This window comes from Melitaea cinxia, chromosome 8 (genome assembly GCF_905220565.1).
Source record: "Melitaea cinxia chromosome 8, ilMelCinx1.1, whole genome shotgun sequence".
Classification (NCBI taxonomy): domain Eukaryota; kingdom Metazoa; phylum Arthropoda; class Insecta; order Lepidoptera; family Nymphalidae; genus Melitaea; species Melitaea cinxia.
In genome coordinates this window covers 10,157,867-10,281,898 of record NC_059401.1, presented here as the reverse complement: position 1 = coordinate 10,281,898, position 124,032 = coordinate 10,157,867, and the positions used below count along the sequence as shown (strand labels likewise).

General features: G+C 37.8%; 7 protein-coding genes and 1 long non-coding RNA gene across 8 annotated transcripts; 3 read left to right on the top strand and 5 right to left on the bottom strand.

Annotated features, from left to right (window-relative positions):
• Positions 1-8,950: 8,950 nt before the first annotated feature.
• LOC123655648 lies at positions 8,951-19,974 on the bottom strand. The gene is made up of 3 exons (XR_006743439.1): positions 19,924-19,974; positions 15,630-15,751; positions 8,951-9,121 (listed from the first exon to the last, which is right to left on the bottom strand). It is a non-coding gene; the product is annotated as an uncharacterized LOC123655648 (long non-coding RNA).
• Positions 16,132-17,259, bottom strand: LOC123655647 (coiled-coil domain-containing protein 97). Its single transcript, XM_045591409.1, has one exon. It carries the CDS (start codon positions 17,242-17,244, stop codon positions 16,210-16,212), a length of 1,035 nt encoding a protein of 344 aa, XP_045447365.1. The 5' UTR covers positions 17,245-17,259; the 3' UTR covers positions 16,132-16,209.
• Positions 19,975-22,004: 2,030 nt separating the features above from the next.
• On the bottom strand, positions 22,005-22,649 carry LOC123656002. Its single transcript, XM_045591725.1, has one exon. It carries the CDS (start codon positions 22,647-22,649, stop codon positions 22,005-22,007), a length of 645 nt encoding a protein of 214 aa, XP_045447681.1.
• Positions 22,650-28,342: 5,693 nt separating this feature from the next.
• Positions 28,343-68,374, top strand: LOC123655619 (ATP-binding cassette sub-family C member 10). Its single transcript, XM_045591382.1, has 24 exons — positions 28,343-28,961; positions 29,030-29,147; positions 29,238-29,396; positions 31,058-31,307; positions 32,642-32,906; positions 33,017-33,254; positions 37,467-37,615; positions 38,214-38,333; positions 38,473-38,851; positions 40,107-40,229; positions 41,359-41,472; positions 43,048-43,227; positions 43,393-43,535; positions 43,730-44,257; positions 44,345-44,477; positions 45,016-45,091; positions 46,560-46,657; positions 49,571-49,777; positions 53,158-53,285; positions 65,008-65,099; positions 65,494-65,688; positions 65,891-66,122; positions 67,537-67,629; positions 67,916-68,374. Exons 1-24 carry the CDS (start codon positions 28,350-28,352, stop codon positions 68,066-68,068), a joined length of 4,785 nt encoding a protein of 1,594 aa, XP_045447338.1. The 5' UTR covers positions 28,343-28,349; the 3' UTR covers positions 68,069-68,374.
• A 314-nt stretch (positions 68,375-68,688) lies between these two features.
• LOC123655620 (DNA polymerase beta-like) lies at positions 68,689-72,301 on the bottom strand. Its single transcript, XM_045591383.1, has 5 exons — positions 71,700-72,301; positions 71,005-71,127; positions 70,292-70,457; positions 69,665-69,854; positions 68,689-68,885 (listed from the first exon to the last, which is right to left on the bottom strand). Exons 1-5 carry the CDS (start codon positions 72,125-72,127, stop codon positions 68,791-68,793), a joined length of 1,002 nt encoding a protein of 333 aa, XP_045447339.1. The 5' UTR covers positions 72,128-72,301; the 3' UTR covers positions 68,689-68,790.
• A 2,796-nt stretch (positions 72,302-75,097) lies between these two features.
• On the top strand, positions 75,098-91,184 carry LOC123655715 (ATP-dependent DNA helicase Q5-like). The gene is made up of 11 exons (XM_045591469.1): positions 75,098-75,191; positions 76,008-76,654; positions 78,907-79,012; positions 80,539-80,699; positions 84,702-84,892; positions 85,848-86,057; positions 88,385-88,589; positions 88,679-88,888; positions 89,316-89,475; positions 89,561-90,904; positions 90,980-91,184. The coding sequence occupies exons 1-11, from the start codon at positions 75,098-75,100 to the stop codon at positions 91,075-91,077; spliced, it is 3,426 nt and encodes a 1,141-aa protein (XP_045447425.1). The 3' UTR covers positions 91,078-91,184.
• Positions 91,185-95,599: 4,415 nt separating this feature from the next.
• On the bottom strand, positions 95,600-115,871 carry LOC123656001. Its single transcript, XM_045591724.1, has 22 exons — positions 115,145-115,871; positions 114,770-114,930; positions 114,335-114,454; positions 112,629-112,772; positions 112,201-112,302; positions 110,904-111,002; positions 109,164-109,349; positions 108,606-108,767; positions 107,941-108,399; positions 107,297-107,478; positions 106,050-106,206; positions 103,131-103,260; positions 102,590-102,670; positions 102,004-102,138; positions 101,495-101,669; positions 100,851-101,000; positions 100,214-100,350; positions 99,719-99,934; positions 98,751-98,824; positions 98,305-98,325; positions 96,966-97,103; positions 95,600-95,806 (listed from the first exon to the last, which is right to left on the bottom strand). Exons 1-22 carry the CDS (start codon positions 115,800-115,802, stop codon positions 95,600-95,602), a joined length of 3,894 nt encoding a protein of 1,297 aa, XP_045447680.1. The 5' UTR covers positions 115,803-115,871.
• A 1,499-nt stretch (positions 115,872-117,370) lies between these two features.
• On the top strand, positions 117,371-118,791 carry LOC123655617 (transmembrane protein 177). Its single transcript, XM_045591380.1, has 4 exons — positions 117,371-117,646; positions 117,719-117,855; positions 117,940-118,031; positions 118,123-118,791. Exons 1-4 carry the CDS (start codon positions 117,489-117,491, stop codon positions 118,714-118,716), a joined length of 981 nt encoding a protein of 326 aa, XP_045447336.1. The 5' UTR covers positions 117,371-117,488; the 3' UTR covers positions 118,717-118,791.
• The last annotated feature ends 5,241 nt before the right edge of the window (positions 118,792-124,032 follow it).

Sequence of the window (124,032 nt, the reverse complement as noted above, 5' to 3'; positions counted from 1 at the left end):
TAGTGAGTCGGAAGTGTTGGGACAATTTTCAAAATCGTCACAAATTGCCTAAAAGTATTCTTTAATATGTATAATTTTTATAATTGGTAAAACATGTTGTGTACTATTTAAATAACTTCTTAAAAATACGATCTTTAGAGTATTTTTATAACTTCAAGAGCATGAACTGCTAAAATTTGGAGATTGGGACACGAATGGTGATGAGATTTGAGGAACGTTTACGAACATAACTAAGCTATTTATAACAATAGGAATATATTATGTACATCTGTATATAGTGCTGCAACTACATTTTACGTGAAATGAAAAAAAACGTAACTTTATATTTAACTAAGTAGTTATTTATGGAGGGCCGCGTGATATGCACATCTCAAAATAATCACCCATATGTGCTTTCTTTCTTAACTTCACGCTTTTATCAGTTCAAACATAGCTGTGCTTAGCTCCTAATTATTTTGCACTTTAAACTAAGATTTTTATTACCTCTGTAAATTAATCTTTAAAATGTTATAAATTGCTGTTCTATTGATTAGTATTTATTGTTATCGACTACATTCATACACTGCTAAATACACAGACCGAAAACGTGCAGCAACGTCATCGGTGCGACAAAGGAAGCCCTGCGGTCACTAACCCGTCTGCCCAGCGAGGTGACTAAGAGTAAAATCCTCATGAGTTCGCGGCAGAAGTTTAAGCCTTCAGTTCCCGGCAGTCCCACTATTCCGGGAAACGGCAGTGGTCGTAATAACGGTGGTTAGAGAGTGCTAGGAATCACCGGGTTACGGGAGGTTGTCACCCAACACTACACCTAGCAACGTTCAATAGAAGCATTCTACTGCTGGACCATCACCTCATCGAACTTAAAGTAGAAATGAGTCACATTAAGTGGATGATACTGGGGTCGTCTCGTCCGAAGAGAGGGCGAGGACACGATGATCCTGGACTCCAGGTACTTGTTCCACTTCCGTGAAGGTGATGAGCTTTCCAAAGGTGGCATCAGTTTTCTGGTCCACAACACTCTCACTAACAGCGTTGTGGAAATCAGCAGTGTGTGTCGACTTGGGTAGCGTATCTTGTACTTAACTTCAACTCACTAACAGGTCCTCCTTCCCCTTCCTAGAAACCTTGTATGAAAATATTACAAGGGCCATACATGGTACTATTTTGGCCTTCTACAACGTTGTTTTGGGAGACTTCAATGCTAAAGTGAATCGAAAATCGGATCACACAGATTGGGGCGCGGGAATCCCAGGGGGGCAGATGCTCGTCAACTTCCTCGATCCAAAGAGGCTTTTTAAGAAGCCCCAAAGGCAGTGGACATGGCAGAGCCCGGATATTTTGACGAAAAACTATACTAAGCAGATAAAATATATATAAACAGAGATGTCTTAGTGGTTAACATGTAAAACATCGGCAGTGACAACCGGCTGTTACGGGACACTGAACCTAAACCTACGCAAAGAGCGCGTTCGCTTGATGAAATCTATTTTCCGACATACGCTGCCCCAAATACTATATGGCTCCAAGAAGTTCCATCTTAAGCTCCAAAATCGATTCGATTCGCTGAAAACTACTAGCGATCTGGACGAGATGGTCGACAACGTGGCAATAACGGTGTGTACACTGGGTCGCAGACACTTTCCACCAACGAAATCAATAAAACAGTCAAAACTATCTCTCGAAGCCTTGGATCTGATGCGCCGTAGGCACGAGATGTCCGCTACTCAAGAGCTTACTTAGATACGGAAACTTGTACACAGACTTTCGCTGCTCTAATACGAGAGATATTTCAATTTTTATAGAGCAGAATAGGCGATCAAAAGATTTCCAAAGACGAGCAGATTAAAACGGGGAGGGGGAGGGGTGACGGAGTTACGACCGAGCTCCATAAAGCCGCAGGACGACCTTTTGTTTTAGCCTTAGCCTTGACGAGACTATTCAACGCTGTCATCCACCGGGGTTCCACGCCAGAGGCGTGGTCCAGGAGTGTGGTGGTACTGTTCTACAAAAGAGGCGATAAGTCTCTATTAAAGGATTACAGACCGATCTCACTTTTGAGCCACGTCTATAAGTTATTTTCGAGAGTCATTACGAATCCTCGAAAAGACTCGACGAATTCCAACCAACGGAGCAGGCTGGGTTTCGAAATGGCTACAGCACCGTAGACCACATGCATACTCTTCGGCAGATTATACAAAAGACTGAAGAGTATAATCAGTTGCTGTGTATGGCATTTGTGGACTACGAGTTAACCTTTGACTCTGTCGAGACCTGGGCTGACATGTAGTCTCTGCAGAGATGTCATATCGACTGGTGATATATTGAGGTACTGAGATGTATGCAGGACGCGGTGACGATGACCATCCATTTTCAGGACCAGCGAATAGACCTATTTTCCTTCATTACGGGGTAAAACAGGGCAACGTAATGTCGCCAAAACTGTTTAACACTGCGCTGAAGGATGTCTTTAAGACGTCGGATTGGCTGGGACGAGGCATCAACGTCAACGACGAATACATCTCGTACCTTCGTTTCGCCGATATCGTCATTTTTCGGAGACATTGGATGAGCTAGGCCAAATTATGGGCGGTCTAAACTAGTCCTCCCGAATAGTCGGTCTCGGTATGAAGTTATGAACTTGAACAAAACGAAAGTTATATTTAACAACCAAGTCATAGCGAGATCGGTATCGCTCAACGGTACCCTTCTCGAAGTTGTTCTGGATTATGTTTACCTAGGCCATACCCATCCAACTAGGCTGCAAGAACTCCGAGAAGGAGGCCGATAGGAGAATTTGTTTGGGCTGGGCGACGTTTGAGAGGCGTCGTCGAGTCTTCATTTCGAAAATTCCGCAATGCTTGAAGACAAAAGTCTTCGAGCAACGGCAAGACAACAAAGCAGGTGAATATAACTTCGTCCCTTTGACATGTGATTTTAAAACATAAACTTACTAATATCCTAATTATGCACTAAATAATAAATAAATAAATATCATATAACATACACACACGGTCGTCTGTTCCTATGATAAGCAACTTAATTCTTGTGTTAAAGGTAACAGACGAATGTTATAACTATTTTTTTTTATAAATATACATAGAAATAATACATATATAAATATAAAATACAAATATTACACCCAGACCCAGGCGGGAATCGAACCCGCAACCCGTGGAACAGAAAGCAGGGCCACTACAAACTGCGCCAACGGGCTAGTCGAAATATTAAGATGTAGTTGTAATTTGGTTTATAAAGTGTAATTTTATGTGATATTACATGTTGTCCCTTTGAAAAATGCGCGCGTCCCTTTCAATACTGCATATATTTATGAAAGGGATAAAATCCACATTTTTTTAATGTTTTAAATAAGTATAAAAGAATTAACAAAGACTAATGACAACATTGTTTTTGTTAGCTATATAACGAAAGTTTTATTATAAGGTCCGTTTCTTACTTTATCAATGGGTCCGACTAATTAATTTAAAAAAAATTATCGTGTTTCTTTTCTAGGACATGTAAAATGAAAATGTCCCTTTTATACGGCCTCTCCTCTATTATACTTTTATGACTAATGCTGTGTTTAAAACTTAGATTTAATGAATAACGAGACTACAAAATATATACGTCTGGCAGGTCGCAGTCTACGACTGGTTTCGAACATAATTAATTATTCACGCACTTCCATAAAAGTTTGTATTAATATATTTTTTGTGAAAGTTTTGAGTCATCTATTTATTATTTTTTAAATTGATATATGTATATATATGTAAGCTAGGCAGGGTTACTTGGAGTGGGGCGTGGGAACCAGTCATTCGCAGACGGAGTGGCGCCATGGGCGGTTTTATGCCCACGCTCTCGCGTCGATGAACGACTGATGTTATTGAAATATTCGTTTTAATTAAATTGATATAGGTATATGTTTTAATTAAACATTGTTGTAGCATACTAGCCAAACGTGTATTTTTAGCGTACATTTAAATTAATTACATTAGTTTCCGCAATTAAAATCAGAAAAAACATTAGCTGTCGCTGTAGGATGCAACTTGTACACGGTAGCCTATATTTTTAAACATAAAGTTTCTTGCTCAGCACATAGGTAAGCATTATGATTCTTATTGTCAACATTTAGGTAGATCTTATTGATTTATTATTATTAGTTCTTTGTTTGCACTAGAACCGCTCGTGTGGGTGAAGGAAAAAATATTAACACTTTCACATGTTTTATGTGTCGATGACCAGTCGCACTCCCAAGGTAAAGATGTGCCCACGCGACAATGTCTGCTACGCCGACACCATTAGTTATACGATTTCCCTACATTTTGTGTGTCGTCACAAAAGTCGATTGTTTTCATTTGGCTTCAAGATATAAATTGAAAATATATATATAATCAGTAATGAAAAAGGAAGTACTTCTATATAAACCTATTTTACGTTGTCGATCACAGATAGAAATACCTACTTATCTTTACTTTGATATATTATTATTGTAATACTAGCTGCCCGGACACACTTCGTTCTGCCGATGGTTAAAAGTATTTTTTTTAGTATTAAAAACTTCCGTGGGCCTTATGGAACATAAAAAAAATAAATTATCCGAATTAGTCGAGCCATTCTCGAGTTATGTGCTTAGCAACATTAATTTTTACATAAATAGATGTCAAATTTATTAGACGTAATCCACTTACGGTGCCTTATTAATTATTACATTTGCAATCGTGAACGTAATAGATGGTTATTTCATTTTACCTAACGCAGACAATTACTTAAATGGATATCTTGTAGAAAGCGACTAAAAGTGAAGATTTTAATTTAATTGCTATATATCATGATTTCAATCGAGCTATTTTGATGATTTGAACATGATTTTCGAAAGAGATAGGAAACCCCACATAGGTACTATGAGTACAAGTGAATGACATGTTCCCGTAAAACTACAACACTATAAAACTAGTCAATTAATGATTGATTAAAATGATTGCTTTTTATAATAAGAGTTTCAACTAAAGCACATTTATAAGTTCTTATACATATATCGTTTAGTACTTATGATTTTTGTGTAAAATATATCGTTTTTTTAAACTTTATTTGATTTTAATGTACTATTTTACAATTTAACCAATAATAATGTGTATTACTTATATCACTAGCTTTTCAGCTATAAACACAGGTAAATTTTTTATTAAGAATATTCCAAGGAGGTTAAAAACAATGCTTCAAATGAAATAGGTACCATCGAAAATAAAAATTGGATGTCAACAAAAAAATATTAATTTTAGCTAGTCAAAAAGCAATTTTTGTCATATAACTTTGAATTTTATTTCTTATAGGTAATTATATATTTTTTCTGTTGCGCTTTTTATTAATTCTAATGACTCGAAAATTAATACAGAAAATTAATTATGATGTGTATTAAATAGAAATCACTTTAACATGTTATAGTCTTTAATAATGATTAAATTTAATTATATTTTAAAAATTAAATTTTCTAATTTTCTTCTAAACAATGATATAAATTAATATTAAAAAAAAAATAGGTACCTATATTTACAAAAAACTAAAGATATAAAAAAATATATACCTCTTAAGAAAACTTTATTTTAGATTTTAAAATAATATTATAAGTTTAATCTGATACAATAAAATAAAATTCTTACCGAGAGCATTTTAATACAGAGTCATGTGAACTACTTTGAAGCACTGATTAAGGTCTACAGGATGCCACAACACATGGAGCACGAGTCGCGTTTTCCGTCCGGCGTCTGCTTCGCGTCTGCCGGCGATCATAAAGCACAGCAAGGGACGAAACGCATAAGGTCCATTGTCGAAACCCTAAGCACGTGGATTACAAAACAGGTATAAAACTATTAATGCGTGATTTCTTTTACTATATACCTATTTATTTATTAACCGACTTCCAAAAAAGGAGGAGGTTCTCAATTCGACTGTATTTTTTTTTAATGTATGTTACTTCAGCACTTTTGACTGGGTGGAGCGATTTCGACAAATTTTCTTTTAATCGAAAGGTGGTGTGTGTCATTTGGTCCCATTTAAATTTATTTGAAATCTAACAATAACTTTTCGAGTTATATCTAATAATGCGTTTTTACTTGACGCTTTTTTCGTCGATCTACGTTGTATTATATCGCATAACTTTCTACTGGATATACCGATTTTAATAATTCTTTTTTTGTTGGAAAGGGGATATCCCTAGTTTAGTACTATGATAAGGAAACTAGGATCTGATGATGGGATACCAGAGAAATCGAGGGAAACTCTCGAAAATCCGCAACAACTTTCTACTGGATCTACCGATTTTGATAATCCTTTTTTTGTTGGAAAGAAGATATCCCTAGTTTTGTACCATGATAAGAAAACCAGGATTTGATGATGGAATCCTAGAGAAATCGAGCGAAACTCTCGAAAATTTGCAATAACTTTTTACTGGGTGTACCGATTTTGATAATTTTTAATTTAATCGAAAGCTGATGTTTATCATGTAGTTACATATAAATTTTATCGAGATCTGATAACTACTTTTTGAGTAATCTTTGATAACGCGTAGTTACTTGACTATGTTTTCGTCGATCTACGTTGTATTACTCGTCGATGTAATTGAAGTCGGTTTTTTTTCGTTTGCAAGCAAACACAATTATTATTATTTAAATAAAGAAACAAATTTGTTGAAGTAAATTTTAATACTCATTTGTTTTTAAATGAAAAACTGTATACAGCCTTTTATCCCCAAATTCAAACAAATGATAGAGAAAGATATTGACTATAGGAAATTGTTGACAAAAATATACTGGCGAGAGTAATATAATAAAATTAAAAAAAAAAGATAATTAAAGCAAACCTCAATAGTGTTCTGTTTTAATTATTTTTTTTTTCGAAACCGTAAAATAACGATAATAGATCTAAGATTCTGGCATATTGTACATATAACCTAACTACCCTACCGTACTATACATACTAAACGTAGAGATTTATCAAAATATTTTACGTTATTTATAAACACTTTTGTAACAGAATATTTTTCTCCACATCTGTTGGAACTAAGCTCCAGGCAATAGCTTTTTACCTATGTAAATTTTTAACATGAAATAATATGAAAAACAGCCCATAGCTTTCCTGTGTTGGGTGTAATGGGCTATCCGAAACAAAGAGGAATTTTTCAATTCGAAGTAGTACTTCATGAGATTAGCGCGTTTAAACAATCATACAAATTTTCAGCTTTGTAATATTAGTATAGGTAGATATTCATTTATTTATTTTTTTAATTATCGTATCACATAACAGGCATCAACTCCGAATAGTACCTAATTTATGAATCTGTGCATCTGCTGCATGCTTAAAAAGGCTATGAAACTTCCTTCTATTCTTAAATTCAGTGAAAAATTTTAATGTCATCCATATAAACGCCAAAGCATTCCAGCTCATTACATCGACATGCTTGCGTCGTCGCATGAATCTTCGTAATTAGTATTCTGGCTCAAGCCCTACTTACCTTTTATTGTAGTTTTAGTAAAACTTCTTTACGTACGCTTGACTTAGGGAGTAAGCTTGTGAATGCATAACGAGAGCGTTACGAAAAGTGTGATCGGGCAAGGCATACGGAAGTTGAGAGGAAGAAATAAGTTAGTGAAGATAGAAAGAGAGTGAGTTACGTTTCGTAAGTTTTACTTCAGTCGTGTAGTATAAAGCACACTCATTTTTTTATCATTTTTCATAATTATATTGATCACATTGATGCTGTTAGATATCTTATGATGTTAATTGTCTACTAAAATTATTGTTTATTATCACTACCTACGTCCTGAAGGAGAGAATCCTCTATTAGAAAAGGCGGTGTTATGGTCAGGGAGCCAGGTACAAATTCGGTCAATCATTTTCTCCCAATCGAAACTTCGTAAAATGCATAAGGGATTTTTTATTATGAATATTAGCGACTGTCAGTTGCGACTCCGTGGGCAGCCCATGCATGAAAAAAAAACTTTTTTAGTCCTTTAGTCATTCCTTAAAATTTGTCGGATTATAGTTTAGTACATGAGTGACCGAGCTTAGCTCGGTATTTTTAGTAAATTGTGTTTTCTGGAAATCATATTTAAATAAGAATTACATATTTATAAAATATGAATAATATTTTTTTACCGACAATGATAAAAAATATAAAAAATCAAAAAAAAAAAAAAAAAAAATAATAATGATAAAATATAAATAATATTTTTCGATTTTACATACATTATTAAATAAAATATAACGAGAGCAATTAGAAAAAAGAAGGAAAAATAATAATTGATCGAGGATTTGAACCATTGTATTTCCCATCTGAGCTATTACAACTTTACTGACATATGCGAAATTTACCTTTGTATTCTATCGATATTTTTCATTGTCTAAAAACTAGGATAAAACGACATTTTCTAAAAATGAATCCTTGCTAGATTTATTTATCTCCCCCAAATTCCCTGCATACTAAATTTCATGAAAATCGTTGAAGCCGTTACCGAGATTCAGATTCTATATATATATATATAGAATTGCTCGTTTAATAGTATAAGATTATATATTCTTTATTGCACTTAAAATTTTGTAGTTATTTATATACAAATTTAGTTAGCAACGGTGGACTTATCTCTAGAATAGATCTCTTTCGGCCAACCTGTGATAGTGGGAACTAACTAAACAGGTTTTTGAAAATAAAAAGCTAGTTAGGTACCTAATATTTTGAAGAAAAAATAAAGTCAGCTGCCCATAACATTTTTACACACAGATTATACGTCAGCTGGCTGCTTGAACATAGAAAAAAAAATTCTTAGGGGATTCCCTCTCAATTAAAAATTTACCTGGTGTTAGTTTATGTGCTACTATGAATGAAAATTTGTCACTCGCTGTATTTCGGTGTAAGGAATGAAGGGAAATGTTGGTAATAAGTATATTAATTAATGAATAATTTATTCTAGCATAATTTTTTAATTGTTTAACTTTTATTTCAATGAAGTTATTAAAAATAACTACATTTTCATTCTCGCTTCAGCTCGAGTAGCTTTCATCTCTTTCTCTGATTCACTGTCAGAATCGCTGTCAGAGCTACACGCGATCACGTCTCCATCGTCATCATCATCTGTGAGAAGATAAAAAGAAAAATTATTAGTTCGCGTATATAGTAAAACATGCTCAAAATGAAAAAAGGAACAATACCTTTTTTAGGCTGAATGATTATCTCCTCAATCAACGTTGGTACCTAACTGATTCCCAGAAAACCAATCAAATTTCCAATCCAACCCAACCACCTCCACATCAACCATATTTCCATTCCAACCATCGACCGAATTCTATGAACGGATGAGAGGTTCTAAACTTATATTATTATTATTAGCTTTAAATATTGTTTGAATTTGATCTCGTTATGTATACAGGGTCACTGATGAAAAACTATCAATATTTAAGGGGGATACTCATTACATGATTCTTATTCATGTAAAAAAAAAATAGATACTTAATTACTTAATTTTAGACCAAATTCCTATAAATTTCAATTTAAATAAATGAAGTGTAGGCACATTTCCAGCCATGCCGGCGGCGCGTGCGGGTGCTTGGTGTTGTACTGTGCCTAGTGGCGTAGCGTGCCTTGCAGTGGCCCTGTATCAAAATTAGCTGAGGGGTCCAAATGAAGGGTAAAGATTTCTCATAAAAGAGAATATGGATTGCTTTTTTTGACTTTTGTCATTTCTGGAGCGAAAAATCTATAGGCACGTATGACAGTTTTTTATATGTTTTTCCCGTGAAGCACGAGATAAAGTGACATCGTGGATAACATTTTACTAATTGTTGCTTACTCTCGTTAGAGGAGGTATCACTGATACGGCTGATACGGCGGTACCTACGCCTCTGACTGTGCCGCTTGATACCCACCACCCACAACCCCCGTCAGCTGGTTAATTGATTATTATTTTTAGTAAAATAAATAGTAAATGGAGTTTTACGAATGTCCGTATGCTAATGTGTTGCAAAGTGAGCGATAAATGCGGAAAAATCGTGAATTACATATTGACCGGTTTGTTTAAAAAATAACACTGACACTTCTAAAAAACTGCAGACCTACTAGTATGTAAATAGGTAGTTAGTTTAATGATTGATAATCGTTGTAAATAAAGTATGATTCCATTTTAAAATACGCCGGAAATACCAAGATAGGTAAGGACCATTTATTTATTACGTAAGACGATTTAGGAGAGAGGGGGTCGACCATGTCTTTTTTTTCTTTCAAGGGGGTGGGAGGGAGTCTCAATAGTTTTTACTAGTGATGTTCCGGATATCCATTTCCGTATCCGTATCCGCGGATATCCGCGGGAAAAATGAGGTCCGTATCCGTATCCGTATCCGCCACTTTTCTCGCGGATCTAATACGGATCTTTTATTAATTTTCAAATTTAATTGACAGGATAAAATGTTGCATAATAACTTAGATTATATGATTAAGTAGTATAATTAAAAAATATTTGGCACATTTTATTACAAACATATATTCTTGTAAGTTATCATACTAATAGCAACTCAAATATACTAAATCAACTATCATATGATATCACTATTGCACATATAAAGCTATGACATTACTTTTATAAGACAATGAAAAAGAAATAACTTTTTTATTGAAACTACTCTTTCGGATTTTATCGCGGTTAATTAAGTTTTTTAGACGCCCGACGTGTCCGGGACCTGGTTGCTAAACAAAAGTAATACGCACATAATACTACCTAAGGTTGCCTGATGGTCGGGATTTGGCGAGATTCTCCAGAAATTTTGTATACCTTTCCGAGTCCCGACAAAGAAAAAAAAACTCACGAAAAACAACTTCAGTTTAGAAAACAATAATTTTAAGTGCCGAATTTTCGTCAAACGAACGTTGCCACTCGGCGCTCCGGCAGTATCGGCATGTTGTTATGCAACTGAGGAAGAGCACAGCAGGAAATATCCTACTCAAAATTTAGAGCTTGGGCCTAGGACACTCTTTAGGAAAACGCAGGTTGCCTAAGCTCTGCGTCACCCTGTCGACCTCACTGGCTAGGTCCACAGGAATGACGAGTCGATACATGTGGAGCCAGTTCGGCTACAGGAGTCTTTTGCATTTTAGAGCTATGCCACGAATGCTTGACGGAGACCCCATTCCGGGTTTTAAATGAAGTTTTCCTTCACCAGGACCCTGATGATTTTGAGCCAGGTTTATGCCTCGGTCGCTTTTTACGACCCCCACGGGAAGAAAGGGGGTGGTGCTATTCTACTCAGCCGACACCACACGGTACAAGTAGCGGAAGAAGTAACTTATGTATTATTATGAATCTCCTTTCATTTTATTCTAGACTTCCATTTAACGTACATACTAACTTTCATAATAATACTGATTCTAAATAATACTGATTTCCAGCAGTGTTGCGTTTCTGTGGCGAGTAAGGTGTCCTGACGGGGGTTAGGGGTAGTGTAGGTAGTGTAGATGCTTCTGGTGTTGCAACTGTCTATAAGTATAAAAAAAAGATGCTGTAATGAGAAAGCTACTAGCCAACTTAAAGGCCAAATGCAAGATAAATTCTATAGCAGTAAGAACAGATCTATATCAATTACGAGTATCCGATGCTGAAAAGAAACAATTTTATAAAGAAGTGGAGTAGTTTTTCAAACGAGCTATTAAGCACTTAGAAGAACGATTTTATTTCAGAGAGAACTCCTTCTATAAAAAGACTCCTAATTTTCACTAAAAAAAGACTTTGTTCTCATGGAATGAGCTCTTGGATCTAGTAGAAAAATTGAACATTTCTAATGACATCAATGATGATGAATTGTATAATTTTCATTGTTCTTTAAAAGAAACATTTAATTTAAATCACCTCTTAGAAGGAAAAATGAATATGTCCAGTGACAAAATATGGGCCCATTTTATTAGTAGGTTGCAATAAGATAAAAAATTATTTTAAAAAATAATTGTGTTTGCTCGCAAACGAAAAAAAAAAACGACTTCAATTACATCGACGAGTAATACAACGTAGATCGACGAAAAAATAGTCAAGTAACTACGCGTTATCAAAGATTACTCAAAAAGTAGTTATCAGATCGTAATAAAATTTATATGTGACCACATGACAAACATCGGTTTTCGATTAAATTAAAAATTATTAAAATCGGTACACCTAGTAAAAAGTTATTGCGGATTTTTAAGAGTTTCCCTCAATTTCTCTGGGATCCCATCATCATTGTTCATGGTTTCCTTATTATGGTACTAAACTAGGGATATCTTCTTTCCAACAAAAAAAGAATTATCCAAATCGGTACATCCAATAGAAAGTTATGCGGTATAATACAACGTAGGTCGACGAAAAAAGCGTCAAGTAAAAACGCATTATTAGATATAACTCGAAAAGTAGTTGTTAGATCTCAAATAAATTTAAATGGGACCAATTGACACACACCACCTTTCGATTAAAACAAAATTTGTCGAAATCGGTCCACCCGGTCAAAAGTTCTGATGTAACATACATTAAAAAAAAAAAAATACAGTCGAATTGAGAACCTCCTCCTTTTTTGGAAGTCGGTTAAAAATCGTGTTTAGTGCTGTCTTTTCCAGTAAGCAATGCTTATTGTGGAAGAGTGTTTAGTTTACTGAACATTCTATGGATTTAATAAGAACAGAGGTAATAAAATTACCCACACTCAAAATTGAAGTGAATTGTTTGGATTACAACTTAGATAGTGAAAAATCACAGAAATTGTAAAATCTGAATAACAGAAATTACATGTGGAAAGTTATAAAATAAATTACTTTATTCAATTTCGTTGATTATTATTGATAATATGATAATATAGGTAATGAGAAAGCCATTTTCAATTTTTTTTTGTTAGTGTCTATTTATATAGACATTTGTATTGGCAGCGGACGATGTAAAAATAACGTTAAATGTTGTTGTTTTAAAAATATATGTATTAACTTTAATTTAATTTTTTTTTTCTCTCGGCGAAAGACCCAATAATCCCGAAAAATTGTTTTTTTTCACCCGATAATAGGGTCTTTCGATCTGGCAACCTTAGTCCTGTCTTTCGTTGTGGCGGGCGTGATGTCAACTATCGTTTCAAGGTCACGCACCGACACCAATTGTTTGTGAGTAAATAAAGATCCGTATCCGTATCCGCGGAGCTTGATACTAAATATCCGTATCAGTATCCGCGGATATCGTAACGTAAGATCACAAAAATGCGCAAAGTTAAAATTTTACTTTAAAAATTAGGGGCAACCGCGCGAGTGCCGAGGTTCGCTCGGATGCGTATAGGCAAACGATTTCTATTTCCATGGCAACGAATCCGCGCCATCCACATTGTGGCTTCCGGGAACTTCCCGCTTGTAGAATAGTCGTCATTTGTTTGCGTAAACAACACTCGATTTTGGGTTGACGACTTTAATATTGTAGTTAAACAGTAATTGCATGGTTTCTATTATTGAGCCCCTGGACTAAAATCTAATGTCGTTAAAGATGAATAATTAAAACCAAAATTTATTACTATAAAAAAATAAAAATTATTAGTACCTTTGTAAGTACTAATAAACATTTCTATAAATTGTTACTTTGAAAAATAAACATTAAAACAAACCAAATGCGTATTCATTTTTCCTTTAGATTCTTTCTTAATAAATATTAAAAATATATGAAGGGGTTGGCCTATTCTTATTTTTTCTTATAATAAGTATAGTCTTACGTAAGGGGACATCCATTAATTACGTAAGCTATTTCTCGATCAGTTTAGACCCCTCCCCACCGACCCATATACCGAGTAATTCTAGGCACCAGCCTAGATGTACTGGATACCGACAACAAGGATGTCGCCCTCATCACGTGGCAGTTCATTCCGATGCTCCGGGGTGATGAGCTCATCACCCTGTCGAAAGGGGCCAGATGGCAACGGGATCAGCAATGCCGCATTGATGCAGCTGCCTATAGGATGTCTCATGGCGCTCACGAAACTCTTTAATGGGGTACTCCAGACGAGACACTTCCCCGAAGCGTGGAAAACAGGGAAGGTCATCGTCCTCCCCAAGTCCAGGAAGGACCGCCGCCCTGGATAAGTGGAGAATGGCCGTCAACGTTGGGAAAACGGCCGCTCTGCTTACCGGCGGGTACAAGCCGTGGCGCCAATTTACTCTCCGAGGCCAAGACGTAGAATGGAAGACCTCAGTTAAGTATCTGGGGTGTCACATCGACCGGATGCTGCGAATGGTTCGAACCGTCAATCAGGTGGTCAACCACGCATCGGCGGCCCGGTCGAAACTCTACTGTGTTCACCTCCAGACTACCGTTAAGAACTAAACTGAAGGTTTAAGGAGCCTACGTGCGCTCGCGATTGACGTATGCGGTCCCGGCTTGGTACGCCCTCTGCTCGACGAGTAAGGCCAGATGGCTTCATGTCCGGCAGAACCGATGCCTACGATTGATAACAGGAGCTCCGAGGTACGTTTACGGTTATCCATAGAGACACCAAGACGCCCACCGTGGAGAAGTGTGAGCGTCGCCTCGCAAGCGCGGATAGGAGCGCGTGCACACACCTCCACGGCATCTCACCGCTTCATGCGAGACCACCGGACGGACGTTCCCTAACTTGCGAGCTCTTACTGTCACCACCGCTTCCCAACGCTCTGGTCGGTGGCTACGATATTGATAACCGTGATGACGGATAGGACACCCGGGATCGATCGCGGCGTCCCCTTGAACTCAATCAGGAGAAGAACTGCCTCAGAAACCCCTTTTTAGTTCCATAGTTAATTAATTGTTTTTGCCATAGCCTCCTTTGATAGGTGTGGCACTGGCCCGTTGGGCCAAAACTCAGGATCCCGAGGGCGAAGTCCCTCGGTGATGACAGCCCGGGCAGAGAAGCTCTGCCTAAAAGCCCGTATCCGGAATGACTTAGGGTTAGTCTGGAGATGCTCATGTCACGTCACATCCCCCACCCCTTAGGTGATTTACCTAGATAGAGTAAACGAGTGCACGATAACTAAATGTACTTACCTATACCTATAGTACATACCTACTTGTTTTGTGTCGACAGTGCAGCTAAGGCGTCCAGACGACGCATAAAATTAGATAACTGTTATTTTACTTAGAAGTTTATTAATATTTGTTATATGTACTTTCTTTTGTCATATATGATCGTCAAATATCACGTCCTCAAATATCGACAGTATTCAATCAGTCATGCTGTATATGTACATATTATGTAATTGAAGAATTTAGTTCTTTAAATCGCTACATATACAACGATCCATTATTATTATTCTTTAAGCATTGGCCATTAGCAGTAACTTTCTTAGACCATAAATTATGTAAGAGTAATATTATTGGCCAAGAACTCCTTATCAGTGTTAATGGTATGGTGATCCTAAACTAAAAACTATTGCATAAAATAGTTGTACTTAACCGTTATACTATGGTTAAATCATAATATGCAATAATAACATGTTAAATGTTAATATCTTATCTTGTACTTTAATATGTAACAATAATATTTTTCATACGTAGAATAAATTGTGTGTTTGTTCCAAGTGTTTTACCATCATATTATTAGACACAATGTGTAAAATAATAAGTACTCACTATTTATTAACACGGTACTTCTTTATAGCATGGTGGATACGTTTTACTTAAGGTCTGCAAATTTGCCAATGCACAGTGGTCACAGCAACTGGCTGTTGCATCAACCGTCATGGGTTCAATCCCTGCACATAAAAAACATAATTATGTATAGGCCATAAAGATGTTTGTTGTGGTCTGGGCGTTTGTACTTTTGCATAATGTGAAATTCTAATCCATCACTTCAGCCTATCGCAGTCCAATGCTGGATGAAGGCCTCCACCAGTTCGTGCCAAAAATGGCGCAAACTCATGTGTGTTGCCCATAGTCAGTTTTTTCATACCGAAGTTGCTGCTGCAGCAGTTACAATTAATGTAACATGTAAATAATATATAAATAATAATAACAATAACAATGCACAGTAACAATAAATTAATGCGACATCTAGACAACAAAATACTTGTCTGTATACTACCAGTGTTTAATCAAATAATGTGTAATGAGCTTAAAAATTGAAAACTTCAAATATTTGTACATTTTACATATTTATATTTAGGTATGTAATATGTACACTTAATACAAAAATTATGGCATAGATAAACAATTAAGATTGCTCAAGTTTATATGAAATATGTTGCATGTACACATCTAAAGGATCTGGACCACTTTCATTAGAGTCAATAGATTTCTTTTTTCCATATTCTTCTACTAGATTCATGTGCTCCTCTAATGTTTCCACATCATTTTCTTCAGAATCAAAATATTTATCTTCAGCATCTTGCGATATTTGTTGTAAGTCATCATATTCTTCATCATTGTCAACAGTATTGTAATCAAAATTTATATCCCTGCCTTCAATAAAACTACTATACATTTCTTGAAAGAATTCCTCTCTTAGGAGGTTCCTTTCATTAGCATTTATCATCAACTCATTTCGCTTTTCAGGAATATATGCAGACTCTGCATCTGGTACGTCAAAACTACCCCATTGTTTCTCTTTAGGTCTTTCAAAATTTCTTTTATTGTCAGTTTCCTGAAATCCTTTTGATACCTCTTGATCTTCTGTCAGCATTTGTGTATACTTAATTTCCTTCATTTCATTTCTATCGACAGTCTCAAGTATCACACCGAGGAAAGTGAGCTCTTTCCTGTCAACAGCATCCCTTTCTCTTATTTCATCATCAGTCAAATATTGTCCTATTAATTGTTCATACAAAAGTGGATTACGGTACATCATTTGTTTTTCACTGAAATAATCTGTATCTTGCTGTAACTTTTGTAATGCTTTGTAGCGTCTATTTCTGATTCTTTTATTTCTAGATTCATTTGAATGATAACGTTTTAAATCGGCTAAACATTTTTTGAGGATATCGTCGTTTCCTTTCATGTCTTCAAAATACTGTAGGTGATTTGCACAAAGATACTTGCCAAATTGGGTTAAAAAGTGTGTAGGGGATTTTTTGTAAAGATTGTAAGCATAATCAATTTTTTCATTGTTTCCTACATCAGGCTGATCGATAGTAGAATTTTTAAGGGAAACATTAGCACACCTCACCAAATAATCAATAATATCGACAATAGGATCAGTCTGACCATCAACTTCATCTTTCGGACTTAAAGAAACACAATTATTTTCCATATTTGCGTATTATATTCAAACGTTTTAATAATTATTCATTTAAATAATTATAACAATTTACTTATTGAGTTTCACTAATTTATTGTCGATTGATTGATTGGTTTAATGGCTTTCAGTTGTGCCAGAGAAGCACGGTTGATTCCGCCAATGTCACGTAGAGTGGAGAACACACGTAGGAGATTGATTGATCGGTGCAGTTGAGATAACAGTCTCAATTTAATTTTGAAAACAGGCAAAATAGTAAGACTTTCATTGTTACACCTTAACCTAAAACAACACAAACATTTAATGTTAGACTAAGACAACCACTGTTAGTAACTAAACTATTACAAACTAATTACACTAGGACAGACACATGGTTTATTTACAACTTAATTTTATTTATTTCAAAATATTTACACAAAAATGTACAGTAGGGACTAAACACTAACATCAACAAACATTGAACATTTATAGGGCGGGGAATATCATAGGGAAGGATGTCATATATAGGACGGAGGAGTTTGGGACAGGAAAAAAGGATGTGGGAAACCGTGCCTTCGTCAAGGCCACATTCACACAATGAGTGGTCACGAACTCTGATTTTGGCAAGGTGAACAGGTGTACACGCATGACCAAGACGCAAGCGACATATGCTGGATGTGACCCAGCGACTAGCATGTCTATGAAGAAAAAACCAAGGGCGTCTTGGGATGTCTGGTTGTATATTTGAGTAAAATTTACCCTTTACCAATTTTGATGAACTCCAAGAAAAATTCCAGGACTTGTCCATATGGATTTTGGCTAGGGAACGGAGGTCTTGGCAGGAGTTTTTGTAATGGTCAAGGATACCAGTTTGGATTGCAGCTTTAGCACATGAATCCGCTGTCTCGTTGCCTGCAATGCCAGAATGGCCTGGAATCCAGACAAGTAGAATATGCAGACCCTTTTGACTGCAAGAGAGCAAAGCCTCTCTAATCTTAAAAACAATAGAAACTTTTAATTTGCTACGAAAGGGATTTTCCTTAATGGCTAAGAGACAACTTAGTGAGTCAGTAAAGATTACGGTCGGTCCTAAGTCATGGGAGAGGGCAAAGAGGATGGCTTCCAGTATAGCAACAGCTTCACCGGTAAACACAGATGTTTCAGGGGGACATTTAAATTGGAGGATGATTTTAAATTTAGGGATCCAGCAGGCAGCACCAACACAGCTGGACGGGGAAAGTTTTGATGCATCGGTATATATGTGATGATGATTTAACCAATTTTGATGAAGAATTTCTTGAAATTTAAACTTTATATCAGGATCTTCTTTCTTTAGACCCAAATCTGTGACGATAGGAACATTGTAGGTAAGGGCTTTGAAGGAAGTAGAGAATAAGGGATTGATACAAGAGGTTGAGAAAGGATTTGGGAGGTTTGAAAATTTGGTGTAGCTGATTAAAATGTAGGAACGTGGCCGGTTTGGGTTGCAGAGTTGGGAGAGCTTGTTAAGTTTAGGCCAAAGAGGATGGGAAGACAGCTGTAATGATTTTATGACAAAACGATCGCTTAGAAATTGTCTTCTGATTTGCAAAGGAGGGTCAACACACTCAACCTGTAGGGCATTAGTGGGCGACGATTTCATGGCACCTAGAATAATCCGTAGGCTTTTGTATTGGATTTTATCTAACTTTTGTGATAGCAACTTACTAATAGGGTCTAAAACAAACAGACAATAATCCATATGGCTACGTACAAGGGCATGATAAATTAATTTTAAGCAGTAGGGATGTGCACCCCACCATACACCTGATACTGCTCTTAATACATTAAGTGACTTTTCACACTTTTTGGAAATATATTCTATGTGGGAAAATCCGTTCAATTTGTTGTCGAGTATTATACCAAGAAATTTTGCCTTGTCCACCAGGTTGATGCGCTCACCCTCATAAAACAAATCAAAGGCAGGGGCTACTCTTTTTCTGGTAAAGGTGACAGCTTGGCATTTGTTTATCGATAGTGATAAACCGTTATCACACAGCCACTGACCTAGATAATGTAAAGCAGAGTTGAGGCGGAAAGATAAATTTTCTACTGAATCTGAACTATAATACAAAACTATGTCGTCTGCATACTGCAGAATGTTACAAAAGCTATCAACAGACATATCGAGATCATGTGTATAAATACTATAGAGCAAGGGACTGAGGACAGAGCCTTGAGGGAGACCCTTCCAGATAAATCTGGGAGGAAGCACGAATAGTGGATGTCTCACAGATATTGTTCTGCAAGATAGCATACTACATATAAAATGAGCCATTCTTGGCGGAATACTCAGCTGGTGCATTTTCTGCCTGAGTATCGGAAGAAGGACACTATCGTATGCAGACGCTATGTCCAGAAAAATGCCTACAAGATATTCTCCCTTAGCAAAAGCTAATCGAATGTCTGTTGTGAGTAAGCTTAAACTATCAGTTGTGCTGAAACCCTTCCGGAAGCCAAATTGGGAGGGAGACAGAATGTTTCTACTTTCCACTATCCATTCCAGGCGATTTTTCAAAAGGTGCTCAGTAACTTTTGCCAGAGTAGACGATAAAGCAATAGGACGATAAGAATTACTGTCTAGGGGATTTTTACCTTGTTTCAGTATAGGGATAATTTATTGTCACAAAAAAACTTTTTTATTTGTTGTGAATTTCCATGGATTGAATTTCTTACAGATTATTGAAATGTCTATAAGAAACACCACAGACTGCTGAAACAAAACACAGATTTAATGCATTGAGGTGTAGATTTATTATATCATTGATTTATTGACTTGTCTACCTAGCTTAAAATAATTATATATAATAATGCTAGCGGCACGCTCCGGCTTCGCACGGGTATAAAATATATATAAGCCTATGTCACTCACTGAAAAAATTATTAAAATCGATCCAGTAGTTTTGATTTATTCATTACACCCCGTGGCCCGCACGCATTAACTTTAGAGTAAAACAATTCTTCTTTCACTAAACCATGAAGTTTTCCTGCTATCTTTGGGATATCTAAATTCACATACTACATTTTTACTTATTTACTTTTTATACTATACTTTTAGGCACGTTCCCACCGCGCCGCCCCGGCCGGCCGGAACCGCCGCAAACGCTACGTCCCGCAATTTTTAAATCTTTAATATCTTCGAAAATATTCATTTAAATCATATGCTGCAAAGGGCCATTTCGATCTATATTAAATCAACAATGTATTTAAGGTATTTAATTAGATAGGGATTAATGCTGTATTGGTTAAAATCGCTTCGAAAATTAGCCATTATTTGTCGTAAAAGTAAATGACAAAAAAAAATGTCATTATGGGATATCCATAAGCTTCTTGGGGATATCCATAAGAGATAGACATATAGCATAGCAGAGTTATCTGTAGACCTTTCAATGTGTACAAGCCTTTCAAGGTTCAGCCTGCGTTTGCAATGTAAGCGGAAAAAATGTAATTATTTACGACATCACATTAGAAAGCCCAAAAATAACAGTATTTCTCCACTATTTAATGGATGTTATTATACATATAAACCTTCCTCTATAATCACTCTATCTATTAAAAAACATCGCACCAAAATATATATGTATAGATAATGTATAGTGTATTCTGTATACTTGATTGTTATTACCATGGGTTATTACTGTAGTCTGTTCATCTCTATATAGGATCAAGTAGTTTATCTGTTGCGTATACTTATGGTCTAAGGGGACTGATCGACGGGCGAGTAAGACCGCGGTTTTATGACTCGTCGGTAAAGCTCGCCGGTGTATCATTGTAAAACCGCAGTTTTAAATACCACCGAGCCTGGCTCGCGGCTCGTCGTCATGTTATATTTTTTACTCGGCTCGCCATGCAAAACCGCCTGTCGATCACGGCCGAGCCGTCATTTTTCGGTGGCATCGCTAAAGGACGGACGTGCGCCAGAAGAGCTGTGTACTCGTAAACAAACTTCGTAACGTGCTCAGTCTGTGTCATAATAAAGGATCTACGTACTTGCAGCCACGATTTTATAATAGAATTTATAAATGGCTTTCGAGAGTGCCCCTATTTATGGCAAACTAAATCAAGCGAGTATAAAAACAAAGCAAACCGGCTTGCAGCATATAATAAACTCGTGGAGATTGCAAAAAAATATGAACCAAACTCGGATATAACCGATATTAAGAAAAAAAATTCAGTCACTACGAGCTTCCCACAGGAAAGAACGAAATAAGGTTAAAGCAAGCCCGAAAACCGGCTCCGGAGTTGAAGATTTGTATCAGCCAATTGTGGTATTATAAGGAGCTCGAATTTCTCAACGATCCGATCGAAAGTAAGTATAGGTAGGTATGTACGTACCTACCAATTTTACTATAAATCTTTAACTAAGTACTAATAAAAAAAATAGTTGTTAACAACTACGTAACAACTTTTATTGGTTTCTAGTATTTTCGTGGTCCAGTGGTTTTTTAAAAATAATATTTTAATCAGAGATTAAATAGGTATATCATGTAGGTAGTAATTTTACAAATAATTTGTTACAATTGTCGTAATGTAAGTAGTTTTTTTTATTAACACATAAATTTATTTTTATTTTTATTTATTTTATAAATAAATATATACATATCTAACAAATAACAACAATTAATGAAACAAATCAGTAATACAGACAATTACTTTACAGCTACAGCATCAATGTCAACCCTTCGAAGTGACGACGATGAAACTCGTAGTCAAGTATAAACTCAAGATTCTCTGAACGACGTGAGTACCTATTATAATTACGTATTTAGCATTCTTTCTTGCCATGGTACAACCCCAGAAGTATTGAAGTATTTCACAAACCATTCCCTAACTTTTTTTGCATTATTGCTTGAATTTCCAGTACGGGTCACATGTAAGGGCTCTAAAATACCATCCGGGCTCAGACCTTCTTGAATTGTACCAGTAATATGATTTTCTGTGTCACTGTCACCTAGAGTGATATAATCCCTTCTGGATTTGCTTAAATAATTATGCAAAGTGCAACAAGCCAATACCACGATACTAATGTCTTCAACTGATTGAAAGTTAATAGCTCTGTGAAATATTTGAAATCTTGTGGCTAAAATACCGAACACATTTTCTACTATCTTCCGAGCTCTGCACACTCGATAGTTATAGATTATCTTGTCATGATCACTCAATTCTCGTTGTGGATATGGCTTCAAAAAATCTGGTCTTAAGGCGAAAGCTTCATCACCAATGTACACAAATGGTAAAGGATCCGAGTCCTGTGTTGGTTTTTCCAGTGGGGGTATATTTAAAGCACCTTCATTCAAACGCTTATAAAATTCGGTTTTTTTTAAAACTCCTCCATCAGAAATGCGGCCGTTCATGCCAACATCAACATATATAAATTGGTAATCTGCGTTGACAATTGCCATGAGAACAATACTATGAAAGCCTTTATAATTAAAGAAATGGGATCCAACGCCAGGAGGTGGAACTATTTTGGCGTGTTTACCATCTACTGATCCAAGGCAATTAAGAAACTGCCACTTGTTTTGCTATCATTTTCATTTCTTCTATATTATCGGGAAACTGAAACAAAACAAAAGGTACTTTATGTATATTATTTGTTGAATTGCAGATAACCAGTCCACCGCCATCGCTTAATTCATTGCCTGGACAGTCATCTCAAACTCCATTTCCAGCTACAATGCCTGAACCTGAACCTCCATCATTTACAAGGAAACGAAAAGACGACAATGTAAATTATATGTTTAGTTTGATTACTCAACGACTCAGTCAAAAAGATGACGAGTTTGATATTTTTGGGAAAAACGTTGCTATAAAATTAAGTACAATGACGAAAGAACAGAAAATGTTATCAGAGAAAGAATCAACGATGTAATTTTTTATGGGCAAATGCAACGGCTCTCTATAAATACAGAAATTAACGTGGAACATGGAAATTTAAATTATTTGACTGGTCAACATTTTTATACGCCTGCACCTGCTCCAGTAAATACTAGGTCATCCATCTGTACGACCACTGCGACAACTCTACCACAATATCAAGCTCTGACAGCCACAGATAATCATCTACTTTTTCGTCCACAATCTCAACTCTACCACAGTTTCATTCAAGTTCAGACAGCTGCAGATAATCAACAGTTTGACTTAGGAAACTTAAAGGAGGTGTCATATTATGTTTCAAGTTTTTTACCATAAGTTTGATGTTATTTTTTTTTTCAAATATTTTCTTATTGTTCTGAAAAAAATTAAAATTTCAAATAAATACGAGTATTTTACTTACCTTCATGTATTCGTTTTTCAATGCACCGTAAATAGCTCTACATGTTTCTGGAATAATTCTTCCAAAAGTTTGCCTAGATATTAAAGTAGGATACTGCAAACTGGTTTGATTTTTTCCTTCTGCCAGGTACCTGATTGTAGCAGTCAGACGTTCATGTGGAGAAATAGCTTGTCACATTATAGCGTCTTGTTTTTGTATTAAAGGTGTCACTAAAGATAACAACTCGTTGTACGATTCCTCAGACATTCTCAGATAATTTTGTAATCAAGTGGCTCTGCTGTCAATTCTCGAATTAAATGGGTATGTGACAAAGCTTGCCTTTTTTCAATCCAACTTTTAACCCACACTTTAGGGCGTTTTTTTTTTAATTTCGTAATATCCTATGGCGAGATAACACAAGGCTTCAGACTCGGAACAAGACATGTTTGCGACTGTTTTGCTCACTAGTCGATCAGCACCAACGAGCCGCGAGCCAGGTTCGTCGGTATTTAAAACCGCGGTCTTACTCGCCCGTCGATCAGCCCCCTAATGGTCTTAGCAGTGTGACCGTCTAAATATGGTCTCAATAGTGGTGAACCTGCCACAGACTGGTAAAAAATCTGCCAGAATCTGTCACACTTGACGACAAAAATGCCAAAAATATGCCATCACAGAAACTAAAAAAACAAATAAATAATAATTTTACAATTTCAATAAGCTGTATTACATCTACTACATACTACTTTTAGTTTGTATTAACATTTGCCTCCAAATTTTCATCTTCATTCTCCGTATGCATTGATTTAAACGACACGTTTTTCGACATGTTTTTTTAAGCATATTTTTACTTGGTTTAATGGAGACACAATCTTCGTGTTCCTTTATCCCCTCTTTTGTGATAATTATAGCTGAAACATGTTTGTTTAAGAACCTATTCCATTTTGGTTTTTTTCAGGTTTACCTACGAGAATACTCTCTCGAACTAAAACGTTTGACATTAGCAATAAAGTTTCTCGAAATTTTAAATATTTGGATATTTTGTAGCCCCATTCGCGTCCAGCATCTTTCCAATCATTCCCCAAAATTTATGTACACTCAAAATTGTGCTTAAGGTGCTACTTTCACTTGATTCTAACAAATATCTTACACTTATGTCATATTTAATTAGTCGAAATTCGTCATCCACTTTTTGAATGTTATTTCAGGAAGAAAGCAAGGAATCTTGTTGCACTCAGGTCGATAAGCACGCTCGTATTTTCTCTTCATAATTTATGATTCGTTACACAGAACCGCACACATTACTCACCAAACGAGAAAGACGTAAAATAAAATAAAATCAATAAAGGAGAATAGTGTTCATATTCTTATCATAATATGAATATGAATACTCCTATTTTAATTACAGACTACAGTTCACAATCATATGACGTACTTGTTTAAAAACAGAATAAGAGGGAAATCCCCGTATTATCAGGCCATGAAATAGATGTTACCAGTTGGGTGAAACATATTTTGATCTAACTATATAATAAACCAAATGTAATTATTTTTAAAAAGACAATTCATTGAAAATTTTTACTAGACCATGTGCATTTTCTCAAAAATCCTTTAAATCTGTCAAAATCTGCCACTTTTGTAAATCGTCAGCATGATCTGCCACAAACAAAATTTAGGAGCGAAATCTGCCAAAATGGCAGAAAACTGCCACAAGCGGTCACATTGGGTCTTAGATCTTTGTTTGTCAGCTTGTTTGTCAGTAGGGCTGTTGATATTTTTTAAAATATCGGATTCTCGATATATCGGTATTTAGAAATATATCAATATCAGAGTTTGAAATATCGAAAAAAAAAAAAACGATTTCGATATATCGATAGTTTTTCGGTTTGATTTCATTGGCTTTGTTTAAAAAAAAACAATCGTAAGTCGGCTCAAAAATAATTTACACAGTTTGTAATTCAGTATATTTGTTAAACAAATTAAATTATAAGTGTATTAAAATTTAAGATTTTACGTAATTAGTCTTCAATTTTAATAAAACAATAATGAGTACAAATATTCAGTAAGAGTTTAAAAAATACTCGTTGTTTTATATGTTCAATTGCTTGACTATTACGATTATTAGGCACTAAAAGATTGATTATAGAAGCAATTCGTTTAGATACTATAGATGTTGTGGAAGAAATCAAATATTTAACAGCTATTTCTGATAGCACAAGAGTGAAATGTTTACTATTAATCCAAAATTTTAGTGTAATTAACGACCTTGAAATATTTAGTTGATCTAAATATTGCTTTAATTCAGCAGATATTGTAACAAAAATTGTGACAAAAAATTGATTGGCATTAGACAAATTTTTCAAGACCATATCTTCATTACTGTCCCATAATGATGAAGGTGTTTCCTTTTCTCTGCGTAGCGAAGTGCTTACGAAAATTACATTTCGTTTAAGGATAATTACTACTAATAATATAAATGTGAATGTGTTTATTTGTTACGCTTTCACCCGAAAACTACTTAATTTATCATTTTATTTTATTTTATTTATTTAGAGAACCAACAGCTTCTTATATACTATTCTTATCATAAAGCATATAACAAATAATATAGCCAGTAACAGGTTTCCCTTAAGTTAACAAATTGGTATTATGGAGATATCATTGACAAAAAAGAAAACAACCGTCACAATCAGTACATTCTGATACACAAAAAATGCTTATAAGAGAATTTTGATGTTGAGATAAAGTTAACTAACACTTAACAATACACATATATAAATAACATAGTAAAAAAGGCGTATATAAATAGCTACACATCATCTATATACAGATACATAATATATACTTATAGTTTATACATTGTTACGGTGACTCAGATAGTATTTTTTATTATATTGGTTTTGAATATCCTTTTAGACTTTGTGAAGATGTCGACGTTTTTAAATAATGTGTTATACGTATGAGGGAGTCTCAGTAACAGCGGGTTTTTTAAATCATTCGAATAATGTTGAGGCACTTCTAACATAGATGTATTACGGGTACGATATTTAGGAACTCGGAAACCTATTTTAGATACTAAGTGTGGGCAGTCAAGCTTACTATCTATTATGTCATAGAACAGACCCATGTCCAAAATAATACGTCTCTACTCCAACAAAAGCATTTCATGTTCCGCGCAACCATCTTCATAGCCCTCACAAAATTTACGACACCGAAAGTTTAAATGTTTTATGAATTTTTTTGTATATGTTCTAGGCGGTGCTGATAAATGCGGTATTGAGGTGACCACATATAGGGCTAGCATACTCTAAAATGCTCCGTACATAAGCAAAATAAACACACTTAATAGCTAATATATTTGTAAACGGTTTACATACGCGAAGAACAAATCCCAGGTTTTTATATGCTTTCATTAGTATATTTTCTATACGATCTGATAGTATCATTTTTTGATCAAAGTAGACCCCCAAATCTCTTAAACTTTGTTTTCTGTTAATTTGTTCGCCATTAAAATGATAACTATATAGAATAGGCTTTGGTTTCCGCGTGAATGAGATGCATTCACACTTGCCAGCGTTGACTGTTATATTATTATGTCATCATGAAACTTTGTACATATATGCTTGGAGGTATATTGGATACTTTTTATTAAAAATATATTTTACAAAAGATAAAATCTCTCTACTTATTTAATGGCTTCAGTTTGAGCGAAGCCGCGGGTAAAAGCTAGTATGTAAATAAATAAACTAAAAGAGGAAAAAATAATGTAGTGTAAATAAAGTTCAGTAGATTAAGTTTATGATGTTCTAGTTTAAAAAAAATCGACTTCAATTACATTGACAAGTAATACAACTTAGGTAGATGAAAAAATAGTCAAGTAAATACGCGTTATCAAAGATTACTCAAAAAGTTGTTATCAGATCGCAATAAAATTTAAATGTGACCACATGATAAACAAACATCAGCTTTCGATTAAATTATAAATCATCAAAATCGGTACATCCAGTAAAAAGTTATGCGATATAATACAACCTAGGTCGACGAAAAAATAGTCAAGTAAATTCGCATTATTAGGTATAGCTCGAAAAGTGGTTGTTAGATTTCAAATAAATTTAAGTGGGACCAAATGACACACCACCTTTCGATTAAAAATTCTTTTGTCGAAATCGGTTTACCCAGTCAAAAGTTCTGAAGTAACATACATAAAATATAAAAAAAATAAAAATAAAATACAGTCGAACTGAGAACCTCCTCCTTTTTTTGAAAGTCGGTTAGAAAAACAAGTAAGCTTTAGACTACACGACTGATGCGTTACGAAACATAAGTCTCTCTCTTTCTACTTTCACTAACTTATGTGTCCCTATCAACTTCCGTTCGCCTCAATCGATTTCACTTTTCGTAACAGTCTCATCACGTATTTCCCAGTTTACTCCCCAAGACAAGCTTATGTAAGGAAGTTTTACTTCAAAATATCGAATGTCAATATTTGAATTTCAGTATCGAACTATCGTCCAAAAAAATATTAGTAATAAATATCGATATTTCTAAATAATAATATCGATATTTCGATATTTTATCAACAGTCCTATTTGTCAGTTTCACTCAGTTGTCAACTCTTTGGTTGTCAATATTCGTATGATTAGTGTATATTTTGTTGTTATCCTTTTGTGATGAAAAATAAATATAGTATTATCCTCAATAAAATTTACTAGCCGGAATAGTAGGACACTCCAGTTATGTGTCCTTTTTAAAATTACGTTTACTAGTCAAAATAATTTATGTACTGCAAATTGTTACTAAAATGTTTAAAAAGTTAAACTAGTAGACGTGTAGTGTTTTACTTGGAACGATGACTTCTTTCATGAATATTACATGGAAATGGGAATATATATGTGGCTCTCAGGGTCTGGTCCCCTGGAACGATGTGACGAAAGATTTTGGAATGTGTTTCCAGGAGTTGTTCTTACAAATACCCACTTATTTCATCCTTGCTATTACTTCAGGATATTACATTGGATATCGAAAAGACTGGGTAGTAAGAGAAAAAACGCAAGAGCGGGCTATAACACTGCGTAGTTTTGCAATTTTGGCTCTAGTTTTTATTCCCATTATAGAAATATACATTTTCTTGACTAATAAAGATTTTACTTTATATCCTATTGATTACTTTACTTCGGGAGCCGCGTGTTTGTCATGGCTTTTTCACTTTGGATATGTTTTGGCTTTAAAGCATCGCCTTGGGCATAGTTCTCGTGGGCCTCTATGTCAACTCATATTATGGATGTTGCTGGTAATATTTAACATAATAGCACTACGCAGTTCTACTCTAACTAGTGCTCCAACGGAATTCTACATAGCTTCGATATGTTGTCATGTGATATACTTCCTAACTTTATTGCCATCAAGTGACTCTAGGCCAACCTTTTATTCACCGTGTCTTGTTGGTTCACAACATTCTCATGTAAGTTTTCTAGTAAAATATTTACATACTTAATAGAATTCATTTCTTATTTTGGTTAAAAATTTTAGAGTGAATATACCCCTCTTTTGCCACAAGTTGATGAGGGTGTTCTTGGCACGGCTATGCAAGGAGCTAGTTGGTGGTCTAAGCTTACTTTTACATGGGTCAATCCACTTCTTCAAAAAGGTATGTTTAAGTGTCATTATTATTTTCACACATTAAAAATTGAGCTTGTCAAGATCGGCGATTGAATTAATATTTTTGCAATTTTTTCAGGTTTTGAAAATAAGTTGCAAGATCCAGAAGAACTTTATGACATTCCAGCCAGATACAGGTGTTCATATATAGGAGCAAAAATGGACAGAGCTCTTATTGGGAATGTTGATAATTATCATCAGTTTGCTGAAGTGCCTCATGAACCATTTATTGGCTCTGGTACAATATTTTGTTATTTCATGACATGTCTTTATCAGTAGCATTAACTAAATAACACATAGCTCCACCTCTATGAATCATTGCATGCCTATATATAATACCTACCGCAATAAATACATTTTTTATACAAAAAGAATAAAAAATAGAGCAACTTATTTTTTATTATTATAATATTTGTGTATTTATGTTAAGCATGTTATACATACACTTGGTTGAATTTTTCATAATGAAATGACAAAATTGAAATGACTATGATGATTCATATCTTAGATGCGTGCTACTGTAATCATATGATAACAAAAATGATTGATTGAAACCGAGTATGTTGAACCATTTCATAGAATTGTATTTAGGCTCTGTTATTTGTATGACATCATTATAATACAAGGATAATTTTATATATGATTATTTATAATGCCAACTTAGTAAAGTATATATAGTCATGAGAGATAGGGTGGATTCTTCTTTTTCTAATAAAATGTTTAGAATTAGTAGGCATATAGGACTTTAAGTATACATTTTTGGCTAATATTGAGTAATTCCAGTACAGTGTATGTAGTACAAGGTTCAGTATTTATTTCGTCTTTATTGTAGGCCAGTCATATGAACAGTTTTACCTCACACTGACAGATAATAAGCTCTAAACTTGTATACACCTTCACTTTGGTATTCTCAAGTGTCATAAAATCTCGTGTCCGAGCCATAAGTTATTCAAGGAAAAAAGGTTACAAAAATGAGTTTTTGTGATTATCTCGGTTTCTATAGCTCCAATGATATTGGTGTCATAAAAATTATAGAGCATTAAATTTTCAGCAAATTTTGTTTAAAACTTCATGTAGTAATAATTTTAAAATATTAAAAAAATAATTTTCGTTTTCTGACAAATCTGGTTTATTCTATTATTTATTACTTATATTTTATACTATTATATGTAATTACGTCATATACTTGATATTGTCAATACATGCAAATAGGATTTAGAACTTGGATTTAAAATGTTTCGCTTCAGCCTGTAATATTCCACTGCATAGGTCTCTCCCCATGTAGGAGAAGGATCAGAGCTTAATCCACAACCCTTTTTTTTACGTGGGGAAAATCCTTCATGGATACCCTCCAGCGCGGGGGCGCCAGAGGGTTATGTCAGACTCCTACTGACTAAAAAACCACCACGTGTGAGCAGTCGTCCGCCTGGGTAGGGCGAGATGGGGTCGCACTAGCATTCGCCACCTCGCCCCGGATTAATCCGCAACCCTACTCCAATGCGAGCTTATTTATTTATAATAATAATGCGCCAACAAGGTAGATACTAATACATTTACAATAACTAACACCAGGGTACAAACAAATTGGGTGTTACCTCAATTGTAGCCGCATACAGCTTACTTAGGAGTATTTCATTTCGAAAACAGATACAAATAATAAAAAAATTAATCCAATGAAATTAAAATTAATAAAATACTAATTAAATCAATGAAAATAAAATTATTACAATAAAGTTCAGAATAAAAAAACTAAATTTAAATTCATTAAAAAAATTAAAATCGATACGACCAGTCGGCGGATATATTCCCTACTATGAATACCGATCACTATCAGGAAAATGAAACGTTTGGATAATATAATTATCATATGTAATAAATTCATGAGTGTTTAAATTTTAGGATATGGCTCTACTGGAGATACGCAGCCATCAATATCAACTCCAGTTACACCGACTGCCAGAGTGTTGATACGTCCTACACGACGCCAAAACGTCTCTCTCTTACGTGCGCTACACCACTGCTTCGCTGTTCAGTTCTATAGCATTGGAATGTTAAAACTAGTAGCAGATATGGCAGGTTTTGCTGGACCTATATTGCTCAATAAATTAGTTACTTTTGTTGAAGACGAGAGTATCGACCAACATTATGGGTGAGTTTCAATTATTCTGCTGGAACTAAATCAAAATGTTCTACAGTTTGAAAAATAGGGAAAGAAAGTCACAATTGTTGGAAATAAATTCACACTGTTTCATGTCATTTTACAGATATTTTTTTCTACCAAGAGTGCATTCGTTATTAATCTTTTACGATAATCGCCGAGACTGACAGCTTATCACGCTCTTTGCAGCTTTTTAACGAAACTCCACGTCTATATTAGAAATAAATATTCATACAAAATTGACATCACTGGTTATCAAACTTACTCTCTTTTTTGTAAATTCCGTGTATCAATTTATTCCGAACGGCTATCTTTATCCCTCTATATACACTTAAACAAACACAGAGGTTTTATTTATTTATAATATTACTTTAGATAATATCCACTGCCAGAAAGTTAGCGTTTTGGAGTGCACCACTATAGTACGGACTTTAAAATAGTTGTGGTCGTCGGAATTTTTTCACAATAATTTTCTATGTTCTCACTGTGTTATAGAAATTAAAGGCAGATTTACACAGGGTCAGTAGCTGTCGCCAGTGCTGGTGTCGAAAACTGACTCATACGATTTACACGCAGTCAGTATTTCGTCAGTAGTCTTATGGTGTACACACGTTTGTAAAGTCAGTGCGGATAAATGAATTCTCGAAAACAGCTAAAAATCAGAGTTAATAATTTGTTGAGAAAATGTACCTTTGTGATGATGCAAGGACTAACTGGTATGTTAGAAGAAGAGATATCTAAAAAGAAACGAATTTGGGTAAGAAAATGGATAGATGACAGAGATCAAACTGGAGGCTCAGCTCTGTCGTTAACCCAGTTGAGAATTGAAGATCCTGGGGAATACAAACTGGCTTTGAGAATAACGCCAAAAGACTTTGATGATTTGCTTATGTTGTTATCAAGCTCTATTCAGCGTCAAGACACATTTATGAGAGACGCCTTGCCCTAATTTATTATCACACAGGCATTCATTATCGCGGTATAGTTTAATAATCTTTAAGTTCTCCGTGTCACTCAGTTTTCGCGTCATTTTGTGATGTGGTGCAACGCAGCGTGGTCCTCGTACAATAGCGGCAGCGACTGACTTCGGCATTTACACACCGCACCGCGCTAGCGCAACTGACGCCGAAAAATATGAAGCGGTAATACTGAAGTCAGTACTGACGCGACAGTGCTGTACTGACTTGAAATCAATTTACACGATGGCAGTACCAGGTCAGCACTGACTCGGCAGTGCACTGACGTTAGTTACTGACTCAATGTAAATATGCCTTTACTAAAAGTTGTGTCAATATCAAAAGAAATACAATTTGATATTCCTTTAGGTATATTTATGCGGCTGAGCTACTTGCAGCGACAATTATCGGTGCATTGTTTAACGTTCATTTCAACTGGCAAATGTCGATCATTGGGCTCAAAATGCGCGGGGCAATCGTTTCAACAATCCTTAGAAAGACTCTAAGCGTAACATCGATGCAGCTTAATAAAGCTTTTAGTTTTGGTGAAATAACAAATTTCATGTCAACTGATACCGACCGCATTGTTAACTCATGTCCCAGTTTCCATGCCTTGTGGAGTATACCGCTACAGGTAAATTATAATCGATTTTATATTTCATAAAATTTTTAAAATTAATTAATCTAAATTAAAAAATAAATGGTAATTTTTTTTAAGTCTTTCTGTACTTTCTTTTGTTACAGTTATTCATAACCTTATTCCTTCTTTACCAACAAGTTGGAATATCATTTTTGGCGGGCGTCGCATTTTCTGTTATTTTGATACCTATTAACAAGTTTATTGCAAACAAAATTGGCGAGCAAAGCACCGAGATGATGAAACATAAAGATTCCCGCGTTAGTCTGATAAGTGATATGATTCGCGGCATTCGAACGGTGAAAGTACATGTTTGGGAAGACTATTTCATTGACAGAGTGTCAGGTAAAAATATATCTTATAATAAAAACTAATATTCGACTGTAAAATTATAAGTAATTCGTTTATTGATTTATTATTTGGATTGGGAATTCAGACCAGAAAATATTTTTTAGTTATGTAATAAAAAAAATCATCCGTACTATTTGATCCAAATAAATAAAGTAGTAATAATAATTTTTACAGTTAAAAAATTAAGTGTACGTCGTTCACAATGGGTAAGGAAAATTATGATACGATGATAAGTTTCGATGTTCACGATGATAAGTTTTTAAAAAGCAAAATATTCTGCAATTTTTTTCTTTAATAGGAGAGGTAATAGCGTATTGTGTTTCTTTTCTACTTAGAGTATAGTATAAAACAGTACCAGTAGTTGACGGTTGACGGATTAATGGAGTTCTGGGTTGCGGGAAGACAACCAACATCATAGAGAACTTCGATGAAAATGTAAAAAAGTAGCCACAACTACGGTTGAAGCTGCCAAGGACTTAAAAGAAAAACCGGCTCGTCGCTTTGACAAAACGGCTAGGTCTAGATTGCGCACTATAGCTTCCATTCTGGTAAATGGATTCAATGAGGGTACAAATTTCGGCTAAGATCTAGACTAGGAAAAACTGAATTAGAAAAACCGAATTATGGGGTTTTTGGGTGTGGAGGGCGAAAGTTGTAGGGGAATCTATACAAGGTAACACTGTCACACCTCAAAACCCCATGGTTATGGAGATATCCATGGTTAAAGTTTTGAGGTTAGAAGAAGAATTTAAAGCTATTATAATACCTTTGAGTTCGTACTGTTTGCATTGTGTGACAAATCGACATTTTTAAACAAAATAACGCGTCAGATATAATATTCTAATAAAATTAGTAACATTGCGTGCTAGAATATAGGTTTAGAAATTCGAAAAATACCCAAAACCGAATCGGAGCACCCCACTGTCCACGTGGTCTTGGTCTGTCCTACCCCTAGTGTTTTTTTTGTGCCACGGAGGCGCGGAGGGAGGGCAGCCCTCGCCCGCCGTGCGCACGCAAGGGCGGAAGGGCTGCACTTCCCGCAGCGCCGGAGCCAAGCGTTCCTCTAACTTTCGAAATTCTTCTTCTAACTTCAAAACTTTAACCATGGATATCTCCATAACCATGGGGTTCTGAGGTGTGACAGTGGTACCAGGGGTAGCGTCCCCCCCCCCTTTCCCCCACGGTCCCGAAATTCGGTTTTTCCTAATCTAAAGTTTTACCCAAATTTCAACCATTTACGGTGGAAGAAACCCTTATGAATCATTTTGGAGCCATAGTAATGCCAGTAAGACTGTCGTGTGCGAGCGAAGTTTACTACACGGAGACGTCAACCAGTTCCGATATATCGACAGAAAAAATTTCTTCGAAATCAGGTACTGCAGACCTTACTTGACAGCAAACATCACGTGGGACTTGTATTTGTAGTTTTGTACATATCGGAGCCTCATGAACGTTGCATATGCCATCAAGCACACTGGCGCGCAAATACCAATGACTAAACGAAGAGAGAGAGAGATAAAAAGAAAACCTTTTTGACCAAAGATACGGAACCGGTTAAGGGCCGCTCGTCATGACTATCCATGAAGCACAGGGGCAAACCTACGACGAGGTCATCACTATCCAGAGCAGATCCAAAAAACTCCAAATACATGACAGCGTGCCATATGCAGTAGTGGCAATAACCAGGCGCACGAACACCTGTGTCTACGACGCTGACAATGGTGACGATGCAATTGGCAGGTTCTTCGCCCGAGCGATAGATGCCACAGCGACGACCATTCTGGAACATAAGTTTAAAAGTGTCCATCATAGATCAAGTAAAAAAAATAGATAACGCACTTAGAACAAAAAAGTGAAGCCACTTTTTTAAATATGTGTGAGTGAGTGAAGTGTTGACAGTTTTTAAAAAAGTCCCTGAAAATTTTATTAAGTGGGATTAAACGCAATTAATTTAATATAGGTAAAATGGGTATGCAAAAATAAAAATCTGTTTATAGTTTTAAATATATTTACTCCTTTTTTTGCTTCAAATTGTTAAATAAAGCTATTGCAGCCAAGTTTTGATTTAATGAATTGTATAAATCTGTGTCTAATCAATGAAAATTGCGTTTTTAAGTAATTGATGATTCCTCTGAAGGGCAAGTTCCTGTTTTAAAGACATCTCAAATATCAAAGAGTTCTTTGCTGTAATTATTTAATTTTTTTTTTACATTTTTTTTTTTAATAAAGTTCCTGTTTTTTTTAACTTTTCTCTTAGTTTATTTTTTCTAGGTGTATCAAAGATTGAATCTTGGTTAACGACTGATTTTAGACTCATCCGGTAGGTCCTAGAACAAAAAGTACAACATTAAAATACGTAGTAGTAAGTAGTAGTATGTTCGTGATGGAACTCTGTGAAGTCCACGTTTTGTACCATACATGTCAGCTTTATCAAAATGGTTTGAACGAACCACACTAGATGAGGATGGCTGTCGTTGTAGTTCATTTCGGCTCAGTCGTACAGCAGCTACCTGAGGTAGGGCACAGCAGGAATTTCCTGCTCAAAATATGGAGCAGCCCGACTGTGGTAGTACCTCGACCTTACAGAAGATCACAGCTAAATAATACTGTTTTCAAGCAGTATTGTGTTCCTGTTGGTGAGTAAGGTGAGCTCCTGGGGGATTGGGGATTGGATCGGCAACGCGCTTGCGATGCTTCTGGTGTTGCAGGCGTCTATAAGCTACGGTAATCGCTTACCATCAGGTCAGCCGTACGCTTGTTTGCCGACCTAGTGATATATAAAAATAAAAAAAACCTATTCATCTATTAAAATATTCGTTGGAAACCTAAAATCATGATATTTAGTAGTAAAAGATAAGTAGTTAATTCACAAATTTAAACAGACACAAACGAGTTAAAAATTCATATTTAGCTTGACTTCAATTTAGGTAAAACATAAAATAACACGATAAAAAAAAAACACAATAATGATGTCCACTTTCTACTTAATTATTTTTCTATGATTGCCTACAATTTACTTACCCGCCTTTTGGGCTAATGGAAATAAGAATTACTGGTAACACTCCCTCGGTACGTCATTTCGGGACATGAAAATAATAAATTCCGAATAACCTCAATATTATTTTGGAATAACAAAAAATATAAAGTTTTGTATGTACTTACGTGTGAAACGATATTTCTTCAGACTTTTTGTTCACTTTGGTATTGTTTTTGCACCATTTAATTACAAAAGAACGGCATTTTGTAGGCAATGTTACTGTACGAGGCCCCGTGAGATACTGACGAAAATGAGCGTAGTTTGATGCATATGTGTGCGTGAGCGCGTGTGTTTACTTGAAGGAGCCGAGTTTTGTGGCTTCAGTAACAACAAAGGCCGCGCACTATCTACCTTTTTTTACTTGATCTGAGGTGTCCATACACATATTTAATCATTATAGGAACAAAAACCTGTCAGTGTCGGACTATCATAACAATTCTAGACGGTTTTAGAACTTGCTGGTTGAAGTTAAACTACTGTAAAATAATTGTGTTTGCAGGCAAACGAAGAAAAACCGGCTTCAATTATATCGACAAGGAATTAAGGTAGACGAAAAAATAGTCATGTAAATACGCATTATCAAATATTACTCCAAAAGTTGTAATCAGATCTCGATGAAATTTAAATGCCACATGATAAACATCTGCTTTCGATTAAATTAAAAATCATCAAAATCGGTAGAAACACTAAAAAGTTATGCGGATTTTCGAGAGTTTCCCTCGATTTCTCTGGGATCCTATCATCAGATCCTGGTTTCCTTATCATGGTACCAAACTAGGGATATCGTCTTTCCAACAAAAAAGAATTATCAAAATCGGTTCTTAAAAGACGGAGTTATCCCCGAACATACATATATATATACGGTACGAATTGACTAACCTCCTCCTTTTTTAAGTCGGTTAAAAAACGCTAAGCTAACGCTAAAATTGCATAAAATATTTTAGGTAGTATAAAAGGCACGAGCAACAGGGTCTTACCCTGTGGATGTTGTACATATAATTTTAAAAAATACTAGTAGGTAACGGTGTGGTGTTGTGTGTCAGAGGCACGACGAGTGTTGTAAAAGACAGTACCAGTAGTTGGAGATCCGGTGTTGTGTGTGTGTCAGAGACGCGACAAGTATAGTTTAAGAGGATACCCGTGGTTGATGGTCCGATGTTGTGTGTCAGAGGCGCGCGGTGCGGAGCTGCGGCGGCTACGCGCGCGCAAGTACCTGGACGCGGTGTGCGTGGTGCTGTGGGCGAGCACGCCCGTGCTCGTGGCGGCGCTCACGCTCGGAACTCACGCGCTGCGGGCCCAGCCGCTCACCGCGGCCACCGTGAGTCGCTCGTCTGTCTCCTGTGTTGTCTAGATACTGCGCTCGCAAGTACCTGGACGCGGTGTGCGTGGTGCTGTGGGCGAGCACGCCCGTGCTCGTGGCGGCGCTCACGCTCGGAACTCACGCGCTGCGGGCCCAGCCGCTCACCGCGGCCACCGTGAGTCGCTCGTCTGTCTCCTGTGTTGTCTAGATACTGCGCTCGCAAGTACCTGGACGCGGTGTGCATGGTGCTGCGGGCGAGCACGCCCGTGCTCGTGGCGGCGCTCACGCTCGGAACTCACGCGCTGCGGGCCCAGCCGCTCACCGCGGCCACCGTGAGTCGCTCGTCTGTCTCCTGTGTTGTCTAGATACTGCGCTCGCAAGTACCTGGACGCGGTGTGCGTGGTGCTGTGGGCGAGCACGCCCGTGCTCGTGGTGGCGCTCACGCTCGGAACTCACGCGCTGCGGGCCCAGCCGCTCACCGCGGCCACCGTGAGTCGCTCGTCTGTCTCCTGTGTTGTCTAGATACTGTGCTCTGCGCGACGTTGGACTTGTGAATAATGTTATTTTTTGTATTGTTTGTGAGTGTTATAAAATTTAGTAAATCATTTTATTTCAGGTATTCACAACGGTAGCTCTAATAAATATGTTAATAGCGCCATTGAACGCGTTCCCGTGGGTTTTGAATGGCATCACTGAAGCTTGGGTCTCCTTAAAACGAATACAAAAACTTTTAAATGTAAGTTGTCAATTACGAAAGTTCTGTACTATTTTACTAAATTGTTAATCTGTATTTGCATAAAGAATTTTTTACATAGATAACATTTTTTTGCTCATTTCTGTTTTAAATATCAATGTTTTGAAATTGGTTTTTTTAGTTAGAGGACATGAATTTCGAACAATATTATGACCGTTTAAATATAAACCGAGATGAAGATAAAATTCTCATTTTGAAAAATGCATCATTTTGTTGGGCCCAATCTTCTGTGCCGAGGAAGCCAGTAAAAGATAAGAAAAATAAAGGAAAGTCTAAAAAGAAAATAAGTAAACGCAGAGAAAGAAATGAGTCTGTGTCGTCCAGCGAGGGAATTCCACAAGAGCCGTTTATGTTAAAAACTATATCACTAGAAATAGGCAAAGAAGAATTAATTGGTATTGCTGGTCCAGTGGGTAGCGGGAAAACTTCATTGTTGATGGCTATTATAGGTGAAATGATAAAGCAAAGTGGCGATATTCAAATGCCCGAATATCTTAACAGTGAGTAGCAACTTAGAATATATTCCTTTGTAAAATATTTTAATTTTAATGTTATTGAACTAATTTATTTTCGATGTTTGACAAAATTGATTGAATGATTTTGCAACTTTTTATTTATTTATTTTATTTATTTCATATTCGGAAAACCAACTGCACAAATAACAATACATAGCAATAGTATTAAACTACATTTGTCTAATGATAGGTTTTCACGTACAACTACTAGTATAAATATACTAGCTTTTACTACTAGCATTAATTTTTTTTAAATAAAATGTATCCTGTGTTACTTCTAATACCTCTAAGACTATGTGTACAAAACAAACTTACATTCACATTTATAACATTAGTAGGGATTCGTGAAGGAAAAATTTTATACCCCTTTTTACGGAAATTGCGTGGACGGAGAAGTATGAAATTTCGCACACTTTATCGTTATGTAGAGAAGGAGTGCAGAATGCTAATATTTTTTCAAATTATACATAAAATATACATTAAATTAATAAAAAACCATTACACACTACCATGTATTTGACACATGCTATATATGCGTACACACGCTATATATGTATATATGCTCCTTTGTTTTTTGTTAAAGTCTGACGTCAAATTGAGAATTGAGATTATAGATTAATATTGTTTGTCGATACTGAACGTCAAACATAATAACCATACTAAATACTAATAACCATAATAAATTCATTAAAACCTTCTAATGTTCAAACTTATAATTTAAGTTCGTTATGGTCGAATTTCGACCACTAGGCGACCACTAGTATAGATAAACATGTCATGCGGACAGAATGATTGCACGTCGAAATGTTACAGAACCTTTTTTAAACAATACATATATGTACATATAATATCAACAAAACAATGCAAAGAAATTCTGGTCAATACTCGCCTCGCCCCTACGACACCCAAATTGTATACATCAAAATCGCTCAGTCTACATAGATTATTTAAACCTTTATGATTATGATGGTTGCCTAAATTTTATAACACTCATAAACAATACAAAAAAACTTTATTTTTTTATAGCTTTTAAACACTTGGATCTGTTATATTATGTGTAGGTATCAGAGGCGGCTCGTGACATTTTTTAATGGGAGTTCACCAACTTACCATTTGTTTTATACAAATAAAATGGTAGGTATATTTGGTCTTATGTTATGGTCCCGTTAAGTATGGTGTCCTAAAAATATATAATAACTGGCTTCGTTTGCATTGCTGTGTAATGCTGAACTGTTTTTAGGTTTTGGATATGTGTCGCAGCAGCCTTGGCTGGTGCGAGGCACTATACGGGACAATATATTGTTCGGAAAACCTTATGATGAGGCCAAGTTTAGATCTGTTGTCGACGCGTGTGCATTAACAGGTATTTATCAATATTTTTATTAGTGGAAAAAAAATTGTTTGATATTGAAAAGACGCATCCTATCCGTAAAAAATAATAATTTTCTTATTTCGAAGGCAGAATAAAAGGAAAAGTTTTTTTAAAATGCTTAATCATAATTAAATAATAATACTCTTATACAATTCCAGTGTGAATGACGCATTCGTGCTCTATACAAGTCTCGAGATGATCGGATATTATTTTATAGTGCGTTCAACGATAGGAGATAGCAGACGTAAACAAACCAAATATTTATTTATAAATTTATATTGTGTAATTACTATTTAAAAAGTATTAAATCTTATATAATTATTTTATCTAAACGAACAATTAGTTATTCTTAAATGTATATTTATTTATTCTATGTATAGCTTCAGGACACGGAATGAAATAAAAATAATAAAATGCAAAACATAAATAAATAACTGCCTAATAGTCTCATTTTCTTCCCTAGCCGAGAGCCGTGTAGCAGATAGCAAACAAACAAGATAGAAAGAGATAGACTATATTTTGTTGGTTCCGTCGTCGCTAAAGGGCATTGTTTACGTCTGGTATCTCCATTCGTTTAACGCACTATAGTTGCATGAACGCGCAAATCTTAAAAAGTTCTGAAACGCTTATAATTATGTAACAATTAAATTGTAGTACATTAAAACACCTATCTCTATCTAGGCTTTTTTTATGCAACTAAGTCGAAAAACAAGCATACGGCTCACTTGATGGTAAGAGATTACCGTAGCTTATAGACACCTGCAACACCAAAAGCATCGTTATCACGTTATTGACTCTGCCCGCAACCCCCCCCCCCCCATCCCCCCAGGAGTTCTTTACCTTAATCACCACAGGAACACAACACTGCTTGAAACCAGTACTATTTAGCTGTGATCTTGTGTAAGATCGAGATACTTCCCCAGTTGGGTTGCTCCAGATTTTGAGCAGTATATATCCTGCTGTGCCCTACCTCAGTTCAGGGTTATTTCAACGGGTCAATATGAGCACGACGTTTTAATTTAGTACGATTTAATTCGTTAAGTGGCGTGGCTAAGCTTAGCGACAACGATGAGTCACTAATTCCTTACTACGAATATAGTACAAATGTATATGTGTGTAGAGGACCTGAACGTGCTGGGCTGGAATGCGTACGTGGGCGAGGGTGGCTGCACGCTGAGCGGAGGACAGCGCGCGCGAGTTTCCTTGGCGCGCGCCGTCTACCAGGACAAGCAAGGTGAGTTTACTCCCAGCCATCAATCTAATTAATAGGAGATCGGACAGTAATCAGATTAAAATCTATAATGTAGTTAGATAGATAAATATACTGTTTTAAGAGTATTTATCGAATAATAATTTATTTAAATATTTTTAAATGAAGAAATATAATGTTGTCATTCGTCCACCAAATTTCCTGATAAAAGATGTCAGCTCACACACAAACATCCACACCCACACAAACATACACATATAATTACATACACGCACACACAAATACATATCAGTAAGTAGTTTTTTCTTGATTTTGTTTGTTTTTTAACCGACTTCCAAAAAAGGAGGAGGTTCTCAATTCGACTGTATTTTTTTTTTATGTATGTTACATCAGAACTTTTGACCAGGTAGACCGATTTCGACAAATTTTGTTTTAATCGAAAGGTGGTGTGTGCCAATTGGTCCCATTTAAATTTATTTGAGATCTAACAACTACTTTTCGAGTTATATCTAATAATGCGTTTTTACTTGACGCTTTTTTCGTCGACCTACGTTGTATTATACCGCATAACTTTCTACTGGATGTACTGATGTTGATAATTCTTTTTTGTTGGAAAGGGGATATCCCAAGTTTAGTACCGTGATAAGGAAACCAGGATCTGATGATGGGATCCCAGAGAAATCGAAGGAAACTCTCGAAAATCCGTAATAACTTTTTACTGGGTGTACCGATTTTGATAATTTTTAATTTAATCGAAAGCTGATGTTTATCATGTGGTCGCATATAAATTTTATTGAGATCTGATAACTACTTTTTGAGTAATCTTTGATAACGCGTAGTTGCTTGACTATTTTTTCGTCGATCTACGTTGTATTACTTGTCGATGTAATTGAAGTCGGTTTTTTTTTCGTTTGCGAGCAAACACAATTATTATTTTTTATTATTTCACTCTTAACCTACTTAATATTAAAAATTATGTATATTTTCTTTTATAGAATGTAATGTAACTTTGAATTCTGAACAACTCGTGGCAAACTAATGGAAAGTAAAAATGTAGAATTCTTGGGAGAAAAATGGCTTCTCCTTAATACAGATAGCTCAACTACCTAGCTAGGAGAAGTATAAATAACACTTAGAAATTACATTCAAACTACACCTAGAAACTAATTGTTCCTTTTTTTGTTTTTGTGACATTTTTTTACGCTAGCGGAACGGCAATTTTAGCGTTCGTGATCGATGGTGTTGTGGGCCTTGGGTTCCGATCCCCTATTGATGTTAACCTTTTTTACGAAGTAACGATTTTTAATAATAACATTTTTAATAATATTTAGTTTTTTTTTGGATTTTTTTTCTTAAATAATTTTATCAAATTTTTTTTGAACTTCGTGGCTCCCAAAAGATTTTATCAAATTGGCTAAGGGCTTAATTTAATATAAAGAAAAAAAAGTTTACCAAATTTCCTTCCGCCGGTACTACATAATCCATATTTATTACTGCTTTCGGAATTAGGTTAAAACTGCGTTAAGAGAGAGAGATTAAAACATGTTATGAGTTTTTCTAAGTATACCTACTACTAAATGCAAGATGTACATCCCGTAGTGTACCTGTTGGACGACGTATTAGCCGGCGTGGACGCGAATGTGGCTGCGCATATAATGAATCGCTGCGTGTGTGGCCTGCTGCGGCGCACGGCGCGTGTGCTGGTGGCGCACTCGCCGCGTCACCTGGCGCGGGCGCACCGCGTGCTGCTGCTGCGAGACGGACGTGTCGTGGCGCAAGGTGAGAGATCAGCTACACGTGCGTGCGTGCGTGCGTGCGTGCGTGCGTGCGTGCGTGCGTGCGTGCGTGTGTGCGTGTGCGTGTGTGTCTTTACGCACATAAAATGTTGCAAACCAAAATACATTAATACATATCTAAAACGTAACGACCATTAAAATTCGTCAGGTCCACCAGAAACAGTTTTGAATGAAATCGATGAATTTTTACCGAGCGAAACAGAGTCAATAGGAGAAGAGCCTCTGCGACGAGACAACGACGTGCACTCCGACGGACAGGACAGTGTCAGTCGGAACAGCTTGAATGAGGATGTAAGTAAGATTTTTGTAAATTTCACCCTGCTTTTACCTGCTTTAACTTTTTTTGACCTCGGAATTTTTTCAAACCTTTTTACTTATGATTAATTGATAAGAATACGACCAACAAATCCTTCTTCATGAACATAGGTGAAGTCTAAATAGACTCAAATGAGTAAGATAGAGATTTTACTTTTGAAATTTTTCAGGAGGCGATGTCAGAAGGAACCGTAGGTTGGTGGGTGATCGGACTATACCTACGCTCCGTGGGCACCTTCCTAACAATGACAATCATCATGTCTCTTATACTCATGCAACTATCGCAAAATTTCACATTCTTGTGGCTCACATTTTGGGTTAAAAACTCAAGAAAGAACACTACGGATCTGCAATTATCATCCGATAACGTACACGATAACTCAACAATACTGGATCACGGCATCAACATCGCTGACAGTATTGTCCATATCCTTGTAAATAAATCTATGGAACTGATAAATAGTTTTAATTCTAACGACATACCGAATTACGCTGCGACGACTGTTACTGATCCATTCCTAGTTCCAGAACGGCAATTGAAAATACCTACGATAACCGATACTTACTACTTGGAGATTTATTTTGGTCTTGCTGGATTGAATTTGGTATTCACTATCATGCGCGCATTTTTGTTTGCATATGGAGGGGTTAAAGCTGCTGAGAAAATACATAAAGCTCTTCTCAAAACTGTCGTCAAAGTATGTATTTTACATACTTTCTACATATACTTTGTTTTAAATTCATACTACAGTTTTGTTTTGACTCATTAATGTTTTTTGTTATAGGCAAACATAAAATTCTTCGATGTAACTCCAACCGGCCGGATAATTAACCGATTTTCGTCGGATACGTATACCGTGGACGATTCATTACCTTTCATTATGAATATATTACTTGCTCAAGTATTTTCTTTGATAGGTGAGCAGTTTTTTAAACTAATTTAAGTAGCGGCGTACTTTACACTGGAGACTGGAGAGTAATGGTAATGAGACCCGTCTTTTATGGGGAATAAGTTAAAGTGTCCAGCAGTAAGCAGTAAAAATTATAAATTAATAATAAATAAACGTTTCACATTGAACCCACAGTGGTGCTGACGTAAAAAAATAATATGATATGGACTTAGCTACTAGAAACGAAGAGAAGTGTGCCGAGTTCAAATAAATATAATGAATGCGTTGACTTGAAAAAAATATTTTTTTTTAAACTAAAGTAGTTAAATTTTTGATAACAGACAAGAATGGATTTTTTTAAAGTTGTGAACAGTATTTAACTAACTTAAATTCATCCTTTTGCGATGGTAGTGCTACTAGTAAAAAAATTAATTTAAATGAATACCGCAGCGACTTCTATATCGACGTATTTCACAGACACCAACAACAAAAAGACGCTTCTCCTCACATCTACTCTCCATATTATACTAACACTTTTCTGACACTAATTTCTTCTTCTGACTCAGGCGCGGTGGCGGTTACTGTCTACGGTCTACCATGGTTACTTGTAGGAGTTTTGCCTATGACTTTTATCTATTACAGGTGTGTGTGGTTTTTAATATACATGTAGTAGGGTTATCAATGTAGTTTACACTTTGAAATATGTTTTGTATAATTCAAAAATATGTTGGTAGTAAGTAAATAATATTTAATTCGGTCAGTAATATACCAAAACTTTTTACATTAAATATAAAAAAAAAAATAAGCATCAACTCAAGGTCTACAGGCATTTTTAAAATTAAATGTTATTTAACCAAAATTTAAAAGAATTACGTTAGGTTATTCTAAGGATTGTTAAGCCGCGCCAGAATCAAATTCTAACGTTACTTATTGGGGTAGAAAATAGTATCTAAGTTCAGTATAACATTGCCGATTGATTGAAGATTACTTACACTGTTGAAAATATCTATAAAATTAAAATATTCTTACCAAGCAAAGAGTATTAAAATTACCTAACTTTGTTTCTCAATTCTAGGTTACAATGCACTTTTTATAATACATAAAAGAAAAATAGTCAAGTAAAAACGCATTATTATATATAACTCGAAAAGTAGTTGTTAGATCTCAAATACATTTTAATAGGACCAAATGACAAACACCACCTTTCGATTAAAAAAAAATTGTCGAAATCGGTCCACCCGGTCAAAAGTTCTGATGTCACAAACCTCCTCCTTTTTTGGAAGTCGGTTAAAAATGAGGTAGGGCACAGCAGGATAAATCCTGCTCAAAATCAGCTAGGAGCAGCCCGACTGGGGAAGTATCTCGACCATACAAAAGATCACGTCCGCAACGCTCTTGCGATGCTTCTGGTGTTAAGCTAAGGTAATCGCTTACCATCAGGTAAGCCGTACGCTTATTTGCCGATCTAGTAGTATATAAAAAAAAAATTGTGACATTCCAGAAAGGCATTGTAATTTTACAAGCTTGTGGGATTGAAAATTGGTTGCGTAATTACAAAAATATTTTGCGAAACCATAAACCGCCGGGTGCTCACATTTTTTATGAAATCATTAAACCGATTGTAATTTTGGGAAAATATTTTGCCCATTAGCTCCCAATGCATTTCTTGTAAAATTACGAGAGACATTTTTAACAGTGTAGTTATTATTACTGATTGAATTTTGTATAATTTTTCTACAACTGTTTTATTTCGATTCAGCCTTTAATATCCCACTGCTGGGCATAGGCCTCTTTCCCCATGTAGGAGATGGATCTGAGCTTAATCCAATGTGGGTTGGCGGATATTTTCTCTACTATGAGTAACGATCGCTATCAGGTGTACATAATAACAACTGGGACCGACGGCTTAAAGTGCTCTCCGAGGCACGGTGGGGCAAGATTCACAAGGACTGTACAAACACCTAGACCACTGCAAAAATTTGTACGGTCAATACAAATGTTTGTCATGTGCATGCACAAAGCAGTGCTATGATCATTGCGCCAACGCGTCGTCGTTGTTTTATTTACTTTTCAAAAAATACTTGTAAATGTAAGTGCCCTTTTAACACAGACTACAACGGTTATACCGGGTCACTTCGAGGCAACTTAAACGTCTGCAGAGTGTCGCCTTATCGCCTGTCTACGTACATTTCAACGATACCCTTGAAGGTAAGATTGCCCCCGTCTTAAGCCTATCGCAGTCTACTGCTCGTTATAGGCCTCCCTAAATTCGCGCCAAACATCCCAGTTCTTTAAGGTAAGGTTTAAACGATTACAATTCATCGCTTACACTAATTAACCGTCACTAAAAATCAGGTAAAAACAAACAGGAAACAGTTGACAAGATGTTTTAGATTAATAAATTTTTCAATCAATAAACCAATTTTCAAATATAATAATTGTGTTTGCTCACAAACGAAAAAAAAACCGACTTCAATTACATCGACGAGTCATACAACGTAGATCGACGAACAAATAGTCAAGTAACTACGCGTTATCAAAGATTACTCAAAAAGTAGTTATCAGATCTCGATAAAATTTAAATGTGACCACATGATAAACATCCGCTATCGATAAAATTAAAAATTATCAAAATCGGTACACCCAGTAAAAAGTTATTGCGGATTTTCGAGAGTTTCCCTCGATTTCTCTGGGATCCCATCATCAGATCAGGGATATCCCCTTTCCAACAAAAAAAGAAATATCATAATCGGTACATCCAGTAGAAAGTTATGCGGTATAATACAACGTAGGTCGACGAAAAAAGCGTCAAGTAAAAACGCATTATTACATATAACTCGAAAAGTAGTTGTTAGATCTCAAATAAATTTAAATGAGACCAATTGGCACACACCACCTTTCGATAAAAAAAAAAATTGTCGAAATCGGTCCACCCCGTCAAAAGTTCTAATGTAACATACATAAAAAAAAATACAGTGGAATTGAGAACCTCCTCCTTTTTTGGAAGTCGGTTAAAAATATATAATTAACACCAAAAATGCGCTCAAAGAAGTTTTACTTCGAAGACTAATTAGGTCTCAGAGAACCTAAGACACGTTGTAAATATTTAGCGTTAAGAGCCATTTCACAATTTTTCGCTCTGCAAGTTTAGGTAAAGGTCGCGTCGCGCGAGTCGTACGAGCCGCGCGATCTTTGTGCTACTTGGTGTGACAACCAAAAAACCATCCTGATCTCTTTCTAATTTATAATAAAAATTAAAAACTATGTTATAAAATGTTTTTTACATGATTAATTTGTTAAAAAATTCAATGAACGAATGAAATAATGATAACAGTCAATAAATTTAAAATAAAAATAAAGTCAATTTTATGAAACAATTTTTTTTAAAATTAATTTAGTTTTTTAAGTTTACGAATGAATTGAATATTTACGATATAAAGAAAATAGAAATTTATTCTGCTCCAGAAAATCTGAGTGTGAATGTGAGTTGCATAGTTTTGGATGCAAGTAGACTATCAAATATTGTCGGCTTTAATTTATTTATAAACTCAATGACACCGACAAACATTATTATTTATTAACAAACTAGCGACCCGCTCCGGCTTCGCACGGGTTTAAAATATAATTATAGCCTATGTCATTCACTGAAAAAATGATTAAAATCGATCCAGTAGTTTTGATTTATTCATTACTGCCCGTGGCCCGCACGCGTTAACTTTAGAGTAAAAGCCAGCCGGAACCGCCGCAAACGCTACGTACCGCAATTTTTAAATCGGTAATATCTTCGAAAATATTCATTTAAATCATATCCTGTAAAGGGCCATATAGATCTATATTAAATCAACAATGTATTTAATGTATTTAATTAGATAAGGATTAATGCTGTATTGGTTAAAATCGCTTTGAAAATTGGCCATTATTTTTCGTAAAAAGTAAATGACAAAAAAATGTTATTGTGGGATATCCATAAGAGATAGACATATATCATAGGGGAGTTTTCTGTAGACCTTTTCAATGTGTACAATACTTAGTACATTATTTTGTTAAATCTCGTAGGGTTCAGGCTGCGTTTGCAATGTAAGCGGAAAAAATGTAATTATCTACGACATCATATTAGCAACCTCAAAAATACCAGTATTTCTCCACTATTTAATGGATGTTATTATACACATAAACCTTCCTCTTTAATCACTCTATCTATTTAAAAAAAACCGATTCAAAATCCGTTGCGTAGTTTTAAAGATTTAAGCATACATAGGAACATAGGGACAGAGAAAGTGACTTTGTTTTATACTATGTAGTGATAACAAGACAAACCGATTAAAATGCCTATTTAAATTGATAATGTGGGAAAAAAGAATAAATTATACATTTGTTTACAGAAATTATCATTATATTACTTGACAATAATTTTCGCATACTTTTTTTATTTTTATGAAAGTATCAAATGCGGTTTATCACACTATAACAATTGTCGCTTGGCGCGTGTGAGCGAAAGATACGGCTGCGGCGAATTTGGCGTGGATCTTACCTCTAAGAGCGCTGGCGCTCGACTGATTTATTGGGTCTGATGCGTGGTATTATAAACTGTCTTTTTATTTTTAATACAAAAGGTATTAGAAATAATATTTTGATTATTTTTTATCTTCCTAAATGATCTAAGTTTACTTTGGTATAGATAGTTCCTTAAATTTTTTTTGTATTCTAAGAAAAATATCGCTTTTAAAATTGTACTTATTTGGAAAATATTTGTAACTTTAAAATTTTATTAATGTAAAAAAATCTGCATTATGTATTAAAAAAAAACATATTACCATATTTTTTATACAGTTTTAAGGTAGAGTTTATTGAAAAATAGGACTTTAAAGTATACATTTCGACAGTTTACCCAGGGAGGCGGCTGATGAATAATCTAGGTTAATAATTTTGTACACACAATATAAATTAAAATTATGATCCATTATCTTACTACAACAAAGGTTGCTCTATTATATTTTAAAAATATAAATTACATTATCGCAGCCAATACTGAGATTAACGACGTCAAAATATTACAATTTCGCGGATTGTTACCGATTTTTGTGAAATGGCTTCCTTTTGATGGAATGTGATCGTTGTCAGGTCTGAGCAGCGTGCGCGCACTTGGCGCGGGCGCGCGCTGGGCGGAGCGCGGCGAGGAGGCGGTGGAGCGCTGGCAGCGTGCGGCGCTGTGCGGCGCCGCCGCCGCGCAGTGGCTGGCCGCGCGCCTGCAGGCCGCCGCCGCCGCCGCCGTGCCCGCCGCCGCGCTGCTCGCCGTGCTGCAGCGCGCCACGCACGCCGCCGACCCCGGTGAGATACAGCTACACACACTCACAGTGGCTGGCCGCGCGCCTGCAGGCCGCCGCCGCCGCCGCCGTGCCCGCCGCCGCGCTGCTCGCCGTGCTGCAGCGCGCCACGCACGCCGCCGACCCCGGTGAGATACAGCTACACACACTCACAGTGGCTGGCCGCGCGCCTGCAGGCCGCCGCCGCCGCCGCCGTGCCCGCCGCCGCGCTGCTCGCCGTGCTGCAGCGCGCCACGCACGCCGCCGACCCCGGTGAGATACAGCTACACACACTCACAGTGGCTGGCCGCGCGCCTGCAGGCCGCCGCCGCCGCCGCCGTGCCCGCCGCCGCGCTGCTCGCCGTGCTGCAGCGCGCCACGCACGCCGCCGACCCCGGTGAGATACAGCTACACACACTCGCAGTGGCTGGCCGCGCGCCTGCAGGCCGCCGCCGCGCCGGCAGTGAAACACTACTTCTACTCATACTGCTACCTACCTTCTACTTTAACTAAGGTTGGGCACAGTAAGAAATTATCATCACATCAACTTACGGACGCCCACTGCTGGGCATAAACCTCCCCTAATGTTATCCACGAAGATCGGTCCTGCGTAGCACGCATCCAGCAGCTTCCCGCGACCCTGACTAGATCGTCGGTCCACCTCTTGGAGGGCCTGCCGACGCTGCGGTGCCCGGTACGCGGTCGCCACCCGAGAGCCTCTCCGCCCCATCGACCACCTGTTCTTCGAGCTACGTGCCCTGCCCTTCGCCACTTCAACTGTGCGACCCTTCGAGCAATGTCGGTTATCCTGTTCTCCTACGGATATCCTCATTTCTGAATATCACGTAAGGAAATACCAAGCACTGCCCTCTCCATCGTCCGCTAAACAACTTTGAGCCTTCTTATGAGGCCCATATTTAGCGACCACGTTTCGGGCAGTAGGAAATATCCTGCTCAAAATCTGGAGTAGACCGACTGAGGAAATACCTCGACCTGACACAAGATCAAGGCTAAATAATGCTGCTCTCAAGCACTGTTTTGTTCCTGTGTGAGTAAGATGACCGGAGTCCCTGGGAGGGTCGGGCGGGGGTAGTAGGGTCGGCAACGCGCTTCCGATTCTTCTGGTGTTACAAGTGTCTATAAGCAATGGTAACTACTTACCATCAGGTAAACCGTACGCTTATTTGCCGACTTAGTTGTATAAAAAAACCTTGTACAGAGATTATGACCTAGACTCCGTATTCTACTTCTATTGTTTCAATCGTTGCACAATGATAGAGAAGGAGCCATACTTCGGCAATTATAGTGTTAGACCCAGCCAGCTGAACCAACGATTTGAAAACGATAGCTGGTGTACAAACTTCAATTTAAGTTCTGAGGTTTTAATAGATGGCGCTATTGGTATTTTTAGTCGCGCTTACATTATTATGTGTATATAACTTAAACATAAATTTAGTTCTAAGATTACTTAATAGAGGGCGATGTCTGTCATTTACATCGCGCTTACATTATGATGTATGTAACAAGTCTTATTAAATTTGGTGGAATGTTAACTTTGTATACCCTTAAATTATACCGTGGTGCACAAGGTTTTTTTTATTTACAACCCTTGTTGCATCCCTCGTTTTGACCTGTCAACACCGGGTGTTATACAGCTGGTAGTGTCCGTAGCGTGCATTTCATATAGGCAGAAAGGCACTGCCTTCCCTGGCATGTTACTAAAAATGATATATAAAAAATGAACATTACAATTATTTTTGAATACATATTTTTGAAAAAGACAAATCATAATGCAATTTAAATCTGCTTTAAAAAACCCGCTGTCATAATATATGCGATATCAGCGCTTCGTTCGCATCGACGACGGGCCTTTTATGAAACTTCTGCCTATAATCGCATAACAAATGTTAGCAGTGACAGTAAGATATTATATAATCCTACAGTTTTATAATGTCGCGCGCGTCATATGGAATACTAAAATAGTATTGTGTTTTTAACATTGGTCGGTTTAACAACGAAATTAGGCACTGCCTAAGAATAACCTGTCAAATTAAATTGTCTTAATTCGATACCGTTTGTACTAATAATTATGATTTTTAACAAGGTCGCGTAATCGCAACATTCCACTGAGTAATATTATGACAATTCACTTTTAATTTTTCGTTTGTGCGTTCTTGTTATCAGTGAATATATTAATATATTAGATGTTGGTGATGTGGGTGTCGTAAGAGGCGACTAAGGGATAACAAGGTTCCACTACCACCTTGGAACTTAAAAAGCCGACCGATATGGCGGGATAACCATGTAACCGCTGGCTTTGAAACAGACAGGCCGAAGACGAGCAGCAGCGTCTTAGGTGCGACAAAGCCAGCCCTGCGGTCACCAACCTACCTGCCCAGCGTGGTGACTATGGGCAACACACATGAGTTCACGCATTTTTGGCGCGAACTTATGGAGGCCTATGTCCAGCAGTGGACTGCAATAGGCTGGAATGATGAATGATGATGATGAGATGTTAGTGATGAATAAGTTTAATTGTGAAATATGTAACGGAGACGTGTGTTTGATGAAAGTAAATAGTGCATCGAAATTCAACACGTTCGATTTTACAGATAAATTAAAAATTGTTCAGGCTATCGATTTAACACATAAATAACAATGAAGTTATAATTTTTCATTTATCAATTAATAAATAAGTGCTTTCATTAAGAATACAATTTCGTAACTAATTAATAGTGTTATCAATGATTTCCTATGTTTGACACAAACGAAATTATCAGAGTGCCGGCCTTATGAGGTCACTATGTCTATCCAGTAACTGATTTGTTTGATGTTTCATTTGTAACACTCACTCATGAGTTACCCAAGTGTAATGGGTATCAGTTGGTTGCTGTGCGTATATTTGTATGCCTGCATTATTAGTATAAATGCACTTTATGTGTCCAATAGTTTACTTGTCTGTTCTTGAAATTATCTAAAAGCCTCTATTCCCAACAAAATTAAAACAAATTAGGAAAAAAATGCGAGAAAGTAAGTGCAGTGTGGCTGTTCAAATTTTTTTTGACTGCCTACCCTGTCTAAAAACTTTATGCACGCCACTGGGTAGTTTCGGATTGCTAAAACGAATGGTCGTGTCTTACGTCCAACAGTGAACCATAATAGGGTAATGGTGATGATGATGAAGGTGACCACAACGATAGATATTATCGTGATTCGTCAATGAATCTTTTACCGAACTTGAAATTTGTCCGATAAAAAACGAATTTTCCCAAATATATATAATTTATATTTAGCTAATTTATTGTTAATAAAACCACAGGATTCTTCAGGAAATTAGGATCATCTAGTATCTACTCTATTAAATAGATACTTTCTGTATTTAATAATAAGGGTGTTTATCTGCAGGTCTCGTGGGCCTGGCAATATCTTACGCGCTGTCGATGACATCCATGTTGAGCAACGTGCTCAACGCCTTCACCGAGACGGAGCGAGAGATGATTGCCGTGGAGCGAGTCGGCGAATACATCACACAGGTCATTTCTCTGAAAAATTACCTAACAACCGATACATTCTTAAGTACCACTCGCGTTGTTATCCTATTATTTATTGAGCTAAATAATGTTACGTGTTAGGGTTCGAAGGATTTGGAGAGAAAGACCTGCTGACTCTTTTCAAGACTTTATTCACTAGCACTAGGTCCAACACAAAGCACTAGATTCAAACACTAAGCACTAAGTTCAAACACTAAGCACTCACAATGTCCTCAGTCGTAGCCAATGTCGTAGGTTTCGCTGGAATCACTCTTGATCACTAGTTTTCACTCTTGAAGTCGCCTCGAAGATCGCTCAAACTGAACTGAACTCGCTCGCCTACCTGCGGCTATTTATATCGGCCGACACGAGGCCCAGACCATTCTGGAAAGTTCGCGCATGTACCCGGTTTTCGAGACTATACTTCTATATAGTTCCACAATAGTTCCTCTAACGCCATCTAGTATTGAGTAGATAGTTTCATGCTATCGCTGTCTTTATGTGGTTTCAATGGTTGCCGCTAGATGGCGCTAGTTTCTTTGTGTGTTCGTAACACTACTCCCCTCTTAGAGATGCTCGTCCCGAGCATCGTTGTTACTGCCATGGTAACGCGCCGGACGGTCTATGTGTACCACTTTGAATGTCCCTCTTGGTTGCTTTTGAATCCTGTAAGTCACATCATTCAGTCGGGTAACCACTTTGTATGGACCGTCCCACTTGGTCTGCAACTTTGGAGATTTCCCTTTCCGGCGGGTTGGGTTATGCAGCCACAGCAGTGACCCTTCCTTGAAGCCGCTCATGTTCGATTTCCGGTCGTATCTGGTTTTCATGTTCTCGCGTGTATATAGCGCATTTTTCCCCTTAAATCGCTGACATAGTCTTGTACGGTATTTAGTCCCTCCGGTGACCCTCCAGTCAATAGGTCTACTGGTATTCGTAATTCTCTACCGTAATTGACATACGCCGGGGTAGCTTTTATGCTCTCATGCTCGGCGGTTCGGTACGACAGAAGGAAAAGTGGTATATACTTGTCCCAATCTTTTTGTTTGTCGTCTACCAATTTCGCCAAATGCCTCTCGAGGGTCTGGTTAAATCTCTCAGCCATTCCATCAGACTGTGGATGGTACGCGGTGGTCTTCGTCTTATGCATGCCCAAAATTCTGCACACTTCCTGGAATACTTGCGATTCGAAGTTCCTGCCCTGATCGGAATGGATTTCTAGAGGCACGCCAAAGCGACATATCACTTCTTCGACTAACTTAGAAGCGACTGTTGTAGCTTCTTGGTTTGGTATGGCGAACACTTCGGGCCATTTGGTGAAGTAGTCCATGACGACCATAAAATACTTGTTTCCCGATTCCGTTACAGGAAATGGCCCCGCTACATCAACTGCAATTCGTTCCCACGGTGCACCGACGTTATACAACCGCAGATTTCCACGGCTCCTGGTCTGTGGTCCTTTTACAGCAGCGCAAGTAGTACATTTACGGCACCAATCCTGTACATCATCTCGACAATGCAACCAGTAGAATCGTTCTCGCACTTTTGTTAACGTCCTCTTGACACCTAGATGACCTCCTGATACGCCATCATGTATTTCACGGAGAACATCTGGTACTCTCGTTCTTGGGACAATTATCTGAAGGTGGAACTCTCTGCCGTTAGTCTTCTCCCATTTCCGGTAGAGTATTCCGTTTTGAAGTATCAGACTGTCCCATTGAGCCCAGTACGCCTTAGTGACAGTGCCAGTGGGTGCAACCTCACTCCAGATTGGTTTTACGTCACCCCGTTTCTTCCATGTGATGATGTGCCGAAGGTAGTCATCTCTTTCTTGAGCTTCCCTCATAGCATCACTCTCCCAGATACCCAAAGGACTTGTCCTTGTTAGCTTTAATGTTACTTCATTAGATTCTTGCTTAATACAATGTTTGCAGTCTTCCGAACACGGCCTTCGTGAGAGTGCATCGGCATTCCCATGCATCTTTCCGCTGCGGTGTTCCACCTTGAAGTCGTACTCCTGAAGCTGCTCAATCCATCGAGCTACTTGACCTTCTGGGTTCTTGAATTGCAGTAGCCACTTCAAGGCTGCGTGATCAGTTCGCAGTAAAAACTGTCTGCCGATGAGATACTTGTTGAAATGTTGTAGCGTCTTTACAACAGCCAAGAGTTCTCTTCTTGTCACACAGTAGTTTCTCTCTGGCTTGGATAAAGATTTGCTGAAATATGCAATAACTACTTCTCTTTCACCCTGTTTTTGAGATAACACCCCTCCAATGGCCGTGTTGCTTGCATCCGTGTCGACTATAAATCGACCTTCGGTTTGTGGATATCCCAGGATTGGTGTTTCACACAGATGTTTTTTCAGTTTCTGAAAAGAATCTTCACAAGTCCCATCCCAACTAAATTGTCGTTTATCTTCTGTCAGCCGATGTAATGGCTTGGCTATCTCTGAGAATCCCTTAACAAAACGCCTGTAGTATGAGCACAGTCCGAGGAATGCCCGCACTTCGGTTTTGTCCTTAGGGGTAGGCCATTTTTGGACTGCTTCCAGTTTCTCCGGGTCTGTCTGGATTCCATCGCTGGAGATAACATGGCCGAGATAACTGACCTTATTCCTGAATAAATGACACTTTTTCGGGTTCAACTTTAATTTGGCCCCCTCTATTTTAGCGAAAACTCGCTCCAAGTTTTGCAAATGGTCCTCGAAGTCACGGCCGACAATGATCACGTCATCTAAATAGACTAAGCAAGCCTCTCCAACTAAGCCTGCCAGTACACACTCCATAAGTCGCTCGAATGTGGCAGGTGCATTGCACAATCCGAAGGGCATGACTTTAAATTGCCATAAACCTTTACCGGTCGAGAAAGCTGTCTTCTCCTTGTCTTTTGGATGAATTTCCACCTGCCAGTATCCAGATTTTAGATCTAGGGTTGAGAACCATTTCATGCCACTCAAGGTATCCAAAGTGTCATCAATTCGAGGTAACGGGTAACTGTCCTTCTTAGAGACATCATTGAGACGCCTATAGTCCACACAAAATCTCGTGCTACCATCTTTCTTTTTCACTAATACAACAGGTGAGCACCACGGACTTGCAGACGGTTCAATAATCTTATTCCTTCTCATGTCCTCCAAAAGGCCTTCAACTTCTTTTTCCTTTGCGATTGGTATCAGTCTTGCTCGTTGACGAATAGGTCTCTCGCTTCCGGTATCTATCCTGTGCTGGACCACCGACGTTCTTCCAAGGTCCCCTTCGTGACTGGAGAAGATATTCGCGTAGCGCTGTAAAAACTTCTTGGCTTTCATGCTCTGCGAATAAGTAAGATTACTCTTGCAGTCATCGAGTAGCTCAGTCACTAATTCGTAGTTGTTGCTCTTTTCCAAGTCTGCGCCTGTCATCGAACTACACTTTTTCATCCAGACAACTTCTTCACATTTTCCAATGACGTCACCTTTGTTCAAGCAGATCTCGCGATCATCAAGGTTCAAAACCTTGACCACAGCGTTACTGCTTCCACTAACAAGGGTTCTCGCCGTCATCAGTTTTTGCGCCGATGTCTTGGTAGGTGTGTCTTCGATCAACACGCATCTGTTTGACTTTTTCTTTCCAGTTGTCGGTAGTTTCACCAACACCCGAGCTTCGGCTCTTCCAGGTATAATGACTTTCTTTACACATGCAACTTTCCCGACAGCACCACCAAGAATGAAGATTTCTTCTTCACCACACTTGAAAACTCCGTCAGTGACATCAATTCTGCAGTTGTGTTTCTTCATAAAATCCAAACCCAAGATGCAATCATCCATAATCTCAGCCACGATAACGTTATGAGAGTATGAGGACCCCCCTACATACATCGTAACTGACATTTCTCCCAGGACGGGTATTGGCTGACCGGAGGCCGTAAGAAGCCGACAGTTAATTCTCCTCCTATGTCCCCTTGCGGCTTTTACCAGCTTTGGGTTCACTATTGTTCTAGAGGCTCCTGTGTCTAGAGTCATTTTGCAATCCGTCCCGTTAATAGTCCCCTGAATCGCAAGACTATTCCCGGTGCATGCCTGGGAGATAACAGTTATTGGGGCTTCCTCCGCGTCAGCCAGTACTCGCCCCTTAGTCCTGGCTTTTATTCGTTTCCCTGCTCCCGGGCAGGGGACGAATCCCCTTGTTTCTTCAGCTCCTTATTTGTTCCTCGATCCTTTTCATCCTTGCCATCTGGGTCTCCTTCTGCGGGCAGTTGAGCTGAAGATGGCCCCTTTCGCCGCACTTGTAGCACATGACTCCATAGCTTTTCTTCGTAGGAGCCTTGACCTCCTTGACTTCCTCAGAGACGTCGCGGATCTTATGGGTCTGCCGTATGTCATGGCGAACAGCCTCGACCTCCAAAGCATGCGCCAATGCTTCCTTTAACGATGTATGGTGACGAAGCCTCACTGCAGCTCTGACCTCCAGGTCTTTGATTCCGTCGACAAATGCTTGAACAATGTTCGTGTCTACCATCTTGGTGTCTGCTCCTGGGTGTGCCTTCCTAACGAGTTTCTCAATTTCCAACGCCCATTGTTGTAGTCCTTCTCCTGAGCGTTGGACTCTGTCACGCAGTTGGGCACGGAACACGTGTTCCAGGTGTCGCTCTCCGTATCGGGATTCAAGTGCCTCCATCAAGCCGTGGAACCCGTTTCCTGTATGTGGCAGTGCTTTCAGAACCGACAAAGCTTGCCCTCTGAGCGCAACAGTAAGAGCGGTCAGGCATTGCTCTTCCGTCCATCCGTTGGCAGTAGCAACCGTCTGGAATTGTTGACGATAAGCGTTCCACGGAGTAGTACCGTCGTATGGAGGCACTTTCACTCTTGGTCCTTGCGCCACTCCGGTACTTCCACAAGACATCGCGGCTCCCGTGGTTTCAAGGCGCACTACTTTTTTTCTGTAATTCAGTGAGGCCGGTTTTCACATTTTCAACATCCAATCCTAACCCGGTAACTCGTTCTTCCACTACGTCGACATCTTTTCGAAGCTTAGTCACCGCGTCACTAACATCTTTTACAGCCCAAAGCGTTTTTTCTTGGAGCTCTTTTTGTTTCTCTTGTAATTCTTGCAATTTGAAACTTGTTTGCTCTTGTGATTCTTGCAAAGCACTACGAATTTCAACCCTTTGCTGCTCTTGTAATTCTTGCAAAGCACCACGAATTTCAGCCTTTTGTTGCTCTTGTGATTCTTGCAAAGCACGAATTTCAGCCCTTTGCAGCTCCATTAATTTAATTAAACTTCCTAACTGAAGAGCCACTTGAGAGTGTAGAAGCTACGGTGTCGCTGGTGGACGTGGTAAGGTGGGCGGATCCAGTGGGCGGAGCTTGAGACAAAGTGGGCGGGGCCTGAGCCTGAGTAGGCGGGGCCTGAGCTTGAGTGGGCGGGCCTGCGTCCGAGTGGGCGGGGCCTGAGCCCGAGCGGGCGGGGCTTGAGCCCGAGTGGGCGGGGCCAGGGGGCGTGGTCAGTGGGCGGGGCATGATAGGCGGGGTCAGTGGGCGGGGCTTGGTCCATGGTAGGCGGAGCTTGGTCCCCAGTAGGTGTGGCCTCCGCAGCTCGTTGTGCCCTTGTCCTGACGCCCTTGAAGTCCTTGGAGTCTTCTCTCGGAGTCAATTGCATCTCCAAATCCCACTTCTGACACCAGTTGTTACGTGTTAGGGTTCGAAGGATTTGGAGAGAAAGACCTGCTGACTCTTTTCAAGACTTTATTCACTAGCACTAGGTCCAACACAAAGCACTAGATTCAAACACTAAGCATTAAGTTCAAACACTAAGCACTCACAATGTCCTCAGTCGAAGCCAATGTCGTAGGTTTCGCTGGTGTCACTCTTGATCACTAGTTTTCACTCTTGAAGTCGCCTCGAAGATCGCTCAAACTGAACTGAACTCGCTCGCCTACCTGCGGCTATTTATATCGGCCGACACGAGGCCCAGACCATTCTGGAAAGTTCGCGCATGTAGGTTTTCGAGACTATACTTCTATATAGTTCCACAATAGTTCCTCTAACGCCATCTAGTATTGAGTAGAGAGTTTCATGCTATCGCTGTCTTTATGTGGTTTCAATGGTTGCCGCTAGATGGCGCTAGATTCTTTGTGTGTTCGTAACAATAATAATAGAATTTTACGTACATTTGTAAAGATAGGCACCTATTATTTGGGGTGAAAAGTTCGTATCGTTTCTATGAAATGGCACCACTATAATAAAATCCATATCATTTTTAGGTAGTACCAACCTTCAAAAGAAACGTGTATAAATTAGACAGCTGTCTAATTATTAGTTTGTGAGATACAACATTTTGAGTGAAGCAACTTTTTTATTAAAAAAAAAAAATGGATAAAAAGGAATTTCGTGTTTTAATGAAACACTATTTTTTGATGAAAAAAAGTGCTGCTGATACAAAAAGTGGCTTGAAGCGTGTTATGCGGACTCTGCGCCGGGCGAAGCAACCATTTGTAAGTGGTTTGCTAAATTCCATACAGCCCATATGAGCACCGAAGACGATGAACGCAGTAGACGTCCAAAAGAGGCTGTTACGGACGAAAACATCAAAAAATCCACAAAATGATTTTGGAAGATCGTAAAGTGAGGTTGATTTGTATAGCTGACACTCTATATCAAAGGAACGTGTTCAACATATCGTTCATGAATATTTGGGTATGCGAAAGCTATGTGCAAAGTGGGTGCCGCGCGAGCTCACAATCGACAAGAACGTGTCGATGCGTCAGAACAATGTTTGGAGTGACAATCGATGAAACATGGATCCACTACTATACTCCGGAGTCCAGTCGGTCCAGTCTTAATTTTTTAAGTATTTTGAGAACTAGTCTACTTATTTAAATTAAGATTACAAATATTATTGTCTGCAAAAGATATTGGAACATGAGTTCTATCCTTATTTTGATTCTGTTTTTCAAAAACGCTTTCAAAAAATTCACTAAATCCCGCACATATTTCTGTAGGATTGTTAAACTGATGGTCACCTAAGGAAAGGGAACTTGGATAAACACTTTTGTTATTTCTTAAGTATTTTTGATATCGCCGAAAATTCTTTGGATCTTTTTTAATGTCATTCTGCATTTTTGTTTTAACTTTATTGTAGTAATAATCTTGTAATTTCTTTTGTCTTCTTCGTAATAAGGAAAATTCGTCGTAGTCTCTAGGATTCTTAAATGATTTCCAATGAGCATGTGCTTTTAGTTTTTCTTGAATAATATGGATTAATGATTTGTTATACCAAATAGGATAGTAATAAGAAACCCTTTCTGTAACAACCGGTACATGTTCATTTATTATTTTATTGATAGTTTCATAAAATTTGTCAACTATTACATTTATTGAATCACCTCTCAATATATTTTGCCAATTTAATTCACTGACAATTTCATTTATAACACTGTAGTCAGCTTTCTTAAACTTCATTTTACTCAAAGGTGGTTTCGAAAGTTCTTTTAGAAGCAAGTCAGAAGCGTCAATTTCTAAATAGGGATGATATTTGTCTTCAGTGACTAAAATTTAATCAGATTTTTGAACATTTAAATAGATGTTGCTAAAAATTAAGTCTACAGTGTAATTATTATTCACATTTGGTATTTGGTTAAATTGTGTCAAGTTAAAGGAGCTACATGTTTCGATGAAATCCATTGATGCGGTCCGCAATAATGTTGATCCGCGATTAAGATATAAGAGCTCTTCACTCTTCCAATCAATATTAGGGAGGTTAAAGTCACCAGTAATTATAAAGTACTCTTCAGATTTAGATGGTAAAATTGAAGACAAAAAAATTGTTACGGTCTCTAACCTTTTTTACTTGGGAATCATCTGGTGGTATATAAAATACGCCTATATTAAGATTTTGGTTATTTCCAATTACGCTTTCAGGGATTGTTATCTAATCGAATTCAACTCCAGCACAACTCCAATCTGATCTCTCCTGTGCCCTTAGTATGGACTTGGTACATATCATTACTCCGCCTCCATCACGTTTGTTTGATGTTTTGTTATTCCTATCCGTGCGAAAAACGTCATACCTACTGTCACACAGCTCTCGAATATAAAATCCGCTTTTAAGCCAAGTTTCGGTTACAAGCAACACCTCGTAGTCATTTTTGCAGAATATTTAGTCGGAATTGTTCTGTTTTTGTCCGTAATACACGAACATCTTGATATAATAACTGCAATGGTTTATTTATTAAGTAAATAATTTAATAGTTTCTTAAATAAATTAATAATTTATAAAAAAAGTAAGCATCAATAGTAATCATTAGTTTTAAGCCACAATACAATAATCTAGATTTGTTCAGCGGTCCAAATAATTACGTTCGATTTTATAAATTGTATTGTTACGTTGTAAGAGAGTGTAGCGTAGGTCAGTATGGTGTGTATGATGTATGGTGTATATATGGTGTAGGTGTGTGTACTTTTAGTTTAGATTCCCACCTAGATTCGGTAAAAAAAGAATGTACTTTAAGTTCACAGGCTTGGACAATAATGATAGATATTCATCATCATCATCATCACATCAGCCTATCGCAATCCAATACTGGACATAGGCCTCCACAAGTTCGAGCCAAAAATGGCGTGAACTCATGTGTTTTGCCCATAGTCACCATGCTGGGCAGGCGTCTTGGTGACCGCAGGGCTGGCTTTGTCGCACCGAAGACGCTGCTGCCCGTCTTCGACCTGTGTATTTCAAAGCCAGTAGTTGGATGGCTATCCCGCCATCGGTCGGCTTTATAAGTTCCAAGGTGATAGTGGAACTGTATTATCCCTTAGTCCCCTCTAACGACACCCACGAGAAGAGAGGTTTAATGCCGTAGATATGATAGATATTACGATATAGTAAAACAATCTCAAAAACACCTTGCATCTAATTATTATTTGATTTTTTTAAAATCTTTTTCTGAATTTATAGTTAATACAGGACGTTCCTCGTTTTTTCTTAAAAAAAATATTGCAGTTACGAACCCAAACAAATCGATATGCTTTTTCTGCTGCAAGTTTTTTTGATTTCCTTAACAATTCTTTTTATTCATAGGTGTTAGTGTGCATTAAAAAAAATCTTCATTGATCGCCGTTAAGTCCGATATTTGCAGTGTCGATGCCTCTGCATTTTCATAAGCCTAATAGTATGGAGTCCTTTAAGTCGCGACTTCTTAGTTTTACAAAAAGCGACTTAGGTCTTCCCTTTTTTTGCTGCAATGGTTGTACACGGGTGGCGAATTCAATCTCTTCGGGCCTTAAACTAACTCCTGCATATTTAGCAATCTTTATGACAATGTTACCAAGTGCTTCGCCTTTGGCTTCTGGTAGACCTATTATCTCAAGATTTGCCATACAAGACCACTGCTTTTGTTTATTAGTCTGAGCCTTTAAGTCCGAAATTTCGGTCTGCGATTTTGATACTATAGATTGCAGTTCAACGGACCTTTCTTCCAAAGCATTGTATTCCATTTCGTAGCTTACTATGTGATTCTTCTAAATTTTTAAATTCAGAAAATATTTCCTTCTTTATTTCAGCCATTAAAAATTCTTTCAGTTCATTCACTATATATTCCAGTGCAGATTTTAATAAGCGTTTGTCGATGATAGATTCACATTGTAGTAAGAAGTCTGGTGAGCCAAGCTTTTCAGGTGTAGCCAGAATTTGCTGATCCGTTGTGTTCGCTGGAGATGAGTATAAAGGCGACCTAGACAAGGATTTTGACTGATACGTAGCATCGGCACCTATCCGTAGCTGCTTTTTATTTTTGCTTGAGTATAGACTTGTGTTATCGGGAAAGCTTTCAGTATCTTTTTTTCTATGGTTCTTGACATGATGTACATTTTCATTGTGCTCTAGTCGTTGTCAAATTTTTGAATGGCTTCATACAATCACTATGGTAATACTGTGAACACTCAGTACGTTTAATTATTTTTTGATTCACTGCGATGTTGTTATTATAGACTTTGCACAGAAAGGCCATATCTTAATAGCTATCACACTAAGAAAATTATAAAAATCTATAATATCGGTTATGTTGAGGTTCGAACTCGGTGCACTCGGTTACTTCGCTGTTTAAAACCGCGTTGTAAGCCACGACGCCAGCACGCTCAAGTCTATTCTGTCTATATAAGTAGTTTAGTAAAATATCACTGTCACATTTATTTTTAATCACTGAGTTCACTTTAAATATACATTAACTTTGCTTGTTTTACGTTCACTACCTACGGTTATTTTATTTGCAAAATCTGCGCACAGCCACTTTTTAACGATTTAGCACAATTTTAGTACTCAAATGTCATTATTCGAAAAGTTCTCAAATTTTAAATGCGAGAGGTTCTTTAAACGTCTTTCTAGTTTGTATACCCGCGATGAATCTCTTAAAACCCTTACTGTCGAATCCGTACGACTCACATTTGGTGGTACACAAGCGCGCGGCACGATGCTTCGTCATTTCATTTGATTTTACATTATCTCTTAAATTATTCGTCCAAATTAAATGTTGTAAAGGACAGTTTATCTACATAAAATTGCCTTCTTGATGAAGTATTTTCATTCGTAAGAATTCATATGCCTGGCTTTATTAATGCAATAAAATCACCTTTTCATTTTTTTTACTCATGAATTCGTTTCAGTTATTTTAAAGCTATGGTATCTTCTAAGATATTAATTGAAATCAAATCATATCAAGAAACCCAAGCACAAATTGGTTCAGAAAGAAATACTCGTGACGAATAACGTATTTATGTGGATACAGATTTATATCATGTGTATAAAACCAGTGAATTAACCTTTAAGAGCTCTCGCGGACTTTTTTTAGAATTTTTAATGGCAATCATTTGCGTCATACATAGTTTTAGCTTTTACCATTTACGCAGCGCACGCAACGGAAGCTCTCAAAAAAGAACATTTTTTCCCATTTTCGTAACATTTCTTATAAATTCTCAGTTCCTGTTCGTCGTAGTATGATGTTATATAGCCTAAAGCCTTAATCGATAAATTGACTATTCAACGCAAAAGAATTTTTCAATTCGAACCAGCAGTTCCTGAAATTGTAGATCGAACAAACTCTTCATTTTTAACCGACTTCCACAAAAGGAGGAGGTTCTCAATTCGACTGTATTTTTTTATGTATGTTACATCAGAACTTTTGACCGGGTGGACCGATTTCGACATTTTTTTTTAAATCGAAAGGTGGTGTGTGCCAATTGGCCCCATTTAAATTTATTTGAGATCTAACAACTAGTTTTCGAGTTATATCTAATAATGCGTTTTTACTTGACGCTTTTTTCGTCGACCTACGTTGTATTATACCGCATAACTTTCTACTGGATGTACCGATTTTGATATTTCTTTTTTTGTTGGGAAGGAGATATCCCTAGTTTGCTACCATGATAAAGAAACCAGGATCTGATGATGGGATCCCAGAGAAATCGAGGGAAACTCTCGAAAATCCGCAATAACTTTTTACTGGGTGTACCGATTTTGATAATTTTTAATTTTATCGAAAGCGGATGTTTATCATGTGGTCACATTTAAATTTTATAGAGATCTGATAACTACTTTTTGAGTAATATTTGATAACGCGTAGTTACTTGACTATTTTTTCGTCGATCTACGTTGTATTACTCGTCAATGTAATTGAAGTCGGTTTTTTTTTCGTTTGCGAGCAAACACAATTATTGTAATATTAATATAGATGTTTAACCTATTTACTTTTTTGGCAGATTGAAAGTGAGAAAATATATGGAGATGCGCCGCCATATGGTTGGCCGTCTCATGGTGTTATAAGTTTTGAAGATGTCTACCTTAAATACGGGTAAGCTCGATTTTTATCAATTAGCTTCTATTTTTCTATATTATCTTTCGATAGAGAGATTAATAATAACTTTTGAGGTGTTGTTAAACTCGTTAGTTTGGTTGGGATACGTTAAGTTTGACCAATTTTTGCTGCAATATTACCATTAAATGAGTTGATCCTTAAACTGACTATAAATTTAAAAAAAATCACATTTATTTTAATTTTAGAAACTTAAATATTGTTTCTTTTTTTAAATAAAAAAGCCAGTGTTGTTTATAAAGATAGTTAAAGAAAAGATAGATTAAATTATTAAAAGGTTATGTGATCGAAGCTGAAAGGGACAGACGTCTGATGTTCTAGATAAACTTCATCTAAACTTTGTATCACAATCTGACCTTTTTCTGGCCGTCAGGAGAAGCGAGGGTGAAGCGGCGCTGCGAGGGCTAACGTTTTCGAGTCACCCCAGCGAGCGGCTGGCAGTGGTGGGGCGCACGGGGGCGGGCAAGAGCTCGCTGTTACGCGCAATACTTCGCCTCGCGCCATGTACTTCCGGCCGCGTGCTAGTGGACGGCGTCGACGTCGCGACGCTGCACTTGCACGCGCTCAGGTAACAGAACGTAACCTGCTTCGCTACGCTGCGGATACTTTAAGAGAGTTTGAAGAGCTCGAGATTTCATGTCGACTTTCGCTTAAATTTGCTCATTTCGACATATACATTTAAACTCCTAATGATGTTTAGAAATAACTAACATATTTGACGTGACCTCTATCACTGCGAATTGGCCGCCAAAAATGATTACCGTTCGCAGATCGCGCATCGGCATCATTCCCCAGGAGCCGTTCGTGTTCACGGGCAGCATACGCGAGAACGTGGACCCCCTGCGGCAGTACCTGGACGCGGAGGTGTGGCGCGCGCTGGACGCGTGCGGCGCGCGGGCGGCCGTGGCGGCGCGCGGCGGCCTGCGCGCGCCCGCCGCCGGCCTGGCGCGCGGCCAGGCGCAGCTGCTGTGCCTCGTCCGGGCGCTGCTGCAGCGAGCCAAGGTTCGCCAACTGTCATTTCATTCACTGTCTGCAAACAATGTTTTGTTGATTCTTTTTTAACCCTTTAAACCGCCGTGCAATCATTCGCGTGAAGTGCCTGTAGCGCCAGCAACCCTTAGGTATAATTTTGCATAGTGTTGTAAAGTATAGTTATCGATAAACATCAAAGGTTTCATTTCTTTATTAAGTATAGTACTGCATATTAATTAATCTTCAAACATACGTTTATCAGTCTTTAAACATACTTAATCAGTCTTAATTGTTATTTCTTCATAAAAAATTAATACTCTGGCGATGGACACGGGCTGAAAGTCTCTTGATTTTGTGTTAATTTGTGTTAAGTCTTTAAGTTTGCAGGCAAACGGAGAAAAACCGACTTCAATTATCGACAAGTAGTACAACGTAGGTAGACGAAAAAATGGTCGAGTAAATACGCACTATCAAAGATTACTCCAAAAGTTATACTACTTGTCGATGTAATTGAAGTCGTTTTTTTTCGTTTGCCAGCAAACACAATTATTGTAAGTCGAATGCTGGTTCTTGCTTTGTGCCCCCAACGGGACGAGTGCTTTTTGACTTATCCCTCGTGCGTATTGACTATCTTTCACTCGCTTGTCGATGTAAACTGAAGTGGTATTTTTTTTTTGTTTGCGCGTATACCAGGGGTTGTCAAACTTTTTAGTCTACTGCCCACTTTGAGAATAAATTATTTCATAGTGCCCCCATTTTTTCACCAACTTAAAAACCACTGTAACTTCAAATTAAATTAATTATTGCGAGCTGTATTAGCGGAAATTAAACATGAATTCTAAGCGAGACTTTTACTTTAACCCGCAAGAGTTAACTTGAGACCCGAGCTCAGTAGGTAGTACACAGCGGCGCTCAGTTCTCAAGTTAATTCTTACGGCCTACAACTGCTAATGAGAATGATTATTGAAACGCTACTTTATAGTATTTTGACAGAGTATCTTTTATTCAAAATAAAACAAACATAATCGATTCTAATATTTAAAAAAACCCACCATAACTTGTGAAGGATGATTTAAATCGCCCCCCAAGTCTCTACACAACGCCACCATTTTTTTCTGGGTCTCTTACCACCCCCCTTTTAGCCTGAAGCGCCCACAAAGGGGAGTTATCGCCGACTTTGGGAAAGGCTGGCGTAAACACATTTATCGACTATGGTAAGAGAAGAGTTGGTCAAACACAATATTAAAAGTTATATTTCTTCTACCAAGGCAATATTTAACATTCAAGCTACTCTGAAGTTTTATCTCGTAAGAGTTAATTCTTATATAATTAGGCTAGTGAAGTCACAAACCGGCGGGACGAACACGACGTGATTATAATAATGATAAATAATAATAATAACATTTATTTGCAAGAAATTTATTAAAGTATTCTCGATCTACAGGTGCTGCTCGTGGACGAGGCGACGGCCAACCTGGACGCGGAGAGCGAGCGCGTGATCCTCGACACGATCCGCTGTTCCTTCGGAGGCAGCACGGTGGAGTTTTTTCTTTTTTATATATATACCATAAGGCAAACAAACGTACGAGTCACCTGATAAACGAATACCGTAGCTTATAGACGCATACAACACCAAAAGCATCGAAAGCGCGTTGACGACTACATCGTACCATCATACAGGAATTCTGGTCACCTTACTCACCAAAGGAGCACTGCTCGAGAGCAGTATTATTTAGCTGTGATCTTCTGTTAGGTTGAGGTACTTCCCCAGTCGAGCTGGTCCAGATTTTGAACAGGATATTCCCTGCCGTGCCCTGCCTCAGGTGGTGTTCGTGGCGCACCGGCTGACAGGCGTGTTGGAGTGCGCGCGCGTGCTGGTGCTGGGCGGCGGCCGCCAGCTGGAGCTGCGCGCGCCGAACGACGCGCTCGCCGACCCCGCCTCGCACCTCTACCGCCTGCTGCACCCCGACGACTAGCCGCCACTGGCGCGCGACCGACGACACGTTTGGCACACATGTGCACTCCCCCTCCCACACAATTCGAGGCGGTGATTAAAACTTCGGTTGATTCCAATGACCATACCAAAATTTAATCACCATATATCACCAAGGGAGGCAGGTTGTTAAAAAGTAGCTAAAAAAAACATCACCTTATCATTGGGCAACACCTAATGTAGTGAGCAATAAATTCAGGATAAATCTTATTATCATTTACTAGGCGATTACATTACGAGGCGGTTTTAGAAAGTGTTCCAATATAAATAATTAATAGTAAAATTGAAATGGAACGTTTTAATTACATTTAAAGTAACAAATTGCGTAGTCGTTTAACCCATTTATTTGTAAGCTTAGTTACCATTGCCTTTATGAATACCTAATTTATGCTACTAAAATTTAAAATGTTACACAATTGGTATTTACAATATCCATAAGAGTATGTTAAATAAAAAATACAGGTTTACGATTATTAGATAGTTTTATACAAAGAATTAAACCAAACAGATTGTGCATAATAAACCTTATGAATATAATGTAAATAATTGTTTTAAATATAAAGTATTACGATGACATTTGTAGATAAGTTAAAAATATAAATGTTTATTTGCAGTAATTTATATTGTGACAATAGTCAGTAGCAGTAAGCGTTGTTGTGTTATATGGTAACAACAGAAACTGATAAAAGTTTTAAAATGTATGATTTACATATTTCTCTCTTCTGGTTTTTTGTATGGGTAGTTAATGTAATCGAAAATTTCTTCTTCTGAAGTAATTTGAACTGCTTCACCAGGAACTCCTGTAGAAATTATTTTAATATGATATGTTAAGCAGTCATTTAAGATCTCAACATAGTTATAAGTACCTACTACACTTCACCCTGTAATATCCCACGACTGGGCATAGGCCTCTTTCCCCATGTAGGGGGAAGGATTAGAGCTTAATCCACCACGCTGCTCCAATGCGGGTTGGCGGATATATTCCCTAATATGAGTAACGATCGCTATCAGGCGTAGATGATAACAACCGGAACCGACGGCTTAACGTGCTCTCCGAGGCACAGAGGGGAGACCCACAAGGGCTGCATAAACACCCAGACCATGGCAAACACCTGTATGGCCAATACAAATGTTTGTCATGTGCGGGGATCGAACCCACAACCGCCAGCGCAACAGGCACAATCCATATCTGTGACAAAACTGTGAAATAACTAATATAAAATAAATAGTCATATTGTGTTCTGTGTAATAATTTGACTATTTTTTTTTTCAAATAAGTGAAAATTGTTGTGTACACATATATGTTTATTTTGTTATTAGTGTCGGGTAAGAGAACTAAATGAAAATATACAACATTGCACTGCATACTAAGAAATAATTGGATTTTATTTTACTTTATCTAACTCGAGTTTTTGTATTTGTGATATATTTATATGCTAACTATTGAAATTAGTATAGTAATTAAAAAGTCAATTACTATATATAATGATTTTGCATTAATATTCGTTGTATTTATACGATTAGTGTAAGGATAAGCAGACATAAATAATAGAACATTGATAAAGGATGTTTTTCTCACCGGTTACTCCTATCGGTCTTAAGAAATATTCATTAAGAGTGAAACCATTCTCAAGAGCGTGTGTCCTCATTTGTTTATTAAAGACATCACTTCCTGTGAAGTAAAGCACGGCGCAGTAATATTGCTCGTTGGGAATGAGACGTATGTCCAAACGCCGAAATGGATGCTCATTAGATAAACGACACACTCCCTGATAAAAGAATACTGTTATGGAAAATGTAATTATAGACTTAATATAAATATGTACAGAGACTTAATATTGCTATATGTATAGGTCTACCAACATAAATATAAAACAGTAACTGCTGAGTTTCTTGCTTCTGATTCAGATTCAAAATCTGCATTTTAAGTCTGAATCAGGGGTTCTGGTGGAGGGTTCATACTGGCAAGAATTAATTTATTTAAAAACCAATATAATTTTAATTTGTAGTAATGATTGAAAATTACATTTTAAACTACTTGAATAAAGAAATTTTTATTTTTGAAAATTATAACTTCTATTTTCAGAATCTAATACATTATTTGCATGTTAGTCTTTGCATTAATATTATTAAAGGAAACAAAAATTAAAATGCTTTTTATAATAAAAGAAAATTTATATGTTAGTATACACTAATCAACTCTTACCATAAATTTAGTATCACCCATTGATATTGTGTCGGTAATAAGATCGTTTAAAGCTGTTACTATACTTTTTAGCAATTTGTTGTGGCCTTTGTTCTTTTCACTATTTATTATAAGTGAAGGGTGAGTAATCAGAGCATCTATATCACCACTTTCTAATTTTCCTCGTCTAAAAATGTGATTAACGTTACCAAACTTGTCAAACATAAAGCAATTAATTTGAATTAAATAAAATGTTATGTTTCACATGAAGCTAAAACTAGCAGCTGGACATTAAAGTTGTTTCTGTCTTACACGCTAAAGTACTATTTTCTACTGAGCTAAAAGAATGAAAATTATAATTCCTTAAGAAAATAAATAAATAATTTCCTAAGGCTTTTTTTTAATATAAAATAACCTTGCTCATAAACATTAGATTTAGTTGAAATAAACTGGGTCTTAATTTCTCTTTTTTATTTTAATCTTTTTCAATTTAAATAATAATAAATAAACAATTATATAGTTATAATTAACTTCTATTAACAAGAAGAATAATTAAAATTTAAATAAATAATTTGATCCCAATCCTTTAACTAATAAGGGAGCTGTTGGTTTTATTTTAAAAAATTAAATTTTAATTTTCCTGTTATTTATAGATACTTTAAGTAGCCAGTAACCTACTATTTTCAGCTACAAATTCTTCATTGGCAAAAATAGTTATAAAACTATTTTATAACCTGTAACTACCACAAATAGTAATCGTGTACTGAGTGTCTAAATTTGTAATCTCAGTTCGAATTATAGTTTCTATTTTCTGAACCTCTGATCTAGGGATCTTTTTTTCAAAGTCTTCAAAGTATCTGAAAAAAATTAATTATGTAGAAACATATATTCTTGGAAACTCACGGGTAAGGTACCGAGATAAGTATTAAACTTTTTAACTTACATGGAAACGAAAATGTTTTTTGACAAAGTCTCAGATTTAAGTTTGCTTACCTTCTGTAGTATTAAAATATCTACTGGATTTTATATTAATAATACAAAAAAATATATATATTATTTAAAAATTATAAAGGTATAAATTAATAGGTCTAGGTAAGTCTCAGACAGTAATTATTAAATATTTTTAAAAAAGTTTTGGACCTACTAAATTTTTTGACACTACAATATTAAATTTGTGATAAGAGACTTATATTTAAGCTGTTGAGCCTGCTTAGCAGTTTTTCGATAACAGCTTCAGTCCTAGAGGCTGTCTTCTTAAGCCAGTGTGTCAGCTCTAGAAATATGAGTTGTCAAACTGAGAGATAGTTCTTATACCAGAGATGTCTTTTATGTCCAAAGCATAATTTTCTTTTTACCTTTTCTGTGGAAAGGATACTTATAAGTTGTTTAAGGTATATATACTTCCATGATAAACAGCTTATTTACTTACTTTAATCCAATAAGTTGGTGATGGTTAAGTTTATTTTTATTATTCCTTAAATCATCTAACGTCTTTATACCAGCATTAAGAAGTTCTGCAGCCTTGACTGGTCCTATACCCGATACTCTTGTCAACAAACTAAGAGCTTGTGCATTTTCATCTTGATGTATATTTTCTAATTTTCTTAGTTTACCTGTTTGCAAAAATTCATCAATTTTCTTCGAAATTTTCTCTCCTATGCCATTTAATTTTTTAGCTTCTTCTCCTGATTCAATTCGTTTACTATGTGATGCTAAAACGCTTGCTGCTTTTTTATACGCATTGAATTTATGAATATTACGACTCACATTCTTTTCATAATCTGCTAATTCCATCAAAAAATCACAAAAATCTCTATTAAGGTTATCGTTTTCTGAATGATTTTTTCGCTTGCTCATATTTCAGCCTTAATTTTTAAATATATTTTCTTCAAGTTAATATTACACTTGACGAGTATTTTGTTTCGGCGGCAATTTCAAACAACAACTTTATTATACCTACTGAAGTACTGATTATAATTCATATTTCAATAATCAGTAATCAATGACAATCAATGACAGAACGGCTCAAGCTCAACTACCAAAGTCTTGTTATTATTTAATAAAAATAGGTACCTATATATTGTAATTACATAGTCAATGTAGTAGTCAACTAGCCAGCTAGAAACTTTTATTATAATTATTAAATAAAGTATTCACAATCGATATTAAAGAAATAAGAAAACAATGATTTAATTGATTTTGATATCGATATTTAAAACAATTTCCACATCGATATCAAAACTATGGTTAAATAAATTAATCTAATGTATAAAATTCTCGTATCGCGGTGTTTGTAGTTAAACTCCTTCGAAACGGCTTGATCGATTCTCATGAAATTTGGTCCACCTCTAAAATTTTTTTTAATATTTAGATAAATTCTTTATTTTTTATTTTATTATGATTTTGCGTTGAAAAATACATACAATTCTAAATTTTCACCGATCTACTACAAAGCCCTATTTTTAAATAGCGTTAAGCGGCAAGACAACGTTTGCCGAGTCAGCTAGTAATTTATAAAACCTTTTTTTTTCAACGATACTATATTTATTATAAGTAATAAACATTTTCTTTAAAACCAGTTAGTTTTTTTAGGCAACGACTTCTAACTTCAGGAAATTATTATTTCGGCAAATTAATTTTAACTGCTTGGGAAAATTAAAAATATAATTTTTTTATGATATTTATGATCTGATTGTTTGATGATTTTTATGATCTAATCATTAAAAATCATACAAAAATCATTCAAATATTAAAAAAAGATAGAAAAAAAAAGAAAATAGATAAAACAAATTAACTTAAGTTGTGTGAATGAATAAGCTGTGAAGTCAATTTTATTTATTACCCGACTACAGCAAAGCCAAAAGGAGGATTATAATTTTAGCAGTCCATGACGTATGTATGTTCATCTATTCCCTTGCATTTCTCAAACTTCTTGTCGTATTTAGACAAATGAGGTATCATTAGAAGCGTCTTAATTGTCCGCTAGTTATTCGCTAGGTGCGAAGTCATGATGGGGTGAGCCGAATCGAAACTAACGTACACAGTGGTTAATTTTTGTACTAAACGACTCTGTTTTTAAGAATGTCGTATAAAATACACGTGAACATTTTAATTTTTTATCAGTAATAATATTTTAATAAAATTAGTAACCGCTAACCGGAGTTGCTGTGTCGTTAATTGTACAAATACTAGCAGAAAAAGTGAGTATTTAATTTTATAAATATTCAACTGCGAAATGGAAAATAAATCAAAGAGAAAAGTGAATAGCAGCAGTAAGACGGTACAAGTAAATAGTTGGTACTATGTAGTTGATGTACTTGTGGCTACGGTACTAAAGAATATAGCGACCCCCTCTCTTCCCGTGGGTATCGTAAGAGGCGACTAAGGTATAACACAGTTCCGCTACCACCTTGGAACTTAAAAAGCCGACCGGTGGCGGGATAACCATCCAACTACTGGCTTTGAAATACACAGGCCGAAGACGGGCAGCAGCGTCTTCGGTGCGACAAAGCCAGTACTGCGGTCACCAACCCGCCTGCCCAGCGTGGTGACTATGGGCAAAACACATGAGTTCACGTTATTTTTGTCGTAAACTTGTGGAGGCCTATGTCCAGCAGTGGACTGTAAAGGCTGTAATGATGAATGAGGTAACGGATAACTGACATGCTTAATAAATAGATAGATATTAAATAGAACATCCAGACACAGGACAAATATATGAGCCTCATTAACCGAGAATAGAATCTACGATGCCCTGCATAAGACTCAAAACCAAATTTCATTAAGTTCTATTTATTAATGATTGAAGTTATACTTCAAAAAATGATGAAAGTAATTTTTTACGATAAGTACGCACACCGTCAGAAAAATCAACACCTTTTTATTGACACAGGGGAAATCCCTAACGGATGCCTCCAGCCCGGAGGAGCTGGAGGATATGTCCAATTCGCACGGAATAAAAGCGTGGTCGCTAAGCATTTCCACGATTCCGCCGGCGCCTCTGAGAGGCTCCCTCGTTCAGACTCAGACGTCAATATCTAATCTAAGCAGAAGAGAGGAGAAGTCATTCTAATCTAAGCAGACGTTTAGTTAAAACGTCAGTATCTCTCAGCTATGAATGATGGCAATCCAAAAATATCATAATATTTTTCGATTGGCACCATTCGTAATTGAGAGACTGATATTAAAATCTTTTTTTGTCACAGTCTGGTCTGGTTTTAGTTTTTAACTTTCGCACTTTTTATTCGTTTAGAGATGAGCATTTACATATATTTACAAAATATATCGATTTTTTTTCAATATTTATATCGTACTAGTAAAAATAAAACACCACTATTATTTTGTTAAAGCTGCGTATTTAAAAACGACATATTTCATTGTTTTTTATCAATTTTGATAACGATTGGCTATAAGTGCATATACTTTTAAAGCAACAACTGTAAACCAGATAGTGAAAACCGATATGAATCTTAAAATAGACTAATTTGCAAGTTCAATTGTGGTTTGCCCATCTAATTACTAAAATATAAAAATCCATCGATAAATCGTATATATCATCACATCATTTGATGCATCGTTAATTTTCTGAATATGCATTAACGCATTTGTTTTGAATTTTTCAATGAAAATATCAGCATCCCTATGACATTTGAAACTATATTCAAAATGTCAATCAAATAGTACTTTTATTTTTAGGTTGTTTTAATTTTAATATTTTGTTCATAATTTGTTTACGGGATTTTAATAACTTACGTATATTTAATGTGATTATTGAGATGAAACTCTATAAATATACTTCTGTTAAATGACAGTTATTGAAACTTCATAATGGATAACGTAACAGAAAAATTAGTACAATGTTTTGGTTACAGAAAGTTCAAAAGTGAACTTCAAGAGAGAGCTGTAAGAGCAATTGCTCGAGGTAAATGCTTAATTTTAGTTACTCTTAGTGTTAATATAACTATTATACTTATTTTAAGGAGATACTATTTTTAACAATTAAGATTATGCAGTAGAATGTGTCTTGCACTTAAAAATATATTTTGAATATTTCAATGTATTAGTCAACTAAGTAGTTTACGCTACTAATAGAGGAAAATGAGTATACAAACTGTTATATATATAATTTAGGGATTTTTTTTATATAATTAGATTGGCAAACAAGCGTACGGCTCACCTGATGGTAAGCGATTACCGTAGCTTATAGACGTCTGCAACACCTATCCCCAAAAATCTTCTAAAATTGTTTGAAAACATGTAGCTGTGATGTTCTGTAAGGTCGAGGTACTACACAAGTCAGGCTGCTCCATTTTTTGAGCAGGAAATTTTCTGCTGCGCTCTACCTCAGTTATTTTTTTGTTGTTAAGTGAAAATAATTTAGCTTAGTTATCAGTTCTTATCTATAGTAGATTTTGTGTTATTTATATGATGTATATCAATTTTTAAGTACTTTTTTTCTGTTTGTAAGCAAAAGGTGTGTAAAAATATTCTTGTTATGACGATCAATCTTTTTACAAAAAGGAACTTCGTTCCAAAAATGTCTTTTATTTGTATTGCTTTAAATCTTACAGCTGAGTCTATACAATATGTCTTAAAGCTGCATATAAGCAGGTTTAAAACATAAAGTACAATTTAAACTATCTATACCATTTTTTTTTTATATATATTTTTGTAGTCATTCTTGTATTTATATGAGTTATACAAGAGAAAGTTTTTAAAAACTTCTTTTTATTTTCAGGTGTCCATGATGTGTATGTTTCAATGCCTACTGGCTCAGGGAAGTCCCTTTGCTTCCAATTGCCAGCTATGTTACAGGACAACAAAATTGCCATTGTTTTTTCCCCTCTTCTAGCTTTAATAAAGGATCAGATTGACCACTTAACAAAACTTAAAATACCTGCAGAATCCATTAATTCTAAAATGTCAACAAAGGATAGGGAAAGAGTCTTAAATGATCTTCGCAGTATGAAGCCAAATACAAGATTTTTATATGTTACACCAGAGCAAGCAGCTACAGGAACTTTCAAAGCTCTTATAGAGCATCTAGTCAAGTACAAAAAAGTTTCATACATAGTGGTAGACGAGGCTCACTGTGTCAGTGAGTGGGGCCATGATTTTCGTCCGGATTATTTAAAATTGGGCGATTTAAGAGAGAAATTTAAGAGCATACCATGGGTTGCTTTAACTGCTACTGCAAGTGCAGAAGTAACTAAAGACATAATGTCAAATCTTAAGTTTTTGCAACCAGTAGCGCAGTATAAAACTCCAAGTTTTAGAAGGAATCTCTATTATGATGTTGTGTTTCAAAATTGTATTCAAGATGAGATAGGAGATTTGGTTGACTTTTTAAAGAAACATTTAAAAGATGATGACAATGTTAAAGCAGTAAGTTATATGATTCACCAAACTTTTAATGTAATCTCTTTTGTTCACATGTTTAATTATTATCTATTATTTTCTTACACCTAAGTTTTTATGAACTGTTAATGACAAATTAAGTTCAATATCTTTTGTCATAATTTCATTGTGCTACTGCTGATAAGTGTCTCAACATTAATATGTTCCGATAATAATCCATAACTGTAGAAATTTTAAAAGGACGTAACTTCAAATTTTTTAATTCTTAACTGACATACATGATTAGGTTTTTTGTAAATTAAACTACGTTATACATCTAATGATAGGAAAATATGGTTCTCGCTATAAATTTGTGCTAATTTTTTGATGTTAGTCAACTGTAATTTTATACAGATAATACACTGCAGCTTTGACAATGTAATATGGGGTTAAATATATACTAATTATTATTAAATTAATAATAATAATAATAATATAATTCTATGTCTTTTTGCATGTAAGATATCAATTAAGTTTAGCATAATTTTGGTCGGTGGACTCACGTCTGCATTAGGGATACTAAGATAGAATAATTTGTTCTCGTAATGTAAGCTGCAGTAGTGTAACAAGTAAACGATCAGTAATAAAACTAAAAATCGGAATAACAAAAGCACGGGCACTATAAGCCTGTGGACATAACTTTATATATATACTAGCTGTGCCCGCGGCTTCGCCCGCGTTGAAATTAGTTTGTCACAAAGTTTTCCCGGCAAACTTCCAGTGAAACTCTCATCAAAATCGGTTTAGCCGTTCCGTAAACCTTCCTCTTGCCAATGGTGGACCCCTCTCTCCAATGGTAAAACCGCATGAAAATCCGCTCAGTAGATTTTGAGCGAATCGATTAGATACACTTTTGGAAACTTTATTTTATAATACACTAACTGTTGCCCGCGACTACGTCCGCATGGTTATGAAGATATGCATTACTATCAAGATGTTTAACGTAAATTATTTTTTTATTTCAGTCACTTGAAATGCTTATCAAACTGAGTAGCTTTTTAAAAGGCACAATTTATTATAATTTAATAGTTATTTTTATAAAACCTCTCTATACACCACATTTTTAGTTTTATTTTCAGGCTGTGTATGTTTCATACAAACTATCAACCCCAATTAAACCCCCCTAGCGGTGGAATATCGTAAAATCCGTTCTTAGCGGACGTCTATGCCCTATAAGGAACCTACCTGCCCAAATTCAAGTTTGTAGGTGTAATAGTTTCTGAAATTTCGTGATGAGGGAGTCAACCTACCATCCCCCGTTTTAACCCCAAAAAGGAGTTGATTTCTAAAGATACATTATTTGGACACCTTTTTACCATCTATAGAGCTTACATTTTAAATTTCAAGTCTCTTACTTCAAAAACATAGGACTTTCATACACACTTCCAACCCTCGTTGTACCCCCTTAGGGGTCGAATTACGTAAAATCCGTTCTTAGCGAATGTCTACACCCTATAAGGAGCCTATCTGCTAAATTTCAAGTTTGTAGGTGTTATAATTTCAGAGATTTCGTGATGAGTGAGTAAACCTATCATCCCCCATTTTAACATCAAAAAGGATTTGATTTTTAAAGATACATTATTTGGACACCTTCTCATCATCTATAAGGCATACATTTTAAATTTCAAGGTTCTTACTTCAAAAACATGGGACTTTCACACAAACTTCCAACCCCCGTTTTACCCCCTTAGGGGTTGAATTTCGTAAAATCCGTCCTTAACAAATGTCTACGTCCTATAAGGAGCCTTCCTGCTAAATTTCAAGATTGTAGGTGTTATAGTTTCGGAGATTTCATGATGAGGGAGTCAACCTACCATCCCCCGTTTTACCCCAAAAGGGAGTTGATTTCTAAAGATACATTATTTGGACACCTTGTCATCATCTATAGAGCATACATTTTAAATTTCAAGTCTCTTACTTCAAAAATATAGGACTTTCATATAAACTTACAACCCCGTTTTACCCCCTTAGGGGTCGAGTTTCGTAAAATCCGTTCTTAGCGGATGTCTACGTCCTATAAGGAGCCTACCTGCCAAACTTTAAGTTTGTAGGTGTTATAGTTTTGGAGATTTCGTGATGAGTGAGTGACCTTTCGCTTTTATATATATTATTATAGATTATAGATATAAAAATGTACTAATGGAATATAAACTAAAATTTGATGTGGACAGACTTGGAATGACCAATATTTTTATATAAAATGTAAAATGTAATATTAATATATGTGCTTGTGGTTTTAGAAAGACAAGAGTGCTGCTATTATATATTGCCGAACACGAGAACAGACTGAAGATATATCTAGCATGTTAACAAAAAGAGGTTTTAAATCATTAGCTTATCATGGCGGTATGTTGAACAGAACTAATATATATGTTTTTTATTTCTTTTTTTATGAATTTTAAAAACAAAATGTAGTTTTTCATGTTTATTTTTTAGGGCAATAATAAGTCTAGCCACAGATTTCTTTATTGGCCACGTGAGCTAACATCTCATTTTATAACTAAGCAACGGTTAAACAAGATAGCCTCTAATAAACTAATTCGTCTTTTTTTCAACGCCAACTAAACATTCTATATAAAGCGTCAAGTAAAGATTGATAATTATTTTTACTTGTCCTTCTTATTTATATTTGCCACCTAATTTACTTCTCAGCCACGAATTTGACATCTTATCACCATTTTACGTTTTACAGCTAACTTTCAACACAAGGTCCTCAAAAAATATAATTCAAGCTATCATAGACAGTATCATTTATTATAACTTAACATGTAAAATAATACACTATATTCTTTTATCGTGAAAATGGCCAATGCAAAATTTGGTGCGAGCGTGCGAGATGACAGCGACCAGCCATTTGCATCAATCAGAGAGTCCCATTCGATTCACGTACTGACGACGAGTTAGTCATTTATTGTCGTTCGTTCGTATTTCAATTATTTTGTTTCATCTGTAACTAAATAGTTTCCACCATACTCCCCCATACCACTCGCAATACAAGGTAATGCACCATTTTTAAAATAGAAAAGAAATCCCATAGACCTAAGCTCAAACTTAGACCGCTTATCGGCATAACTTCGTTCCGTGACATCTCCGGCGCTACGGAAGCCCTTCACTCTTGCGTTAAAAAACAATCGTAAACACGCGCTCGCAACAAACGCAATGGTCCATTTTTTTAATTTGGGAGAAATTTAACGGACCAATGTCCAAGTCAATACTTATGCCTGAAAATGGTCAGCTTACCCCAACTCCACGTAGTCTTTTTGCCCTACCCCTAGAGTGTTCTTTAGAAGCTGGAGGTGCGGAGGAAGGGCAGCTTCCGCCCGCTGTAACATCACGTAGAAATCCGGGCGAGCGTGGGTGTCTGCGTTTTGTGACGTAAGGGCGAAGGGGCTGCACTTTCCGAAGCGCCAGAGTTGTCACGGAACGATATTTCAATACACAAATTGATTTTTCAAAAATAAGGTATTTTATTTTGTCTCCCCTCAATAGGTTATGGGTAATATTAGTGGCCATAATTTACTATTTGATGACAATTTTAGCTAAATTTTGACGATCAATTAAAGTGGGACGAGTTTCATTTTAAACATATTGAATTAAGAATATGAAGCTAATAAAATATCTTATTTGATATCATATACTAATATTTTGGAAGTTTATTGCTTGAATGAATGTTACAAATTTAGATACTAAAAAATAACCACCATGCTGAGATGTATTTAGAGTGGCTTACATAGAAGATAACCAGTGGCTAAGATAGTATCATTCAGACGCTCGTTATTTGTGGCTGACTTATTAAATTACAAGACAATGTAGATTTTTAGAGGCAAATAATTTTATTAAAAAGTCTGTTTAATTAGCACCCATTTTTTAAGGATTAAAAACTTCAGACCGTATATCAGTTCAAGAGCAATGGTCGAATGGGGAGTGCCCATGCGTTTGTGCTACTGTTTCGTTTGGAATGGGAGTTGACAAGGCAACTGTACGTGTTGTAGTGCATTGGGGCTTGCCACAAAATGTTGCAGCTTATTATCAGGTTTGTTACAAGTTTTGTTTTATGGCTTAATTACAAAAAAAAGCAACTAGCTGTGCCCGCGACTTCATCCGCGTGGAATTTAATAAAAAAGTCATTGTTAATAAATAAATAAAATTCTGAAATAAAAGTAGCTTAAGTTACTCGTTGTTACATCAGCTATCAGCTGCCAGTGAAAATTCCGTCAAAATCGGTTCAGCCGTTTTAGAGATTAGCTGGAACAAACAGACACAGACAGACAGATAAAAATTGTAAAAAAATGTTATTTTGGTATATGTACCGTGTAAACATACATATGCATTTAAAAAAGCGGCTATTTTAATATTACAAACAGACACTTCAATTTATTTATTTGTATATGTCGGAAATGAAGGTATATTTCTCTCTCTCATCGTCTCGGAGTACTCGGTCTACTCGGTCTACTGTGGGCTTATTATATCGCCAATTTATTATGATACAGGAATCACTTAACGCGGGGTGGTTATTAGTTAACGGGGCGGAGACTAACTTCTTAGCATTCGATGGTTTCATCATGCGGGTGTCGAGTCCATCGTGTGGCAGAGGGAGTAACTCAGAGCAGTGCCTAGGACTTGCGACCCAGATGTAGGTTTAAGGAGGCTCCCTTTCAGATACGTATCAATGCTCACCTTCACTGCTCGAGTTGTCCGCCCTAATATGTAACAATTAATTCGTTTGCACAAATTAATTATTAAAAGAGTCTAGGTTAAGCTACTAGCAGGATACAACAAGTGCATTGTGCCAAGCCAGAGCTAAGACTGACTTAGCCGCGGTTGCACCGTTCGTTTTATACACGTCAGAATAATTCGAGTAATATAATGAGCGAGGGTAGTTGACTATCGAACGATCTGTTGTTGTTTATAAATTCCTTTCTTATTGCCTACGAAAGCGCAAGTGTTTTTACAGTCACCCTACTCCAAACACGACTCTGTCCACGTGACTTCAACAACAAATGACGTCACCGCGTTTACCCATTACTACTATAATCAATACAGCTACTTTAATTAAAATTATTGTTTTTCCACGACATATAGATAGATATATTTATTAGGTCGGGAAAACATCCTTCGTATTTTACTAAGAAATTCAAGGTGATTTTATAAAATTTATTTACATTGACTGTACTATTATCTAAGATATTGTTCGATAACTTGCTGCCATCTCGTAGGTAGTGACAGGAGTCCTTTACTATACAAATTTTGGGACTTCTCATTAAAAAACCGCGACAAATAGTTCCTGGTGCTAACTTAACACTACCTAATAAATTATATGAAACAGATGGAAATCTGAGGGTACATGATCGCGGCTATATAGTGAATGCATTAAGAGCCATTTCACAAAAATCGGTAACAATCCGCGAAATTGTAATATTAAGACGTCGTTAATCTCAGTGTTGGATGCAATAATGTAATTTATATTCTTGAAATATAATAAAGCAACCTTTGTTGTAGTCCATAGTCGGATCAGAATTTTGATTTATATTATGTGTATAAAATTATTAACCTTTTCATCAGCCTCCTCCCTAGGTAAACGGTCGCAATGTATACTTTGAAGTCCTACTTTTCAATAACCTCTACGTTGAAACCATTTAAAAAAAATATCATAATATGTGGAATATAATTTTGTTGCACACTATCATAGATTTTTATTCCATTTGTATCTTTATTAAACGATAAAAAAAATTTAAAGTTACGAATATTTTCCAAATAAGTACAATTTTAAAAGCGATATTTCTCTTAGAAAACTAAGAAATTTTAACGAACTATCTTCATCAAAGTAACCTTACATCATTAAGGAATACAAAAAAAAAAAAAAAAAAATTAAAAGATGTAATTATTTTTAATACATTTTATATCTTCTTATAATATAAAAATGAGTCGCTGAATGTGTTGCTAAGCGCAAAACTCGAGAACGGTTGGACCGATTTCGCTAATTCTTTTTTTTAAATATTCCTTGAAGTACGAGGATGGTTCTTGCGGAGAGAAAAATTAAAAAAAAAAAATTTAAAATTTCCTGAAAAAGTCTAAAAACAACACTTTTCTATACTCCCATACAAAAGATTTGTGATAATACTTAAAAATCACTGTTAGGCGATACGAAGTTCGCCGGGTCAGCTAGTTAAATAATCAAGCCCGGTAAATCAGTCGAGCGCTAGCGCTCTTAGAGGTAAGGTCCACGCCAAATTCTGCGCAGCCGTCTCTTTCGCTAACACGCGCCAAGCGCATGTTGTTATAGCGGATAAAAAGCATTTGATACTTTCATAATAAAATATAAATAAAATAAACATATTACGAAAATGACTGTAAAATAATATAATGATAATTTCTGTAAACAAATGTATAATTTAATTTTCTTTTCTCACACTATCAATACAAATAGGCATTGCAATCTGTTTGTCTTGTTATTTGTTAATTAATATGTTTGTCGGTGTCGATGTCATAAAATGCTATTTTATTCATATCGTAAATATTAGATTCATTCGTAAACTGAAAAAACTAAATCAATTTAAAAAAAATTGTTTCATAAAATTGATTTTTTATTTTTATTTTAAATTTATTGACTGTTGTTATATAACATACTTGAAATTTTTAACAAATTAATTATGTAAAAAACATTTTATACCAAGTTATTAATTTTTATTATACAATAGAAAATGATCAAGATGGTCTTTTGGTTGTCACACTATACTTACTAGCACAAAGATCGCGCGGCTCGTACGATTCGCGCGATGCGACCAAATTTACCTAAACTTGCAGAGCGTAAAATTGTGAAATGGCTCTTAATACTTTCCATTCAAACTCTCTCATTTTTTTGTGGAGTGACTAAATACGTATGTGGTCGGGAGTTGTCGTGATGAAAGACCGCAGATTTTCTATTGATCAATTCCGCTTACTCTCAGTTCTTTCTTAACTATCATCAGCCGTTGATAGTAGAAATCCGAATCGATAGTTTTGCTCCGCAGTAAAAGCTCATAATGAATGAAGCCATTCCAATCCCTCCATACACTCAACATCACCTTATTGCGTGTTAACCCTGGTTTCGCGATATTCGGTGCAGCTTGATCGACCTTTGACTACGATCTCTTTCGTACATTCTTATCCTAGGTAATCCACTTTTCGTCACCAGTGATCAATATCTTTAAAAATAAATGGTTCGATATAATTACATCTTAACAGAGAATCGCAAACGAGTACACAGTCCATTAGGTTTCTTTCAGTGAGTTCATGTGGCACCCATATATCAAGCTTTTTTGTATAGCCAACCTTTTGCAAATGGGTGGAAACTGTTTTATGGTCAATTCCCAGATCTTCAGCTATATCGTAACACCTCGAATGTCTCTACTTTTTCAAGTAACGAAATGCAATATTTGACATAAAATTTTCCTGATTGAAAACGTTTAAACCAATTTTGTGCTACTTTTACTGACACTGCATTAGGTCTATAAACATTACAAGAAAATTTTGCGGCTTAAGTAGCATTTTTCCTTTTTAAAAAGTAAACCTTTAAACTACCGAATTTCTTCGTTGGTTTCACCCTTCTCGGCAGACAGAAAAACAAATGAAAAGTGACGTTTTGTTAGTACTTTTTAATTTCATTTTTAAAATTTCCTCATAATATCAAAACCAGCCAGTTACAAATTATACAAAAAAAAAAAGAATTTTATTTTGCTGACTTTTACTAGAAAATACGAAAAGACTTTTTCACCGACTTATTCAATATTAGTATACAAAACAGTCCATATAGCGACTTTTAATGTAAATGATGCGTCACGTTGTTTTTCCGCGATGGACTCCTAAACAACTTGACCAATTGTGATCAAATTTGCACACCGTGTGCAGTTTGATCCTAATTGAAAGATAGGCTATATTTTCTTTTGATATATGTAATTATTAGATACGAGGTTCGTCAGGTCAGCTAGTTATGATATATAAATTATTAAAACTTCTACTGATATTATTAACTTTGTCATCACTAATTTTTTATCAGGAGTCGGGAAGAGCTGGGAGAGATGGCAAACCAGCTTTTTGTCGTATTTACTACTGTCGAAGTGAACGAAATGCGGTAGACTTTTTATTGAAGTCTGAGATAGGTCGCTCCAAGACTCCAGAACAGAAGCAGAGGTGTAAAAACGCCTACAAGAGTTTCGAAATTATGGTCAAATACTGTGAGGAAGTGAAGTAAGAGTCATTATTTTTTTGCTCTATTTTAGGGCTATTGCCTAGATATTTACAATTGTTTGTAGTTTAAGGTGTTAAAAGGTCACCTGGAAGGTATTTATATAGTGGCTAGTTTTATAGTCGGTGATCTTTTTTATTTTAATCTAGTAAATATATTTCCAAGTGACTTCAGAAAAAAATTAAAATTTTGTCTTAACTGTCCGATGTCTTCGTAAACTTGTTCATATTGGCGGTTTTCATTATGGTTAGATACCTCATTCGCATAAAGTAGTAAGTGGCTGTGTGAACTTGGTACCCGACTTTGGAAAAAATGATGTTTTTTGGATTCATTTAAGAGATATTGGTTAGTAGTTGATAGCAGTGACAACAACTTTTTTTGTAGTTGTACAAAAAATTTTTTTTCGGCACCAAAAAAATATTGCATCCATCGGTAATTGGCTCGCACGGAATATGTGAAAATCAATATCTTCGTATTTCCGCGTCTCTCACCTCAATTTTCTGTAAGTTTTATTCAACTAGAATTGAAAATCTTTTCACTATCAATTTACCTGTAGTTGTAAATATTTAGGCTTTCAAATTGATTTTATAGAGGTAAAATTTATGACGATAATTGTTCGCAATTTAATTTTCTAGCTTACTACAAACAAAACCATATGCATTACAATCATCTACTAACGTTCCTCTATAAGAATAGAAAAAAAAAAATAATGTGGGGGTATGCAATATTTTTTGGTGCCGAAAAAAATTTTTGGTGCCGAAATTTTTTTTTTGTAGAACTACAAAAAAAGTTGTTGTCACTACTATCATCTACTAACCAATATCTCTTAAATGAATCCAAAAAACATCATGTTTTCCAAAGTCGGGTGCCAAGTTCACACAGCCGCAGTAAGTTTAAATAGTATGTACATACCAAGAATGTTCTGCGTAACTACGAAACAGTCTGCGTTGGTCGCAGGTGCCGGCACAAGGTGTTCGCTGACTACTTCGGCGAGGAGGTGCCGCGCTGCGTGTCGCGCTGCGACGCGTGCGCCGACGAGCGCGGCGTGCGGCGCGCGCTCGACCAGCACCTGCGCCGCGCCATGAGCGCCACGCTGGGCTCGCGCGGGATGGTCTCGCACGCGGACTGCTCCGAGCTGTACGGGGAGGGGCGTCTGGGCCAGATGAGGTGACTACTGCTCATATGTTTTACTGCACAATACGACGGGCGCTCGACCGGCACCTGCGCCGCGCCAATAGCGCCACGCTGGGCTCGCGCGGGATGGTCTCGCACGCGGACTGCTCCGAGCTGTACGAGGAGGGGCGTCTGGGCCAGATGAGGTGACTACTGCTCATATGTTTTACTGCACAATACGACGGGCGCTCGACCGGCACCTGCGCCGCGCCATGAGCGCCACGCTGGGCTCGCGCGGGATGGTCTCGCACGCGGACTGCTCCGAGCTGTACGGGGAGGGGCGTCTGGGCCAGATGAGGTGACTACTGCTCATATGTTTTACTGCACAATACGACGGGCGCTCGACCGGCACCTGCGCCGCGCCAATAGCGCCACGCTGGGCTCGCGCGGGATGGTCTCGCACGCGGACTGCTCCGAGCTGTACGAGGAGGGGCGTCTGGGCCAGATGAGGTGACTACTGCTCATATGTTTTACTGCACAATACGACGGGCGCTCGACCGGCACCTGCGCCGCGCCATGAGCGCCACGCTGGGCTCGCGCGGGATGGTCTCGCACGCGGACTGCTCCGAGCTGTACGGGGAGGGGCGTCTGGGCCAGATGAGGTGACTACTGCTCATATGTTTTACTGCACAATACGACGGGCGCTCGACCGGCACCTGCGCCGCGCCAATAGCGCCACGCTGGGCTCGCGCGGGATGGTCTCGCACGCGGACTGCTCCGAGCTGTACGAGGAGGGGCGTCTGGGCCAGATGAGGTGACTACTGCTCATATGTTTTACTGCACAATACGACGGGCGCTCGACCGGCACCTGCGCCGCGCCATGAGCGCCACGCTGGGCTCGCGCGGGATGGTCTCGCACGCGGACTGCTCCGAGCTGTACGGGGAGGGGCGTCTGGGCCAGATGAGGTGACTACTGCTCATATGTTTTACTGCACAATACGACGGGCGCTCGACCGGCACCTGCGCCGCGCCAATAGCGCCACGCTGGGCTCGCGCGGGATGGTCTCGCACGCGGACTGCTCCGAGCTGTACGGGGAGGGGCGTCTGGGCCAGATGAGGTGACTACTGCTCATATGTTTTACTGCACAATACGACGGGCGCTCGACCGGCACCTGCGCCGCGCCATGAGCGCCACGCTGGGCTCGCGCGGGATGGTCTCGCACGCGGACTGCTCCGAGCTGTACGGGGAGGGGTGTCTGGGCCAGATGAGGTGACTACTGCTCATATGTTTTACTGCACAATACGACGGGCGCTCGACCGGCACCTGCGCCGCGCCAATAGCGCCACGCTGGGCTCGCGCGGGATGGTCTCGCACGCGGACTGCTCCGAGCTGTACGGGGAGGGGCGTCTGGGCCAGATGAGGTGACTACTGCTCATATGTTTTACTGCACAATACGACGGGCGCTCGACCGGCACCTGCGCCGCGCCATGAGCGCCACGCTGGGCTCGCGCGGGATGGTCTCGCACGCGGACTGCTCCGAGCTGTACGGGGAGGGGCGTCTGGGCCAGATGAGGTGACTACTGCTCATATGTTTTACTGCACAATACGACGGGCGCTCGACCGGCACCTGCGCCGCGCCATGAGCGCCACGCTGGGCTCGCGCGGGATGGTCTCGCACGCGGACTACTCCGAGCTGTACGGGGAGGGGCGTCTGGGCCAGATGAGGTGACTACTGCTCATATGTTTTACTGCACAATACGACGGGCGCTCCACTGGCACCACTTACTGGCCGACACACTTATATGTTTCACTCTACAATGCAAAATGTAATTAAGTACATATTAATATAAATATCTTAAGACAGTTATTTGAACAAGATCATAGATCGGTTTAACGTATATGTCGATATAACATGTTTACTTATTTATTACCATCACAAAGATAAATAGTTTGTATAAACGAATTTAAAAGTATTGAACTTTCTTTTGAAAAATCAATAATTTTTAGACCCATATCAATATCATACAAAGACGGTGGTCTTTGCTGTAGAAATATTTTAATTACATCACAAACATTTTCCAAAATGACTTGGGAGTAATAATAGTTTAGAAGTTCGGATTTAGAGATATGAAATCACGAAGCATATAATTCATTCAATGGTGACGACCATAAAGCGATCTATGTCTGGTCTCAGTCTGATAGAATATTAAACTAAAATAAAAAATGTTTTGACAATTTAAACATGACTAGACTTGCAGAGAACGGTTAATAGTTAAAACGGTATGGAGATGTTGTTTTTAAACTATTACGCATTGCATGATATACGACTCAAGTTATGAAAATTTGATATCTAGGCATAAAAGTATCTTGAATGTTTTAGGGAGACAGAATCTTACTACGGAAATAAAAGTGATGATTCGGATAGTGACGGTAGTCGTCGCCGTGTTGCTCAAGAAACAAAATCTCTCATATTACAAGAATTTGCAAATAGAAAAAAGAACCTTGAAAAAGATAGAAATAAAAATGCAGACGCTGAATCAGCTAAATACTCAAAATGTCAAGCGGCTGACAGTACTGGAAAAAAAGTATACTGCTTGGATTTTTAATAATAAATAATTAATAATAATAATGAAATATTTAATATTATACGAAAAAAAAAAAATTTTTTTTATAGGTGAATGGTTTAACAGTCGCTGTACGAGAGAATTATCTTTCACTACTCACAGATGCTTTAAGAAATAACCTTAAAAATTTAAAAGGCATTGATGAACCAGAGAATAATCTATCTGAACGGGATATCGAACGGTGCGCAATAGAATTGGAGTATGATGCCTTTTCAAATAGTACCGTCATTAGTCTCTACAGACGAGCAATGGCTAAACTGGTAAGTAATAATTTACTATTTAACTCATGTAGATACTTATTTGAGATAACCCAAATGCTCAACATTTCTTACATGTACTAAGACAGAAAATGTAGTAGCAGTAAGCCGGCTTTTTATTAACTAATTGAAATATTTTGTATTACAATACATACAATACAATATTGCAATATATCTTATTTTTATTAATGTTATTATTTATACACATTATAAATAATAACATTAATATAAATATTATGAAAATTGAGTTTGTTAAATAGGGTTGTCTGAAAGAAATGGCTAATTCCGGCCATAATTATTATTATATAATTAATGGCCATTGTACTTCACAGTCTGTAACTATCTTTATGCTTTGTTTGTAATGTATTTGTGATGTACAATAGTGTATATAAAAAAATAGAACATTGTTATTTATTTTACACAATTCCAGGTATCATCTGTTAAATCTTGTAAGGATAATCTGTTTCCGAAACTCAAAATTTTTGAACCGAGAAAGAAACATTCACTTGCCGAATTTGTGAAGGACTTCGAAAAAGAATATGGAGATCCTCATAAATATCACGGTTTTATATCTGCATCAGAATTAGAAAGTCGTATGTATTTTATATTCTCAACATATGTTGCTATTACAGTGAAAAATGTGTGTAAGTAAATTAATTAAAATTTGTGTTTTAGGTGAAAAAGAATGTAAAACTGAGCGAATGTCACTTTCAAAGGCTGATAAGGAAACGCAACGTAAAGCAAACTCTTTTAAAAGAGACCCTTTAACACAAACTAAATTACAAAATTTTTTTTCCGCAAAATCGTCTGAAGAATCTCCTAGTTTACCCTCTGATGGTAGTGATGATGATGGAGGGCTTGTTATTGCAGAAAATAGCAGTCCTGATCAAGGAGACTCTACGTTTAAGATAGATCAAACAGATGATTTCTCAAATGTCGATGACAACGACAAAACAATAAAAATTGAAACAGAAGAAGATCATAATTCCAGTAAAAAACAAAATACAAAAACTTTGTATATTAATATAACTTTGCAGGGTATTCCTAAACAAAATTCAGATATAGATGTAAATAAAACTGAAAAAAATACAAAGCAAATGTCTTCTGAGAAATCAACACCAACAGCTAAAAGAAAAATCAAAGATCTTTTTGGAGACTCGTCTGATAGTGAAATTGAGTTAAGAGATGCAAAAAGATATAAAAAGTCCAAAGATAAGTTAGTTCAAGAATCTGAAAGTGAAAAGACAGAAAAATTAAAAATTGAAAAGTCCAGGCGAAAACACAAACATAAAAGGTCAACACATTCTGAAAAAAGTCATGAAAAAGTTTATGAAAAAACTATTAGCCAAAATGATTCTGCTCATGATGCAACACATAATGTAGATCATAAAACAACGCAGTTACACACTGAATCTGAAAATAACCATGATAATATTAGAAAACAAAATGACGTAGATAAAAACATTGAATCAAAGAATTCGTATGATTTAACAAATGATGATAGTAAATTAGCATTCCCGGAAACTAAAGATAAATATGGTGATGATACATCTATGGATAAGGCATATAAATTAAGCTTAGAAGCAGATAAAGTATTAAAAGAGCTCAAACATTTCTCCGAAATTAAACGAGACCCGGAAATAGATCAAACAATTCCAGATGATGCTAAAATATGTGATTCTAAAAATGCGGTTACAGTATTAAAATCTCCTACTAAGCACGGGACTAAAGATAAGTACGAGACTAACAAAAAGCATAATCTAAAAAAAAGTGATGATATCAAACATACTAAAATGCACAAAGATGTAAAAAAAGAATGTGTAAATAAAGATAAAAGTAAAGCTAAACACATAATTAAAGAAAAAAATAAAGAAAAGAAAGCGGAAAAATTGGACGTCGCCGGCTTAGTAGTTAAACTATTAATGCCGTATTATAAAAAGAAAAAAATTAGTAATAGGGATTTGTTTAAGATTACCGCTAGGCATATTGTTCACCAATTACTCGCTATACAAGTGACAGGTGAGGAATTCGTATACAGCATTTGTTTTTTTCAAGGTTAAAGTTTTATTTTTAATATCTTATCTTTAATTACAGAGGAAGCAGCGATTAATATGTTATTGAAAAAAACCTTCAGTACAATTACTATTGAAAAAGAAAGTGATTTGGAAGCAAAGTTAAAATTGAGTAAATGACTCATAATTTATTAAATGTATAATATCTTTATTGTTAAGCACTATCGAGTATGATTCAACAATTATTATTATTCTGAGAAGTTTAAATACATTAATTATTTTTACAATCCTTTGTTTGAATGTTTTATTTCTCAAATTAAAGAAAATAAATTATAGTTTGAAAAAACTAAAAAACCACGCTTTTATAGCTAATCGAACTAAAAAGTAGAAAATAATTTTTAATTACAAAGAGTTTATATTACAGTAGTAGAAGATCGAAACAATCAATCATAATTAATTACTTCAAAATATAATTATAATAAAATTTAAGTTATTAAGAGAAAAATTCAATTCAGAGCTTCACTGTTGCATGGGTTTTTTTTTTTTGTTAACTTAGAGCAATCAAGTTCTTCGATCCGAATACCGTCTAAATTTGTAAGGATCGGTCCTTAATACGTATTCAAAGTTTCAAATAAATCAAACTACTGGAAATTAGTGAAAATTATGCTCAAAGAATCCATTACATACATACAACCCAAGCTAATAAAAACGTGGTAAAAAGGTACAATTTAGGTTTCTAATCAGAGTCTTGCTCTATACAAGTATTGGAGTCGCGATACGAATATAACAGCCCACAGTTCCAAATTCTATTGCCGCTTGCCTGTGTATTTTTTTAAACTATTTCTTATAAAAATTATTTCATTCTATTAAAACATGAATTAAACGAGATCACGAGTAGATAATACACCCAACGCCCATGGTTGAAGTAATATATGTGTTTTAGTAATATAGAAATGGCTGTACCTGCCAGCCATGGATGGTAATGGTACCTGTTGCGCTGGCGGTTGCGGGTTCGACCCCCGCACATGACAAGCATTTGTATTGGCCATACAGGTGTTTGCCGTGGTCTGGGTGTTTGTGCAGTCCTTGTGGGTCTCCCCACCGTGCCTCGGGAGCACGTTAAGCCGTCGGTCCCGGTTGTTATCATGTACACCTGATAGCGATCGTTACTCATAGTAGGGAATATATCCGCCAACCCGCATTGGAGCAGCGTGGTGGATTAAGCTCTGATCCTTCTCCTACATGGGAAAAGAGGCCTATGCCCAGTAGTGGGATATTACAGGCTGAAGCGAATATAGAAATAAAATTACAAAAAAACTATATTTATATGTTTTTTATTTTTCCTTTTAAGTTTGACATAAATTTTCTTATCAACTACTATGTAGATGTAACAAATCGAACTTCCTATAAACCAATAATATACCAAGGATCTTATAACTTTACATATCTGCAATGTTCAAAGGGGCTTGCCTTTTACATTCGAATGAATAAAAAATTAGTATTAAGTCGACTTCGTAGTGTCGTAACTTTAAAGATATAAATATAGGAATATATTTCAATTATTTAATTATTTTTCAAAGAATAAACCAATTATTAGTTATATCTAGGTGTAGCCTGTATATGGTTACCACTTCAACAATTTTTTAAATTTTAAAATTTCTGAGCTTCACTAATTTATATAATTTTGATCACAAACCACAAATACTTAATAACTGCCTAAAGCCCGAGTCCTATACTCGAAAACGTTCCTTTTTTCTAATGCACTACTTATTTTCGAATGTATGTTTAAAATTGAACGGGCCTTAAACCAAATTAATCGTTTCGGTATACAGGATTCGGGCTTAACATTGTAAGGCCCAACTTCCTAATTTATGGACAAAAGCATTTTGACGTTGCACCATTAGTTCCCAAGATTACGAAATAACGCCCCAGTGACCTAAAATTATAACACAATGTATAAAAGATTTTTCTTTAATTTAAAGAAACATTATCGTTTCTTTAATTTAAAGAAACATTATCATTTCTTTAATTCTATTGTTATGACAGGCGGCAATTGCGGCATACCTACCTAATTAGAAATTTAATTATAAAATACTTTGAAAATCTATTTTGATGAAAACGCATTTTGTCTACCCGCCTAGGATGTTTATCTTATTATTATAGCGTAAATGAACATTCATCATTACAGCCTATATAGTCCACTGCTGGACATAGGCCTCCACAAGTTTACGCCAAAAATAACGTGAGCTCGTGTGTTTTGCCCATAGTCACCACGCTGGGCAGGCGGGTTGGTGACCGCAGTACTGGCTTTGTCGCACCGAAGACGCTGCTGCCCGTCTTCGGCCTGTGTATTTCAAAGCCAGCAGTTGGATGGTTATCCCGCCATCGGTCGGCTTCTTAAGTTCCAAGGTGGTTGTGGAACCTTGTTATCCCTTAGTCGCCTCTTACGACACCCACGGGAAGAGAGGGGGTGGCTAAATTCCGATGAACATTAAAACATTTAAATAGGCATTAATAAACTAACTAGTTGATTCGGTTTAGGAATGTCGGTAACAAGTCTATGCAAGTTGATAAACAAAGACGTAATTATGCAATCAAGCATGCTTCGCCGAAAATTCGGGGGCAAGTGCATCGGGGTATCACAAACAAAGGCACACAAATTGCTGCGTGCTCTAAATCAAATTTTTGAAAAGCTGGGATAGCTTTTCTTATGTCTTGTTGTTTTTGTGTGCTTTTCCAGTGATCCGTACTCGCACGTAACTGATAAAGTAATGTCATTATAGCCATTAGTTTTATAACTTTCTATGAATAGGTTGAAAAGTTATAGGCTGCAGATTACCGAGCGTGGTGAATTGCGTCTGATGTTTACTAAATCGAAACCCGGTATTAACCAATTGTAACTAGTCTTATTTATGATTCTTATTGAATATTATTATTTTATAACATTGTTTTACTTATTTTCATTAATCGTCTTGTCTTTGCCTTTGTGCAGTGTTTCAGTGTGAGGTACTTTCTTGGGCTTTGTGTATTTTCTTGCGTTTGTTGGTTAAATTATAATTTTGTTCATAATACTTTGTATGATTTTTTATTTGACTTTAAATGTTTTTATTATAACATGTTTTAATTTTTTTAAATAATTATAAATCACGACCCTGAGCCACAACCACGAGTAGCACGATTACAAAGAGAGAGAGAGAGAGGGTGAATTAAATTTTAATTAGTGAATATTAATAGATAATAGATAAAGATATAAAATTGCTACAATTAACTATTATTTGAACAGGGGTGTTGAAGTTTTGTTTTCTTGTAAAAGGGGCGGTAGTCCATAAAAGTTTGGGAAAATATGTTCTAAACTATATTCATATATGGATAGGTACCTAAAATTTAAGTTGAGTCTTAGGAGGTTAAAATAATAAGTACTTGAGGCGGTATAGTGGAGGTGGTAGTTATATACGCAGCGCTCTCTTCAGCGGTGAGTGCGTTTGCGCGACGAATCGTTTTCGAAATACAAGAATCGAATTTAAAATAATAATTGACAGCCGTTCGCCGCGAAGACCAAGCTAAGCTGTCGGTTTCGGTTGTTATCATATACACCTGATAGCGATCATTACTCATAGTAGGGAATATATCCGCCAACCCGCAGTGGAGCAGCGTGGTGGATTAAGCTCCAATCCTTCCTTACATTGAGAAAGAGGCCCACGGCCAACGCTGGGGTGTTACAGGCCGAGTGCGGCCGTACGGCGCAGCCGGCCCGCTATACGCGCAGCGCCCGCTTGCGCGGCGCCAGGCCGGGCGCGCGCGGCGCGGGGCGGCGGCGCGCGCGCGGCGTGTCGGGCTCGGGCGGCGCGGACGCGGTCACGAGGTTGCGCGCGTGGCCGACCGACGCCTCCAGCCCGTGGTGCAGCCGGCCCGCTATACGCGCAGCGCCCGCTTGCGCGGCGCCAGGCCGGGCGCGCGCGGCGCGGGGCGGCGGCGCGCGCGCGGCGTGTCGGGCTCGGGCGGCGCGGACGCGGTCACGAGGTTGCGCGCGTGGCCGACCGACGCCTCCAGCCCGTGGTGCAGCCGGCCCGCTATACGCGCAGCGCCCGCTTGCGCGGCGCCAGGCCGGGGGTGCGGGGCGCGGGGCGGCGGCGCGCGCGCGGCGTGTCGGGCTCGGGCGGCGCGGACGCGGTCACGAGGTTGCGCGCGTGGCCGACCGACGCCTCCAGCCCGTGGTGCAGCCGGCCCGCTATACGCGCAGCGCCCGCTTGCGCGGCGCCAGGCCGGGGGTGCGGGGCGCGGGGCGGCGGCGCGCGCGCGGCGTGTCGGGCTCGGGCGGCGCGGACGCGGTCACGAGGTTGCGCGCGTGGCCGACCGACGCCTCCAGCCCGTGGTGCAGCCGGCCCGCTATACGCGCAGCGCCCGCTTGCGCGGCGCCAGGCCGGGGGTGCGGGGCGCGGGGCGGCGGCGCGCGCGCGGCGTGTCGGGCTCGGGCGGCGCGGACGCGGTCACGAGGTTGCGCGCGTGGCCGACCGACGCCTCCAGCCCGTGGTGCAGCCGGCCCGCTATACGCGCAGCGCCCGCTTGCGCGGCGCCAGGCCGGGGGTGCGGGGCGCGGGGCGGCGGCGCGCGCGCGGCGTGTCGGGCTCGGGCGGCGCGGACGCGGTCACGAGGTTGCGCGCGTGGCCGACCGACGCCTCCAGCCCGTGGTGCAGCCGGCCCGCTATACGCGCAGCGCCCGCTTGCGCGGCGCCAGGCCGGGGGTGCGGGGCGCGGGGCGGCGGCGCGCGCGCGGCGTGTCGGGCTCGGGCGGCGCGGACGCGGTCACGAGGTTGCGCGCGTTGCCGAACGACGCCTCCAGCCCGATGGTCTCCTGGAACTGCCGCACGCGCTCCACTAGCTCCTCGTCGTTCTCTATCAGCTCCTCGATCTGTATTGCATATCTTTAGTACATTTCTTTGTCGCAGATAGGTCTCGACTGCGACTTCGTAGGTACTCATATTTATTAGCTATTCATATTATATACAATTGTATTAAATATTTACAACAACCGCTCTGGTGTAGTCGAGCGTGTGCGGTGTCGGCGCCTACACACTTGCGATAGCTGGGTTCGATTCCCGCTCCGGATGGATATTTGTATTTATACAAACATTTCTTTCCGGTTTGGATGTTTATCCTTGTGGGTCTACCCACCGAGTATCGTGTGCACCTGATAGTAAGGAATATATCCGCCCATCCACAGTGGAGCAGCGTAGTGAATTAAGCTCAATTCCTTCTCCTACACGGAGAAAGAGGCCAGCGGTGGTAGATGTTACCGGCTGAATCGTGATTCATACTATATAAATAATGACACTCACAGATTAATGGACGTTAAAACGTACGAAAAAATTTAAGATCCAATCTCCAGGAACACGATATCTGCCCCCAACCTATATTTCAATCAATCAATCCTAGCTATAATTATATATAAGTATACAGTCCACTGCATCTCCAAATTTTTGAACTTCATCAGTTACAAATAAACAGTCAAAGAGTCCACACGTCGTTTTACTGTGCTTAAATCTAACAGGCAATAAGCAACCCTTATCGCCGTCAACAATCTTGTAATTTTATGTAGAGTTTGAATAAAATATTGACAGAAGTAAGTTTTGGTTTGGTTAACCTTATAAATTAGCTTTAAGAATTATTTTTAATCCTGTATTTCTCATATTTAGACATATAAAAAGACATAAGTAATCTAACCGCTTGGACATCTTGTCATCTACATTGTCGGTGTATATCAACCTTACAGACGATCACAGCTAAATGAAATTACTCCCAAGTAGTGTTGTGTTCGTCTGGTAAGGCGGCCAGAGCTCCTGAGGAGGGTCGGGGGTAGGTTGGCAGCGTGCTGGCGATGCCGATGGTTTAACAGGCGTCTATAGGCTACGGTAACCGCTTACCATTTGTTGAGCCGTACACTTGTTTGCCGACCCAGTCGACGCACTAATATACAAAAGAGCATCAGGTGGGTCGTACGCTTGTTGGCGACGTATGATATAAAGAAATGTATAAAGGCTAAACGAATTCGCGTGGGGACAGGATCTGACCTCGTGCCGGTAGTCGTTGAGCAGGTCGGTGGCGATGCGCACGAGGTAGGCGGCGAGCTGCCCGCCGCGCGGCCGCATGTGCGCGTACAGCCGCAGCACGGCCGGCACCAGCACCTCGGCCACCGTGCGCTTCATTTTCTGTGTGTACGTTTTTTATACTTTATTACTTATAGTCTTTATTGTACACGACACCAACAAAACAACAACACATTACTAATAAAGAACAGTGTACAAAGACGGTCTTATCGCTAGACGAGCGATCTCTTCACAACCTTTGGGCATAGTGAAAGCGGTAGGGAAGTATACAAAGAGAAGTGGCGTATAGTGTCATTTAGGAGGATATCAATTATGGAGTAAAGATACACATATATATACAACATGATACATTGTGATGACAATGCTATTTAGTCACCAACGAGACAACAAATTTAAGGAAAACACACATTTACATTTCCTCCTATTACAAGCAAGCTGGTACTGAACAAATCGTACAACCATAATCAAATAATTATCATTCATACAACGTATTTGATACAAGCGTTAAGAGTGTGTATAACATTATCGATTTCATAACTTATGTATCCATTCCGAGTAGTGTCCGACCGAAACAGAAACCAAAATCTAAATTCTACGAATCTTAATTTGGGTGTCAGATTCTACCAAAGCATAAATCTACTTACACAGACTTATTACAAATATTAAGTATAGAAGTAACAACATTTATGCATTCGCTAAGATATGGCATAATATGAAAGAATTCAGCAGTAGTGCCATTTTTTGTTGACATGGATACATTTTGGATTTTGTCGACAAATGAATTATGGGCTGACATGGATGCGTACTTAACGTTGTGCTAAAACGTTAAAACTTTACGCTCAGCGAATGCAGATGTTCTGTTCGATAGTATTTAAGCATCTGTACATGATACTGATCTGTACATGACCTAAGTATGCTTAGACTTATTATCCTGTTTCGGATCAAGGTACAAAACAGATTATTTTGATGCTCTAAAAAAAGTAACCGAATATCATCGGCTAAATTTATCCATTCTCATAAGTACTTGTGATCTTTATCTGGCTCTACACTATTTGCCTGTACACAAAAAATATTGCTTGAAGATTTTTTCTATTCCAAATAAATCCGACATAAGCTTCAATATATTTATCAGTGTTAACACAACGACCGCTAAAATTTCTTTATAATTTAATTTTGGTTAAAAACGTCATTTTCAAATTTAGCTGACGATATAAAACTAAAATTTAATAAGCTTACAATAAATAATACGAAAAAGTAACATTGCCAAAATTAGATACAACTGAGTAATATTAACTAATTGTACCTTTTCTTTCTCCGTGAAAATCTAGGACAGGAAGAAAATGTTGATAGATTATGAAATACTACTGTGTTTATTTAAAAATAAACCAGTTCAGGTTTTACACATTAGCACAAAACTCTGTCTGTATTCGAATCTCATGTATGACAATAATTTATAGTTGCATATGATTTTTTGTAAAAAATGCCATAAAACCAGAGTTTTTAATGCAGTGCAAAATGCTTCAATTATTTTCAAATAAGTGACATAACAATATAAAGAGCATAATTTGATTTGTATATTTGATTACCAATTAATCTAAATTGAGTAATGGATTTATAATGTTAGGGTAATGTAGATCAATTATACCGTTTTAAACTCTACAAATTTGTGATTTGTGCTCTAGCTAGTTAGTGAATTTACAAATTGTAAGTGTGTGAGGCAGATTAAGAAATATATTTCAAGTAACTTACATGAGAGACAATGTTCGTCGTCACACGTTCTTGAAGGTCATCTAAATCAGCATCTCCTGCTTTTTCAGGTTTTTCTGTAAAACAATAAAATAAATAAATCATCATTGGCCTTAATCAGTCTATTGTAGACGATTTAAACAGTGTCAGACAGACACTGTGTCGCCTAGGACACTTTTCAGGAAAACGCAGAGTTGCTTAAGCTCTGCGCCACCCTTTCGACCTCACTAGCTAGGTCCACAGGAACGAGTCTATACATGTGGAGCCAGTTCGGCTGCAAGAGTCTTCCGCATTCCAGGTTTCAAATGAAGTTTTCCTTCTCCAGGACCCTGATGATTTTGAGCCAGGTTTATTCCTCTGTCGCCTTTTACGACCCCCACGGGTTAGCGGGTGGTGCTATTCTACTCGGCCGACAACACACGGCATCAAATACAATAAATAAATAAATAAACGCCTAACAATCAGCGGTTTTCGTCAAGACGTAAGGCCATAAAGTCTTTACATATATATTAGTTGTCTCACACAAACTGAGATGGCAGAGATCTGACAGACAGATGCCAGAGATCTGATAGATTTTTGTCATAAATGTTAAGTTTTATTTAAATTTATTGAATCACAATTCATTCTCATCGCACAGGGGGCCGCGTGCTCCAGGAGGTGACTCTCAGTAAACAAGGGCACGTACTGGGCAGCTTCATGCGGGGCCCGCACAGCAGCGTGATGGTGTCGAGCAGCGCGGCGTGCAGCGCGGCGGGCAGCTCGTCCTGCTCGTCGCACAGGCTGGCCGCGTGCTCCAGGAGGTGACTCTCAGTAAACAAGGGCACGTACTGGGCAGCTTCATGCGGGGCCCGCACAGCAGCGTGATGGTGTCGAGCAGCGCGGCGTGCAGCGCGGCGGGCAGCTCGTCCTGCTCGTCGCACAGGCTGGCCGCGTGCTCCAGGAGGTGACTCTCAGTAAACAAGGGCACGTACTGGGCAGCTTCATGCGGGGCCCGCACAGCAGCGTGATGGTGTCGAGCAGCGCGGCGTGCAGCGCGGCGGGCAGCTCGTCCTGCTCGTCGCACAGGCTGGCCGCGTGCTCCAGCACCTCCCGCGCCAGGCGACACTGTACGTTCAGCTTCTGCACCAACGACAGCCGCTGCAGCATCACGTCGTAGATCAACTGCCGCGCATCGAACGACATGGGTTCTGGAACACACTCAAAACTGTATATATATATATATATATATATATATATACTTTTTCTCCTCGAGGCATTATCCGTAAACAACAGTTAATGTCGAAGTTGAGAAACTCTGTGTCAAAAACATAGTCTATTGAATGAAATTGAAGTATCACGAGGTACATTTTATGATTATACTGAGGCGTTTCGGTTATTAAACAAATATTTCCAAATTCGTTGTATAAATGACATCGGTCGTAATTATTAGGTGTTAGTAGTCGCATTAACGTATAAAGAGTACCGACCGGTGTCCTCGTTGTTGTAATGTAGCACGCAGTCGACGAAGTGGTGGTAGATGGCGTCGACAGTGAGGCAGCACGACACGTAGTACTCGGCCGGCTCGCGCACGTCGTGGTCATCGTCCGCGAGTAGCGCGCAGTAGCTAAACGATGTGACAATATATAAGAGCTTGTAAGAAACTGAAGTAATTACAACATTAAACGGTAGCCACACAAAATAAAAATCTATGGACAAAGTTTCATGGTTACAGGATAAGTTCAAGTGATGTGAAAAAATATTAAACATCCCTTCATCTTAACAATTGTCATGTTTATAATATTTGCAGAAGTTATCGTTCGAACGAAGCCTTATAATACTAGATCGTAAGCAACCCTCTGGAGATGTGTGATTTGGGATTATATGAAAAATGGGTTAATACGAAAACACAATAAATACGATTGGAATTTGCCTTAAAAATCTTATAGTCACGGTGTTGAAATCGATAACTCAATGTTTTTAACTAATTTTATTTATTAGTAAACAAACGGCTCATTTCAGTAGTAAGAAAGTCCCACAAGGGTTCAATAAAACAGTTTGACTGCGGAATCGAGAAGACGCGTGCCGTAGTTGAACCGGTGTTAGTGTGGTAAGATGTCGGCGTACCGGTAGTAGAGCGGCGTGCGCAGGCGCAGGTAGCCGGCGAGCAGCAGGCGGGTGAGCGCGCGCGCCGCCGCACGCCGCAGCGCCGGCGCCGCGCCGCGCGCCACCGAGCCGCACACCGCGTCCAGCTGCGGCTCCACGATGCACGAGTACCTGCACCACGTTATTGTAAGATAACGACTTAACGCTTGTGTTACAGGTAACAGTCGACTGGTATAGCTATTTGTTTTTGATAAATATACATATATAAATACATACAAATATTACACCCAGACTCAGACGGAAATCGAACCCGCAACCTGCGGAGCAGAAAGCCACTACAAACTGTGCCAACGAGCTAGTCGAATTGTGAACCATATATTATCGGTGATACTGCAATACCGCGTAACTAATACTTACTAACACCGCGTACCTACAAAAAACTCTTTATAGTAGTTGGCATCATACCACAGTCAGCATAGTGAGTCTAATAAAAATGCTTCAAATGATAAAAAATCTAAACCCGAGCAACATCGAGAGTATTTTCTAAATCGCGAATATACGTATCACGTCGTAGAAAGAATAGTCGTTTTTAACCGACTTCCAAAAAAGGAAGGTTCTCGATTTCGATCGACACTACAGTAGCCCAAGAAGAAGGGGCGACAGACCTGGTGCAGATGTCGGTGAGCGCGAGCAGCGCGTTGAGGCGCGCGCACAGCGGCGCGGCGGCGTCCCGCAGCTGCGCGGCCAGCGGCGGCGCCAGCGCGGCGGCCGCGGCGCGCGAGCGCACGCACAGCCGCCCCGCGCCCGCGCTGCACGCGCCGCGCTGCTGCGGGCCCCACTCTAAGGACCGCCGCGGCGGGTTGCGTCTCGTTAGCCACGCTCACTTTTTAGTGGAACTGATCCTTCTCTTACATTTCATTATTTCGAAAGACGAAATGGAATCATACGTAAGCGTGAGGGGGAGCCACATTTACGAGGGGGTAGGGGAGCCGAAAATTGCCAAAATCATCTTTACGTCATTAATTAATAGTCCCTAAAATATTTAGACATAAAAACAAATTTTTAATATCTGAACTATTAATCGATTCAAAAGTGCTGCGTCACGATAATCACCGAACGTATACTAGCACGGCTCACGACGTTGCTAATGTTTCTTAATTATGGGTGCAGTTACCGGGCGGGGGGTGTGCCAGTGCAGTTAGGAACAGTCGCAGAAGCTGTGGCGAGGGCGGCGTGGGCGCCACTAGCGACACGTCGGCCGCTCTTAGCCACTCACGCACGTCACTACTCGCTAGCGCGCGCCGCTCCGCTGGTACAGAATTACAAACATTTCACTCGATATTATTCAACATTTCAAACACAGTTATTTTTAATTCGAAGCATGTTACTTGTTGACAAACCACAAATTGTCATTAAAAAATGAAACATTTATATTATCACCAATCCAGATAGTCGAAGTTACAATATATTAAAATATATTAAAAGACGAGATTTGATTTGGGCCCGTTATGTTTATATTTTAATAGTTTAGTTGATTGTCGATAAAAATTTGTTTTAATTTTTCAAGCTCATAACAATTGGCTATAAATAGAAATAAAAATAAAACCGTTTCTTATTATTTTATCTGTGATAACATGGTTCTATTCCTTTTCAAAACCAACTTCAAATATCCCCAATGTTTCTGGTAGATGTTAGTTTGGTGTAGACGCAATGCAAGGTGTCATATTTCTATTGTAATGTAAACCAAAGAAAAGACTCACATATTTGCATCAGCTCAGTCGCCCAGTGCAGATTATTAGGATCCAATTGTGCTGCGAGAGACGCGACAGCTGGTCTGCTTTCTTTAAGAAATAAGAATTTTTTTATTATTAATAATAATATACACCTTGTGTTATATTCAGGTAGGACAAAACTGGAAATAACTCGCTCAAAATTTAAAGCGGTTTGACTGGAGAAGTTCCTTAAACCTTAAAGAAGATTATGTCGGACCGGGGAAGTAACCTAACGTTACAGAAGGTCATAACGAAATAATACTGCTCTCACTTAGTGTCGTGTTCCCATGGTGAGTAAGGTGGCCAGAGCTCCTGGGGAGAGTCAGGGGTAGTGTCGGCAACGTTTTTGTGATGCTTCTAGTGTTGTAGGCAACTTGTAGGTTAAGGTAGTCTCATACTATCAGGTTGGGCATTCGTTTGTTTGTCGCACTAGTCGTATAAAAAATAGGTTTCCACTTACTATCCGGCAGACCGTACGCTTGTTAGCCACATCATTAAAAAAAATATAACTGTCTCTTATGAGACGTACCGTCATCGGGCGCGGCCGCAAGACGCGTGACGAGGTGGTCCCGCAGCGCGTCGCGCGCGGCGCCCGCCACGGCGCCCGACCACACCGAGAGCAGCTCCAGCGTCAGAGGCAGCAGGCGCGCGTCACGCTCCTGCGGGCCACGCGGCTATTGTCACGTTCTCGCGTATACACCGCGGATATATTGGCAAGTTCTCACACGTAATTAGTAGCCGGTATAGTATTACACTAATTACAGACATACAAAAAAAGATAAAAAACAACAGTATACAGGGTGACTGGTGAATTAGTATCAATATTTAAGGAGGACACTAGGTACATGATTCTCATTCGAATTATATAAAAAAAATAGGTACTTAATTTTTTACCAAATTCCCATACCTTAATACATACATTAGTTTTTTTTATATAGAAGAGGGGGCAAACGGATAGTTGTCTCACCTGATGGTAAGTGAAAAACAACATCCACAGACACCCGCTACATCAAAGTATTAGCAGGCGCGTTGCCGGCCTTTCAAAAAGGAATATGCTCTTCTTTTGAAGGTCCCTAGGTCGTATTGTTTCGGAAATACCGTAGGTGGCAGCTGGTTCCATAGAGGGGTCGTGCGTGGCAGAAAATGGCGCAAAAATCGAGCTGTCGTAGACTTCCAGACATCGAGGTGATGTGGGTGAAATTTTGAATTTCGACGCGATGTCCGCTGGTGGAATTCTGCTGTAGGCATTAGTCCGAACAATTCCTCAGAACACTCACCGTGGTAAATACGGTAGAAGATGCAGAGTGACCCGACATCTCTACGCAGTGCCAAAGAATCGAGCCAATCGGAGAGAATCTTGTCACCAACGATTCGAGCCGCTCGGCGTTGAACACGGTCAAATGGAAGGAGCTGGTACTGGGGCACTCCAGCCCATAGATGAGAGCAGTATTCCATGTGGGGCCGGATCTGTGCCTTACATAATTGTAGGCGGTGGCAAGGCATGAAATACTGCTTCGCCCTACTGAGCACACTAAGTTTCTTCGAGGCTAGTTTAGCCTTTCCTTCCAGATGACCACGAAATTGCACATTGCTCGATATGTCGACGCCAAGTATCCCAATACTGGCCGAGGCTGTTAAGGGAGTGCCTTCAAATTTAAGAGGAACGACGAAGGGTGATTTTTTTGCGATAAACGCGCAAACTTGATTAATTTAAGTAAATGAAATGTAGGCACATTAATTTCCAGCCATAGCGGCGGTTCGTGCGGCCTTGGCCTTGCACTGTGCCGCTTGCCACCGCCCGCCGCAACCACCGCCAATTCTAATTCATACATTTAGTTTTACTAAATGTATGAAACCTACCTATACACCTGTTTTGTCGTCCAGACGATGCGTCATTAAGGAGATAACTGTTGGTTAACTTTACTTAGAAGTTTATTAATAATATGTATGATTTTATTTTTGTGTTACCCTCACATTAGGAATTCTAAACATTTTTGAATATCATATCAAAAATTGACCGCTCCAGCGGGATTCGAACCCGCGTCTCCGACTGACCGTATCGGCGCTCTAGCCAATTAAGCTATGGAACGATGTGCCCGCTAGAGCGAAATTTTTGATATGATGATTTTTATTTTCGGTTTAAGCGAACCGTGGCGCCGTCTATAGTGAGTTCTTTACAGAGACCCGTAACTATTCAAAGTTTCATATTACAATGAAAATCTTTGACAGGAGACGACACCATGCTATTTTTAATATGTATGATTTTATTTTTGTGTTACCCTCACATTAGGAATTCTAAACATTTTTGAATATCATATCAAAAATCGACCGCTCCAGCGGGATTCGAACCCGCGTCTCCGACTGACCGTGTCGGCGCTCTAGCCAATTAAGCTATGGAACGATGTGCACGCTAGAGCGAAATTTTGATATGATGATTTTTATTTTCGGTTTAAGCGAACAAGTCAAAGATTTTCATTGTAATATGAAACTTTGAATAGTTACGGGTCTCTGTAAAGAACTCACTATAGACGGCGCCACGGTTCGCTTAAACCGAAAATAAAAATCATCATATCAAAAATTTCGCTCTAGCGGGCACATCGTTCCATAGCTTAATTGGCTAGAGCGCCGACACGGTCAGTCGGAGACGCGGGTTCGAATGCCGCTGGAGCGGTCAATTTTTGATATGATATTCAAAAATGTTTAGAATTCCTAATGTGAGGGTAACACAAAAATAAAATCATACATATTAAAAATAGCATGGTGTCGTCTCCTGTCAAAGATTTTCATTGTAATATGAAACTTTGAATAGTTACGGGTCTCTGTAAAGAACTCACTATAGACGGCGCCACGGTTCGCTTAAACCGAAAATAAAAATCATCATATCAAAAATTTCGCTCTAGCGGGCACATCGTTGCATAGCTTAATTGGCTAGAGCGCCGACACGGTCAGTCGGAGACGCGGGTTCGAATCCCGCTGGAGCGGTCAATTTTTGATATGATATTCAAAAATGTTTAGTTTATTAATATTTATGTTTATGTATTTTTATTTTGTCATATATAATCGTCAAATATCACGTCCTTAAATATTGATAGTAATTCACTAGTCACCTGTATATAGTTCAGAAACGATTATTTCAGTGGACATACCTGTCCTTTAATCTTAAGGCTCTACTGAATTTGAAATTGCTAATATATTGGTATTTACAGTATCAGATACATTCCCACATCGCATCGCGTATACGAGTGGCATCAGCCGCACTTTAAAAAAATGTTTCTTTTCAGGTAGCGTGGACAGCTTAATATTCTAAATTAAATATGATAACGATAAGTAGTAGAATAACTTTTTAACACAATTCGATTCAATTGAAATCCACTCGATGTTATTTCTGTCCCCAAAAATTCTGTAATAGACCAATTTGTAATTTCGAATCTGTACTGTGACAAAGTACCTGTTTCGCCGTAAGGTGGTAGTAGTAGTCCAGCAGGAAGCCGACGTCGGAGTAGTCCACGTGTCTCGCTACGCTGGTCAGTAGCACGAGGCACTGTAGGTCGCGCTCGTCACTCGATGTACCCAGATGCGTGCTCAGTATATCGACTAGTCGATGACTGAGGGTGAGATTTTCGTTGGACAGTTAGTTTAGAACATAATGTTATGAGCTAGGGCTCACCAGGATAATATTGAGGTAGAGCACACCAGGAAATATCCTGCTAGTATTTTTTTATATGAGTAGGTCGGTAAACAAGCGTACGGCTCACCTGATAGTTAGCGGATTATTGTAGATTATAGACGCCAATACCAGAAGCATCGCAAGCGCGTTGCCGACCCAATTCCCAATCCCCTCGAGGAGCTCTGGTCACCTGGTATTTAGCCGGTAGTGCTAGTATAAGTACCTCAACCTTACAGGGTTCTGGTTCTGGATCTGGGGAAATATCTCGACCTTACATAAGGTCACAGCTAAACAACACTGTTCTCAAGCAGTGCGGTGTTCCTGTAGTGAGTAAGGTGACCAGAGCTCCTGGTAGGTAGAGTCAGCAACGCGTTTGCAATACTTCTAGTGTTGTAGGCGTCTATAGACTATGGTAACCGATTACCGTCATGTGGGCCGTACACTTGTTTGCCGATCTAGTTGTACAAAAATAATCTTAAGTAAATAAATAATGGGCTAACATGTCGTTATTGCAAGTATTACTACATTTTGTATCACTTAAGAGGCGTTTCAATGATACCACACGTCTAGCTTATTGAAGTTTTACATCTTTTGGTGCGTAAGGGAAAAATGATAAGAGTTAATTAATACGATGGGCGCGCACACCGTCAAAAAAGCCGACACCATGTCAACGAAGAAGAAGTTAGCAACGTAAAGTTAGCTAGCCAATGAAGTATAACTTCTTACATACATACACACATACATGTTTAATTGATTGAAATGTGTTTATTGAAGAGTTTGATCTCTAACTATTATAATGTAACATTAATATTGGATTAGATACACCTATAAATTTTTCGTATTTAGTAACAATTCTACAATTATTTCTTAAGAGACTATGTTGAAGTAAAATAGAAAAATAAGAATATACCTTTGCCCAGTAATACAATATTAACGACACGTTGGAGTAAACTGTATTAATATTATTTTTATAATATTCGTCACTTTATTTGTATTATATTTTATTTGAAACAGAAAATATTACTTACTTGATACAATTTGATGATTTGACCAGCAAACCGCACGCTTTCTGTAAATGTCTCTTCATATTGTGCCGGGTGATGCCCGAAAGGAACTCCCAGGGCAAGGTGTCTTCGCTTACGAGAGGATCATATTTTCGTAAAGGATCTATTAACAAATCCTTTATGAAACCCACAACTTGCTCTTGAATCTGGAAAAGATACTTTTATTTTCAAGTTTGTACGGTTGGCCAAATTCAAATTGTCAGGAATTAATAAAAATATGTTGGAAGAACTAAATATAAGACTATTAATTTACAGTGTCCGTGCCCTTTATATATATAAAAAAAATTTTTTTAAATATTAATTATTAAAGAATAAAACAAGATAATATATGATGAATGGATTTTTCCATTAAAGATGAATGGATTGTTTCAATTTTGTTACAAACTTCATTATTCAGATTTTCCTGATAAAAAAAAAAATATACAGCTCGGGATATTTAGTAAATTTGTCAAAAAAAGAATAATTAATTTTGTTTAATAACAAAGTCAGAAAAAGACAAGTTCAAACAAGAGATATACATTTTTAACATGCAATGCTGAATATCGTTTTTCTAAAATGAATTATATACACAGATTTTACAGATATGTGGATATAATACTTTTTTGTACCTTGGTTTCAGGGTCGGACAAGCGATGCATGGGCCCGGCGAGGAAGGCGTCGAGTGCAACTCGAGTGACGGTCGGAGGATCGCTAGCGGCGTCGTGAGGCTCATCCGAAGTGGCCGAGGTCCTTGCGTGAGTCGAGGGGCAATTTGTAGGAGTACTAGGACAATTTGTAGGAGTGGCGGGACAATTTGTAGGAGTGGCGGGACAATTTGTAGGAGTACTGGGGCAATTTGTAGGAGTAGCGGGACAATTTGTCGGAGTTGTCAGGCATTTTGTGGGGGTACCCAGGCGCTCAGTGGTCGTAACCGGTGACGAAGGGGTAGCTGGAGATTCCGTTGGGGGGAGCAGAGGTACTGTTGTTGCGATGGGGCTTAAGGCCGCGCAGGCAACTAGTTCACCCAGTGCGGACAATGCAGCCGATCGCACTACGATGCTCGCGTCACGGCATAACCCCACCAGCATCTAATCATCAAGTGGTTATTGTTATTCATCATATTCTCATCATCATATTGTCATTCACATACTATCAATTTTGATTTACGCACTTTTTTATTCAATTCATATAAAACATATGAGTTTACTCCATTTTTTTACATGAGTGCGGGTGAGACCGCTGGGCACGGATAGTTTTACATAGAAGACAGACGATCAAGTAACGTATAACTGACCGCGTAGTCGGAGTCTCTTGGCGCGCGACCGCCCCTCAGCGCGGCGGCGGCGAGGCGCTGCAGCAGAACGGCCGCCGCCTTGCGCACCGCCGCGCGCTCGTCGCACACGCCGCGCGCGCTCGCCGCCGCCAGCCGCGACACGCTGCCCGCGCCGTTCAGCTCCTGGGGGGGGGGGGAACGATGACGCACCACACATGCCCAACTCACCCTTTCTTAATCAGGGTTTAAGCTTTATCAGTGAAGCCAAGATGGTCCATTTGATTAGCCAGTGAATCTTAACCGAAACGTTCTATTCGTTCTCTAAGAGATAGTCTGAGACGCGTGTGTAATTCAATTTACATCGTACCATTAAGGCCCGATCATCCTTAGTAATAAAAAATATCTGCCAATTAGTTGAAGATTTAGAGGCTCTTCGTAACGATACAGTACATAGCTATATCACTAGAGTCACATTTACATTGAAGCACCAAGCCTTGACCGTTATAAATGCAAAGACTTCTGCTCAGTAATGTAGTATTTGCGCTGTTACAGAACAGAAGTAGGTATCAGAAGAGTCACCTCGATAGCCCTCTTCATGGGCGGGTGGTCGGAGAGCAGGCAGTCCGCCAGCAGGGCGAGCGCGCGCATGCGCAGCGAGCCGGACGCGTCGTGCACGCGCTCGTACACGGCGCGCAGCACCTCGCCGTGCGCCACCGTGTGCGCCCTCTGGCGGAGGAGCCCTGCTATCGCGTCCTCGGTTTCTTCCTAACGATAAAAAATCAAAAGCTTTTAGTCATGTTTTTCTTTCACAAAAGTTACTTCATTATTATAGTAGTTACAAAAGCAAAATTTAAAAAATCTCTTTAAATATTTAGTCACGAATGTTGCTTGAGAGTTGTATAATCACCTTAGTATTAAAATACTTTAAGGGCGGAGTTCACCGACTTTTAAAACGGCTGTTTATCAGTTAAACAAGTGATGAAATCATTTTTACTGTTCACCATACGTTAACCAGTGTTTACAGCCCTTAAACAGCCGATTACTATAACCGAACTCTACGGCATTGTTTAACCGTCCATCAATGCCATATTCGGACATCTGCTCAACAGATTCTGCTGTGACTTTACAACAGTTGCAACATTTCGTTATTAGTTGAAAGTTTTTGGTAAAAGATAAACACGCAGTCAGTGTTCAATTTCAATGTATTAATTGATAACTATCAAGACTTTAGGCCTTCTTGAAAATCAAGAAAATATAGAGACCAAAACAAGGAGACCTAGAGTACCTGTTTCAAATGCGTCGTAATTATTACGAAGAATACAATGATTCCTCATTTAAAACTAGATTCCGTTTGTCAAAATCATCGCTTGAAAAATCGTTTGTTCTCTTTTTTAAAGCTGCCATTTTTCAAGTAAACCGTAATTTAAAAATTAAACACAACAGAACAAAATAATAATCAACACAGAGAACGTTAGCACGTGCAAAGAAATAATAAAAAAAAAATTGACAATGGCAGCGCCGTGACGTTATTACCCATCCAAATTGGACACTACATTCTAACGTAACAGTATCCAATGCGTTCTCGAACTTCTCAAGTTGAAAGCGTTTTATTTTATGCTGCTAACTATAGATGGCACCAAAACTCGTGTCGACTAAATAAAACTATGTGACTTCCCTAATGAGTAAACTTATAGCATTCATTCATTAGTGGTTCATTCGCTGTGAGCGTATGGTGATTGCCTGATTTAGTAACCACGGTTAAAATATTCGTGATGAACAGTGAATACTTTACCGGGTGCATAACCGATGTTTAGGAATTCATCGGCTGATTACTAAAACATTGGTTAAACGATAGTCGGTGAACTCCGCCCTAAGTGTTTAAAAAAAACGACTATCGTTTTTAATCTTATCAATTCTTGCATTTCTATGTGATATTATCGAAATCACCTGTGCTTCATGGCACTAGTGACATAAATTTCAAATAATGCATGCTAAATAATAATAACAATTCTTGAATAATAAACAATATATGCTTATATATCTTAACAATATAGCAGTTCTGTAAAAAATACTCAAAAAGAAAAAAAATGGAGAATTATTATAGTCCATTCTAATTTTATAAAATGTCATTTACCCTTTTTGAATATTGTAAAAAAACACACTACAGTCTGATGTACAAAATAGTAATAGACCTTGAGTTGATTACGACACATACTTCTCTATAGATTGTCCTTTTGTGCATCAGACTAAATTTACCTACCAAAAATGTACTTGGAGTATAAAGTTTTTAAGATTTTTTTTTTTTTTAATTATATTTACATTATCAGGAAGATCTTCACTTTCACTTTCAGTATTTACTGAGTCTGTTGAAGTTCTGGCTTGTGGTTCAGCAGTGTTTTCACCTTCTGGCGTGGGCTCCTGGCCCCTTAGGATAATTTGGTTATATTCTCGATTAGTTTCTATGAAAATAAAGATTATCATAATTTAAAGATCTTATATTTTTTAACCGACTTCCAAAACAGGAGGAGGTTCTCAATTCGACTGTATTTTTTTTTTATGTATGTTACATCAGAACTTTTGACCGTGTGGACCGATTTCGACAAATTTTTTTTTAATCGAAAGGTGGTGTGTGTCAATTGGTCCATTTAAATTTATTTGCTGTGTGGCTACGGCACTAAAGAATTTAGCCACCCCCTCTCTTCCCGTGGGTGTCGTAAGAGGCGACTAAGGGATAACAAGGTTCCACAACCACCTTGGAACTTAAGAAGCCGACCGATGGCGGGATAACCATCCCACTGCTGGCTTTGAAATACACAGGCCGAAGACGGGCAGCAGCGTCTTCGGTGCGACAAAGCCAGTACTGCGGTCACCAACCCGCCTGCCCAGCGTGGTGACTATGGGCAAAACACATGAGTTCACGTTATTTTTGGCGTGAACTTGTGGAGGCCTATGTCCAGCAGTGGACTGTATAGGCTGTAATGATGAAATTTATTTGAGATCTAACAACTAATTTTCGAGTTATATCTAATAATGCGTTTTTACTTGACGCTTTTTTCGTCGACCTACGTTGTATTATACCACATAACTTTCTACTGGATGTACCGATTTTGATAATTCTTTTTTTGTTGGAAAGGAGATATACCTAGTTTAGTACCATGATAAGGAAACCAGGGTTTGATGATGGGATCCCAGAGAAATCGAGGGACACTCTTGAAAATCCGCAATAACTTTTTACTGAGTGTACCGATTTTGATAATCTTTTTTTGTTGGAAAGGAGATATCCCTAGCTTAGTACCATGATGAGGAAACTAGGATCTGATGATGGGATCCCAGAGAAATCGAGGGAAACTCTTGAAAATCCGCAATAACTTTTTGCTGGGTGTACCGATTTTAATAATTTTTTAATTTAGTCGAAAGCTGATGTTTGTCGTGTGGTCACATATAAATTTTATTGAGATCTGATAACTACTTTTTGAGTAATCTTTGATAATGTGTAGTTACTTGACTATTTGTTCGTCGATCTACGTTGTATTACTCGTCGATGTAATTGAAGTCGTTTTTTTTTCGTTTGCGAGCAAACACAATTATTATCTTAATTGCACTGCTTGGTAGTTACACATTCAAGTTTTTTCTTACCTATATTATATGACTCATTTAGAGTTGTTTCTTTGTTGGTGAATTGATCACTATCATTATTCAATAGCTTAGCCAATATTTCCTGGAATAAAATATTATGACATCAGATAAAAGATAGGTAGCATTAGGCATATAGGCGTTTTTCAATTATTACGATATTTTGGAATTTCACAAATTATACATATTTACAACAAAACATAAGAACTAGGTAATTATTTGCAGACAATTATGGTATAAATTATTTCTACAGGAAATAACGTCAAGAATTTCCATGTTGAATGCAATATGAATAATATATGATGTTGGGACATGAATTTAAACATAATGACTTAGCATTTTACCTACATTTTATCTAGATTATGGATTGATGAAATTTACTTAGGTGTTTTTATAAAGAAATATACATACCAGGGCAATCAGTCTGTGTGAGACTTTTGCCGTTGTTGATAATTTTAGTAACCAGTTCACAAAGTTTCTATAAGATTTGTGGGGCAAGAGGCTCATGAGACCTACCACAAGGGATACACGAGCGAATCTAACCTCTGCTCGTTCCTAAAAAAATATAATAAGTTACTTTTTAATTTACAACAAATGATTATTTTTATTATGTAGATCATCGTTTTATTTGCAATATTTTTATTGCATTATTCTTAAGAGCCATTTCACAATTTTTCGCTCGGCAAGTTTAGGTAAATTTGGAGTCGTACGAGCCGCGCGATCTTTGTGCTACTTAGTATAGTGTGAAAACCAAAAAACCATCTTGATCTTTTTCTAATGTATCATAAAATTTAATAACTATGGTATAAAATGTTTTTTACATAATTAATTTGTTAAAAATTTCAAGTATTTTATATAACAACAGTCAATAAATTTAAAATAAAAATAAAAAATCAATTTTATAAAACATGTTTTTTTAAATTGATTAACATTTTTGAGTTTACGAAAGAATCTAATATTTACGATATAAATAAAATAGCATTTTATTATGCCCCAGAAAATCTGAGTGTGAATGTGAGTTGCATAGTTTTGGATGAAAGTAGACCATCAAATTTTGCCGGTTTTAATTTTTTCTTATAAACTCAATGACACCGACAAACATATTAATTTACAAATTACAAGAAAAACAGATTCAAATGTCTATTTGTATTGATAATGTGAGAAAAAAATTAAATTGTACATTTGTTTACAGAAATTATCATTATATTATTTTACAGTCATTTTAGTAATATAATTCTATTTTTATGAAAGTATCAAATACGGTTATCACAATATAACAACAGGCGCTTGGCGCGTGTGAGCGAAAGAGACGGCTGCGCAGAATTTGGCGTGGATCTCTAAGAGCGCTGGCGCTCGACTCTGATTTATTGGTCTTGATGCATGGTAATATATACTATCTTTTTATTATTTAATACAAAATGTATTCAAAATAATTAATTTTTTTTCTGTATTCCTAAATAATGTAAGTTTAGTTTGATGAAGATAGAAGATAGTTCGTTAAAATTTTTTAGTTTTCTAAGAAAAATATCGCTTTAAAAATTGTACTTATTTGGAAAATATTTGTGAATTTAAAATTTTACTACAGATTAACAGAGATACAAATGGAAAAAAATCTGTATGTACCAACAAAAAAAATACTCCACATATTACCATATTTTTTATACAGTTTTAAGGTAGAGGTTATAGAAAAATAGGACTTCAAAGTATACATTTCGACCGCTTACCCAGGGAGGCGGCTGATGAAAAGGTTAATAATTTTTTACACTCAATATAAATCATAATTCTGATCCACTATCTTACTACAACAAAGGTGCTCTATTATATTTCAAAAATATAAATTACATTATTGCATCCAATACTGAGATTAACGACGTCAAAATATTATATATATTGGCTTTTAAATAAAAATTAATAAAATCAGCAAATGACTTTTTACATTAGTGTAATTAAATTTAATAAACACTTTTATTGATGGGAATGTGTGGAAATTATAGACAATATTTTTAATATTTAAAATTTACTATTTTCTAGATTTCTACTCCTTATATTTAATATTTTTTTACATTTAAAAGTGTATTATTTAATTATTTTTGTAATATTTATATTTGAATACTTACAAGTCCATCCAAAGTGTAGCAAAGATGTTGCAAAAGAATATTAAAACCTGGCAGAGCAGCTTTACCATATTTAGATAACAATATCCCTGAATAAGTCACATATGAAGCTCTCACCACATTCTGTAATTATGAAATTAATATGAGCATTACTAAATAATTAGTAAAAGTATTTCTAAGTCTAAGTAGCTTGGAAGAAGTTAATAGCAGTGAGATTACTTGTCCTCTTAATTTACAACATTGTTTTAGGTTCAATTTTTTACCTAGGTTTGGATGTTTTATTTTAGTAACAAATGTAGAAAAGCTTAAGTCTTTTATATTCTTATTTATTTTTAAACAATAAATAAAATAAAAAGGGAAGTAATTGTAGCTAGAGAAATTGTCAAATATTGAAAGTTCTTTAAGCATAGTATAATTAACACACAAACTGTTGCTTACATTTGCACTCCGACTGTCTGTGGATGCAGCAATGAACTTCGGTAGGAGACATTTAAAAATCAACAGTATCGCTGTAGAATTTGGTTCATCCTTTGTTTGACATATCAGAATATCAATCATTTCATATATGGTACCAGAGAGGTTGGCCAGTTCTACTTTATCTATACAAACAAAAATTTACATTATTGTATTTTATTGATACAATATGACATTTATTTTCAATATAATAAATGTCATATTGTATACAAGTAGAAGAAATTTCAAAGTTTTACAAAATGTAACATATACTAATATATTACACTTAAAATGGATAATACTATGCAAGGGTTAAGGACTTGTTATAGTAGTAAATAAATTAATAATTTTACAATATACCTATATGAAGTTTGTTAACAATGGCACCTCCTGTAATATCTAATAGGTTACTAACGATGTCTTCAAAATTCATATCGTTTGGTGACAAATGCAAATTTGGAATAATTTCTCGTAAATTATACACAAAGTGCCCCAATTCCTTAATGAGAGAGTTCACCTCGCACGTGAGCTCTTTTGTATTGAAGTAATTGTTTTCATTTATGCACACTGCTTTGGGATAGTTAAGACAAAGGAGCGATTGTGTGAACAGTTGTGAATGATAAATGTGATATGCTTTGTATCCAGGAATACACAATAATTTGTAATACAAACGAGATGCAAGGATAGCGTTATTTCGGTGTTCTCTTGTAAGAATATTTTTACCACCGAAGTCAATAAAGTAACCTAAAAGAGCTAATAAGTTCTGATGTTTTATTTGAGGTGACAACTGTGTCCAGGATTTATCTTCTCCATTTTCAGGATTATTATTAAGCCATTCCTGCACTGCATTAATTATATTTAAGAATATAAATTTTATATCATCATATTCTATTGAAACTTCGTAGTCATTAGGCATTTCGGCATATTCTAAGAATTCTGATGCAAAAATAGACTCTATCCATTCCTCACTCAAATAATCTAAATGTAATTTATCAATTTCTTTTAAAATCTCTTCCATGTTAATGGAAAAATATATAAAATTTACTTAACGTTGAGGATTGTATACTTGTCGGTATTCAAACCAAACATCAACATTGAACATTAAGTCTTGTGTCAAACTGTCAAAATAAGACAAAAAAATAGCACAGATTAGCAAGAACTAGGGATGTTCGATATACATCGATGCTTACAATACGATACATTGAATTGATCGGATGTTTTGAAAAGCTATCGGTATATTCAATGTACCGATGTTTCTTCATAAAACATCAGATCTATGATAACCAGTTAACTTCACACAAACTCGAGGTTGAACACTAAAATTTTATCTAAAATCTTTCTTTCTATGTGTTTGTTTTAAAATAATTATTTTTTTTTTAATACTAGACTGACAATATAATGCCGTCGTGGCCAACTTGTACTAATAAAGGTCTTTTCCGGACAGCCGAATACAAATTCAGAAATGATGCTGGCAGCACTGCGCAAGAGTCAGTGACTAAAAGAACTGATGATTTCCTTTTATTTGTTCTTTTTTAAATTATAGTAAAGAATTTTCTCCTACATGGCTCTATTTTTCTTTTAATAAACGATGTTTGAATAAGCGATTGTTTGCATGAACAGTTGTGTAGAAGAAGCGTATCTGATTTGTGTGAAAAGTAATATCAACATCTCAAAACAGATCATCTTTTCGTAGTGAATGTTTTTGTATGTACTTACTGGTAATGAAAGGAGTTAGATCTTTTATTTTATGAAAGATTAAAATCTAAACTTTACTAAAATAATAGATTTAGCTCTTTTCATGAGCGTCATATACAAAAAATTTCACTCTGATAAGATGACTTGTTTTGACATGACTACAGTTTTGTAATATACTCGTATTACACACATTAACATTATAATTTTAGGAAAAGTACTCGATGTTAACAAAACATCGATGTTTTCAATCGATGCATCGAGAGACATCGATGAACAGTTTCGATTTGTTGAATCGAAAAAAAACATCGAAGTTTTTTCAAAGTAGACAGTCAGTCTAAAATAACGACAGGCCGTGCTTTCACAGTCCCTATGCGTAGTAGTCCTGACAACGTCCAATTAAGACCAAGACTAAAATGTAATAGTACCAAACGTCAATCGCTATTCGGCCCTAATCGGACTAGTCGTACACTGTAAAAGTACTATCAACTGTATAATCTATGTTAGGTACTTGACAGTCGGACAGTGTGATACTCGGACCCATAGACGTTTAATACAAACTTGTCGGACTGCGGCTGACCGCGGTGAACGTAGTTCAAGTAACATAGATTAAACAGTTGATAGTACTGTTATAGTGTATGATTAGTCCGATTAGGTCCGAATAGTGATTGACGTTTGGTACTATTACATTTCGTACCGTACTAAGTAACGTAACCTTTTAGTACATCGTACATGTGCTACCCAAGACTAGGGCATACTGAACATCTATGCCACTTGTGGGATGTTACAGTCTGAATCGACTTTGTGTAATTGAATCACTCGTTATCGTTTAGTCGATAAAAGTCTCGACTTATTTATTATTTTACATCCCTGTTATAAACATTAGACATTGGTCCTTGACATAAAGGAAAAGTAACCTCAAATAACCCTAAAACCCGATGACATGAGCTAACTATAAAATAATTTTGGCTTCTGAAAACAATTATATAAACATATAATTTTATTCCAAATTATGGCTACGAAAAAACCGATATCGTGGTTTTTAACTGAAAGAGGTCGAAGGTTTTCTTTTGCAATTGTTACCAGTACCGGCATTGCTCTTACTGCTGCACGATTTGCTCCTCATACCTTTTTCTTAGGACATTACAAAGATTTCGTTCATTACTATAGGTAAAGTAGTATTATTAAAGTATATAGATATTCCTTTCCGTACATTTAATGTGAACTTTTTTCTATTCGTAGTAATGGAAAGCCAGGAGAACTCTCAGACGATCTTCAAAAGAAATATGAAAAATGTTTAGACATTTTAAAAGTATCACAAGTCCATAGAAAATTAATTGAACCATTTACCGTTTTTGGATATGACTTATTTCATGCTGGTAAGTCAAATACCACACAATCTATAATATACTAGTATACTTATATAATTATGTTATTAATTAAAATACCATCTATAATTACAGGAAGTACCAGTTCGAAATTTGGTGCTCTTGTTGGGATTCCGATAAATTTTACCTATCAATCATTAGACGATATTGAGAAACAAAATGTCCAGGTTGATTTATTTATATTATTTATTTTAATATTAGATAAATTTAAAGAGATGTTATATATATATGATTTCATGTTTTTATCTTATATTTTAGGTTAATCAGAAAAAAGTGGATTTGTCGTCTGAAGTTGGTAAAAAGCTAGCAGACGCCTTATTATTACCAGATAAAGTGAAAGAATTTGCCATCTGTAGAGAAATACTAATGACTCAGAACAGTAAAGTCATGTTTGAATCTACTTACCCATTTATGTCTATATTCTTGGTGTATAATTTGTCACAGTATTTGAATAGAAGACTCAATTTATATGCAGCCCCACAGAACGCTAGGGCTATACTTTATTCTATCATAGGATTATTTGGCTTAGGAGTATACTTTCTGATGAAAGATATGACAGAAGTACATTACGAAACAAGTGTTGATAAGAAGTTGTGTGAACTAGGTCCTGATTTTATTGAAAGTGGTGCAATATTTTATGAAAAATTATTACAAAGAAACCAAGCCTTAAGAGAATTAATGGGTAAAGAAGGTGAAAAGAAGTACTCTAAACTAGGTAATGAAAATTATAGCTTACGACAACCACACGTGGCATTAATTCATAGAAAACAATTTTTCGATCAACAATTAAAAGAAAGTAAAGAAAAATTAGATGAGAACATTAAAAACAACACAAATTTTTCAGAGTCCTAATGTACAAAATTATCTATTCAATTAGTATAAGATAGTAGGAAACATTGTTTATAATAATAAAAAAATATAAGTTTATTTATTTTATTTAAAATGTGTGCTGTGTGGTTACGGCACTAAAGAATTTAGCCACCCCATCTCTTCCCGTGGGTGTCGTAAGAGGCGACTAAGGGATAGCACAGTTCCACTACCACCTTGGAACTTAAGAAGCCGACCGATGGCGGGATAACCATCCAACTGCTGGCTTTTTAAATTCACAGACCGAGGACGGGCAGCAGCGTCTTCGGTGCGACAAAGTCAGCCCTGCGGTCACCAACCCGCCTGCCCAGCGTGGTGACTATGGGCAAAAACCCCCATGAGTTCGAACCTAAAAATAAGGCCCTCAGTTCCCGGCAGCCCCACTATTCCCGGCTACGGCAGCGGCCGTGGTAACGGTGGGGTAGAGGGTGCTAAGAATCACCGGGGCACGGGAGGCTGCCATAGAAAAATATTCCTGGCTACGTATAATGGACGCACGCTACGGTTGGACCATCACCTCACCGAACTTGAGGTAGAACTTAGTCACATTAAGTGGAGCATACTGGGGTTGTCTGAAGTCCGAAGAGAGGGAGAGGACACGATGATCCTGGACTCCGGGCACTTGTTCTACTTCCGTGAAGGTGATGGGCTTTCCCAAGGTGGCGTCGGTTTTCTGGTTCACAAGACTCTCACTAACAACGTTGTGGAAGTCAGTAGTGTGTCGACCCAGGTAGCGTACCTTGTACTTAAGCTCACCGACAGGTACTCCCTGAAAGTGATACAGGTATATGCGCCGACCTCGGCACACTCTGACGATGAAGTCGAAGCCTTGTATGAAGATATTACAAGGGCCATACATGGCACTACTTCGACCTTCTACAGCGTTGTTATGGGAGACTTCAACGCTAAAGTGGGAGTACAAGGCCGCGACGGATCGAGCATCGGACCACACGGATTGGGGCACAGGAATCACAGGGGGCAGACGCTTGTCAACTTCCTCGAATCGGAGGGGCTCTTCTTGATGAACTCATTTTTCGAGAAGAAGCCCCAAAGGAGGTGGACATGGCAAAGCCCCGATACTGTGACGAGGAACGAGATAGATTTCATCATAGCGGATAAAAGGCATATATTCAGAGATGTCTCAGTGGTTAACAGGTTTAACACCGGCAGCGACCACCGGCTAGTACGGGGCACTCTGAATATATGTCTCCGAAAGGAGCGGACCCGCTTGATGAAATCTACTCTCCGACCTACGCTGCCCCAAATACTATGTGGCTCCGAGCAGTTTCAGTTGGAACTCCAAAACCGATTCGATTCGCTGGAAACTACTAGCGACGTGGACGAGATAACCGACAACGTGGTGAAGACGGTGTGTACACTGGGTCGCAGGCACTTTCCACCAACAAAGCCAACGAAGCAGTCCAAACTTTCTCCCGAAGCCTTGGATCTGATGCGACAGAGGCGCGAGTTGCCGGCTGCTTCGCCAGAACAGAGGGCTCTTTCCAAGAGGGTACGGAAAATTATTCGCCGAGACCTCCGCTGCTCAAATACGAGAGAGGTTGCTACTCTGATTGAGCAGAATAGGGGGTCCAAAGTTTTCCAAAGACCATTGGGGAGAAGCCTTCTTGCGAAGCTTAAAACAGCAGATGGCAGAACCGTCTGCTCTCGCCCTCAGGTCCGAGAAGAGGTTGAGAATTTTTATGGACAGCTGTACTCGTCGAGCGCACGCAAGCCTGCGACTTGGGACACCGAAGATCCACGGGCACCATTGTTGCGCCATTATTCGGAGTGTATCCCGGACTTCGAAGAGGATGAGATTGGTGCAGCGCTCGGGCAGCTTAAAAACGGAAGGGCCCCGGGGGATGACGGAGTTACCACTGAACTCCTTAAAGCCGCAGGGCGACCTGTCCTGAAAGCCTTGGCAAGACTATTTAACGCCGTCATCCACCGAGGTACCACGCCGGAGGCGTGGTCCAGGAGTGTGGTGGTGCTGTTCTTTAAGAGAGGCGATAAGTCTCTGTTAAAGAATTACAGACCGATCTCACTTCTGAGCCACGTCTATAAGCTGTTTTCGAGGGTTGTTACGAATCGTCTCGCCAGAAGACTCGACGAATTCCAACCACCAGAGCAGGCTGGGTTTCGAAATGGCTACAGCACCGTGGACCACATCCATACTGTTCGGCAGATTATCCAAAAGACGGAAGAATATAATCAACCGCTGTGTATGGCATTTGTGGACTACGAGAAAGCCTTTGACTCCGTCGAGACCTGGGCTGTCCTGGACTCTCTGCAGAGATGTCATATCGACTGGCGATATATCGAGGTACTAAAATCTATGTACGACGCGGCGACAATGACCGTTCATGTCAATGACCAAAGAACAAGACCTATTTCCCTCCGGCGCGGGGTAAGACAGGGGGATGTAATATCACCGAAACTGTTTACCACTGCGCTAGAGGATGTTTTTAAGACCTTGGATTGGGGGGAACGGGGCATCAACGTCAACGGTGAATTCATCTCTCACCTTCGTTTCGCCGACGATATTGTCATCTTTGCGGAGACGCTGGATGAGTTAGGCCAAATGCTGGCCGGCCTAAACGAGTCCTCCCGACGTGTCGGTCTCTGTATGAACTTGGATAAGACGAAAGTTATGTTTAACAACCAAGTCATACCGATACCGGTATCGGTCGATGGTACCCTTCTCGAAGTTGTTCAGGATTATATTTACCTAGGCCATACTATCCAACTAGGCCGCAACAACTTCGAGAAGGAGGCCGATAGGAGGATTCGGTTGGGCTGGGCGGCGTTTGGCAGACTCCGTCGAGTCTTCACTTCGAAGATTCCGCAATGCTTGAAGACAAAAGTTTTCGAGCAATGCGTCCTGCCTGTGTTAACATACGGAGCCGAGACGTGGACACTGACCAAGGGACTGGTCCACAAGTTTAAAGTCGCTCAACGTGCAATGGAACGGGCTATGCTTGGGGTCTCTCTCAAAGACAGGATTAGAAATGAGACTATCCGCGAGAGAACGAAGGTAACCGACATAGCCCACAGAATTAGCAAGTTGAAGTGGCAGTGGGCTGGTCATCTGTGTCGCAGGACCGATGGTCGTTGGAGTAGACGGGTCCTAGAGTGGAGACCGCGTCTTGGCAAACGCAGTGTGGGACGTCCTCCGGCCCGTTGGACCGACGATCTACGTAAAATTGCCGGTGTAGGCTGGATGAGGATTGCGGAAGACCGGGATGTGTGGCGCGAACTTGGGGAGGCCTATGTCCAGCAGTGGACTGCGATAGGCTGAAGTGAGTGATATTTTATTTAAAGCTTGGGTTAAGTTAGGAAAAAACTATCCAAATAATAAAAAAAAAAAAAAATGACAGGATTTTTTCATGTATTTTTTTACTGTGTTTGTTACATTTTGTTAAGCTTTGGTTCAAATCCTGACTAATGTTACTGAATTTCATTGCTAAAATCGCTTCAGCCTATTATAATACTCACCGGTGCCAGTACTCGAACGCGACGGAGTCCGGCTCTACTGGGACCTGCCTACCGCCACAGACAGGATGATACTGGCGAATAAGCCTGATATCGTGGTGATGGACAGGGCACGGTCGAGGGTATTTTTAGTGGACATCACCGTCCCGCATGACGGGAACCTCGTGAAATCCGAGACTGAGAAAAAACGTAAATATCTGGATCTGGCGCACGAGATTGTCGACATGTGGGGTGTGGGGTCCGCTGAAATAATCCCTATCATAATATCTGCCAACGGTTTGATCCCGGTTAGACTCGCTCACCATCTGAGGCAACTGGGGATCCGGGACGGTTCGCTGGCAGCCAGGATGCAGAAGGCGGTGTTACTTGACTCGGCTAGGATTGTCCGCCGGTTTCTCAGCCTACAGCCCTAACCCCCGGCCGTTTGATCTCTCTGCCGGGGCGTATTCCTCCACCCGCTTATATTTATATATGTAAGTATAAGTAAATCTACTATATTATTTATATAAGTATTTATTATAATACATGTATCTATTGTATATGGAGCGGTGGAGTGGAGTCCGGTCACATAATAATAATTTACTTTATTGCGCATTTAAATAAAGAACAAAATTTACATTATAAGCAATAATAGTAACAAATTGTACAACCAGGCGATCTTATTTCTAAAAAGCAATCTCTTTCAGACAACCTGATAATGAAAGGGATATTGCTTTCAGATGGGCAGGTGGTATATAAATAAGTAAAAGAAAAAAAATAGAATATAAACAATTATATACTCGTATACATATACACTATACACATACGTACGCAATAAAAAATAAATAAAATATAAACATTTACAAACACAATATATAAATACAGTAATCGTATAATATATAGCTTCATGGCAAATTTAATGATCTTTTATAAATTGAATAGAGTGAGTTAAAAATAATTTATAGACTAAGGTAAAATGCTTTCAAATGCTTCTTAAATAGAAACAAATTTTAAGCTCGTCTTATGGGCACAGGTAAGTCGTTCCATAGCAAAACAGCTTCCACAGCAAAAGAGATTTATAAAAGTTTGTTCTGTAAAGAGCTATTCGCAGCTTAAGTTTTTCTGATGAACTTAAAATTTCACTTTGTGAACCAAGGAATTCGAACTTATCCTTTAGGTAAACGTGTTGATGGATGAAATAGAACACAGTACAGAAGAGACAAATATGAGAATTCCGGCGAAGACGAATGGGTAACCAGTTGAGATTTTTACGAAATTCTGATATGTGGTCATATTCACGCAAGCCAAATATGAACCGAATCGCAACATTTTGAAGTCGCTCAAGTTTATTTAATTGATTTTCAGTGAGGTTAAGATAGCATACGTCAGTGTAATCCAAAATCGAAAGCATGAATGTAAATTCGCAATAATATCAGTGACTATATTAAACAACAAAATAAATTCGAGGTGGGGTACTACAAGCAACTGCTTAAAGAAGAGTTTCCGAGTAAACTATTAGAAAATCCCATTGTGTGCCTGTGATATACGGTCCCATTCCAGAAATAAGGGTTGCCTAGGTCCTGATAAAATACATGAAGATCTTTGGTAAATGTTGCGACCAGTTGCCATACACTGGCTGACAAAACTTTTCAATGCTATTCTGATCAACAACGAAATCCCGGAATCCTGGCGACGTAGTTTTATTTTGTCTTTCTATAACAACAAGGGAGGTGTTGGCATCTCACACGCTAAAAATTTGGGAGCGCATCTTAAACAACCGTCTCGGTCATCTATATATCCTTATCAGAAAATCAATATGGTTTCACACCA

Bases quoted from the DNA above. Each gene is read 5' to 3' on its own strand.
- LOC123655647 (XM_045591409.1), bottom strand. From the start codon at position 17,244: ATGGAAAATAATTGTGTTTCTTTAAGTCCGAAAGATGAAGTTGATGGT.
- LOC123656002 (XM_045591725.1), bottom strand. From the start codon at position 22,649: ATGGCAATTGTCAACGCAGATTACCAATTTATATATGTTGATGTTGGC.
- LOC123655619 (XM_045591382.1), top strand. From the start codon at position 28,350: ATGACTTCTTTCATGAATATTACATGGAAATGGGAATATATATGTGGC. The intron at 29,148-29,237 runs GTATGTTTAAGT...CAATTTTTTCAG, and splicing joins CAATCCACTTCTTCAAAAAG to GTTTTGAAAATAAGTTGCAA. The intron at 43,536-43,729 runs GTAAGTAAGATT...GAAATTTTTCAG, and splicing joins GGAACAGCTTGAATGAGGAT to GAGGCGATGTCAGAAGGAAC.
- LOC123655620 (XM_045591383.1), bottom strand. From the start codon at position 72,127: ATGAGCAAGCGAAAAAATCATTCAGAAAACGATAACCTTAATAGAGAT. The intron at 71,128-71,699 runs GTAAGTAAATAA...AATTTTTTTCAG, and splicing joins CACCAACTTATTGGATTAAA to ATACTTTGAAGACTTTGAAA. The intron at 69,855-70,291 runs GTAAGAGTTGAT...TTCTTTTATCAG, and splicing joins TGGGTGATACTAAATTTATG to GGAGTGTGTCGTTTATCTAA.
- LOC123655715 (XM_045591469.1), top strand. From the start codon at position 75,098: ATGGATAACGTAACAGAAAAATTAGTACAATGTTTTGGTTACAGAAAG. The intron at 79,013-80,538 runs GTATGTTGAACA...CCATTTTTTAAG, and splicing joins ATCATTAGCTTATCATGGCG to GATTAAAAACTTCAGACCGT. The intron at 88,590-88,678 runs GTATACTGCTTG...TTTTTTTTATAG, and splicing joins CTGACAGTACTGGAAAAAAA to GTGAATGGTTTAACAGTCGC.
- LOC123656001 (XM_045591724.1), bottom strand. From the start codon at position 115,802: ATGGAAGAGATTTTAAAAGAAATTGATAAATTACATTTAGATTATTTG. The intron at 112,773-114,334 runs GTAAGTATTCAA...ATATTTTTTTAG, and splicing joins GCTACACTTTGGATGGACTT to GAACGAGCAGAGGTTAGATT. The intron at 99,935-100,213 runs GTCGGTACTCTT...AGTGTGTTCCAG, and splicing joins TTACAACAACGAGGACACCG to AACCCATGTCGTTCGATGCG.
- LOC123655617 (XM_045591380.1), top strand. From the start codon at position 117,489: ATGGCTACGAAAAAACCGATATCGTGGTTTTTAACTGAAAGAGGTCGA. The intron at 117,647-117,718 runs GTAAAGTAGTAT...TTCTATTCGTAG, and splicing joins GATTTCGTTCATTACTATAG to TAATGGAAAGCCAGGAGAAC. The intron at 118,032-118,122 runs GTTGATTTATTT...CTTATATTTTAG, and splicing joins TTGAGAAACAAAATGTCCAG to GTTAATCAGAAAAAAGTGGA.